The sequence below is a fragment of the Nothoprocta perdicaria genome, unplaced genomic scaffold (genome assembly GCF_003342845.1).
Source record: "Nothoprocta perdicaria isolate Ctin4 unplaced genomic scaffold, notPer1 scaffold_27, whole genome shotgun sequence".
Taxonomy (NCBI): domain Eukaryota; kingdom Metazoa; phylum Chordata; class Aves; order Tinamiformes; family Tinamidae; genus Nothoprocta; species Nothoprocta perdicaria.
Genome location: NW_020455499.1, coordinates 5,573,525 through 5,717,703, shown reverse-complemented (window position 1 = coordinate 5,717,703; position 144,179 = coordinate 5,573,525). Strand labels below are relative to the sequence as shown.

General features: G+C 39.3%; 1 long non-coding RNA gene across 1 annotated transcript; it reads left to right on the top strand.

Annotated features, from left to right (window-relative positions):
• The first annotated feature begins 44,276 nt into the window (after positions 1-44,276).
• LOC112948609 lies at positions 44,277-103,866 on the top strand. The gene is made up of 3 exons (XR_003249659.1): positions 44,277-44,380; positions 103,246-103,358; positions 103,782-103,866. It is a non-coding gene; the product is annotated as an uncharacterized LOC112948609 (long non-coding RNA).
• The last annotated feature ends 40,313 nt before the right edge of the window (positions 103,867-144,179 follow it).

The window sequence follows — 144,179 nt, the reverse complement described above, 5'->3', positions numbered from 1 at the left end:
TAAGGCTGCCTCATCCAGCCCGTATCTCACACGGGTTTGGGCTCTGGATAAGCTGGATGCTAAATCCTGATTCCCTCCATTGTAGCCCTTGAATTTCACAAGCCTATTACAGAACTCTGCCACACTGAAGTCATGAGACATCAYTAAGGAAAAACCCACTATAGCAACATTTCAGCTGATTTTGAGGTTGCCTTACTTCCTGCCTTCCACATATGCTTCCAGGAGAAAGGCTAGGTCACAGTTCTTTTTAAGGAGAAAAACCTAATACTTCACAGCTGAGGATATCTCCTGAGTCTGCAGCTACTTTAGGTAAAATTTGCTATGGTGGCAACTCAGGCACAGCTTTTGGCATCCTCAAAATAAACAAGCACCATGAAAGTAGCATTTTCAGTTGTATTATGCATTCACGATCTTACAGCACCCTTATTTTGGCTAATGTCGAGCAATTTGATGGCCACTGTGAGATTTTCTTTGAAATCTGAAATAAGTTTTAAATTACATAATTTCCATCACTGCATTATCTTTACAGCAAACAATGCAACTTCAACAGACACAGGTCTGTAAGGTAAGAGCTGTGGATCTGTTAAGTTCTCTGTTATTAGTAYCTAGTTTTCATTGGTTTTAAGACAATTCTTCGAGCTGTATTTTCAAAAACCATCTTTTAGATTTGCCCACATGATTTGAAGTGTGAATGATTTGACAAAGTCACCTGACTTGTGCAATTTTGCCTTTTTACATTGCAGTGAAGGTCTTGAAATAAGAATTGAACCTGCTTAAGCAGCGTGTCCCTTATTATATTGCACTTCAYGGGGAAATGTTTGTAATTTCAGGGTGTAATTTTCCCCCGTTCTCAGACAGTTTTAGTGGTATAAGCAGTACTCAGGACATGTCTGAGAGAGACACTTTGATTAATAAAGAACAGGATAGTGACCTACTACGAAGAAGTGTGTTAAGATTAAGATGTTCCTGTAGTGGTGGAATGGAAATAAGGCTTCTGAGGCCAAAATATTTTGGCAAATGAATGTAATGAGGGGCCAATTAAAAAAATAGGTCCACTTACATACGTAAGTACAGGTGTCCGACTTTGCCTCTCTTAAAGAATTGCCTGCAAGATATAAAATAAGCATAATTACTCTTGGTAAAATTTTCTGTTCGTTTATTCTACCTGGATTTTTTTGGAATACTTTTTCAGATCAGTATGTGGATTATATGTACGTATCTCATTATCACTAATGAGAGTTTCAAAGCAGCGTATAATTTTACTGTCCTATTTTGTCTGACTTGTATTACACCTGTCAGTCTGCTTTCTTCCTGCTATTTCATTAATATTTAAACATTAATATTTAAAGGTCAAACTTAACCTGCAGTGATATTAAAATATATTATTCAGTTTCATCTGAACTGAGGAGAGCTTCTTTGGGACAGTGTTTGCCAGGCAGAGAAATGTGTATCATCAAGGGATAAAAGGAAATCACTAACTTTTTTTTCCTTTTTGGGGGATTTTTTTTCTCCTCCTTCCAGCAGAAATTAGTCACTTCTCATTTGCAAGAGGGAAGGGTGAGATGTCTATAGAAGTGAAGGGTAATTCATGCTAAAGTCAGTAGGAATGAGGTGTTACTTCTTCTCTGTCCCTGGGTGAATATTTCCCTGAAGCAGTCACAGAACCAAAAGCCTTCCCGGGAAAATGAAGCGACCCTGTTTTTCTGCAGTTGCTGTGAATTTCTCAATGGAAGAAGTATCTGTCAGGCATGATCCACCTCCCACTCAGGTCAGTGATTGCAGAATCAGGTCCCAAGTTGTCCACCTTGCTGCTGAAAGGGAGCAGGAAGTTCATTTCAACAGAAAGGCATTCTGGATTAAATGGAAATGCTAAGTATGCTGGTGGGATGCAGTGCCCAGATTAAACGGCTTTTGGAAAGACTCAGTGGGATATTGTTGCTATAAAYGTGTGGGAATGTGAGTAGCTGAGCTGCATTCCATAAATGCAGTTTTGCACATTGAACAAAACTGGATTATCCCCCAAAATTGCTTACCTGTATAAAYGTTTGCAATCTTAAGGTTATAAAGTCAAGTCGGGTTTGCAAAGAATTGCAAATAGAGAATGTAAATTCCATAAACCAATGTTATTTGAGTGGAGACCTAAAGCTACCATTTTCATCTACCTGATTCTTTCTGAAAACACCAGGGAAATTATGTGGCCTCTGTTTGCTTGCTGTGTTCTGGAAGGTAGCCTGGAGTTGCAGAGAAAATGGTAAAGGTCCTACAGAGAGTGCAGTGCATCTGCTTAGGTAGCCYGCATTGAGCCAAAGCTGCCTGTCAGGTCAGTCTAAGGGAGTCTGCCAGGCGAATGCCTCGGGGGGCAGTTCTGTAAAATTAGAACTGGGCAAATGCTGTGTGTGTGCATGGTTGCCTACAGTGTGCCCATAGCTCTGAGTGCAGGAGTCCCTGTACTGTTTGCTCTTAAGCGAACAACCGAGTCCTAGGAAGGACCTAGCAGGCTGGGGGTCTGCTCAACATCTCTACTGCTGCAAGAGCCAGGGGGATATGGAGTAGCAGCCAGGTCAAACGTAGTGTATCTGTCCTGGCCACACTGCAGGTGTTTGGACTGTGACAAGGGACAYGAGGGATCCAGTCTTTCTCATCATCCCATCTTGATAAGTATCATGTGGTCCTGACGCCAGAGCTGTGTTCATACAGGGGCCCACAGCAATACTTTGGACTGAGCACGGTTTTGATGAAGTGTTCACTATATAGATGCACCTCTGGTGCTGGGGAGCTGTGTAGCTTGACACATACTCTATCATAAAAGCCTATCAAGCGAGAGGGAAAGTACCCAGTCGGGGTGTCATATCACTACCATGGATGTCAACAGAAGTGTTATTGTGAATAGAAACAAGATTAGCCTGTGAGTGCCAAGCAGTGTAAATAATCCTGAACTGATATCCTAAATGTCTTCTTGCAGCTGTTTCCCACTCCTGAATGCCAGGCTGTGTGTTTCTATTACTGTGCATCTACATGCTGTATGTTTGAGAGTACCTACGTGTTTCCCTGGCAATCTACAGAGAGTGCAGGGCTCGTCTCGGAACTTGGCTGCTAATCCGGGGCAGTGGGCTGGCAAATTAAAAAGGACGGTCTTCTTTTCTCCAGCATTTTACCTAACCCAAACATTTCCATCTCTGCACAATGAATCAGTGCGTGCAGTTTCTGCTATCGGCTACAAAAATAGCAAGATGTAAATGTGTATGCATTTCACAATAGAGATGATCATCAGCTATACAGCTGTTTTCCCAAAAACTRATGTAATGCTTATGAACCTAGAGATACCTGCCTGTAAAGGTGTATGTAAAGTTGTTACTATTTTTGTGACTCTCTCCAGCTTAATATTGTTAATCGGGGTGGTTTTCCCACCTCAGCACTTGGTGAATAATGAAATGCTCTTGTTGTCTCTCTAAATGCCTCTTTCAAAAACATAGAACAGCAATAAGAAAATATAGTTGCAGATGCACTGAAGGAAATATTTAAGGTGGAATATGGTATAAGCAGCTGATCATTTATCACTCCTGACATACCATCAAAGAAGAGAAAAATATTTTTAATAAGCTAAGTGAATCTTCCTAAATTCAATAGTGAAATAGCTCCTGTGGGGTGTGTGTGAGGGGAACAACAAAAACCTCCTGATTTTCTGCTGCCATAGAAACCACCCCTTAACCAGGACGTTGTAAATAAAGAGCGCTCTCTCTGCCTTCCTATTTACGTTGTGTGTYTATTCCTTTTTAAATATGAAAAATGACACTTGGTTTCTCAAGTACATGATCTGTTGATCCCATTACGGATTTGGTTAGATTTGCAGGAAAAAGCTCAAGAAGTAATTTTTGCCTAGGAATGAAAAATGTGCAGAGGCCAAAGAAACTGCAGAGGGAGCCTGAGCCCAGCAGAGGTGTTAGATCCATGCAGAGCAAGCGGGCTGCAGGAGCGGGGTCTGCAGCCCTTCCCTTACTGCACCCCACTATTTATGCACCTCAAGGGCAGAGGAGAGGGGTCCATTTCAAGTCTTTTTTGTAAGAGATAAACACGTCCTTAGAGGGGACAAACGGATACAGCCATTTTCCTGTAGCTCAGTTCTGCCCATACAACACACGGCTCATGGTTTCCAAAGCAGGGAGCTTTGGGGTGTGCTTTGAGTTATAGGGTCCATCTGAGAGCAGTGTGTTTGCCCTGGAAAGGAGTAAGTCTCCTTGAAGTGTCACAGTGCACAGGCTGCACATCCCAAAATGAAGGCAGGTGCTATCTCTATTTGCAAGGAAATTTTGGCACAGATTAACTGTTTCTTGTATAAAAGAGAAACACTCAGCTGGGTTTTACCACGTGGTTTTATTTCTTCCTGGAGGAAGAATATAATAAATAATATCCTTTATTATTTTTATCTCTAGGACATTGAAGTGTTATTCAGAGATTAATTACTGTAGTCTTAATACATCCTTGAAATGTAGTGGTTATTGTCACCCATACTTTGCAGATCATATGAAAATAATAAGTGATTTCCCAATATCATATATTTAATCATGGGCAGAGTTGGAAGTGGAAGAATTGAAGAATATTCACCACTACCCTGCCCCTTACACGTTAGTGCATTTTTGCAAATATTTTGTTCAGAGTTGCACAGAATGTATTTCTGTTCACTASGGTATGTTATTTATACATATATATATATAAAATAATGCATTTATTTTAATGACTGAACTTGCCTTATTTCTCAGTGTAACCCTGCTCTAATTCTCTGTTCCTAGGGCAATTTCAAATKATGCTAGTTTAGAATAARCTAYGTGCTAACTAGTAATATTTCTATGAACTAACTTAGGAGYAAGCACATGTTTTTGCACATAGTGCCTCTCACTGGTGTATCTGCTTGTATCTGCTTTTGGTGTCATGGGAAATTGCACATTGCAGCTTGGAACTTATATGACCCTTTTATCCTACACAACGATGATCCTGCTAGAGAGATAAGAGCAGCCTAGGCTGGAATGGGAACAAGGCTCTGTAAAATGAAGGGCAGTCTGTTTACKCAGCCCAGCTACACTTTCCCAGCCATTTCTTCAGTTTTACATTTAAGGTGAGGAAGAATATATTTAATGCCAACCTAATTTTGAAAGGCCTTCTACCACTCACTCCTTCTGCCTCTGGAGAGAGGCTCACCTGATTGCAGTGACTCTCTGGAATGAGAAGCAAATTTATCATTTTATTATTTGTGAAAGTCAAACCAAAGGGCAAGGCTGGATACAGCCCCTTCTAGAGACCAACAAGGGATTCCCATGTATGCCTCACTGTGGCCCATGTATCAGGCAAACCGTGTCAAGAGCAGCCTTAGGAAGGATCCGACGCTGTATTTTGCCTGTTACCAGTCATATGGCCCTGCCACGAGGAGAGCTGGACACACGAAGCAGGCGGATCACAGTCTGGTTGGCTCTGCATGTTTCACATACACATGATGGAAAACCTGTCAGTCACCCACAGGCTGGGTGATGATGGTGCCTCCTTGTCGGGAGATACAAAATGCTCTGTCCATGGCAAAGGGCATTTAAATATCTGCCGTCAAGTCAGGGTGCAACCAGAAAGTGGCTATGTGGAAACCAGCCCATTTCTGCAGGGCCTGGGTCAGCCCCCAAGGTCTGGCGAGGGCCTTGCTGGAGCTGAGCACCCACATGCAGAAGAGCAGGTTCACAGGAATATCACAGTCCTGTCTTCCTTGCCATTACTGGCTTCACTTTAATATACACTGCATTTTCCTTCTCTTCCAAATGGTGTCTATATTCATACTTAAAAATRTGTTTACCTTAAAATATGTTTGTATTTTATTCAAAAATCAATCAAAATGAAATTAATCAAGATCAAAAATTAACTGTGTAAGGCCCGTTCTCAACAAGACTGCTCTCAAAGAACACTACCCTGAAACCTGATGTGACAAAAGGCAGCTCTGAGTGATTTTCTTCACTGCTAGCTGGATGTCTGTGAGGTTTGCTCAGCCCCTACCACAAACAAAAGCAGTTCTTTCCATCTCTGTCCTCAGCATTAGCCCCATTTGCGCGGCCACCGCTGTGCAAATACACTGGAGCTGAGGGTGTTACCCCAGTGAAGCTGGGCACGCCTTTGACCTACACAACCTTCCCCCTGGTAATGTTGTACAAGAAATAATCAGCYAGGGTAAGGCTCAAGCCTTGCCTAGGCTGCCTCTCTGGACAGCACAAATATTCCTTCACTGAAAGACACGACTTAGTTCAAACAGGAATTAAATCAAATCCTTAGGACTTCTGCAGGTATAAGGGGTAGGTATGKGGATGTATGTGCTGGGATATGAGTTCCCAGGGCTGGTGGGAGAGGCAAAGTCAGAGGCAATGCAAAGGCAGCACCTAGGGGAGGAAAAAAGGCATCATATCCGTCCTAGCTGCTTGGTAAATTCTTAGGTGACCAAAAGACTGAGTCCTGCAGGTCCCTTTGAGAACAGAAGTGGCTTAAGGCAAATGCAGCCAGAGCCTGCGTGGAACAGGGCTGTCTATCGAGCCAGTGTGTTTGAGAAATGACTGACAAATTGACTCTAGGTGAAGCAGGCTGTAGGACCAATAAAACTTCTAAATATAGACTTATATTGCTTATATTTCTTCTCTCTTTGAAATGATGTGTGTCTAGACTAGAGTCCACTTCTTATTCAAGCCAATGCAGCTCATAAAGTTATTTGAGTTGCAAAGTAAAGTATTTGGAAGCTGAAAAATGCCAGATTTATTGTGGGCTACGCAACATTAACTGTATGTGCAGAGTCTTAAATTATACTATCCTACATTAGTTCTCTACAGGGTTCCAGCCTTGTTCAGAGTGCAGAGGGGACTTGAAAAGGGAAGAGCATCAAGGCAACTGTACTGGCTTTGACTAATTGCTGTGTGCTAATAGCTGCTGCTTAGCTTAATTTCCATTGCTTGTAACAGATATTTAACATTAATCTGGTTATATCAGACCTGTACTTCCACCTGAGGATTTCAGATCTCTTATAAACAGTACCTTGTTTTTGCAACCCTTCCTCAAGCTAAATACTTTGTTATACAAAGACACTAGGTACACAAATATTAAGTGATTTGCTCCAGATCCACAGGCACAGGCCTTGATTCAAGATAGAAATATACAGGCTTCTGTCCTTCCATTTTAGCAATAAATCTCTTTCTCTTTTATAAGAGAAGTTATTAATTTTACAAATATAAACGGCAGTCAGAACTCTATGGTCACTTTTAATAGAACCTCTGCAAGCGACCAGATAGGAATTATATTTTAAAAGAGTCCTGAGGTTCCAGATACATTTTCCAAAGCAGATGGAATGAATCAGTTAGAGATTACTATAGACCTGTCTACATGTAGCTAACGGATGAATTTGTAGCTGTCTATTGCTGCACACAGAAATATTATCATGGGACAAGTCTTAAATGGAAAAGACATTTGGAGAYGTTTCCCTTCACACACACAACATGTCAAATACTGCAAGTGAAACTTTATCTACACCTGTATTATTACAGTTCCCTCCTATTTTATACTGCAGTGAATGTACTTTCCAAAATCCTGAAGAGAAAATGGTGGTGTTGCTYCCTCCTGTTAAATTTGGGGTAAATCCATGGAAATAAAACTAGGATAGTGATTGCCTCCTCAGTCCTCCTCAGGAGCCAAAACAGCTGGTGGGCTCTGGAGCTGGAAAGGTGATGGGAATACCAGAAAGGCTGGGACAGGCTGAGGGACAGTCCCAGCTGAGACTGTTCCTGGAGACCCCTTGCTAGGTGCAAACCTCTTGCTAAGCAAAGTGGGTATTTGTCCATAAATAGTGTTCCCTTAAAGGCATAAACAACCACTTGTTTGGCCCCAGTTGTAAAGGTGAAAACTGGGCGAAAGAATGAAAAAATAATAAAATCCTCAAAAAATGTGGCTTCATTATGAAGCATAATTATAGGCTAATAGAATTTGGGGACTATTTGAATAACTTTTGTCCTGAATACTCTATTAAATGCTGTACTAGTGCTAGAGCGATATGTGTGCAACATAGCTGGACAACGCGACTGCAGCCTAGAGGCACCAGCCAGGACGAGCTGGGGTGGGYACTGAGAGCAGGGATACTGTGTGAGCAGGGATATTCCAGGGGTGCCTTGGTTGGGGCTTTGCTCACCAAGAGTGTTGGCAGTCGTGTACTGAGGTTGGTCTTTCTGTCCCCTGTGGTCATTAGCAGCAAATAAAGGCCTGGCACTGGGGTGCTGTAAGTATCTCAGATACCCTATTTATTCTTTATGGAGACAAAATAAATGGTGTTGGCTCAGGAGCGTAGAGGGAGAAGAAGAGAATAGTAGTAGATGTTGTTCTGGCTTTAATGGAAGCTTGTTTACAGAGTGAATGATTTGTCTACATGTCTCAGTGCAATAAGGCTGCCAAAATTCCTGCCAAAATGTAACCACCAGAAGGAAATATAAACATACTAGTGTCTTCACTACGTTCTATGCCAATTTCTTTACTTAGCATGAAGTCTGGAAGGGGGCATACATTAGCATGAAAACCTACTGTGTAATTTAAGAAATAATATTTGTCTTAATCCTTCTTTCCTTTTATCTCCTTTCCCTCCCCCTCTTCTTTCTTTCTCCTCCCTGCCGCAGTATGATGTAGTGCTACTGAATGCTGATGAGACCACATTAAGTCCAACCCCAGACACTCATTACCGGCCAATTAAGTTGGCACCATAGCAGCATTTAATGCTTCTCACTGGGAGAAAATCTATGGAGAAGGCTGGGCATGATATTGAATTCTCAAAGGAAAATGTGGTTTTGTTTTGGTTTGGTTTTAATGTATTTATTCAAGTCTGATTTGATTGCATTCCCTCCTCACTATGTTCATCTCAAAGGGGCAAAGCCTCCTTGTTGTTCCGTAATCTCAATCTGTTTTCTGAAGATGCACATAGTGAGAGAAGCCAAGACCTTCTTTCTGCATGCAGTGAGAGATCTGTTGCTCATATTTCCTATTTGTGTCACAATAGTGCCTGTGAGCCTCAGCTGAAATGCTCCTTGCTCCAAAGAATTAAATAGGTGAAGCAAGAAGTTTCAGAAGGGGAATTGAGGCAGGGAAGTACCAGAATGGAAAGTGGTGTTTTGAAATTCAATATTCCTACTGTTGGAGACATAAATACACTAGATGTAGATAAGGTTATTCAGTACAGCATCACCGTCAAACCGCACACTAATACTAAGAGCAAGAATGCTCGATTGCAACCAGCAGCTAACAGACTATAAGCAGGGGCTGTGATACTGTAGGTGAAACAGCTCTAGTTCAATAAAAATAAAAATGGATTTAAGGGACCCTTGTGATCTCTTTAACAGAATCAAGGTAATTCTTGGTTCTGGGTGACAAGTCCCTGGCCTTTAGGAGTCATGAGTATGACTAAGAACACGCATACATGCTGATATTTTTGAATTAGGAAAGTTTTTAAAAGTATAAAATGTAAGTTACAGTTTCTTTTTGTATTCCCAAAGAGGCTGGACTCTTTTATAAGCACACACAGAGCATCAAGCATGTCCCCCTTAATGGCACAAATACCTTTTTTTTCAGAAGAAACTACAGACATCTCACAATTTTGTTGAATTGCACCACTGCGAGTGAGGCTGAAGTGACACTGACTGGCCCATAGTTTCTCAAATCCTCCTTCTTGTCCTCTTGAAGACAGGAGTAACACTGGCTCTATTTCAGTCCTCAGGATCCTCTCCCTGATTGCCATGGCTTTGCCATGAGAGTGGCTTTGTCTTGTCATCGACCAAGCTCCATCAGTCCTGGTGGATACATGACATCAGGTCCCATCAATTTATGATTGTGCAATTTGAGTGTTCCCTAACCCAATCCTCCCCCAATGATGGTTAATCTGCCTTGCTCCAGATTTTCCCACTTGCTGATAGCAAGTTCTGCCAGTGAACACCAAGGCAGAGAAAGCCCTGGGTACCTTGGCCCTTCGCTGTCCTTCGTCACCAACACTGTCCAAGTCAAACTTATTATAATATTTTAACATGTGTGTATGGGAAGGTTCATGGAGATGTTTCAGTGTGCTTGACCTCTGCTTTCTACCTGTCCCTCACTGATAAATGTGTCATTTTCTGACAGAACAATTATTTGACACCAGTATAGTCTGCAGCGAAATATCAAGCACTGCATTCCAGCCTGTCAAGATAATCCAAAATGTAATCTCCAAGTCTGGAAGTGCAAGAATGAGGGTTATATCATTCCGTATGTTCCTGTCTGCTAGCTGTGCTATGCATTCCTCCCCACTTGCAAGCATTCCTGTACTTAGCAGTGCATCATCGTAAATCCAGTCTTAGAAAGAAACACAAATCACTTATATTATTTGGAATTATGATTAGATTAGTGCAGATATCACCTTCTGTCTAATAGTGTTGGGCTTCACTCTGTGTTTTCTAGTGAGCTGAATTATACCGCATCTTTTCTTATCAGAATGAGGTGAGTGAACATGCTGTCCGTATATATTTTATGATAATTTATACGGAATTGCCCAAATCAGAGGAACAAGCTGATGATATCTTAAGCAGAATTTCTACCTGTTTGCATTGCTGGGAGGAAAGAACTTTAAAATAGAAGATGTGTGCATGTTTATATAAATACATGCTTTTTCCTCTTAAAGGGAAACTTAAATGGTGCGCATGACATGGTGCTGCAGAATAGTTCTGTTGTTCCTGAAGGASAGCAGCACAGATCTCTGGCCGAGGCTTGTGAGAGCCAGTGTTTAACTTCATCTGTATGCACTGCTCATCCGCCAGCTCTGTGGAAAACTGCTGTTTTGCTTCACATCAGGTTTCTCACAAGCGCTGCAAGAAATCTCCGGCAAATGGTTTGCAGGACTTTCCTTCTAGGTCAGCAGTTTGAAAACAGTCTTTCAAAACTCAATTAAAAYGCTCCATTTTCTCATTGGCATGAGGATAATAAATGGAAGAATTTCAGGGCTTACTATGTCTCTCCTTCAGAAATACTTCAGCCTGCACTGGGGTGAGCAGAGGTGCTTTATCAGAGATTAGTTTGCTCAGATTTCCTCCATGACTGAAAACTGTTAACAAGAATTCCATTACTGTTGTGGGGAAGTAACCTAGGAAATAAAAGCTATTGCTGGCTATTTGCCGAAGGAATCCGTTAAAGTAATAGTGTCAGGTAAAGACAGTTGGTCCTGTTTAGAAGTTTCTGCTAGCATAATAGTAATCTTTTCTTATGTAGCGTCAGACAGAAGTACAACTGCAATAAGCTCTGTCCTTCAAGTTGTTTATATGTCTTGTGCTGTGTTTCAGATGTGCTGCCCATGGGGGAGATCCGAAACGGGAGAGTGATGCTGTTTGTGCTGCTCTCCGCTGCTTCCCGATGCCTCAGTGCTCTCCGGGTACTCACAGGCAGGAGATCGGGCTCTCTTCTGCCATTCTTATTTTGCCCTTCTGAATAATTTGCTCTTTTGGACACGATGTGAAGTGCTGCTCCTCTCCTCCCCGTGCTCTGCCAGTCATGGGCCACATTTCGGCTTGTAGCAACTGAATGTCCTTTGTAGCCTGTCCGTGTTTGCAGCTGCTCCTTGCGTTTCTGCCAATAGGCTTGGCTTTATCCAAGAAGAATTATATCACTGTAAAGTTGAAGTTGGCTAAAGAACTAATTATATGGACATAGAGTTTTAGTCCAGAGGTTGGATTGTTTTTCTGCCCACAAACTGCTTGTCCTTCTTTTACGACAAGCTAAATTTATATCAAGGATCAGAAAAGAACACTATTCTTTACTAGATTCCTCCCACACCAAAAACAGGGCTGCTTCCTGTTCACCCCAGCTCTTCTCAACGAGGTATCTCCAGTTTTCATCTGGCTTCCCCTCRCTCTGACTTGTCTCCCCCATGCTGATTATCCTCAGCCTCCTGCCTTCCTCTGGGTTGTTTCTTCCCTCAGAGGATTTGTCAGCTCATCACTTCTTGCTGCTCCTTCTGAACTTTAATTAGCTCTGCCCGAAGGCTCCTGAGCCTGAGGAACCCTTCCTTAGCACAGGTGAGTTTGCCTGCTAGGCTAAGTGCYGATTTTCTGAGGCTCTCCTATCTTAACTAGCTTGTCTTTGCATTGAGTTCCCTCATCTATAATGAATACATGTCAAAGATGAATGTGCACTTTAAAATTTTCTTACGAGGATGAGGTCTTCCATGAAAATATTTATCAAATTTTGCTCACCTTGACCATAGCAGGGAATTCCTTTGGTCAGTTACTCACAGCCCTACAAAGGACTGTGCTCTAATCTAAAATGGTCAACAGAACCTGGGACTAATAGCTCTTTAGTCTGGATCCAAAGTTCAAATATGATCTTAATCACAGTCTTTCTTCATAGTAATTTCCCTTTCCCTCTCTCTAGATTTATTCAAAGGGCTCTTTTATTCTTGTTGTTTACTTGAAGAAAAAGGAGGAGTGGATACTGCCTCAGAACTACAGCTGAATATATGAAACGTGACTCTTTTTCAGTGTGCCTAGACTGCAGCTTTCATTAGCTTCAGAGAGGCTTCATTGGCACTTCACACACATTGGCCAAACTTCCATGACCCATCAGAGACAGGGCAGGGAGAATGAGGATTTTTTTTTTTTTTAAGACTAGTGATTTTTGAATACATCAGGGTTTTAATTTGTAGAGATCTCAAAAAAGAGCCATTTTCTTTTGGCTCTCCCACTCTTGCTCCTGCCTTAAAAAACATTACCAAGGATCTTTCCTTGGAAAGTCAGGCTCCTTTGTTTCCAGGTTTCAGATTAAAACCCAATTCAAAGTTAAAAACCAAAAATCACTTGTCACTAACCAAGGTCCTCACAATCCCCCCTCTCACCTGGCTTCATCTCCAACATCCCTCGTAATTCACTCTCACTCTGCTTCTTCTGAGAATATGATCCTAGTGTTTTCATCCCATGCTGTTAACATGAGAAGAATATTTTTATTGATTCAGAAAGCAAAAGCATCACACATTCRTGTGTACTTTGCTCCCTTGTGCCTGCTCGTGCCTTATAAACAATATATATATATGCTGCYTCAGTTTACTGAGCACAGTTCCAATATCTAACTGTTTATGTCGAGTTTGACATCCTGGCACAGATAGTTATGTTATATTGTTGCAAGTGATACAGCTTTTATGGTTAAAAAGCTGTATCACTTGCAATGGAAATTAAAATGGTTTTTGTTTATGCTGAGGCTGACTTGGTAAAAAACAATAATTTCAAAAGCACTTCCTGACTCACCTKTGCTGGGTTCAGCTGACTGAGATGTCTGCTTTCATTGCAGAGATAGAGAAGAACCATAAGGTCATCTAGCTGGTCCTCTCCTTGCTTAGTTCCTGTGCTTAAATACAAATACATTATTTAATATTTTGTCTATTGGAATAATATGATGTTTAAAGAGATACTGTCAAGCTGATTGTGTTAAGAGCAGTCTAGAGCAGTCTGTCTTACTAGATGAAGCTCTCAGGTGAAGATAAAACAAGGCACCTTAGGGACCTTAGGTTTCTGTTTGCCAACATCCTGAAAAAAAAGCTCTGCAAGTGTGAACCAGCAGCCATCAACATCTGTCCTGGCCAAGTTCATCACTGAGACAGAACACTTTGGATGTGCTCTTTCACATACTGGTTGMCTAATGCAAATGTGGGATTGCAGAAGGCCATGACCACATGCAGCCTTACAAGTCTGAATTCCCCAACTGAGAACGTGTTAGAGTATCTTGTATCCAAGTAAGTCTTCCCAGGCTTACTCTGGTGCTGTTGCATCTGTAATTTCTTTAAATACGTGCCTTTGAGGGTGGCACATAACCTGCAGAAACAGAAATGATCACAGGGCTCCTCCTTGCTCCTGGTTGTGACTTACGTTGCAGCTTCTCTGATCAACAGCTGTCAGCCTAAGAAAGAAGTCCGTGCACATTGTGGCTGCATGGTGGGTCCAACAGGCATCGCACCGTGTGAGCTGGTGCTGTCAGGAGGACCTTCTGCTCTGATCTGTGTTCGCAGTCACCTTCACCCTTACGTATGTTCCTGCCTCCAGATGTTGGACGTACAGTTGCTATACATCTAAAGTACCATGAAAAAATGTTGTTCTTTATTAAAGGCTGTGTCTCGACCTCAAAAAAAAAAAAAAAAAAAAAAGAACTAATTATCTTGGAAGGCAAATTCCAAAGGGCAAAGATTGCTTCTTTGCTATGCTGTAAGCTATAGATCCAGTTTAGAAAAGAGAGATGAATCTCAGTTTTGAAATCTTCTTAGTTCTTTTCTTCTATATGTTATGTGAGGAGAAGAAAATCAGAAAATGAACCAAAAAGTTGCCTGCATACATTTTAATAACACTTTAACATAAAAAGAGAAAAGTCATAATTTTGTTCTGGTTATTCATCTCCATTAAGACAGTACAGAGGTTACTGCAGAGCTCATGCCTTTGATTTCTTACTTTATTTTGGCTTGTGTACCAACCAATTCTTGTTAAATATTTATGGACAAGATTAAAGACTTTATAAAACTTAGCAGCTGGCAGCTGTCCTCGCCTAAAGGATAATGCGAAGTTTTCCTTTTAATTGGATAACTATGTGACCGAAATATGCAAACCCCAAGGGAAATACAAGAATTGAAATATGTAAAGTATTTTTTTAAAGAAAATACCCCCTTACATTTTGTACTTTCTTTTTCCTTTAGTAGCTTTTATCTGAAGGTGAAATTATCATTTCTTTCTTTTTAAACTTTTATTTAACATTTTTTTTTCTTTCTGCTTGAATGAAACTTTTCAGATGGGATTCCTTCTGTTTTGTCCAACATTTATGTATTCTTCCTTCTCACTCTCTCTTTCTACATTTTTTCTTGTTTTTGCRTGTTCTTAATTACTTCTGTTTTTATGTGAGTAGAGAGAATTCTCTTATTCCACCTTTTGAAGATAAATCCATGACACACTCTTCTAGGCTGAGGTCTTCTGCATACGCACGTGTCAATACTTTCCATACACTCTGCAGTCCAACTAAGAGGGATGGTGCCTGTAGCTAAGGTAAGACTGTTCCTCTCTCTGCATCCTTTGTTTCTGACTTTCTGGCACTGATCTCCCAACCATAATAATCTCAGCTGTGGCTACTGGAAATGGTAGCGCTGTGGCCAGTGTGATATCTCTATATGAATGTCTACATCGAGGGTCATAATGCATTGTTTCTTTCTACATGGATGCAGCATCTTATAGTTTAGAGACATAAATAGTCCCTGATGCCTCATTTTCTCCTGGCAAATCTGGGAAATTTCACTCTTCAACTCTTAGGATCGGACCCTACTTCTTTAATACTGTTCCTTAAGATACTTTCACATGTACCTGTTAGCTGTGCTCTACAACCTACTTAGTTGTTGCATGAATGATTTAAGGTAATCAGCACTGCTCAGCTATGCAGTTGAGTTGYAGTGGCTTTAAAAATGAATGTTTATTACTTGATCCAGGGTCACAGCCAATGTGCAAACATTTAGCTCCTTGTAAATGAAGCATAAGGCAATTTAATGGTAACCTGTCTCAGTGTGACCTAAGCTGAGCTTGGTTTACACTCTGATTCAGTCACTTTCCTCCTTCTCCTATCCTGAAATTTCAGTAGATTTGTCACTGAATATAGAGCAATGGAAAGAAAACAAGTGAAGGAAAAGTTCAAAGAGGAGGAAATACAGGATGTTCTCTTGGGTCAGCACAGCATTCTTTGTCTGCAGCCTTTGAGCTGAGCATTACGGGTATCTGCTTCCTGACCCCGTTTTCAAGATGCCTCTATGCMTGATAGCACTGGCATGAGATCACTTTGGGAATAGGCAAGGAACTATAAGGGAAGTCTCTCCTGGGACGTTATTAGTATTGCCATCCATTGCTTTGAAAAGCCAGCTCAAGATGAAGTATCTCTTCGCCTGCAGTTGAAACAGCAGCATTTAAACTTTGTTGTGTGAATTTAACCAATGCTGGTTCTCTAGTCACAGTGTGTGGCTCTAGGATAGCTCTGTTACTGTTGCTCACTATTCTTCCAAAATGTTTTATGACTATTTAGTATTTGTAAAGCATGACATAGAAATGTTTTAGGTGCTTTACTGACTGAAGGAAAGAAAGAGTGACAACATCAAAGACAGTATCAGCGTATCAGTAAAATATCAGTAAAAATAAACCCAGGTAGACGAGGCTGTATGCATTGAGGGTGTTGCTGTCCTGGACAGTAGTTTAACTTCAGAGAGCTGCTTGTCTTGACAGTTGAAATGAGGCATGTAAATAATGGCTCAGTCAATGATGARCACATAGTGCATGTGAAAACCCCATGAAAACCCTTCAATGGATGCTAATTAGGAGTTATATGTGTCTGTATCATGCCCAAAGGAGATGTGTGGGGGAGGAATGTGGGCTTTACATGGCAACATTTTTTTCTATTTTCTCTCATTTTGTGGTGGGGAATGTTCTGGGAGTGTTATGTCCAGACCGTGAATATTTTCTGTATTTCTCAGTAGTCTGATCAAGTGGGATAGCAGGGACTGAWAATGTGCTTTGTCTTCACTGTGTTTCTCTCTCTGGATTGAGCAGAGGGCAGTGAGAGCTGCTTTCCTCTCCCTACAAGAGGATCTGAGGAAGACCACAGAGAAGTGCCACATGGTCTCATTTCTCTTTCTACCCTTTTGCACTCATCTATGGTTAGACCATTGTGTCTGGCTTAAACTACACAYGGCTCCAGAAGTCCAGATGTCAGTTAGACTCTGGAATTTATACTAAACACTCCACTGTACAATAATAAAGATAGTTTCAGCAGAGAAATAGCTTTCTATAGTTGTATCTTTGCCAGGTGCTGGATTCACCTCTCTTTACTTACTGGTGGCAAACTGAAATTGTTGACAATGCACTGAACAACTCACTGACAGCTTTGAAATCCACCATGCAATATTCATAAATATCTGCTTTACTTCTTATGTGCTTTCCCTGGCAGGGTCAGTAGAAGGACTAGTGTATTGAAACATCTGTGGATGAGGAAACAAGTCACTTCTCTGAGAAACAGAATTTTTGCWAAGTGGGAGAAATGGGACAAGGGAAAATCTAAGGCTGAAATGACTGAGTGTGCTCTAATCTCATGTAATATGTGGACTGGACTGATCAAGAGGATACATTAAATTCTGCAAGGACTTAGATTCTTCTATGAAATTTTATACAAGAGACCTAACTGAGTGCATATTTTATGGCAGCTTGTCACAGTGTCTTGTCACTCGCACCATATGTTTTCTCTTGCACACAGATCTGACTGCCTGGGCTTCCTAACCAGTGGTCCCAGGTAGCCTCGGACAGCCCTCCTGCAGATCCTGCTGCTAGACAAACAAAGCTGCTCTTGGCACCCACACTGGCTGTATGAAGACCAGCTCAGGTAGATCCATGCACGACACGTGCTGAAGTGTTGGGGCACATTAGAGTTTTCATACCCCTYGTGGGATGTTAATACTGCCCTGGACATAGCTCCCTTTGAGGGATCCTACCGAGCACTCCCCTCTACTTGAGGCTGGTTGCACAGTGACCTAGAGTGCACGGCCTCACAATTCCACTTTTATCCCTCGTATCCCTTTGGTGTAGGATTTGATCCAGGCCTGGAAGGKTTAGCAAGGTTGTTGACCTGCTTACAGCTTTTTTTTTCCTGACCAGATAGTTAGGAACAGCAGAGGTTTGGTTATAGATCTTGTTTGCTGGCAGGTTGGTAGGAGGGGAATTTGGTGTCAGTAGCGGGTAGCTTGAAGCTGCCTGTCAGGAGGAGGAGGAGGAAGTAGAGAGACTGTGATTCTGGCGTGGATCATAATGCCACCTGCTACTCAGGGCTCTGCTCAGCAGCAAGAAGCAGCTCCGAGAAGGCTAAAGAGCAAATATAAAGCTGCAAGTGTGTGCTCGGAAATGTGTGCTCACACCGTCTCCTTAAAATCATTGACACAGGGGTGTCAGAAGGCCTCTCCTGCAGCGGTGAGGCAAGGTTGCAGCAGAATGATACCTTTCCTTCTCGAGCATCATACTTTTCTGTTTTAGTAAAACGAGCAAAGCTGGCAGGATGGACTAGTGAGACACCCCTGGAAAGCTGTATGTGAATAATGTAAATGCCTGACTATGATAAGATGCTGTATTTTCATTAGGCTGGAGGAGCACTGACAGGGCAGCTGAGGAGCCCTTTGGCAATATGAAGGCTAATTACTCGCCGTGAAGAAACGAAAACCTGTCAAGTGGGAGCTCTGTCATTGCTCAGTTCAATATATCAAGGCAATAAATCATACCCAATAGAGTCTTGTGCCATTTTAGGCAATCTGTAATGTATGGGGGAGTGGAGAAACCAAACACCAGAGACATGGTGTCATCTTAAAGAGCGGCTAATTTTGCATTGCTTATGAAAAATTATTTCCACATTTGGATTTTACTGTGATATTTTTTTTAAATGTGAGATGGAGAATGGGGAAGAGGGTTCATGTGCAGAAGCATGTAAAGGAGAAGTGGATATGCAGTGAAACAGGTTTATTGTCAACCCAGTTTTCTTCACATGGATGCTCAGGATAAGAACATGTGCTCTTGGGTCCCGATTCCTCTTTGCATGGGCTCCACATTAGATGACTGGGAATGTGTTCAGACACATAATAGCTCCCTGGGGTAACTGGGTCCTCCCGGGGCAGCAGTGCTGCTGGTGGCCGCTTTCTGGGTGCCCTCTGGTGCAGGGGCTGCCGACTGGCACAGATCTGGGCGCTGTTCCAGCCCTGCCGCTGCCCCTCCTGACCTTGGCTAACACATTGCAACTCTCTGCACCACAGCTTTCAGTAAAGTGAGGAAAATAGCACCTCATTTACCCAGTAAAAATTTGTAATTAAGCCTTCTTTATCGTTGCGTTTGTTTTAAGCAACAACAAAGGTGTTTATTAACAYGGGCTACCTAAAATAACTTGAATACTGTCATGGAGCTGGGTTTTATTCAGACTGTTACTCCTTGTGCTTGTTCCTTGGTCTGATTTGCAATTGTAAATATTCTCTGCAGAGATCTGGAGACRTCCTTTCTAATGGCTCTGAGGTGGTCAGCTGCTGCTGAGCCTGCCTGCCAGCCCCTAATTGAAACAAGCAGTCCAGGAGTTCAAACAGAGATGTTACTCTCTTGTCTCTTCTTGGCTTTTACATTCTTATCTATACTGAACAACTACTGTATCGTATATTGCTTTTCCCTGTCACTGATCACAGMAATTCAATTTCTTCCCAATTATGTGTGTAATTAGAATGCATTTTTTGTTGTTGTTTTGTTTTGTTTTTACTTTTGTGGTAGCATTTATTCACTTATATAAAAAATGCTACGTCAGGGAACTGAGAGRATCTTGGATTAAAAGTATCCAAAAGCTGTAGTTGTCTAAAAATAGCTGAGATTAAATGAGAATTGCTTTCTTTTTCCCCCTTGAATTTTAAATATAATAAAAGATAAATCCTCCTCCTATGGCCACTGAGGTGAGTGGCAAGATTCCYGTTGATTTTTAAGGGGAATGTCAATAGTCCCCAAGTAAGGATTATCTGTTAATATGGGTCCTCCCTGTGCATAGTGTAGAATAAATGCTGGAAAAGCATCTGAAGAGATTTTTATATTGGTAAATAACGGATATATTAATAATGTGTTGGAGTAGACGCCAGAAAATGCAGATCATGGGTCAAATTACTGACATTGGAGCATCTTCAGTTCTTGCAAGCTGCACTAAATTATAGACATAAATCTAGGTAGTAAAACGGAGGGTGATACGTGGCACTGGCTGTTGATAAKTTTTCTATTGTCATGGGCAGTAGATGGTGTAAAACAAGCACTGACTGGGCTGATCAGCTGCCTGTGTTTCACCTYGCTGAAGGTTTACTGTGAGACAGTAGGAACTGCTCAATTGCCATTAAATTGACTTCAGCTCTTCTGTTCCCATGCATATGGGCTTCCTTCATGCCAAAGTCTTGTTGAACTCATCATCCTTATTCAGTAAAGTTTAAGCACAGGTTTAAGTCACACTGATTTTAGTGCCATTTAAGTGTATGCTTGAACACACTGAAAGTGAAACCTAATGCATTCTTAGCATTAACAAAGCTCAGTTCTTCATCTCCTTATTCTATGAGATAATACAGACATCAGTATCAATGACACAAGGAGGTCCATTTGATTTCAAATTGCAGGTGGAATCACGAATTTTACAGATGCTGTAATGTCTCAGGCCATGAAAAATTTGCAAGAGAAGTACTGCTAAGGCTGTGGTAAGCTCCCATGAAACAGCTGTAATAACAGAAAAGGGAAGAAAATTTTAACTTTTTGCCATTCTTCCTGAAAACGTAACTTTTGTAGAATACCTTTCCTGTCTTACTCCTGGTATTTCAGCATATGTCGGATCTCTTCACAGTGTTAATAGATTTTTCAATTTCAAATTATATCTGGTACATATATCACAACAGTTTTTATGTCTATACTCATTGATTTACATGCTTACTGTATTCAGTCTGTACTTTGGCTGATACCAAATTCTTGTTCCAAAAAAGACTAACTATCAAAAGTAAATAGATTTTTATTTCTGAAAACAGGTACCTATCCCATTCCACCTCTCTCTTTATTTCCAGATCTTTTTCTTGAAAAATATTTAATAATGGAAATGTAACAACTGTATTTGTAGGCAGCAAAAACTGTCTTTGTAAGCAAAATATTTTTTTCAGTCTGCAATTATTGCATAGCTGAATAATACCATATGTCTGCATATAAATTCTCTTAAACTAGAGTTTCATTGCTGCTCATTTCCTTTCTCAGTTGCTTGATTATTTGCATTAGCTTAGTAAATATAGCTAAGAGAAATGAGCTTTATCAGAAGGCATGAATAAAGAGGAAAATAATTGTGTTTACCTTCTCTAATCAGAGATTTTCAATGCTGCTCTTCCTTACAGGAAGATTTTTTTTTGTTCTAGGCAAAAAGGAACATTACCAGAGCTTCCAGACATCACGGAGGCAAATGCAACACAATAATATTGACAGCACTGKTAGCAAGTCTTGTGCTTGGTGCCATCTGATAAAGTCAAGGTCATAAGATTCAAGTCTGTCTCTCAAAGAAAGGGAGTCCATTAGACCATCAAATCTGTTTTTTTTTTTTTTTTTTCCTTCCTTGCTACTCGACCCCTATCTTAAGCCCACAGAGTTTAGATAGGGTGGAATGGTTTCCTGGCAGAAGTAGCTCCATTTGATGAGAGCAGARAGCTCTGATGTCCTATTGAGCAAGAAAGGAATACATCTATATCTATTCAACCTTTGGGCTTTGGAAGATTGTCTTTCTGCTTTTTTTTTTGCATCTCCCTTAATAATTCTTAAAATACTTGAGAAAACTCCTTTCTGAGTCAATCAATATGATTGTAATCTTGATAACAAAAAACTTTGGGCAAACGGTGGGAGAATGAGTACTGACCCCACCTCAGATCCATGCGTGCTATGTGCTGAACATACCACTCTTTAACTTCCCAGGAAAGCAGACATGCAAAATATGCTGCCAGTGTGGGATGGTAAGGCGGAGGGGAGGTTAAAAGTGGAGTCTTTGACTCAAGACTCAAGTATTATACCTAACAAAAAGCTGAGGCAAAGCTGTGCTTTGTGGTGGCATTTTTGATGAAGAAGAGCTGCAGTGACATCGTTTTGCCAACACTAGATAAAAATGGATCCTGGAAGATACATCCACGTCCCGTACCTGGAGTAACAAGGACTTTTTTCTGTTGAGAAGAAAGAATAACCATGTTTTTGTAGCTAGCGCAAATGGAATAACAAAAGAAGGTATTAGGCCAATATTATCTCTATTGTAAAACCATAAAGAAACATGGTGGTTTCAGTGCAGATGTATTTAGTCCATTCAACAGTAATTGTAAAAGAGAAAAAATAATCCTGGTGCAATTTCCTCATCTTCACTGGCTAGCTCATTAAAATCTCATTACTGAGAGAGTTCAACTTTTGTCAAGTGCCTTGAGGCAATTTTTTCTTGTGAGGATAGCAGTTTTTTACTAGCAACTGAAAGGTGAATTACCCTCGGGTAATGCATTTAAGTGAAAATACCCTAAGATCTTTTCACAGTGCAAAGCCTGCATTAGTGGTCATGTTTCATTCCTCTTCACTTCTTATTTTCTATTTTTTTAAAATAGATTACAAGTAAGGACTTTCAAAAGCATTAGCACATAGCATAGGACAAAGAATCTATCAGCATTTCTATGATAAACTCCCATTTTAAGTTGGGTTGTATAAAATCTCATTTTAGGCTGATAGCAGTAAAATAAGTTGAAAACCATGTTTCATGGGAAGCAATGCATATTTATCTCCTATTTCAAGTTCACTTCTCAGAAATAGAAACCTTGTATTTATGCCATCACTGAGGTCTGAATGGTGAGGCTTTTGACATTAAAAATAATAGTCCTGGGCATGCAAGCTAAAACCTTAAGGGGTGAGGCTACAAAAGAAGGGCCTATGGGATCAAATATTAAGAAATATTTAAGCTTCTGACTTCTTAATTGAAAACAGTGGGAAGCATCTGCATTAAGTGCCCTTTGAGATGTGAGTCCAGGTGTGGCAAAGTTACTGTTAAGATGTGTAACCCGATGGCTACCGGGTGTTCAAGAAAGCTGAGTTAAGCATATAAAGCTATAGCATGGAAAAATAAAGTATAAATATGATGATCAGAGAGCTGTCTAACCTTAAACGGACACAAAAATTGCCGTGTCTTTAATTTTGGATTAACATCTGAAAAAAAAAATTAAAAAAAAATTAAGGGAGGTTTCATGAGTCTGCTAAAGTGACTTGGTGTGCAGAGGAAATGGGYGGTATCCTCTTATGCTTTCCTTCTACTGTATCTGGTGATCTTCTGGTCCCATTAGTGAGACCATTTTGCTTCCTAAACCCCCAATACCTCACTGAATAGCATTCRTGTCTAATGAATAGCCCTGACTGTGAGTTAAGACAAGTGTTAGAGCCAGAGTGTGTATGAAGCAGGCAGGCAAAATGCTGGGGAAGAAGGTGGGCTTGGATTTCAACCTTGGGAGGAAAGAAGGCCTTCATTTAGGCTCAGCCACCTCATGAAACTCAGCTATCACAGGGTATCACACTGAACTAGAGCACCACTAGACTTAACTTCTGGGTGTTCAGTTGTTGGTAAATGTTAAAGACCTCTAAGGCACCTCACTGGGCTTGACTTTCCAGGCAAGTCTACAGTATCTCCATTTCACAGGAGAGCACTGTAGCCACTGGCTTCTGGCCGAAGCCTGTCCCTTAGTGTTTCCTACAAAAATATGTTGACATGCAACTGAGAATTTGTCAGTGCTGAGGTAACCACAGGGAAGTCAGCAAGGAGCTCACCAGGCCTGAGGTGCTGAGGGGAAAAGAAAGGAGCTTTCTGAGTTGAGTCAGTGCCACGAGGCAACCTCCAGAAACCCTGCACCAGACTACAGCCCCTCCCTGCCACCTGGGAGCGCAAATACTGCTTGAGATGACAGATCTGGAGCTGGTCTCTAGGAAACAGAACTATTTTGTTTCAACGGGCCGCCAAACAGTTGTACAATAGTAATAAAGCAAAACATGAATCGATTATCTAAAGAAAAAAAGATCTATTATCTCTRAGACATTATTAATCCCAACTCATCCAGTCTAAATATGTTTCAAACTGATTAATATTCCAAGCTGTATTTCCAGGGACGTGCTGTACTCCTCTCAAATTTGCTTCCCATTTGCAAGTGTGCTAAATTTGCATCCACTGTATGCAGCTTAATGGCAGGTGATTTTCTAGTGCTAACAACAATTTCATACCTAGTTTGCATGCATAGTGCTATACTAAGCCCAGCCAATCAATGCTGACTACTAAGAAGCCAGGAAAAAAAAATCCACAGATCTTATTCTCTGGGAACATCCGTAATCACCTTTGGTAATTCATCCTGAGGACTTCTTGACAAAAGGTTTTARGAGGTATTCTTCTTTCCTACTTTGACTACATATTAATTGATGTTTTTGGAGATCTCTGATGATAATTATTCCAGCAGATATCCTGGGAAGTTTACGAGATCAGTATGGTCCTTTTTTCTCTCACTGGTCTCAGTGGATGTAGAAGCAAATGCAGTGAGAATGAGTGATGAGCTGCTTGTCACCAGCAACTTTATTGATCCGTTTTTGGAGAGAAGATTTTAGAAGTCAATAGCCTTTGGATCTTTTTTTTTGAGCAAAGAGTTTTCAGCAAACAGTCCAGAAAATCCTCAGGAGTTGTGAATAGGAGTAAAGCAGATTTTGGAAGTTCGTTTAATATCACTGTCTTGATATGGSAAGTCTGTAATTTCAAGCTTATAGTTTTGTGACAAGGAAACTAGATACATTAAAGCCCACATGCTTCCTTGATGCTGAATTCTTTGATTTGTAATGGAGTTTATAAGGTTGCTGCTCATTCTTTGGCTGAAGGGTTATAAGTATTTGCAAGTCGAATCTACACCAAAGCTGAAAAAAACCCACAAGTTATTGGAGGATAAGCTTTGTAAAATTTGTAAAAACTGAGGCTTTGCATGAAACACTGCATCTTTTTTTATTAACATTCATTTTCCAACAGAAACCTGTTTCAGTGTAAGGTTTTGACTGCTTGTAGTCATAACACTGTGAGAATTGACAGACAATAATGGGGGAAATGCTTTTACAAGGAAAAGAATAGCATATAAACTGAGCAGAAACCACACCAGCTTCGTGAATGAACTCTCAGAATCTTAGAAAATATGGGCATTTTGGTTTAGGTTCTTCAATATATTTCTAGCTTATATATTAGAAAAAATGGCTATTCCTCTCTAACATTGTGATTTTTTTATTCTGCTTTCACCAATAACATTTCTTCCTCATTTTTTTTTTTTTTTTAGTTCTCATGTTCAGGATAATTTATTTCAGACTTAAGTTCAAATCTCTTGCTATTTAATGGCCTGGCTTAGTTCCTCGGTCCTGTGGGCTCACAAGCTCGGTACTGCATGGTGATATTTTGTGTAACTATCTAGCATAGGTAACTACCATATTCCAYATGCCTGTTAAAATCGCAGCTGAATGGCAAAAGTGCAGTACAATGAATTTTTCTTTGGTTTTAATCTTCTAAATATCTCCTATGTTTGGAATACATTATATATATTTCCATGACATTTGTGATGTCTGTTGTATGTACATACATACACTCATTTTCTACCTCTTCTTAAGATTCCTTGTTCTATACAGAAGGGTTTGAAGTTGACTCAAAAAACCCCCTCATTTAGCCATAGAAATCTTTTCTCAGCWTGAGCATGATGAGTTGCTGCCTCCTGAAAGCTCCTTGGCAAAATAAGTGGCACAGYGCACATCGAGGATTGAGTTGGAAAAGTATTTACAGGAAGGGTTGGAGCACTGTTGGAATTCTGGACAATGCTGCAATGCTGTGAAACATTGTGGAGAAGTTACTGTGCATCCGAAAGCCCTGAGTCCCCCTCCTGCTTATGCCATGTTCCCTCCAGGACTGACTACCAAGATGTTTAATGATATCTTGATCTTTCTGTATTGAGCAGTCTGTGCTGTGCTGCCACACAAAGTCTTACTCAAAATAACTATCTCAGGAGCGAAGGAGAATAACATATAGGGAAGATAATGTATTGGGAGACRCCAGAAATTAGAGTTCTGTTCCGTTTCAGATAATCTCTTAAATAATTGCAAAACTCAGGGTTTGTTACCTTGTAGTAAAGGAAGCAATAGTATATAGCGCCCTTCTCTGAATTCTACCAACAGTAACTGGTGAAGCACAAAGATAAGTAATTATACTAATTAAAAGTGGAGAAATACAATCACCAACTCTGGATGAGAGAGCCCAAGGTTTAATGCACATGGCAGACGGGCAGTATTTTGACTAGGCGATGAGATATGCTGAGCAAAGGGGATATCTAATTTTGTGGTCTGGGAAGAGCAAARTTGACTCATAGTTAATTGAATAAAAAGATGGAAATTGAGAAATGAATTTTCTATGAGAGAGAATAGAAACTACAATACATTAAAAAAATATTTCTTGATACATATATAAAAAGTAACAGATATACTGACATAAAAATTAGTAATGCCAAGGACAATTCTGACATATAATTGCTATTTTTCCTTTCATAATCCACAGACTAAGAGAAGTACAGACCAAGAGAGGTGCTTTTATCTACTGACATCAATGATGATACCACATTGTCTTGTTCTTGAAAGAAATTGAAAATGACAGTGTTAATAATAAGGTCTGGACTGCAACAGCATCTCTGAAAATTGTAAGAATTGTTTGAAGAAGATGTCAGTGGAGTGAGGTGAATATTTTGGTGGTTCCYTACACTTCAATGTCAAAAGATATCTAATATTTGTCTATTTTACTGATTGTCCATCAAGGGAAATGTCCACAGCCTTGAAACTCAAAGAAAAATTGTGCTCTGAAAAAGACTCGTAGACAATGTTAATCCCTGAATCTTCATGTGTTCCATGTTGGTCCTCTAAAAAATGGAGAAATTTCACTGAGTTTGGACATTGACCAATCAAAATTGACCATTGGGCAATCAAAAAACATCAACACCAAAGAGAGATGCACTCTGGTTATCGATGTGGAAGAAATATTGGTTTATGGACAGTGCAATCAGTATATTTAATAAGTCTCTCCTGTAGTTAGTCAAAGTAATTAATGCAAGGGCATATAGGGCAACTCAAGCCAACAGACTCTGKCACTGGTATCGCTGACTGTAAGAGAGCCATTAGCTCATGATTAAGTAGTTTATCATCAGAAGTCAGCATCTGTAGTTACAAGTACTTATTTATAACTATTTCTAACTGATGCTAGGATTATACATGGGCATAGTATAATGTACTTCCTTAAGGGAAAATAATTCCTTTTTTAGGGGGGAACTTTGTGCTACTGCAGATGTCTCAGGCCACCATGGAGTTTTCTTATTCCTGGTGTGTGGCCAAAAACCCTGGAGAGAATCATATCCATAGATCTTTGTCTGTAGAACTTTCCAGAGAGAGAGTACCGTGAAGAAATCAGGGCAAGGGGTAAAGAGAGGAGTCTTTCTACAAAGATACAAAGCAGAATCAGGAAAGGTAGGAGCCCCCCAGCAGAGAGATGCATGGATAAGTATCTACAAAGGTATTGGGAAAAGGGGTGTGTTGCTAGCAAAAAGGAAAGATTGACCTCTGTTTGGTCAGCAGAGCAGGAGGTCAGCCAGCTTCAAGGGCAGCATTTTCATCTCTAGGTTTTTAACTCTAGGATGAATGTCCAGAGGAACTCGGAGACAGGGCAGAAGGCAGGAATGTGAACAGTTGTCTCTAAAAAACTTCTACATTTTATGAGAAAAAGTATTTTTGAGAAGCATGTTTTACTATTATTTAAAAGTATTGCTGGTATATGACCAGGGCAGAGTAAGAATGGTGTCCCCAGAGACCACGGTGGGATGTCAAAACTCCTTAAACATGGCTTAGAGGAGGCTGAGTGCAGTCACTTGGCAGGGAAACCATACTGAACTTCAGGACTTGCACTGAGCTGGACTTGAGTAAGTAAGATCATACAGAATTTTTCCAGATGAGCTTGTGAAGTGAAGAACACAACTAGGGTGTATCAGCAGAAGCCTCCTTTGTTAAACTTCAATCTCTAACTGATCATCTGTTCTGCAAACATACAGAGAGAAAAATGTTCTCTGGTAGAAAAGGCTATTCAGAGTGCAAATCCACTTGGTACTGGAATGTAGCAAAAGTGGGAGCGAAGTAAGATGTTGCAAACTATGTAAAATGCTTCTGACATTGAGGAGAAATGTCAGATTTCCAGTCAATGTAAGACTGAAAAATCAAGTGACAAAGAGAATTTAAAACCTCAAAGTATGTTTAATTATCTAATTTTGTGCTACCTAATGAACACAAAAGAAAGTATGTTGTAACACATATTCTAAGTCGTTCTTAAAAGCAGATTATGGAAAAGCGTAAAACACCCGTTTTTGCATTGCCTAGAATTTTCTGATACAAGGCCTTATTCTCAGCTTGTTTAAATTTTGTACTCAGCTAAGGACTGGCATTATCGGGAAACATCTGGTGTATCAGTTAGGAAAGAGAGTAGCTTCAAATATTGATTGTACCATGGCAGTGTATTATATCAAAAGTGCACAATTTTTAGTGAAAAACAGCATTTTTTTTTCCGAAGTACAATATTCTATTGTACACAGGAGGCTCATCAACTGCAGTGTAGAAAAAGTTTCATGACATACAGCCTCTCCAGGCTTATATAAAGAGTGCTTCCTTGTCATACTTGCCTTTTATGTCTTCTGGAGATGTCTACCTGTAACTCATTCCCATTCAGAGCCTATGAATTCTACTACAGTAGCAGCCTCTGTGTAGTTTGACCGACCTCAGATTTCAGCTTCTGATAGGAATAAAAACAAACAAACAAATAAATAAATAATTGCCATATGTCTCAGTAGTTGTTCTGCTTCACTATAAAATACTCTGAATTACATCGGTGGATGCGTCCCTATGTTAGACAGGCAGGTGTGTTTACTTGCCCTATTTCTTAGATACTGTAACTGCCTTTCTCCAGCTGTGGATGCCTTCAACGACTGTGTGTCCCTGTTCTGTACTGGTATAAATAGACTTTGCAGGCTTCCTCTCTCTTAATTTCTATGTAGGGTCTCATATGRTATAAAACATGAACGTGGGGCTGTGTCATCTTGCAGGATCTCTGAGTGCAAGAAGGGCCTTGATGCAAGACTGTGTACCCAGCTGTGTCACGCTGACTTCAAACACCATTTGAACTGGGATGAAATCCTGCAGATCAGGAGAATGAAAGGTATGAAATGGGAGATGATTTCAATTTTACATGCCATTATTATCCTGAATTTCAGAGGCTGTTGGGTTATTTTCCCTCCACTGTATATTGGGTGCCCTTTCTGGAGGAGACCATTCCCAATTCTGTGGTGGAGCAGAACTCCACCACAGAATTAGAACTGAGAATTTCCTCCCACTTCTAGATCAAGCCCAGTGATATGACTGCAACTAAGTGATTACATTTCCTCTGAATTATAGTGTTATCTGAAATAGCTTTGCTTGTCCAAACCCRAGTCATGTCGAATGTAGCAGTCATCATAAACAAATCATGGGAAGATTTGTGTTCATCTAGGTGGAACTTACTGGTCATAGGCAGAAACATGTGAAGCAGAGTTAGAAATGGCAAAGAATGGAGGTGGTAGCTAGACCAAGCTGAGACTGTATAAAAAGTGGACGGGGAAATCTGAAAAAAAAAGGTGTAGAAAGAAAAAAAATGTCTTGACTTTAATAAATATTTAGCAATGTTATTTTATTAAAAGAAAACTATGTAACAGACCACATGGGGGCAGGACTAAATCAAAGATCAGCATCTCCATAAACATTCCTGCTATTTATGCTGAAATAGTCGTTTCATATGAGTGGACCTCCCTTGTCCTGACACTATTAGTGCAAATAATAGGTAGGTAGAGTGTAATGTAAACACAGAACCTCACAGGTGGAGGCAGCAGCAAGGATGCAATCTCCAGTGTTCTCCATAGGATTCAGCTCTCACTGGAACCCTGCAGTGTCTTTCAGTGCAGCACRTGCTGTAGTCATCAGAGTATCTGTCCAGAGCAGAAAGCAAAGAGGAATTAGTAGCTATTTGCCTGATTTGGGCTGTCTGTAAAATGGCTGATGGGCCTCATCAAATTGACTTCTTCCATAGTCCAGTGGAAATAGATGGCATACCTATTAGCAGGATTTTGCTTTGATACAGTCTGAGCAAGAAGTTGTATAAATTGATACTACATACATAAGGGGCGGGAAAGTGAAGTTCGAGAAATTGAGACCCCAGTATGGAAATGAGAGTTATCACTTCTGGGAATTTTATTGCTTATAATGTTTGAAATAAGTTGCTGTCATTCAAGCTCATAGTAAGTAAGAATTAATTCCCTGGATAAAATGTTGGAAGCACAGTATATGTTATTCCTTAATGAGCTAACACAGAACATATAACATGAAACAGATGATATTGTAGCCTTTCCAGACTATAACAAACAGACTAGATCCAGCCCCCTGAGGATATCTGAATTTTAAGGGCTTTAAAATTTGGCCAAGCAGTGACATTCATATTAGAGTCTCTTCTTTCAATTGCAGTGTGGATGTCTGTAGCTTTTTTGAGACTTAATGAACATCAGTCTATACTAACCTGGAACCTCTTCAGCATAGGTCTGTAGTAACTATAAAAAGTTGTCACTAAGAAGCCCAGTATGTGGTTTAAATCATCCGCATGAGGCAAGTGGCCTAGAGGCTAATTTTTGAGCCTGTAAATTGCACAAGCTTGTAGGTACAGTCTGTGTCCAGTGGAGAGTGCTGCTGCCTTAATCAGCTTCATGAATTATATTATTAGTTGGAAATGCTAATCGCATAACTATTAAATTGTTAATAACCAGGAATCACTATGCCATTATTTTGAAATTACTTTCATCACAGGATAGACCGGTGTAGAATTTCAGTAGTGGGGATGGAACAATTAATTTGATTTTCTAATGACAAATCCCTCATAAATGGATATTGCACAAATAGTAATTAATTGCAGAAGTGTTTCTTTGCTTTGAATAATAATATTTATTTACTCCTCAAACATGCATAACATCTGAGACTTTTTTTTTTTTTAAAAAAAACCAAATCTGTCTGAATTTGGAAGAAAATATGTCTGGTTATTTGAAGATGACATAGTCTTTTCTTGGGCTGTCTTAGCTTCAGAAAGAAGTGAGGGAAAAATAAGCCATGCTCCCTTAAAAACAGAGGGAGACTGACTGCTGGGCCTGGTTAGCTAATTCTCTGTTGTTGAATGTGGCTAGGTTATAGAAATTCAGTTCTACTCTTTGTTCATGTATGGGGATTTGATATTTATTTTAGGTACAAAGAAATCTGTCCGTGGGTTCAGACTGAATCCAGGTTGATGTGGGTGTTTTCCCCTGGTGCTTRTTCTCCCTGCATTCCTTTGGAAGTGCAGTTGCAGCTTGGCTCTGAGGGAACGTTAGCACAAGTTACCTGCACAGCACATTGTCTTCTGCGTTGCAGTCCCTGGGAATGCACACAGTAAGTTAAAGGTAGTTTTCTTCTCTTCTGAGACCTTTGTATAAATCTGTACACCTTSTCTGGACACGTTTATTGTTGCAATGTACATAAATAAAGCTTACATTTACCGTGTACTGATGGCATCCATGGAGGGAACAGTGAAGCATCAGTACTTTTACCAGCGACTTTGCAGTACTTCAATATTCGTTTTCTAAASACCTGGCACTGGTTCAATCCTTCTATTATGTCCAGTTTGTCCAAAATGAACTTATGCCATTTGCTATGGCAGTCAGAGGGGGAGATGCTGTTAGTTCTTTGCGTAGGAGTGTTTAGGGGTCTCCACTGAGCACAATCTGGGTTTGGAACATTTGCTATCTGAGAAGATAGCTGTGGAGTTGTGCAGCTGTGGAGATACTGTAATCCTCAGTAGACCCTGCAGACCAAGGAAATCACATAATATCCATGTTACTGAAGCAGAACTGAGACACAAAAATTGTCTGCAACCCATCTGCAACAGATTTTTAATTCCTTAGACTGCTGTGAAAAATCTAGAGCATCATTGTCATGAAGAGATGTGACCTTATCTTTAAGTCCTTACCTATTGCTTTAACAACTTCTGTAGTTTGTTTTGAAAGACATTAAATCCTTTTCTATGCCAAGTGAATATACACGTGGATGTGCCCATTAATATTTTATCACACTGCAATTGCTACTATTTCTCATTTCATTAGAAAAACAAAATAAAAATGTCCATGTAAATTCACTCCATTCATTGTTCAGTCTCAAGTAGCAGTGGAGTAAACTTCCATGCAGCATGCAAGAAATCAGGCATATTGGCAGCTATGAACAGCAAATTCCCCCRGCAGGGTGCTGACAATGTGCTCCAAAGTAAGGTTTTTCACTAATTACATACTGCACTGACCGTGGAAGCCTTCYACTTTCCCATGGCAGAAGAGTAGGATTCCTACTGCTTTTTCATTTAATTGAAAGTGAGGATGAGGGAATGTTACTATTCATCTTCTGGGATCCAGTGAGCCTCTTACAAATTGCAGAGTTTTAGACAACTGGTAATACTGTATTATACCCTTGGCTAAGCCTTGTTTTCATTTAGAAAAAGAAACTCCCCAATATAAAACCAAAGAACATGTTCACTAGGCAGGCTTCTCAAGAAGATGTGTCATACTGTCAGCTGTAAACCTGATGAAAAAGGGGATGCTTTCTTATTAGACAAAACAAAGCAAAAAACAACCAAATTACATTTTTTTTCAGCTTTGCAATATGTTTTGTWGAATAATTCCTTTGCATTTATCCACAAGTGATTGTTTTACTGAAGATAGTACATTTTACTGTTAAAAAATCTTTTTTTCACTATTGCTAACTACATCACTGCCTAATATTAGTTCTACTGAATTAGTTTTGAGAAAAATAGGATTGAACTCTAATATATGAAATGTGATCCTATTAAGATAAGAAGAAAAGAAATCAATTTTTCTGTTTAAACATAGAGTACATGTACGGTTTATATTTTAAATCATTGTAATATTGTACAACTTAATTTTAGAACATGTGTCTTCAAGCAATATAAGGAGAGGACAGCCTAGAACACAGAAAATAGAGCAATAGGGAAGGTGCTTTATCTGTSTCTCTTGGTTTGTGCCTCTGTCAAATGGGGACACTGAAGCTTGCACTGCTTTTGCATCTCTTTGCAGTATGAGACAGCACTTGGTGTTAGTTTTGRAATAAACAAAGAGGAAAAGAAAAGTAGATGAGGTTACCTTTAATTAGAAGCACACGGAGCAGAAGACAATRTTTATTTCTTATCAGTTCATACCAGATTGAAAGGAAAGGCATTCAGTGGTAGAGAGAAGCAAGAAGGCAAAAGTAAAGTCCACTGAGAAGAACCTGAGCTAGAAGGATGGRATGGGACTTCATAGAACAAGACGAGCAAGGACAGGGTAGCTCTGCAGACAGAAGGTTCTTTTGCCAGCAGAGACCAGGTGGTGTTTGGCTCATGACACTTTAGGGCAAACTGTTTTTGGTGAATGGTTGAAATTTTCGTGGCTGGGAAGAGGAGAGTTTTCTGTTTTCTTCACAGCTTTAGCCTGAATCTATGTTTACCATCACAGCTTTGGTAGTTGCATGCAAATGTTGACATACGACGATAAGTGGGATTTTTTTGAAGACTTTTAGACTTCTGCTTATTTCATACTTGTCCCTGAAAATTAAAGAACTGAAATACTTGTAGCACGTGACCCGTATAAATTAGTTGTCAGCTGCCTCCTTTTGGAAATTCTAGCCTTTACAAGGGTGAGTGGAATAGCTTAAACAAAAGAATATTTAAAAAGCCTTGAAAGAAATTGCTTCTGCATGGGAGGGATGCTTTTGGAGGAATTAAGATGAGTTAATTCTGACAAGAATGCTAAGGTTTTAATATGCTAGTTTATATGCTCGAGGCAGTCAGTAATCAGATGCCTGAGTACCGTATGTACTGACATTTACAAATCACAAACAGATTTATATATTATGATTCCAGAACTTTATCACGGCAAAATCATACTCGCTGTTTAGAACAGATGACAGAAGAAGAAATAAAGATTTGCATTTGCRAGAATGCAAGCAGCTGCCTGGTGTTTATTATATAGGACCGAAAGTAAAAGGAATGCATTTAAAAAAAGCTTAGAATAGCCTTGTGAGTAAGGTGCTAACTACATGATTACTCAGAAAATTTAYACTGGGCAAGACACTTTACCTCTCTGTTTACCTCCATAAAGGAATAATTCTTTCTTTATACTGCTCTTTACCTGTCTTGCTCATTTAGTCTGTGAGTTACTCTGCATAGGAATTAGGGCTGTTTCAGAGCTTTTGAGATGGTAGATTTCGTATGAAACAACTCCAACCCCCTCCCACAGCACCGCAGCCCCTCCTGAGGTGTTAGAAGGGAAAACATCTGGAAAAGCCAGCCCTAGGTGAAACTGTGGGAGCTTAAACAAATTTACTTTGGGAAAGCATTCTCAGGATACAAATTTCTGAAGCTGACACCTCCCAGCACAGTCACTATACTATTAGCAAGGAATTTAGCTGTGATAGATGGGAGAATGCCAAAGGAGAGAATTTATCCTGAATTCTCCTGGTCAACCTGAATTCAGGGAGACCAGGATTTCTCTTGTTTTTCATTGCATGTCTATGATGGATACTGATGTTTACGAGCTCAGAGTGTGGTTCATGGCTGGTGCCCGTAGGAACCACAATTACAGCCCTCACATAATGGTGGTAACTCTCCTTGTCTGCAACTAATGACAATGTTATTTAGTTAAGAACACTTAGACCTTTCAGTGTTCCATCCTTGAATGGTAGTAAGTCACCCAAATATATTTTGTTTTTGATTCTAATAAACTCATTCGTTCTTTAAACTTGTTTTTAGCATCTCTCCACTGCCTAAGATCGTTTTTTTAGATAAAATGAATATTGCTTTATTTATGAACAAAACTAATTATAAAATGAATGACATATAAAATGGTGCTCACATTTTTCTAACGATAGAAGAATTTAATATTATATAAGCAGTCTACCAATCCTCTCCCTCAGTAAATCTTGTGGGGTTTTTTTTGCAAAAATCTGAGGTATTCCAAAAGGTTTTTCTCTCCAGAGGACTGTAAGGCATTTGTTCCAAACGAAATGAAGAATCTATCTGTTCTTTCCTCACAGAATTTCCATAGTGTAGGCTGATCAGCAGCTGTCAAAAAGAAAAAAAATAAAACTTATCATTGTTATTATATAAAATACTATAACAGATTTCTTAATAACATTTAGTATTTTGAGGCAGGACTAGAAAATGCACTTGCTATTGTTTGAATCAATAGAAAATATAATTACAAGTGGACAGAAAAATGAAAGCAAGTGCTCTTCATTTCCTTAACAGAGTTGGCTTTACATGCTAGACCCAAGTGCTGTTGCAGCTATAGCTTTCTCCCAAGAAGACCCTCAGAGAGAGAGAAACAAAGGCACTGGATTTTTTTTTAAGAGCAATTGGTAATCTCAGTTCTTTATCCTGCAACTTTATATATTTGTGAATTGCAGTATCCTGCTTCCTGTCAGAGCACAGCCCACAGGTGTTACATGTTAAAATAACCTTTTAGTAATTCTCTGCATTCGGTGTGCTTTTCATCGCTAGATRGAAGTGTACTTCTATAGAGGGTGTGTGGGAAGTGATCTCTGAAATAGAGGGAATGATCTAATGCCCAAATAATGTATTTTTTTGRATATGATCTTTTAGAGAATCTCTTGTTGGTCATAAAAATGTGTTCCTCATGTGCAAAACAGACAAATATTTTGCCAAAATTTGTTATAATTTTTATCATTTGTAAAAGGCTTCCACATTGCCTACTTCATCCTTCTTTTTCTCCTCCAGGATTATAAAAAGGCTGAATATTAAACAATTGTCAAATTGGAGATCAACTTAAAATCTGAAATGTCTTTTTGGCACTACAATATGTCCAGCATTGGCAAGAATTAATGCTTTAAGATGTCTTTCCCATCATTCATTTGTCATATTTTTTTTAGATTAAAAAGTGACTGTAAATGTGCAATGTCAATATTTGCCCAAAAGATATCTTATAAAATACTAGTAATTTCACTTTTATGGGCATATATAGTAGTCAATCTGTGGAGCCTTGAGGTCTAGCATAAATTGTCCTTGTTCAATTGATGTACTTGAGCAGCARCAAGACATAGTGTTTGGCCAAGTTTGCTCTCACAATGGCTGGGCGAAATCCTGCCCTCAGTTGTACCCAGGTAAATCTGAAATACAGTCTTTGTCTCTGCAGATCTTCTGGAAGGAGAGTGTCTCTTGGTTCAAGGCTCTGCATGATGTGCTAGTCCCCAGCTCTGCTTTGGACTTGCCTTGGCACTGCTCTTTAGATCTCTGTGCCTGGGGAACATCTGCTTCCTTTGGGCCCTCACAGGACTGCAGGGGAAAACAATGAGGCTTCCTCAAAGGTAGAGATCTTTAAGCAAGTAAAAAAATGCCAAAAATGGTACAGTTGTTCATTACTTTTGTTTTCCCACATTTTGTTTGTTTGCTTTTGAAACAGATGTGTCCAGCTGTATGGACCATAGCCTGAGGAACACTTCTGTCCCACACCTTTGTCCAAAGTGCTTGTCTTCTCAGCCAAGTTATTTCAGGACTTCAGTGAACAGGGACAGACGCTTGTTTTGAGGTAAGTGTGTAGGCCCTTCTGCAGAGTCATTTCTGTGATGGCAGCACCTTCTTCCAGTGAGTTTACAGCCACAGCTTTCTRAAAAAACATGGGGGTACTCAAAGAGATATCGGGCAACCACTGAGTTTTAGACATGGCCAGTAAGTCAGTTCTTCTCTTTTTCACCCCAGAGCAAAGGCCAAGGATAAGAGACTAGATTATACAGGGCTGTAGCACAAGCTGGCTTGCCCATTTCTTTCTAAGCAGGCAGGTTCAATCACTGGAAGATGTGCAGCAAAAAAGTGAAGATTGGAAATTCAAATACAGAGGGCAGGGAGTATATAATGTGTAATACATTTCAGTAGCTTTAACAACCTCTGACTACACTATTTTTTCACACTAAGTAGAATACCRGTGTCAAGATGTCACATTTGTTGGCAGAAGGGTGTTAGTAAATCTCTGGAACAGAAGCATCAGTTGAGATCTCCTGTTTGTTCATTTATGAAGTTTTCCTTCTTGCTCATTCTCTGAGTGGGCAGTTTGTGACAGACAGCGCACCAGGAAGTGGCTAGAAGTTCAGAACTGGCACTTTATACTTAAGAAAGGCTATTTAAGATTTTACAATAAATACTGGTATTTTTAAATGTAATTCTGACAGTTGAAGTAATGCTAAAACTTAAAATGAGATCAATAAAAAATGGATTTACTTAGGAACTATAGGAAAAATGATAGAGATGTCTGCTAATCCAATGATATTAGTTCTGTCTTTGAAAATTCATTATTTGTTTTGATGCCTTTGTGTGAGAAAAGCATGAACTTTGTGAGGTTGTGTATTACTGCTATGTTTGGTGGTTGGAGCACAATACTGTGAACATGAATTTCATTGGGAGATTCTGTCAGACTTGCATATATGAAAAAARGAGAGCACTAAAAGACTGATGATATGCTTCTGGAAAAAAAATACCCCCATGTGCTAAAGAAAAGAATCAATTTATTATATACACACTGGTAGGGCAGTAGAAGAACTTAACTCTACCCTGGGACCAGTCTTACTGTTCTAAGTGGTAATSTCTCTTCCAGTATAAGCAGTTTAATTTAGTTATTTTGACAAGCAAGTCCTCCGTCCATATTTTTCCTTCTTGGAGACTTGCATTTATGCTTGTTCTTAGTATGGTGGTCGAATCCACATGAGTATTTTAGCATATACCAAGGCTGTGCTACTGAAACGAATTCTTGATCAGCCCCACACTGCATTTGAGTTCACRTTGCAGGGCCGTTTTGTAGAACATATTGAGGAAATCATCCCCTTTTGGATTACTGGCTTTGATCCTGAAACCATAAGGACTGACAGAAGTGTTTGCTCCAAGATTTCCCGCTTACTTCCCAGGTCCCCTTTTCCATCTTGCAGTGTGGTTATTTCTTGAAGTTTTTCTCCATCCTTGATCTCCATGGTCTGTATTACCCCTTGAGCAACCTGCATTGTGAAAAATGAGAGCTTTATCTGAGAGCAAAGGCTCTTCAGATAGGACTGTGTTCTTGTCAGACTTCCCATTAGGGTTCTCAGAGATGAGAATACCCTCACATCCCAAATCCAGAGTGAAATATTACCCTGGAGCTGGGAGGTCTCCTCATTCTAGCACTATTGACTATGGACCTGCCATAGTTTCACTGTGGAGAATTATGTTTTTTTTTGAAGAATATGGTTTAAAAATGAGACTCAAAGCAGGAATGTCCAATTTGTATACTAGAGGGACATAGAAGAAACTGTAGTAGTTTTAGGTCAGAAGATTCAAATCCTTTCATAATTTGGAAGCTTTGGAAGCTCTGCATATCCAGACACTGAAGTCCAAGTTGTTTCTAAGAAGGAAAAATGTGAATAGTGCCCAGTTTGGACAAAACTGAATTGCTCCAAAGTTCTGTAGGTATAATCTGCAATCTGGAAATTAGGTGCCATCCATGATAAACATGGAAGTTAACCCTTATTTGGCAGTGCATTTAACTTGGAGGATTGCTAAGTGTAAATTCAGATTTAGATGTACATGGGGTGCCATTTTACATGAATGTATTCTTCAATAGCACTCAATAGGAGCCCAGTCCTGAGAGTATTCCTCATAAGGAAAAATGGCATTTCATATTTAATACAAATTAATGCTAACTTTACAAAAGTGGTTATTTAAAGAGAACACGTTTTTACTGCACTGTCAAATCATAGGTCTAACTCCATAGATCTYGGGAGGAAACCTAGGAAACAGCTCCCAACTTTTAGTGAACATTTTTCTTTCTTTTTCATTTCATTTCAAAATTAGACTTCTAACTATTTAACACTGAGCCAGCGTTCCTAACTTTGAAGCAGAGACAGCAGGACATAATATGCATTACTGTTGGCTTTGATGAATAGACTCCACATGGAAGCAACCAACTCATGTATCCATTCTGCTCAACTTTTCCATCCTTAATCACGGTAATATTTGAAATGACTGATGCTCAGAGGTGTCCCATTTCCCTCCTTGCTGAGATTATGGGGAATGTTGTGGAAGGTTGTATCAGGGAGAAGCTTAACCGGAAATCAGAGAATTTATGAAACAACAAGCCTGGGCAGAAATTAAAATTCATTAGAAGAGTGAATAACAATTAAGTGGTCTGGTATATATATATGAAAAAGAGAGAAAAAAAATCATATTCTCTGAGTGCTTAGGTGAGTAGGAGGGAGGGAAATAAAATATAAAAGGAATGTACATCTTTTTACCAAAGCAATCTCCTCTGCCTTGCTGTGGAAAAGATTTTGAGGTGAATTAGCTGTGCTATATTAGCTATATAGGAATATGAGAGGAAAATGACTCCAAAGTAGGAAGGACACACATCTTGTGCTTTGATTTCTTCATATATGAAATTAGAACTATATTCACTAACTCAGCTTTATTCCCACGGATTTACATACATCTCTTCTATCTATAGGTAGGATAGGTGACCGCTGTCCAGTCTCAGTGGAGAAGTGGTTATAAGTCACAGTCATGTGGGGGATGAGCTGCAGCTTCTTTTCTTTCAGAAGCACTGGAAAAAATCTTGAGTTATTACTGAAAATCTACTTGTGAATCATAGGGCACCTGAAACTCTCTGAGTTGTCTGATTAAAAATGCTAGCACTTTTTTAGCTATTTTAATCCCATGTTAGTTAAGCAGCACAGTGTCAAAAGCTGCAGATAGAGGAGACAGACAGGGCGGGCTCACAAATAAATTTGTGAGAAGGAGCTCATCACTGCCTGGAAATAGAACTGTCTAGAGTATTAGGAGTTATAAATACCAATATGGGAAAAGATGACTTACAGGGGAATAAAAGCAAGAAGATAAGAGTGAATATAAGAAATGTAAGGATGAGGATCAGAAAGCAGTTCTTAAAGGGAAACCCTGGGTTACTGTTTGCTCCAGTCCCAGAGGGAGCCAGTGCCTTGGTGAAAAATCATGGTCTATAGTTAAAGCACTGAACATAGAATCACACAGAATAGCAAAGGTGTTTAGGTCTTTGGTGTCAATTCCCAAGCTTGTCACAGCCTCCTCAAGTGACATGGGACAACTCATACATTCCCACAGGCAAAAGTCTTGGGCCAAATTCTGTTCCAACAGCCACCTACATAATTTAAAAGCAAGCAAAATGTTAGATCAAGTGCCTAATGTCTGCTAAATAAAGAGCCTGAGTGCTGCTGGTGCTTTGAGGTGAACCTGGACATTAGTTCACGTCACTGGATTGTTCAGGCACTGGCAGGACCAGAGGAGCTAGACCCAAGTCATCATGGTGATAGCCTCAAGCTCAGCTCTCCCTGGGGATAGGACAAAATGCTCTGAGCTGGTGGCCAGAGGTATGGAGAGACTGCCAAGAGGAGATATAGTCTGTGAAATGGGAAGATGGGGGGAAGAAACTGTGCGCCATTAGGTCTCTGTTTTATCTCATCCCTATAAACTGCAGAGTATCTGGACCATGTACTCTCCAGGTGCCTGGAAAATGCCTGCCAGAGGTATCAATTCCTCTCATGTGGACTTCTAGGGTGATCAAACCCTTTATGAAATAGTGGAGGACAAACTACATGATCCATCAAAGGAATGAACTGCACAAAAGTTTGTCAAGTGCCTCCTGCCAAATTGGGGATCTGTGTCATCATGATCCAACTCGGAGCCCAGAGGAATTGGCCAAAGTGTTACAGCATGTGTTTGGTCATCAGCTGCTAAATTAATTACTAAATCCATCAAATATGAATGTAGTGAAGGCTGCACTATATTAATGCCAATTTGGGACATACACCTACCCTGGTAGATATTTTCCAGCTTTCATCATCCAGCTTTTTATCCTTCCCTAAACTGAAGCGGGGTAYACACAACCCCTGGGGAGAGACAAGCCGTCCAGCTGAGAGTTSTTACTAACCGAACACCAGTCATTTTTGCTCCCTTGCATTGTCATCAGTGTAAATTAAACAATTATTAATAACAGTGGCCCTGAAGGATGGTTATCCTGACCAGGCAACAGCTGTTCTAGCTAATCCTGGTACTTAAATGTATTTGTTGGCCTGTGTGTGAGCCAGCCTTTGAAGTTTGTAAAATGTGCCCTTCTTTCCAGGGTTGTGCTATCGCCTTGACTGCTCGTGTGTGAGCTCTGCATGAACCAGGGCTTGCCTTGTTTCTTTCTGTGTTTAGAAGCAAGCATCACTGGATGACATATTCGGAGCTCTTTGGCACGTTGCAGGGTGAGGTCTTTGTGCTTCGTGTAACCTGCCCACCTCACAGTGACGGTTTCACACTTCTGCCCCCAATTGCTTCCACAGATAGAGAACAACCACTTATTAAACAGGAGAGAAGATGTCCATGGCCTAGCTTACTAGGCAAACAGACAGAAAATGCAGGCCCAGGAATGTCAGCAGTTTGCCTGGGCAGGATTAGCCCAGGATTAGTGTAACTGGTGCCCTGTAAGCAGCAGTCTTACGATATCAGGCTAGTGCAAGCTCAGCCGTGCWGGTTAATGTAAGCCCCACATGCAGAGCTCCCACGTGGTGAGCAGCCGAGCTCTGGCTGCTCCAGACGTGGCCTGTTCCTGGCTGTTGGCTGCTGGCATTGGAATGTCACCCTGGATGCAGCTGATGTGGCACCTGGGCCACCTGTAGCACAGCCGCCTGCAGCAGCAGCAAGGCCGGGCTCAGTGTGAGAGCCCCTCACCCTGCTGCAGKCTGCTGCCCCTGCTCCTATTTACACTTTCCTTGTCCCTGAGTCTTAGCGTTGGGAGAAGGTCCCGCTGCGCTGCAGCTGGCACAAAGCCTGAACCCTGCTCCTCTGGGGGTCTGTGGCTTCCAAGGTATGGGATCTTGCGCAAGGTAACAGCCCCCTGTGTGGCACTTGATCCTGATATAATATTAGGAAGAAACACATCTCCCCCCTGGGAAAGGCTTTCGTGCCTTGCTCGCTTGTGTTTGCAACAGGGCTTGGTCTGTCAGTTCTTGATCACTCTTTGCTGAGGTGTCTCTCCCAGTAAGAGTGTGTGAATGATCCAGCTGGATTCTCTGCAGCTCCCTTCCTTTGGCTGAAGCTCTACAAGGAGTATATTTTTATTTAAAAACTGCCATGTTAGAAACATTAATTCCGCTGTTTGTGGGGAAAAAAAGAGACAATTTAAGGTATTAGCAAGCCTTCCTCAGGCCTCAGGAAGCCTTCCATCCTAGAATAGCTTTTTCTAGATGGCTGTTCAAAAATGCTGTTGATACAGTGCTTTTGATAAGTGAAATTAAAGCATACACAAGTTGTTTCAAAGCAAATGTGACCAGTGAGAATTACAAGGGGAGATATTGTCTGTGAGAAGACAAGCACTCTAACAGGTTGCAAAAGTATCTATACATCCTGTCAAATCTCTGGACACAGTATCATTTTAAGATTTTTAGTGATTTGGATGTTTAGGAGATCCTTTGTGAAATCCACTTGCAGACTCTGCTTTGGAGCCAGGTGGCCTATGGCAAATGGCTCTTTGCACACCTCAGATGTAGCTGTATGGAAAGGATCTGCTTTCCTTGAACCAGTGTCAGGCTGCAAGTTACTCTGCTTCATTTGCCAGGACACCAGTAGGTCCTGCAACAACAGCAAAAGAGCTCCCAAAGGAATTCATAGGAACAGCTGTTGTATAGTAAACATTTTGTTCTTTAGCTCTGACTATACAACAAATGATAATATGAAATCAAACATGACACCCTACCTGCAGGACTTGACTCTGACAGATGGAGCTGCGTTTAAATAGCACCATCTTGCCAGTTCCAATAAAACAAAATACACAAAAGCTAAAATCTAATTGCAAAACAAAAAAAAAGTGTTCAGTGTTTGGAAGTAGATCGGAAAAAGGTGAGAGCAAGGAGCATGCCAAAGAAAACTCTTATACTAAGATAAAGGAAAAAGCTTGTCACCAAAATAGCAACCCAGAAGGACTATGAAATGTTTCTGAAGTGCTGGAACTTCATATAATCAAAGGAAGCAGGAATATTTCAAGACAAGAGCAGGGTCAAAGTGCAGATTCACATAGATTCTACTGTATGGCTTAAAACAGGCACTTTAAAGATTCTTATTGGCTCTAAACATAAGTTTTGGCTTCTCTAGTGAACTTTGGGATGAACTCCTGGGTCAGTCAACACAACTTCGTGGAATTCAATGCATCGATTCCTAACTACCTTATGGGGGGATTGCAAAGTCTGCAGCAAGTGCAACAAATTTAGGAGTAGCTTTGATATAYCTGCATTAGCTGTGAATTTTGAATCATTAAGAATTTATGGTAGTTTAGATTTATCCTATTTTTGAATCATGAAACTCTACAGACTTTGCAATTTCTCCTGTCTTTATTACAGTATTTAGTGTTCTTAAGTCCTCCAATTTCAGTACTTGGCAATTATTAGAGAATTTCAGCTCCTGCTAAACCCTTGAGATTAYGGAGAAGAATTGGCAAGTAGTCATTGACTGAACCATGAAGATGAAAAGAAGACTTAGAAGGCAAAGAGAAGTTTTAATTGAAAACTCCTGGTTCTGAAGCTTCTGACTTATGATTTTTGATCTCTTTAGTTTGGCAACACCAGCATGTTATTTCAGTGAGCTGAGTGAGTACCAGTTTATGTGTCAACGTGCTATCAGACTATTTATCTGATACACAGCCACCAGAGAGAGAAGTAATAAAGTCCCTACTTTTACTGCTATGTTGCAGACCAGTCAAGACCCTTGGGATGGTGAGATAATCAGGCTGCAATGCAAACCACCTGGCCAACCATGTCTATTAAGGCTTACTTTCTTTTGCAAGAAAATACTCACACCTGGGCTGTACTTAATCTAGCATTTTACCCAAATTGTCCTAAATCACATAAACTAGAAGTTCTAATCAGCTGCTACTGAAATGGTCAGTTTGTTTGTTTGTTTGTTTTAAGCACGTGAACTTCATTCCTTTCATTTACATTCACTTCTTTTTGTGCTTGCTAGCTGCAGATTTTTTTTTTTGATTGCTTTTTTTCCCTCTGCTCTTCATTTATGGTATATTGGTGAAATCCTCAGATACTAAGTATTTGCTGTAGTATTTCACAATAACTTTGTGGAATCCAAGGTATTTATTGTATTTAGCTGAAAATGTTAAGCAGCACGAGGTATTTCATTAATTTCTCCAGCATTAGAAGACAATAGCTGGGGAGATGCATAATGTAACAGACATATGTGTTGTTGTAGGGATATTATAGGGTATTACATACACTTGTGAGAAGGTGTTTGGTTGCAGCTGCAGAGACAGCAGAGTCCRCTTAAGGCTAATTGCTGAGTGCTTTAGATAAATTGGTATCACCTGTGTCTTTGGGGAGGGAGAGCTGGTGGGGTTTTATATTAAAAGGGAAGGGGGTAGAAAGTGGCCAGAAGGACTAGTCTGAAGTGCTTTATGTTGAGGTGAGATTGCTCCCCTAAAGAYAGGATGCAGAGCTTGCTGAGCTGCCTGGTTGAAGGTGAAGGCTATGTCATCTACTGGATGTTGCAAACCCATGTTGAGGTACTTTGTCTATTTGTAAAATGTCTTTCTTGGCACTTATTTGTATTTCTGCACCTTACAAAGGGATTAAAGTAGGTTTTACATTTGCTGGTGATTTAATTGTAAGAGCATGCAGTGCCTATCTGAGGGGAGCTAAAAGCTCTCATGCAGGGACAAAKGAGATACAAAGCTCAGCTTACTGGAACTAAGTGCTTTATCAGAAATGCCAGAGCAGCTCACAACTATATAATAAACAAATAGCTACTGAGGAAAATCATTGAGCCAAGAGGGACCCTTGGAAAAAAGGGGGAACTCTGGATCTTCTGTTCTAGATCCAGTTAAGGCAAGAATAGAAAAATATTGGGAGCTCTGGGCCTGATCCAGRAAAAAAGATGGTGGGTTTTCTTGTGGAGTTCTGTGCCTTCTGGATGGCCAATCTGGGACAAGGTCGGAGTGTGCTCTGCACCCATGCTGCTTTTCTTGCATCAACCTATTCCTGCTCCCTGACTCCTTACAAGGAGTTGTAGTTTATGCATCAAGGAGTTGGATCCTTGAGTAAGGAAACAGCAATAAGGAGATATGATCCCTCTCAGGGAACCTATGAAAGTAACAGTTAAACTCTTCCTCTAAGTAATGTGAGAGCCAGTRTTCTACTATATGAAGCACTATGCTGATGGGGAGGAGGGGAGTATTTGCTGGTGTGACTAGCCTAGTTACTCTTTTGATCTGTCCTAATCTACCTTTCTCTTTTTGGGTATAACAAATAAAAGCAAAAGAGGAGCTGATGTTTCCCTTGTTACAATGTCACTTTTTGGCAAAATGAAGTAAAAAAAAAAAAAACTTAAAGTGGTTACTTTCATCTAACGGTGACATCTTAAACAGAGACAAGGGGAAGCAACACTATTTTGCCATAACCAATTGACAAAAAATGCAAAATCCAATATATAATCTTCCTACTGCATAATGTGAAAAACTGACACAGAACTGTCATCTTGAAGGCTTTTCTTGTATCTGTTTATGTATCATATCTGCTTGTTATTTCTGAAAGGAAAATCAAATTAATGTTATTCATTCACTTCTGTTTTTCACTCACCTCTRAAAGTCACTCAATAGCAAAAGTAATAAAAAGCTTTTCTTGGACAAAATATGAGATATTGCACCCTCTAAATTACACCTACTGCTTTTTTGTCCTCCCACAGGATTTTGTGCTTCTATTGATAGACACTATAAAGTAATTGAGGCCAGGCTTCTGATTTTTTTTTTTTTAAGCAGTTATTTCATCTTTGCTTTAACTTRAGTAAAGGATCTCTTTGAGTGTTACTAGTTCTTGTGAGACTTTATAATAATGAAAATAACTAACAATGAAAGCTCCCCCACAATAGGAGCTTCATTACAAGATTAGTTGTAGCCGAAAACATAGTTTTTGTATTGTTATGTATTAAAGTAAATCATGACTTTTATATAATTAATCATAGGTTTTTCCTTCTATCATAGCCTGTGCTAAGATGGTTTTCTTTTCATAAGGTTTCATCCGGGTTTGAGTAAACAGGAGGGCAGTTTGATACAGTATAAGGTTTATGATCAGAAATACCCCTCCTGAGGAAGGGGAGTGGGGTGTGYGTGGATTGGCACTACCTGAGTGCAGTGGCAGAGTGCTTAGGACTGGATCCTCTTGCTGTGCTTGTTCTTCTCAGACCTCAATGTTTGCATCCTACAAACTGCTGAGGACCTTCTAGGAATTCTTGGGAACTCTGGAAGTTGTCCTGTAGCAGGTTTTTGGTGTTTCTCCCTCTTTGGAGGGGCTTAGGTGCAAATCAGGGGTGCCAGGCTTGCAGCAGGCTCATCAGAGCTGAGCTGCCTGGGCAGCCAGAGCRGCAGGTGTGAGCCACTGGCAAGCAATTTGGGAGCTTATTCAGGTGCATGAGCTTCAGTCCAACCTAAACTACTACAGTAAAGTGTCTGCATGGGAGCTACTGGATACTAAATATTAAGGTGCCAGATACAAGGAGATTCAAGAAAATTTGAGATTTTTCAACTTCAGTGTTAACAAAACATCAATTACAGCAATGCAATGGAACACTTATTGTGTACTATAGTCTCATACCTTTCCTCCAAAGCATACTTTAGCATGGAACTTCACTTATTCCCTTCAAGATGAGCATTTTCTCCAAGAACTGAAATGTTCTTCAGTCTTCTCACGTTGGAGATAAATGCACAAATTGAGAGCAATTATCCTTACTGATCACCTGAGTACTACAGACAACCTGTGCAGCTGACATCCCACAGTATGTGATTTATTTAGATCCTGCTACTTGTGCTTGAATATTGTAAATAACTGTGATACAAAGTGAATAAAATTCTTTATTAATCAGCTTTTCTTACTGCAATTGCTAAAAGACAGTTGAGTAAAGTGGAGTACTGACCAGAATATATTTTTAACAGTCTTTTCTTTGAGATCTTGTAGGTGGAGAATCTTCCCCACCTTCTTCTTTGTGTTTAGAAAATAATTAAACACGAAAGTACTAATTATCACTGGTGGTGTACTCTGACTCTCAGTTGCAGACCAAAATATTAATACTGCATCAGATAAGTATTTACTGYTCTTAGAGGCATAGATAAAAAGGCAGATCAATCTTTTTATTAAAAGTTATTTGGAGGTGTTATCTGTGTACTCTCAGGCATTTCTTTTTTTTCTTCCTTTTAAGAACACAGAACATGCTGGGCAAACTAATTTGGACAGGACAAGTGCCAGCCTGTAGTCAAGCTGTCTAAGGACTACCTGTGATTATTATAATTTTTAACTCTCCTTAATATTTCAGCCTGGCAGCGCTGTTATGYTCTAATACCTGCAGAATTCATGCTTGCTCTACAAGGAAATATCTATTTTCTTCTAATTAACTCTCCCACTAGCTTTCCTCTGATATGCTTAGTGAAAAACTATACCTCTGCTTTAGGGATGCTGCATATAATAAAATGCAGCAATCATAGAATTTATAAGCAAAGAAAAAAGAATGTAGTGCTAGTTAAGGATTAGCTCTTTACAGAAGGCTAGATGAGGTTTTATTAATTTTGCTGCTRTTTTTAAGGGGCCGTCACCATCTCTGTCCTGAGGTCTGCTAGGCTTTTTCATTCAGATCAAGCAGCAGCTTAAATGCAGTGGACTTGTTTAGAAATTTAATTTATTTTTTATTTCCCAAGGAACTTAGGACCTAAAGATAGGTCCTAAAATACATGTTTAGGCACCTTGATAAAGCCTGCGTAAACTTCTCCCACCTTGAGAACACCTTAACAAAAAGAGATAGTTGTTCACAGTGCCAGAATTGTGCTCTACAAGGTACCAACCTGCAAATTCAGTAGCCTAATTCTGCACCCCTCAGGCTAAATGGACCCTTCTCTTCTAGGATCTCAACACTAATGTTTCAAMCAGTGCAGTGTTTCAGTTCTACAAAAGCTTTGTTTAAAACGTGGATGCCCAATGTTTTTGACATCCATTGCCCTGGATGTCAAATCATCTGGTAGTAAGCCAGGTGCTTTTAAACTTGTGTCTTGGAGCTGTGTGGTTTGTTTTTTTGGAGCTATGTGATTTTTTTTTTAAGCTATCAAGAGACTAGTCGTGATCTGTCTCTAGCTCCTTGAGCAGCCCTGTAGGAGCAGATTGATGCTCACCCTTCYCTGCACAACTGCTCTGGAGTGGCACCTCTGGCAGGAGTGTTGATCTCAGGACTTGCCTGTCACTCAGTCATGTTCTCTGTGGAGTTTCAGCTTCTGATTACTAGAGTTCATATTTTGTCTTCAAAAACAAATGACAGCTGAAGGAAAGAAAGCAGATTTTTTTTGCTGAGGATTTCATAAAGAGTTTTAGTCCCTGACAATGAATGGGAGATCCTGGCAATATGAGATGCTGATGTACGGCTCCTTTGCCCTTCCTTGTTCTCCTAACAGGAATTTCTGCTGCCTGTTGTTGGATCTTCTTTAGCTCGTGCTGCTGTTTCTTCTTAGCATGTTGATAGTTATTGGTCAAAAGGTTCATATTGCTCAGTGAACATCTTATGCCAGGCTTGTATTTTATTAACAGCCAGTTCTATCACTGTAGTTGTACTGTTCCTTCCTYTATTGCCCCAATTTGTGTCCTCACAGGCAAGCAGAGCAGATGGCTTAATTTTCCCTAGCTTGTTGTTTCTTTTTGTTTTAATGYTTTCTCCTTGAAAACAAGATTACTCATAATAGTTGCCATGGGCTATTTGTGGTCTGGAGGATATAGCATGTATTATCACATGCAGCTGATTCAATGTGCAGTGAAATGTTCAATGCTGTAGGAAATATCAAAATATCGACCAGATAAGCTGTAAAGGGACAAATTCCCTAAACAGTCAAGACTTACATTGGTAAGCAGCACTTGTAATGAATTTTATTTAAACTCATAATAGGAAAATGTGTGTGTTTGGGGTTTGACATTAATTATGTACCAACCAGCAGAGAGAACCTTGTAGACTTCTAAAGCTCTCGCATGCAAAGAAGAAATCTTAATTTAACAGGATAACTATCCAGGAAAATTCCTTGTAGAAGGRRRAAAAAAAAAATCAGTTCTCTAACAGAGAAGGATAGTTTAGGCAAACCAGAGTTTTCAACTTCCTCACTTTTAAATCTATTACAATTCTTCATCAGGCAAGTTGTATTAAGCAAAAAATTATACCTTTCATCTTCTATTTTTCACCTACACTGGTGAGCAATACAAAACTAGCTTAGGTGCAGTACAAAAGGCTGGGAGCAGGAATTGTGCTGCTCTAGTGTGTAGCAGGTAGATGCCTTTGACTCAATCAAATCTTTGGGAGACTGCAAGGCTTAAAGCAGACATTATTTCTATACCTGATAAACACTCTTCTTTTCCGAATGTGCTTGCTAAGTCTGTAAAGCCTAATAAAAGTTCTGCCTGATGTGCTGGTAGGCTGATTATGCTGTATGCCAATAAAAATGGTCAATTTTACAAAATGTCTTAGCTCTATCTGCTGTCCCCAGCATCAGGAAACTTGCAATATCTCTTGCAGGGAAATCATGAATCCAATTTGAAAGCAGTCAGGAGGCATACTTCTGCTGCTGCCCAGGGGCTGATGAATAAGTGTAATGCTCTGCACTGAGGAATGTGTGTTTAGGTGTTAGTGAGCTGGCGGCCTGCCTTTTGTCGCATCAAAAAGGGAAGATTAAAACTAAATTTCTTTGGGTGGTGTTGCCCAGAAAAAAGATGTGTCTGAACAGAAAGCATTGCAGGCTCTGAGGCAGAAGCTCCCTAGTTTCCATTGAATTAAAATAACTTCAGAAAAAAATGCGTCCACAATTTCACTTATCAGTGACAAGCCCATACAGTTCAAGAGTAGAATTCCCTGCAATGTGTTAAATTAGCTTATTAAACAAAACCCACCGTTTTTCTTTATCAAGAATTCTGATGTGTTTAATATAAACCCTTTTATTAGCTGCTGAGGAATATAGACTGCAAGGATCTCTGCATTTAGCTGTTCCCTACTAGACTAGGGAGGGGGACTAGGACTCTTCTCCCACACCAGTGTTCATTGCCTGACTTGGCTCATCAGTAGCTTTGTCAGCCCGGTCAACTAACCTCATGCACAGGGGGCTGCAGAGGGGAAAATTCAAGTAACTTGAATGAAATTGCAGTATTATCAATTTAGCATTAATACAACCTCTGTGCTTCAAAGAAGACCCCGCTGTTTTGTTCTCTAATACCACTGGGTTATAAAATATGAAAGCATCAGATAAAAACAACTGAAGAACTGCCTTCAGATCCAACTTCCCCTCCTTTTAGAGGAGGGGGGGAGGAAAAAAGGATTCATGAAAGTGCCAGGGAATTGGGATTCTGCATATGGGGCTCGCTCACCACTAAGCCAGTGATTGTGTAACAAGGGTACTTGACACTTGAGGAGTTATTAAGTCAGCAGTTTTTCCTTCAAGTTCTCTGTTTTGAAAACTTGCAGAGAAATGTGTAAAGAAGTCTTTCACATCAGCAACTGTTTCTATGTCTTTTGAACAAAGCTGGGCTGAGAAGCAGTGGCACAGTTAAGGTTATGGTGCTGGACAAGCTGTCAATTGAATTTKTGCTGTAAAAGAGTACAAGCAATTTTCAGGCAAAGGAGACTTTGCAGAAGTAGTATGGCAAAAAGTAATTGAGATGAATTTTGCCATACCTCTACAGAGTCTCTGTTAAGTAAAGCAGGTACATTAGGTTCCATCCATCCTGTTGTCAGCAATGCAGTTCTAGCTCATCTCTGAGTTTGAGGAATTACTTTCTAGCTTTAGCTTCTGTTGAGGCACCATTTTAGTGATCAATTTGCTGCTAAACAGCTTTGAGAGGAGAAATGTCAGCCTCTGGTGACCCTATGGGTGTCTTTGACCTGACATCTCAACCACCTTGCTTGCTTTGCTCTTGCAACTCTCTTTCCTTGGTGTGTAGGAACAGAAATTTGGGGGATTAGTGGTAAAATAAATAAATTTAAACCTTTCTGTAGCTCTTCTGCTCCTGCTCACTTCTTTGTAGAAATTATTGGGCATATTGTTTCTAGTAAAAATGAATGGCATAGGAGGGATTACCTTTTTAAAATCTAAGCAAAAGTAATATCCTAAAACACTGCTCTTGAATGAACATAGAGCTTTAGGGATCCCTGCTTGTCTTTTTCCGGAGCATAGCAAGTCCTTGTTTAGCTTGATCTACAGGGTCTAATTTTGTCCTAAGACCTGAAGTTTGCCTGTGCTTCTTTCCCTTGCTGTGCCATTACTTCACATCCGACTATCCATCCTGGTCAGGACTTGAGTCACACACCAGTTTAAGATGGCAAATGTTACATTTGGTTCATTCATCTTCTCCTAAAGTGCTGTCAGTAGATAGCTCAAAGTCTTCATGGGTGCCCAGAGAAGCTGTTGCTATTGACCTCTTCTTTTTGGCTGTGCTATGACTGCTCTTGGTACAACTCCAGGCTTTCAGGTGATGTAACAGTTTTTTATTACTCTTCCTCCTGCCAGGTGCTCTGCAGGCTTGTGCTTGTTGCTAGCTATTCCCAGGCCACAGATGATCCTTGACCACATTATCATGTGGATCTCAGCCCAGCTGAGGCCTCAACTCATCCAAGGAATGTGGCAGTGGGACCACCAGTCTACTGCAAAGTCACTGGAGGTGACTTTTAACATATGTGGAAGACCCATGACTAGTAATTGAGCCTGAGCTTAATTAACGACATGAGCATCCYCTGACTGCTGCTGGAGATGAGGCACTTCGGGCACCCTCCACTGCTCAGGGAGAGCCAAGTGATGGGTAGCTCCACCCTACCCTGTGTGAGGGCAACACTGCGCTTAGGTAGGTGAGCCCAATCGTCTTTCATTCTGTAGCAAAGGGTGCTGTCCAGGTCCCTGCCTCAACGCACCAGAGGCCCCAAAAATAACAGAAAAGGATTTTGACTGTGGTGCAAATTTAGAAGAAAAGTGTTTGCAAATTGAGCTTTAATTTCCAAGACTCTGAGACTGTTGCATATTTATTACAGCTGATTAAAGCAGGGGTTGTAGGGATGGCATTTCCAGGCAGGGCTGTGTTTGCATATCAATATTTTTAAGTTAAATTTACATAAGGTTTGTTAGAAGACATCCTGTTTGTTATTTCTCTCGCATTCTGTCTCCCAGGACTCCTGCAAAGGCTCAGTTACTCTGACCCTGATTACTTATTCTTTCTCTTCCCAGTCTCTCATTGCCCTCATTAAGAGTGTGGTTTATTATTTGTTGCTGCTGTTCTAAAAATGCATAGTAAATATGTTAAAGTTTTGTTTTTTATTACATCCAGATTGTCTCTGCAGAAACCCTATCCTTCTTTGTATTGCTGTAACAAGCCAATGCAAATCTTGTGGTTTCATGCATAATATATTATCAATCTTTCCCACAAGTTTATAAACACAGGCTGGACCATTCAGGATCAAATCTACTTCCCTGACAAAGCTGCAGCATACGTAGGAACCTGTCCAAGCTACATCAATGCACATTTTTGTGTGCATTGCACACAAGTGCCCTGCGTTGCTGTGTTGTTTGTCACAGAAATCCCAAGCWATTTCTCATTGACTTTTTCTTGTCATTGCTGTACAGAATATGATATCAGGGCTGGACTTAATTTTTGTTGTCTTTCCCCTCCAAAAATTTAAGTAGCACAAATTACTATAATGTGATCTGCTAGTGTGTTGGTTTTCCTTTAGGGAAAGGTAACTATGAATACTGCTTTCTCTTCTCCTCTTCCCTTCTCCTTGATGGTAAAGATCCATCAGTGTCTTTATTTATTCTTTATTTATTTTAGCTCTGCTTGAAGATTTGGGATTTTTTCAGCTTCCTTCATAACCAAAATATGTTATCTTCAAAACATGGACATTTTAAATACACTACTCCTTTCCCCCCCCCCCCCCCCCCCCCCACTCATTATTCAGCTTCTGAGGCCCTGCAGATGATTTCCATAACTTCCTGAGTGCTTCTGCCCTGTGGTGCTTGCTTGTCCTCTGCTCTCTATCTTTCTGCACACATCTCTCTGGAGCCCCACAAGAGATGCTTCTGATAATGTATCTCTGTGTTAAAAATCACTGTTTGTTTCACTATTGCTTTTGCCTAGTGACTCTTCCTTTATTGGTGTTTTTGTGAAGACGCAGATTCAGCTTGTACCAAGTGAGTGGTGGCTCCGTGTCCTTCAGCTCTGGTGCTGGCTAGTCCAGTCCCCAGTGTAACATATACTGTAATGGAGCAATTTCAACTTGTGTCAGCTCAGAAGAGAGCCCATAAAGGTGTTTTACTGTCACCTTTTTTTTTAAGGGGCTCCTATTTGTCAGTCTTTGTAGTCACAGAATTCAGTGGAGAACTTCCCCTCAAAAACATGGAAAAAGTGGGAAACAAAGTTTACTGTTTAGCTTAGCTCRTAGCTGAATGATATTGTAAATGAATGATGATACATTGCCAAGATTAGTGATGGCACAGTAGCATTCTGGGGAAATAATGAGCTGTCTAAATTTCTTCCTGACCGTTTACCTCTGTTCTGACACCTTAGATGTACAGGAGAGAAAAGTGAAATAATTTACAGCAGGGCTGTGTACCTCTTAACACTGTAATATATTAAACTTGTGATGTTGTGACACTAATTGCCAAAAAATTCTTGGACTGTGTCATAAATTAGGTTGTGCTGCATCTGATTGGGCTTTTTGTGCTTTATTCGCATCAAAAGGCAATTACATTTTGTGCAAACTTAATCCTACCAGTTTAATGGGGCATATGAAATATGCCTTGTAATTTGTCCTTTATTAATACTGTATATATGAGTTTTCTGTAAATGGAGGCTGCTAATTATTCTGATTCTTGGGTATTGGAGTTGCCCTTCATAATATAACCTTCATTTACATTTTGCATCTTGTGCACATGCATTTGGGTATTTCACTTTTTAAAGGTTACTCGCACAAGATCTTGCTTGTATAGCTTGGAGGAATTGCCCCAAAAGTCAATATAACTGCTAAAATGAGCTCACTACGGGGTCAGCAGAGATTCTTATACAGAGCTCTGATAAATAGAGAAGTGACCCTGCATTTGCATAGCACATCCTTTTTGGTATTTCTTTCTTTGATAATGAAATTACCTTGGCACAGAAATAGGGAGCTCGGGCTAATGAAATTTCCTGGCAGACTGAAATTAAAAGGGATTATTAAATAGAGGAAGAGAGGATCTAGTATGCAGAGAAATAAATGACCTTGGAGAAAAGGCTAATAAGAATATGATGAAATTCAGTATTGCAGAATGCACAGTCGTGTATGGGAGAATTGGGGGTGAGTTGCTGGCATGAGCTGGGAGCACTTCCCACCAACGCAGTAGGATAAAAGCAGCTGGAGGATTAGCTGAGCTGGGTATTTCCACGATGAGTTGAGAAATGCTGGTGCCAGGGAGCAGAAAGGCCTCTTAAGAACATAGCTGTGGGCATCAGGGKTTCAGTTGCATCTGAGCAGGCTCTTCAGACTGCAGGTTGGCACCTGGAGCAGGTTAATTTTTGTGCCTTTTTTTGTACTTTTCTGCTGCTGCTTATAGAGCATGATTAAAAAGCATGTGTGGAGGGGAGCTGTACAAATTAAAGGATAATGTTGCCTGTGAGCAAATAACTGTAGAGCTGCTGGGAGGCAGCCTGTAGGCAGGAGTTGGAATGAGATTTAGGGAAAAAAGCTGTTGAATGACTCTTGAATAGGAGGTACAGAAGAAGCTGGAAGAGGAGCTTGCAAGGGGGTTTTATGGTGTTGGCTGTAGCACAAGGAACAGAATGAGATGACTCTCCGCTCTGGAGCGCGTGCTCAGCTCTTTCCATATAAATGTGCCTGTTACATACCTCGTTCATGAAAATCTGAAATGAGCAAGGAAAGGCTGAAGACAACATCAGCACAGTAAAGATGCAATGTCAGATGAGATCTGAATTGATGTTCTCTTTGGACCTGAACAGCTATAAGGGCTCTTGTTTCTCTACTTCTGCAATTAGCCATCTAGACTCGTGAAGTGGCTGAAAGGTGTTAATTGTCTAACATGAAGTTAGAGGAAGCRGGGAAGAATTCTCCTTTGAATGTGTCTGTAACACTTGTTTTCCAAAGAATGGAGAATGCATCTTAATGAAGCAGCAGTTTATTTCAGAAAATGCAAAACAAGGAAATTATTTTCTATCTATAAARCACTCAACTATTTTTGCTTTTACTTTGACAAATGATTTCAGATTTTAGCTGTTAAAAACTGACAGGATTATATATGTGTGTGTATATGTATTTACTATCATTGGGGGGAAAAAAACTAAACCCTCAAACTCGCCTTCATCAGATTTCCAAGTGACTTTAATTTGGACACTGATTTCAGTTTTCAGTTGTTATGCTTGGGACCTAAATGAACTTACTGTGTCAGGGGATGCACATGTCATGTCCTTTAATGGATTTGAACTTGACATTAGGTGAATGTCATTCAAAATTCTAATCTTGGTCTAGTCAAACTACACATAAGCCTACTTCTGTGCTGAAATGATAACTGTGATTAGTCATGTTGTGCCAACTATAACCAGAGAATAGGAAAAGGGTTATATGAAGATGTGCTGAAGAAAATGGTACCRTTTTGCTCATTAGATTCTCTTCAAGACTGCAGAACTGCACAAAAACAGTTAGTTTCTCTTCATCAATCTTAGTGTTGCAGATTCATGACAAATTTCTTTCTAGAATGCTTTAAATTCCCCAGTAAGATCTATTTGTAGTCCACATAGTCCATAACAGCATCTCAGTTATGATATTATATCTTGAGAAATACATGCTGTATTGATTTTTTTTTTTTCTGTGTGTGTGCATATCCAGAACATTTGAACTGACTTTAAGATACAAATTAGCATCACATGCAGATTTCTAATGAGGAGTACAAGAATTAATGGTTTTGGACTACTTGAAAAAGGCTTTTGGAAACAACAGAAATCTGGGAATTTTAGATTCAGGTTTAGGGGTCTGGACACTCTAATTACAACTTAAAAATTGTGACTTAGTGACTGAAAAATAGTGACATAGGCCTGACTTAGTTGCATAGTGAGAAAAGAAATGGGAGCATGATTGTTGATATCCTATTTTGTACTGGGAAAGAAAGAGGAAGGGATGAGAAATGGATTTAACAAACTTTCAAAAATGTAGCAAGATTTTTGTAGTGTTAAGCAAACTAATAAACAAAAAAAGACAATGGGATAGGAATCAGAAATAGTTAGACTTTTTCAACTCCCTGATACAGACATTAAAAAGATAGAAGGACTTGAGTTAGTGTTTAGTGTCCACCTCCCAACTCAGCTCTTCATCATCATGTGTTGGGCCTCTGAAGTGAACCACGCAGGGACGTTTAGTTATGGTGTAAATCTCCTGCCGATGCAAACTGGGAGCCTCTCTGACATCAACCCAGCGGTTYTGAGCTCTCTATAAATGCTGAAATAGGGGTGAATGCAACTTTGATGAAATCGATGGCAGAAGTCATTTGGCTACAATGTTCTTTACACTTAGGCCACTTTATGCTCTTCTGGCATCGGAAAGGGAGAATGAATTASTCTGTGACTCATTTTAAAGCCTCTTTATGCTGCCAGGCTCATACTGTGGGCTTAGAGTAAATGGAAATTTCAGACTAATTAGCTTTAGTATAAATGAGCATCAGGACTGTCAACTGGTTTGGGCTGAGTTGCGAATGAGGGATGAGCTGCTCAACCTGTGTGGCTGAAGTGGGATCCTCTGCACAGGCACATGCAGAAAAAGGCTGTCAGCTCACAGGGTGCTGTGCAGGTGGGTAAGTCTTCTGCAAAATGTGATCCACGGCCTGAACTGGGACTGGAAAATACCCTTTCCATCCTTCCTGTGCTTTCCCCACTGTGTCTGGGGGGCAAATGAGGAGGAGGCAGGATCAGTTGAGGGGCTGCTTGCCATGCTAAGGGTCTGCTAATGTGCCACTGACTGAATGTTGGACTAATGGGAAGCRGCTCTTTGTAGGCTTGCGAAGTTGCTTGTCCTCCCCAAAGCAGGAGCAGCAGCAAATTCCCTCTGAAATTTCTCAGCTGAGGGGCTTTGTTCAGGTTCTTGCAATTTCAATCTGCAATCTGAGTCTCTCTGGTGGCTGCTCCCCCGTGCAAGGTGGAAGGTACTTCAGGAGTAGAGCACTAAACCAAATCAACYGTTTTATAGCTGCATTGCAGAATTAAATGGGAAGGGATTGCTGAGACATAACAACACATATTTTGTATAAATAGCCAGGAATGTATTTCCTTTCAATGGTAGCAATTAAGGGTTTTCAGGAGAAAGATGGAAGAAAAGCTGTTCAATTACATGGAGGTTTCTGAAGATGCCTCTGAAKGAATCACTTAATCTTTTAAGTATCATCATTTTCCTGTTTTAGCTTTTTCAAGCATTTCTGACCTTGCATGACACATGCAAGAGTAAAAAGGAAAGGCTGGCTCTAGCCTAGTCGATGTGCTCTGTCAATTTGCTACTCAAATTGCACCTGGAGGTAATACTTGTTTTTTATGCAAGCACATATGTATTACTGTGTAGATATGGACATGTCATTGTTTTAAGTGATGTGTAATGTACTCTTGTTGTTTGTGAGGTGTCATTTTGTCATGGGGTTACACTACTTGTACCCCTCATCTTTCCCAAGACAGAAGAGATGAAGYTGCCTTGTAGTTGCTTTAAGACTGAATTTGGAGCTTTTATTCTTGGGAATGAGATTTATGCTTGAAACTGGCCTGATTTTGATAATTGTAGATTTGATTATGCAGAATGTAATTAATGGAGCTGTTTATCTGTAAACTAAGAACAAACATCTCAAGATTGTGACCCTGACATATGCCAGTCATTCTAAATCTGATTTGTTATACTATATGTAATCATACATGTGGGGTGTGTGTGTATATTATGTGGTATAACAGATTTAGAAGGACTGGCATATGTCACCTTTTTTTAAATAATAGCACTCTTCTCATTTGGTTTGTGTTCAACTGGCAATGAGTGTTTCTGTGTGTATTTCTGGCAATTAGCAGTTTTTAGGTAAATTCTATAGCTTTCATTGCATTTTGTGACTTGCAATAAACTATCTAGATAGAGAAGACTTGWAAGGTCTTAATCAACAGATCTTATCTGGACAATTTTTCCTTGTTTATGGAATTGTTAATTCAAGGAACTAGAGGAAAGATRAAAACAGTAACAAAAGATTGTCTTTCTTGGTAGGAATTTCAAGCTGTTTTCTTATACTGCTGAAGTTCAGGAGYGGAGATAGCAAGTTTGGAGAATTTCAATCACTAGTAAATAATCTCACTTCATCAGTTATGCTTTTGCAGTCAGGAAGGAATTACATGGGAATTTGAAAGATTCAAGCTCCATGAAACATAATAGCATATAAAATTCCATCCTAATGAGAGAAGACCAGTTTGTGGCTTTTGGCCACTTAAGAGGACTCTCGCCATTACAAGATTTGCAGACTAGATCAGCTGGCATGGCCAGGTAGCACCTCATAAAGAATATAACTTACCAAAAAAATATATTTTCCCTAAGCTTTCTAAGCTGAAAACTAACCAAAAGGACACTATTAAACTTCTGTAAAAAGGAAGCAATAAATTCATTTTACTCTGACTGCTGAATCAGCTGAAAATTATGATCATTTGGCAATAAGTTTTATATCCAAAATGATATTGCTACTTCTACTGGAACAATACTCCCTCCTGTATCTATGAMATCTTTATAATATATTTCAGCAGCTACATGTCTAGTTCATGGCCTTTTTTATAGGAAGAAAATAAGTTGATTTTATTTCATTTCAACAAAATAGTTGTTTAATAGCAACAGAAATGGCAAGCAAGAGATAATTCTTAACGTTATAAAATGCTGCTCACGGTCAGCTCTGAAATCAGGAAAATGGAAGATACAAAATAAAATTGTTTGTCCTGATGTAGTGAATAMTGGACCCTTATATAACTTCCAGGTCCTACTGTGCAGTTTGTGTTCAAAAAACATTCTTAATAGAYGTATAGGGACTCTCATCTAATTACTTAAGTTCTCTGTCCTGACATCGGTAGCTTCAAAGAAAATGTATGGGTGAAAGCTTGTTTTAGTTAAGYGAAATTAGACTTTTGAGAACAAAAATTGAATGTTTGTTGTTGTTCARCTTGTGTCCTTGGGGCTTCAGCAGGTTTTTGGATTTGCAAGAGATGTCCTCCTGCCTTGTCTTGATACGTTGCTGAATYCTTATTGAATGAAACATTAAATAAGTATTGTTATTGCAGCACAACTAGGTGTTTTCTGTGGCTTAGTAATAGCAATGCCATTTAAGAATTGGACAACAGGATGACTTTACTTCTAATGTGTTCCTGTCTGAGTCTCAAGAAATGTTATCTCCATACTTGAAAACAATTGAGGATTCCAAAGGAATATGTCCCATTGCTGTGGCATGTGGCTAGTGTGTCATCTCTTGTGTGACTTGGGTGATGTCTGGGTATCCTTTGGTTTTCTCTGTGAAATAAGACCCATGTTCAGACCTGGCCCAGGGTTTAGCCCAGGGTGTTCATACCAAGTACCTGCCAGCCAGCTGTTCCTATTGCTGCCACCCAGGCTGCAATGTATGGAAAACAAGGTTGTTTTATCACCCTCCTGTGCTCCTTGATACACTGAAAGGTTTGGCTTTTGCACTGGCTTTCAGCAGTTCATATGCTGAAAGGTGCTGCTTATCTAACTGATCTGGAAAAAACAACAAGAAAAACTTYTTTTATTCTGAAATGTCTCTAGAAATCTTGCAGGGCTCTGTGACATAATACTTTAATTCATCCTTGTTGTAATTCTAGGGAATTTGACTTTTAGCAACTGACCTAGTATTGATTCAATTTCATTTTTGTTAGAGAAACTCCAGTGAGGTTTTCTTTTAACTACACCATAATAATGAGATATTCTCCCTATTCCTGATTATTTTTTATTTTCGGTTACGAAATCACAACTACACTTACCATCTGCATTAATCAAAGTCAGGCTGAAATGACTGGAATTTTTCAGGTTATTTGGTGAATCTAGCTTTATTTTCAGTGGTCCAGTACAAACTATGYATGGATTTTCAATTTTTTTACTTTTTCCTTTATTGCAATACAATTCTTAAGCAAAGATGCCTGTTATAATTAAGTAGTCAACACAAAATCCTAGTTTTAGGATTTTTTAGGATCCTAAAAAATCCTATCCTAGTTTAGGATATTTTTCCTGGCTTGTTGAATGGTCTGATGGCTTCCTGACCATGATGACTTGCTCTAAAATACCAAAAAATGTTGAGTACTAACCAGTAGTTGTGGGTGGGTTTTTTGTTCTTTTAATAGATACTTTGCCTGTTGGACTAGTTCAGGAAAGAGTAAGTTCTCTTGAAGTCAGGCTTTTTTGGCATTTAGAAAATGTTCAAGGYAGTAAAAGCTAGATAGGCCACCTTTTTAGAAAAGACCTTGTAGGGGACATCGTKGTAGTATTTTGTTCATGGATGCTGTTTCTTGTGAAGACACAATTGTGTGTGTGGCTTCAAGGAAGAAGTCATCACTGGATTTGGACCATTGTTTTGTTCTCTTCTCCACTGTTCTGTGAGCCGTGCTGATATCACTGTGTCACTGCTGGAAGCTGGTCCTTGCACTGGAAGGTTTTTCTTGTCTCGTGGTATCTTCCAGCTCTTGGAGATGGCAGAGTCCTCCCATGGAGGGCTGCTGCTGTGACCCTGACATGCAGTCTGGGAGCACGGACTGAGCTGGTCTGTGTGGAGAAGCTGGGTGGGAAAACTGAATTTGACTGAAAGTCACAGGTATTCCTGCTGTGAGGGATCAAAATGAGCTGAATGTGCAGTCCCTGGGAAACTCGGAGAATGGAGAATATGCTGCCCTTGCTATCCAGAGGTGGAACTGTGTGTTAGGCTCTTGTTCGTGGAGGCTTCTGGAGTCCTGGCTGGTGTCTCRTGGTCTCTGTGGGTCACCTTTCAAGGCAGGCTGGAGCATCCCCTCACTTTGGTGAATCATGAGCTGCCTTGCAATCTCCTTCCTTGCAAGAAGGCCATCTTCTCCTCTGAGGATGGCTGGTGGTAGTCTAGGGGCTCAGTGGCTTCTTTATAATCAAACTGTTTTTTTCAGAATATTTAGAACAGATCAAATACTTTAGTGTAGTTCCATAGTGTTTTTGTTGGAATCTGCTTGCCTTCATGGCCATCTCCTTCTATATTGGAAAGATGTCACTGTTCTCCTGCACCTGTGCCCTCTGTCTGCGTGGCAAATAAAGGCAGCAGTGGAAGTTCTCCTTCAGAAGGAAGGACTATGTGCTCATTTGGAAACAGCTATAATAACAATTACTTCAACATCATAGTAGCCAGATGTATTTTTATGGAAGCAAAATTCTTAATTTGTATATCAGGAAACATATTTTCGATATTTCCTTTATATGGAAGGCAAGAGGGGGAAGAGATTACATGAGAAACCATCCATTTTGTCATGACACTAGCTTTTATTTTCCACTGGGTCCTTTTAGCGTTAGTATTTTACAGTCTGTGTCAAAGACCAATTCTGGTCAAGACTTAGTGCACACAAATGAACTATAAACAGAGTTCTGAAAAGGAGTGTTCAAGGCTACTGTAAACATATATCACACCACATTTCAAAAAATAAGAAAGTCATACAAACAAAAATCACTGAGTTTTGTAGCCTCTGCTTTCATTGTTATATCTTCTGGTCTGCTTTCAAGCAACTCTACTGGTCCTCTTGGAGCTTAGAGGAGTGCCCAAGTGCAGGGGTATCAATAGCACGTGCCCTGCTCCAAGTCCTCTCCCACTAGCTCTAGCTTTATATTGAGCTACTCTACTGGATCTGCCTTCTTTGCTATAGTTTCCACCAGATTATTCTGGTGGAATTTCATTCAACTTGCATCTTAAATACAAACATGAAAACATCAGCTACTTTCTCTTAGAATATTTTYCCTCATTTTTCAATTTGCTGCAGGATGTGCGGACTTTTCTGGATTTATTGTATGGCTCTTGCTGCTGCTGCTCTGGGGAGGTTGTGTTCCCCATAAGTAGTCAGAAGGCAAAATTCTGCATAATGTTAACTTTTGTTAAGGGAATTTCCACCCACCAGGAAACTCTTACATCGATCACTTTTCTCAGTATAGGAGATGTCAACTGTTTAAGTTAAACGTGAGTGAGCCTCCCTCATCCCCCATGTTATTCTCAGCTYGGCCTAAGAACACTTTTGAGGGAAGTGATACTTCTTGGAAAATGGAAGTTTTTTTATCACTTCAGAGGTGGGAGACTTCATYCAGTTTCTTCTAGCTCTCCTAGTGCACCAGGGCAGGAAAATAAAACTGGTAACACTATCTCAGTAATTGTTAGAATTAATGTTTTGTCATTCAACACAGGATTTGTCATTTTTCTGCATTTTCTGCATAGTTTTATGCGCTAAATATATACTGAGATATCACTTTTCTTCCCCATAGGTTTATTCTTTGCTTACAGAATATCTTTGAATTTAGGCTTCTAATAGGGATGTGCTTTGCATGACTCTTTACATGGAATATAGATCAGTCTGCCCGTTATGCTATTTTCCACATAACTGTATAAGTATGAAAAAAATTAAATATGCTGTTGAGAATGGCAGGCTGTAATCAACTCCCAAGGATGGATTTGTGTGCGTATGTTCGTGTGTGTTCATTATATCGCACTTACTTCCCCTTACTCATCCTCTTTGTTTGATGAACCATGGGAGCTCCAAGGATCACAATAACTGGTAGCTGTCAAGCAATACTCTGTGGCATTTCATATATGGTGAGGGGCATGAGCATCATGCTTGGAAGATCGGCTTGATAAAGGGGGTGCAGAATAGAAAGGTTGCACAGATGTTCTGGGACCTCAGTTCTTGAATTTTGTGGACTARGAGTTTGATTATATGCTGAAGTCACTGAAGCAAAGAGTAAATATAAAGCTCTGTGACCAGAAATCCCTGTAGCAGATATCTGCTGTGTGTTAAATCTTATAGTTACAACAGAGTGATGCAGAAATTTGCTTCCAGAACATGATTTGTGGAATTTTGCTGCTTGCTTCCGAAGAGACAATATGTGGTGCATCCCACTGCCTAGAGCAAGAAGAGAAGGTTGCCATTTGGTATTGCTGCCATTGCTGGGGCAGGAAAGCAGCATTACTTCTCCCACAGCTTCAGCCAAGCTGTGCTGGATTCGGGTCACCTCTGCTATTGTGTCTGATGTAGTCTTGCACATGCGGAATTTGTATGACTTAAGTGCATCTCATTTCAATATATTTGAAATTGTTGTTCACTTAGCCATGACTAATAGATAGCTTGAACAGAGATCTCTGAAGAGAGAATATGCAAGCGCAGAGCACAACAAAGCTCATCTAATCAGCCTACACAGAGGCACATCATCAACATTTGCAGTTGCATTTCCCCACACAGAATCATGGCTTGTCTGACAAAAAGACGTGTTTTGGTTCAATTTTGTATTAAACAAATTGAGCAGAGCATTCCTTTTTACAGTCTGATCCAAACCAGCAGAGCTGCAATGTTTGATTGGGGGCTGGATATCACGTATATACTGCATCAGAGAGGAGTAAGAATTTATTTTTTGGGGACCTTTTACGCAAATGTTTTATCATAAGTAGTACTGGATTATGCAAAGAAGTTACTGTGAAATACTGAATGGAGTGGGACATGTGATGCTTGTCCTAAACTGACAGTTTGTCGACACAGATTAATTGCTACCAATGTTATCTGTTTTATCTAGTTTGAAAACTGGGTTGGTATTCCTGTTTTATTGAATGAAACTGTGGCAAACTTACACTACAGTTCAAGACTTTTAAAAGTATCCCTACAGTATATGTAGGGTTGGAATAGCTTAAAATCCTACAGCTAACATGGAAGCGATTGGGTCTTCTCCTTCAGGTGTTATTGTGTAGCAGGTACAAATTCTTGTCTGTATTTGTTTAATAATGATTGCTGCACATGGTAAGCAGCTKGAAAATAGTATTCCCCTTAAAATAACTGAGCAAATAAGTTCCTGTAAGCTTGGTTATATTCTGAGCATCTTGATGGCTGTGTATATATGGCTATATTGTCATTGATTTGGTTAATATTGAGGTCTTTGTAGCACTCCCTCATAACTAGTGGGATCTCTTGTGCTTCCCAGTCAATCCCATTATGTCTGGATATATTTGGTCTGGGAAATCTCAAAGCTGCTTGCAGTGGTRTAGTAGTCTCTGCCCATCACTTCATGCAACTGGTCAAATCCTCCCTGAAGCAGCAGCTGTTGGATTTCCGCACCACTGGAAGTTAAAACACCACCTGCAGAGTCTCTCGGTTCTCAGAAGTAATTTCAGTCTTTGAGCTGCTTATAAGATGCAGTTTAGGCAATAGCTTTAAAGAAAAAAGTTATTTGAATGTGTGCTAAGTACACAGTGGTGTTAATATTTTGTGATGCTGAGCAACAAGACAATTCAAAGCATGTTTTGATCTGTGTTATACCAAGTTTGATATAGATGGCAGAACTGGGGGAAAAAATATCAGAAATACATTGGATTTTTAAGGCTATGCATTTTTTATTTCCTTTCCATCTAATGAGTTTGTCTAACACCTTGGTTACAATAGAACTGGTTTAGACTTTTAAGAYCAGCCAATTATAAACARCATAGGGAAAGGAGAGCATGGAACTGCTTTTCTAGAGACTTTTTTTAAAATGGAAACTTCTCCAACCCTTAACATTCTACTACTTGTTCTGGATTTAAAGACGTGTCCTTCTAAGTGCTATATAGAGTTTTGTACACACATGGCTTCCTTGTTTTCCATCCTGGGTGATTAAAAGTAGAGTTCTAATAAAGCATCTGTGGATTCAGTCACTGCTCTCTAACATAGAAAGCTTGCTCTGAAGATGTAAACTCCAGTTGCTGCAAGACCATCATTTGTTGTTTTGAGCTACTATTTTCAGCTGACTGTCCATGACTAAATCCTTTCACTAAGGCAGCATCCTCTTCCATTTGTTAAATGACAAATTGTATTAACAAGGTTTGTACCTTCYTGATTACAGCCACAGTGCTGCGACTCAACAAACTTCCAGCATTTTCTATTGTCAATGATTCTGAATCTCCTGTGATATTTGTCTCTGACATTCTGTGCATGCAAACTGCAGATGGTGGAAATGTCTTTCCAACCTTCCGGGAAGATGCCAGCAGTGAAGGGCGAGGTCATTTTTCTGGAAGCTCGCTCCAGATTGTATCACTTTGGTTCTATAATACAATATCTTGCTTGGTTCATCTCATAGTGCACCTACTATGTGCATTCATGGATAATATGTCTTTCTTCTATATTTGGGATTGCATTTTGTATTGTTCCCAGCAGATAGTAATAGGAATGGTATTTTATATTTATGTTTTCAACAGCATCGTAAATATTTACATCTACCTAGCATCTGTGTTACACTTGCCTTCCTGGAAGCTCTAAAGTCAATACAGAGCAACAAGCACTGCAAATTAAATACTCATTACCGTCACCCTGACAATTCAAAACTACCAAGAAATCMAATTACTGCGCAACTGCACTTTTTCTGTTTGTTTTCTTTGTTGGTGATGCAGAGGTTTTGCAATTATCTGTTCCATCTGAAGCTTCCTTGCAAGGGAGAGACTTACAACAACAAATGGCACATATTTATTATTAAATTAGAGCATAAAATTCAGAAAATTCAGAATTCTGAGGGTTCAAAATTTGAAAATTCAAAGCTTACCTGTCACTAATCTATAGGTTTGTCTTCACTGTCTTCTAATACGTAKTCTCTACTTTTCACCCACTTTAGTTATAAATGTCTAAATTGAATAAACATCTAGGACATTGAGAATCTCCTCACCCCTGGTAGATCCTTCCTGTTATATTTTTGTTGTGATTAAAAAGTTAAAGAAGAAACAAACATGTAAAAATTATCACAGAAAATACTAGTTTTAATGTTGGCTGACTGGTAGAGGAAGTTTTTTGAGCACTTGCACGCAGCAGAATGTGAGATCTGTTGTTGCTCAAATCTATGTGCAAGTGTTAGTGCCTTGAAATGATTACTCTGGTTTTAGAAATAAGGTAGGAATTGGAAAGAGACAGYCAATATATGGGGAAATATCAACTATTATGAGAAATTTCTTTTATTCCATATTTTCTGTAGCCAATTGAAATATAGTGAATGATAGAGGGAGTATGTGTTTAAATGTTACAGGTGAAGTTAAGGTAAATGTCAGTGGAGCTGCATTTGTTTTACACGGTGGAGGTTGTAGCTAGGAATGTTGGAAGCTGCAAAAAGCTGTTGTCCTGATGTCGTTTCAGAAGGGAACTGATGGAGATCATAGACAAAGCTATACCTGCATGATTTTAAAGTATGTGACTTTATTATTTTTACCGGATATACCCTACAGCTAAAATATTTTCTGCCAGCTGGGGAGATGTCATCATTTCAGGCACGTGTGCACAACCTTCTTGCTCCCTTCTCTAGGCAGGAGCCGGGAGGACTCAGTTTAGCTGAGCAAATGGCAGGCTGTGGTCAGCCAGTCTTTGGGGTGTGGGCAGCCTCACTTCAGTTCTCAGTGACTTTACTCCCTAAGCGTGGTTAAGGATAATAACGCTCCTGGTGTACACAAAAGGAAGAGAGCAGCTGAATGTTCAGCAACTGTGCAGCATTGATGTGCTATGTACACTTGAGCGTTAGTGGAAATATTAAGTGTTCATGGAAAAACATGGGGTGATAAGGTCTGCAAGAGTGGCAGAAGTCAACAAGTTGCAGTGAAATGTTGAAGTTAAATAGCTTCTTCCCTCTTTTTCCTCTTCAGCTTTCAAAAAGATCTTTTTTCCCCTATCTTTGCTTTAGAGAATGACAAAAGTGGTCTCTTTCTTTGAAAGAAATGTTATCCGTTGATTTTTCAGATTCTCTCAAACTCTAGTGCAAACCAAAGTTTGAAGGTGATTTGATGATTGGACATCCTTAAAYTTCCCCAAGGAATGGGAAGGCAGAAGTTATTCTGTATGTGAGGATGGAYGCTTATCATGGTTGCTGCTTAGATAAGCAGGCCTGACAATTCACTTGCAGGTTGCCTTGACTAGGTTAAGAGAAACCATCAGAAATTTTTAGGAAATGCCAATTTAGTTGACTGAGGGCACAATTTTTTTCATGAGAATTTAGAGAGGTTGCATTTTTATCATYTATTTTATTATATATATGTGTGTGTGCAGGATAGGAGGAGAGCTGAGGTTTAATGTTTTTTTCCATATCTTGAGTGCAGACTAAAGGGAGCAGAGCTGCGTGTCTGCTGATGCTGCTGGTCAGAGGACTGCAAGTCACCCAAGAGCAGCTTCTCTRCTAGCCTACATGAAGGGCAGTGCAGAGCTTGTGACTAACTAGGAATGCTGCAACTACAAAGGCAGCAGATGGAAATAGAAGATGGATCCCACGTCTGAGACGATCAGTTTGGCGGCTGTACTAGCRTGTGAGGTGACTTGGTGTGCATACCTTCAATTCCTGTGAGGCACAGGGAGATGTCCAGAAGGAACTACTGCCCTTAGTCGTGGCAGGAACTTCAGAGGAAGAGCAGTAAAGAAATTGGCTACTGTAAAAATATATTCACGTAACTAACCACCTCCTTCCAACTAAGAGTAAGTACTYGAATGTCTGAGTAAACAATTGCTGCTGCAAGAAGAAACCTAACCAGGAATAATAAAGTCTGGCTTGTGGCCTACTATACCTTTTATGCTTAAATTAAGCAGCAACTACTCTTTTGTGGCTACTAAAGAATCCCATCTTCCCCCTCCTCCCTTTCTACTGTAACATGACATGAATTTGCTGTGGTTTAGCACTGATATTTGCAACAATTTGGGCTTTTCCAATGCATAGTTCTTCTCCTTTCTTAGACTTGGTTCTAATTTTAATGATTATTTTCTGCTTTCTGAGGGGAAAAAAAGGAAAGCAGGAAGAAGCTGCAAAGCTGTGGTGGGAATCACAAAATCAGAACTGTGTAATGTCTTTAGTTTGCTGTGAATTAGTGTGTGTCATGCAAAACCATGATGAATCCCATGGAGCATTTTCCCTGGTGAGCCTAATAAAATTTGGCTATTTTTTTGGTTTGCTGTTCCAGTTATCCAGCTGCAGAAGGTACATATGCACATGTTTCTCTTTCTGATCACAGCTCATTTTAGAAAGCTCAATACTTTAGGCAGGTATAATATGTAAAGAAGTTGCACTTAARGTTACAGGAAAAACTTGTATGCGTTTAAGGAATTTAATTGAAGAGGTTGGATTAAGTATGAAAAAGGAAACAATGGGGTTAAGATCATGGTTTATATGATGTAGGGGACCAGCGGTGTGCAAGTATCTGTATTTATTTCTGAAATGGTGCCTAGTTAAGAAGGGCTTAATTTACATTGTCTGTAACTTTGACCCTGTGAAAGGCCTCTGTGATTCTGCTGTTTAGGAAAGTGTAGGTGATCCTGAAAGGAGTAACATGTGGCCATGAATCACTTTGTAAATTAAACAATAGATTCTTTTGAAGAAAACATGTTTAATATTGACTTGCTATATTCTCCCTTATTTGGCTGGAMATTCTTAGTGTTTATTGAGGGAGAAATTCATCTGTGTGCTCAGACTATAAGCTTCAAATTCAGCTTCAGTGAGCTTTTAGTGTTGGATGTATCATGTCCTGGCTTTCCTGCATGAGGATGAATTTTTTTTTTTTTTTTTCCTTGAAACAAAATGAAGAGTGAGAGCAGGCTGGGTAAAATAATGATGGGATGAAATGAAACTGGGATATCAGGAGAAATGGCACAGAAATCCAATTTGGGGCAGTAAATTGTGGGTAGGTATTATTTTCTATTGTATGCTATTTTGTGCAAAGTACGGTTGCAACAGGAAATCAATGAAAAATGAAAATTGCATATAGGACAAATTGCTGAAAAACATGAGACTGTGCTTTCCTGTTCAAATTGAAAGGTAAATGCAGCAGAGGGGTAATATATGGGTTTCATATCTACAGATATCTGTGCATTTACTTCCTTCCTCTATTGATGTGCTGTCTACAGCTTCATTCTCATGGCTCTCCTGGCAGAGAGGGTCTCCCTGCCCCGGTTATACAGTGAATGCAGACAGACATTTTGCATGAACTCCTTAGAAATGCTGTTTCTGTCGTTAATGTTTTATTTTCAAATTAGATGCTCTCTGAARCTATTTACATTTTATAGTATTGGTCCCTTGTCCTGTTGGGTACGATGCTCATGCTTTTTATGTTGTCTGCACAGACTGACCCTCGTGCACTCTGTGCAGCTGACYCCCAAGCACTTTGCATCGTCTAATTACATGTTCTGCTCTTATATATCCCTTATTGATAATTGTGAAGCAACTGGTAGAAGAAAGCGAAGTACTTAAAGCACGAGGTGTTCAGTTCTATTGCTCCTTTTTGTCATAACTCAGCAGCCAAGTTATTTTATTTCTTACATGTAGATATGCTTTTTATATGTTAAAGTTGTTGTGTGTTTCCGTATTTTATTGGTAGTACCCATGAAGAAACAACAGGATTCAAGCGTCAGCAAAGTGTTGCTCCTCAGTGCTGAACAACTTAGTGGAGAAAGTCGCTTTTAGGTTGGTTTTTGTTTGCGTTTATTATAGTGAAGGAAATACTGTGATTTTTGGAAAATCTTTGGCARTTATCTACCTCTGAAAATTCAACAGCTACTTCCTTGTGTGTTATTTGCATGYTAGTAATTCTTAGACCATCAATCTTAGCTGGTGCATCTGCATCTGAAGGAGCCGACAGTTAAGCTAGAGTTTCTCTTCTGCTTTTTGGGTGACGAGCTGGGATATGGAATGACTGAACAACTTGTCCCATGTGTGGCTGGGCTGCACCCCTGTCCGCCTTGGCTGCAGGGCTCTCCCCCTGAAGCCCTGCACATGGGGCCGGGCAGCTCTGAAATACCTTCAAATCTGATCATTGAAGACATGTGCCGCAGTTTTGTTGTGCTCAGTCTTTAGAAGCCAAATGGCTGTGTGATGTCATCTGATATTATAATAATATGGATAAATCATGCATTTTTTCTATCAATTTCTTTTATTAGCATTTATCCTCCTTACTACTGCAAGTGCTCTGGCAGAGAATCATCCTTTTTTTTTTTTTTTCCATCCCATTCTCTGGATTTGTTTCTTTATCTCTTGGATTTTAGGGTTGACAGTTGTCATCCTCCACTGCCTATTTCTTTCTTCCCCTGCTCCTTTTTCTGCTTTGCAGTTTCGGTCTCTAGGGGCCCATTACCTGCAGTACAGTAGCTCTCACTCCTGAGTAACTGGCTCCATGAGGAACTTGTGAAGTTACCTCTGTAAAGGTAACCTTTTTTTTCCCCCCCTTGTCGGGGGAGAAGGGAGGGAGAAATCAGTTAAGCATCCCAGTCTGAGTTACTGTGACCCTAGAGATGATCATTCAGACCTCTGGAGATGGAGATCTGATGGAATTTGAGTCACTTAACAAATATTTTCCTTTTTCTAGCTTTCAATCTTTGTAAACTTATAGGAGAATTTTTAATTAAAATTACTTCATCCTGCTGTACTCTGACAGAACTATGCCACTCAAATGAAAGTTTTAGGTATTAGCACATGGATAAGACTATTTTTTAAAAAGTCCTCTTAGAAATTAGTCTTTCATGCAAGTCGATAACAAATGATGATACTGTTCCATCAATGTGTTCCTCTTTTTTTCTTCTAAATTTGTCTGTTAACCTTTTTAGGGAAAAAAATCTTTGGGAAATGCGTTTTCTGTTGTCTCTTGCTTAATTTGTTGTGTATTTATTTCTGAATGTACAAACTTTAGGAGAACTGCGTTTACTTTATTTTTGTTTCTGTAGGGACAAATGTTGAATAAGTATCTCTGTCCCTACAAAACAAATACAGTTTTGAGTCTTTCTAGTGAAAAGAGTATAACCTAACCTGTTTAAACTTTATAGTGCAATTATCACTATTCTTATGTGTAGTTCCTTTTCAGATTTTTACAGCTGCAGATATTCTTGGATTTGCCTTTGTTAAGCAATAACTGAATTTTTAAGATTGAGTGTGGGGTTCACAGTGGCTTTGTGTTTTTATGAGATGATAATCATTCAGTAAAAACCTTTCCAGCTTTCGAATGTGTGAAATCCTTCAGGCTGTAAAACAGAAAATTTATATAAAATGCATAAAGGGGAGACTCCTAGGGCATAGTGACCATGTAGGTTTTCTTCCTGGTTTGTTTTTCTTGTCTCTAGGAGATGGCAAACCTGTAAAATTCAACGTCATGAATGTTTGAGGACTCATTCAACATGTATATAAGTGCTCATTAGTCAGAAATTAGCCTATGTAATGGAAAGACTTATTGACTGAGGAGTTCTTGTCAAATTAGACTTATATTTTTCAGTTGAGAAGGAATTTCTGCCCAGTCAATGGCATTTCTGTGGTTATGTGACACTGATTCACATTATGCATCTCCTGCACTAGCATTTCTGAGAGCTCAGGTCTGTCCTGGTCATTCTCCAGCCTCGGGACCCTGTTACCACCTTTGCTGCCTCAACAAGCATAGCCAAGTTTAGACATTACTGGGTTTTCTGTGTGTGTTAAATGTGTGGGACCTAGAAATGCCTCCTACCACCAATACGTTCCCTGGCAATGTCTCATCTCTAAGCTGAAATAAATGGTATGGATTATTCTGTGCTCCTCATGGAGAAGATAAATGGGCAGATAGAAAGAAGAGACTCAGTGTTTTCTGGGGTGCTACAAAATAGATGGGCTCTGATTCAGCTGGAAGGCAGAAGTGTACAGATAGCTTTCCTAAAATAATCCTTTTGTTTTAACAGAAGCAGCAAGGCTTCTCTAGTGAAAAATATATTTAAAGAGCCTAAAATATATTTAACTTCTATACCTGCATAGATTTCTTTGAACTTTCTCATACACCTGCTAGTCTGGTCCTCTGGTTTCTGTGATGCTGTGTTGGACAGGTACCTGTATGTGAAGGATAAGGCTCTGCTCCAGAAATTACTGCCAGCTCGGTTGTACCCTTGCTGTAGGGCCTGGGTGTTGTGCATGTGTGGAACCAGATCAGCGTTTAAAATAAATTCACAGAAAAGAAAGAAGTATAACAGAGCACGAGCTGCCAGGCTGCCTTATTATTACACCTACACTTAAAGCTTTTCAGAGCTGCTCTAATCAATACTGGTTCAGCATCAATTGGCAGCGTTTGGTGCAAAGAGGCTTTTCCTCTYGGCGCTCAGTGATCTGATGCTCCTCTGTCAGCTGTCCAGAATGGGATTGGCCTTTTGCTGCTCCCTCTCTGAGGATGTGCTGAGCCATTACCAGTTGCTATCTCTTTGCAATGTTTTTCACTCTCCCATTCAATACCTGAGGTTACTTTACATTCAATACCAGATGTTTATTTGAAGCTTTCCTTATGCTATCACTTTCTCTTGCTTTGTGGGGGCTATTAGTCCTTCCTAGTACTGCAGGACTCTTTAAGTATTAACTGTCTTCTGTTTTCCTTAAGGAATTAATGAAGTTATAAAATGTAAGCAGTTGTTACAATGATCCATGAGTTAGTGAGGCTGCATTGGGACTATTGCTCAGACCAAGCAGAGTCTGGTAGAGCGTGGAGCTGTCCAGAATTGCTTCTGTGTTCCCTAATTGGAAGGGACTCTGAAATCATAAGTTTATTATTCCTTACAAAAGCAGAAGGGTTTTTCTGAAGTCACTAACAGTAAWCTAGATTTGGGAACCAGCTGCCCTATGGGGACGGGCCACATTTGTGGACACCCAGGGGCCTCTCCTGGAAGCACCGGGAACTTGGGTGATTTATTTTCTTCCTCTTGAAATAATGACCTATTTCAACTGCATTATTTGGAAGAAATACMTTATGCTTGCCTGTTTTATTCATACTTTTGTGTTCACCTTTAAGTTACCAATTTTACTGTTTCTTAGGGGTGGATCCTACTTTGTTTATAGCAGCAGAGGGTCCTACACACAATTGTTCAGAGTAGCAGTTAACTGTTTATTGGCCTGAGCTATTAAAATCCTAATAATTCAGGACTTTTCCATTGGAAGCTAAATATTATGAAGCAGAATACCTTGTTCAGTTGCTCTTTTTCCTTGCATGTGTAGGAGGTATCATTATAGTTGAATAATGGTTTGTACATCACTGGAAAGGAAGAAAGATGTTTCATCCACTGAGCCCATGTGTAGACTTCAGCGAACAGAACCTGCACCTTAAAGTAGAAAGTGTGCTTTTGAGTGGGGAATAAGAAATAATTTTATGGATTTCTTCATTTTGTTCTTATGGATGTAACTCAGCAATTCAGGCTTTGGAGAAGCTCTTGCTCGCTTGGTGTTATGCCCTTTGTTCTCTCTCTGTGAAGAGATGCTTAAGATGGGAACGATYGAAGAATTATTTTCTTTTTCCTTCCATCCTCCTTAGGACATTTCCCAGAGACTGGTGAGAGACTGAAAGATTTTCCTGGAGTTTGAATCAGGCTCTGCTGAGAGCACTTGTTGGGAGAGCAGGAGCCAAGCTTAAAGCCAAGTGCTGCTGTCCATCATATCCTTGCTATGACAAGCTTTCATGCACTGGCTGCTGCTTCTCCTAGTTATTTGCTCTGCACAGGCTGAATTCTTCCTTATCTGGAGAAAAACATTCAGAAATATCTCCAGCTCTTATCAAAACTGCCCCTCCTGAGCTAGGGAAATTTGTGGCACGTGTTTCTGTGAGCAGGCAGGAGGTGGGTCTGCTCCTGCTTGCAAGAGCTTTGCTGAAACGTGAGGTTTCCTGCCGTGTTGGTCTCTTGAGGCACCAAAGCTGCTGTTAACACAGGTATTAACTGTATCGGAGATGTCTCTGGTGTCTCCCAAGCAGGTATTTTCCTTTCAATATCCCTTGCTTTAAGGGGATTATGCTTTAACTCAGTCTCCTCTTTGAAAGACACAGCATTTTCTGAACTGTCTCACTTCCCTTTTTTCTACTGCTCTTATGTCTATAGCCTGATTTTTAGATGCCTGCTTATACTTCAAGCCTTCCAGCCCCCCAAGTCCAAGTACTTTCATAAATCAGAGGAGCTCTATCATGGTGAGGCTTGAAGTGTAGCTGTGAATAAATACTGTGAGCAAATACAGGTGTGTTCTTTATCCATGTATTTGATGTCTACGCAAGACATGATGGGTTGTCTAGAAAGCATGAAAAAAGCCTTCATTTGCATAAGCACATAAAGAAAACCCTCTTGCTCAGCAGAAGGCTCCTTACCAGTTTTTAATGCATTGTGTTAACCTGCGATGCCTGCAAATATGGCATGTCCCTGAGCTGTGCCTGGGAGCGTTACCTCGTGCCAGGCAGCTGGGGAGTCGTTTGCCAGTGTGAAGGTGAGAGGCACCAACTCCTGTGGCTTTGCTCTAGGATACTCTGCCCTAAAAATACAGTTTATTATCTTATGCTCTTTGGCTAGAGATGGAGCATAGACCATCCAGCATAGACCACAAGCCAGGTAGTAGCTTGTCCATCACAAACAGTGGCAGCAGGGCAGCAAATAATTTGGAACTGGGGTTTTAGAAATACCTGTAGAAGGGACAGATRTATAATATTGCAATTAATTTCCTTCCTGGTTATCTTCTTTTCCTGCAGCTCTCTACAATTCCATTGCTAGGAAGTCCATAGACTCTTCTGATCCCTTTCTGCGATAATAGTGCCCTAAGGAACACCCCTGAAACAGTAGGGAAATATGCATTTCATCCTTAGAACATAAGTACAGGATGGAGGATGCAGGAAAAATGGTCGTATCTCTCTGAGCTCTGGTCGTGTTGTGCAAATGCAGTGCCCATTCTGTGAGAGCAGAGCATTCATTTTATTTTGCCTCTGCAGGAATGTGATAACTTGTACAGCAAGGCAGGTGCAACACAAATAACCTTTGTCATCTTTAGAAAAGGTACTTGCAGAGATGGCTTTTATTTGGAGCCTTCCTGGGCAAACTGTGAATAATTTAGTTGTTAGACCGCAGGGCTCTGCCTTGCTGGGCCCGCGTGCCACTGAAATGTGTGCTGAGCTGCTCAGAGGCAATTGAGATACCTGGAGAATGGCAGGGGCTGGCGCTTAATAGTGATGGGCTTCAATCTCCTTCTATTTTGCGTCTGTTAAACATGAATGAAATGCTCTGTGCCCACCTGGAAGGTCGGTGGTGTTTTCCATCCAAACAGCTTGTGGGGTGGTTATGGTAATAGAAGTTTTATTTAGATTATGACAATAGATAGGGGGGAAAGGTTGCTTTTTTATTTTATTTTTTTGAGAAGAGTCTGGCTACTTTCTTTGGAGAACTTCTAGAGCAAGGTGCAAGTCAAAGTCTCAGTGAGTCTCTGAGAAATTATCTGTCTGAAAAGAGCTTGACTTCATTTAAATGAGCTTGGTTGGTATATACTGTTCCAAAGAGATTTCTGGAGATGTCAAGGTGTGGTAGAAATGACACATGTACTTTCCCAACCTATTGTGTAGTGTAGGGGCTCTATCCTGCAGGAAGCATGGAGGAAATATGAGAATAGAAATAATCTATTTTTTTAACTGGATCTACAGTGTTTATTAGATAATTTACTTATTGGAAGATGTAAATATTYTGGTTCAAATATTTAATTACATTCAATCTTCCTGCTACCTTGACTCATGGGAGCYCAGAGCTACCAGGCTGTAAGGCTGTACCTTCTTCAGGCTGTAAGTCAATACCTGCAAGTTCTCCTCTCTTTTAGAGCCTCCTACAGAGCCTGGTAAGTGACTTATGTGCAATTCCTTGTAGTCTATGGTCTCTGACCAAGCTACTTGATGACCTGGGTAAGATGCCTGTTGTATGAAAACGCACTTGARTTTTGGATCGGCTTTCAGAATATCTAGTTTAGTTCATTGAACTAACACAAATTATGTTGAAGGGAAGTGTAAATGCCTGGGCTCAGTTAAAGAATAGCAAAAGGAAGTGTTTTGATGATTCTTAATGCATTTCTTCTGAAATTTTCATTTTGAAGGAAGTTTAATTGCATTTTTAACTTTTGCTCCTAACATTAAAGGAAAATGAATAGTATTAGGATTCTAAAATTCACTGAAACCTACCATCTGCTCTCACCTAATGAATTTCAGTTGGAGATTGCTGGTATTTGRCTGTAGCATCGCAAAGAGATGGAGGCCGAAGGCTGGTTTAAAGGGCTGTTGCTAGATCTCTTCCTGTGCCTTCTGCTGCTTAAAATTTGCCTGGTTTCTCAGGGGATTTCTCCTGTACCGAGAGGAGSAGATCTGTAGCTAAGACTCCTGCAGCACTTAATGTTTGACTGCAAACCCACTTTTTGGYAGATATTTGTAACAGGCAAAGCACAGTACTGGGGCAACTAGACTGTAAGGGAAGATGGATACAGGAGCCAAAGGATATCCTGTAAAGTGGGTATATGGGGGTGAAAAACATTAATCAATGATTATTTATTCTTTTATTTTCCTTTCAGGGTGACTTGGTGCAGTAGGTAGTTTGATTTGTGTGGCAGTTATATGATTATCCTGTGTCAACACTGGCTTATTTTTGTTTCCTTAATAGCTGACTACATAGTCTGGGAAAATGAAAATAACAGTTAAAGAGCRAGCTGTGTGGCATTCAGTTGCACTTAGAATCTACTAAGATCTAAATCTAGGACAGGAACAACCAAAACACAGGAGTTTGTTTGAAAAAGGCTCTGGAAACAGCAGAGGCCACTGAATTGCTGTCAAGCTGAACTGCTCAGGAGAATCTGATGGACTACAGCTMTTTGCCATTTTTCCAAGTACAGCATCCCAGAACTGCTGACTTGACAGATTATCTGCATTTGGAGGCACTTTCTAGTGAGTGCTTTGTTTCTAAACATCCTAAAACTTCACTAAAACACTGTTGACCACAGCGATGAGCTTTGTATTGACATTAAAGATAGATTTATTGCACTTAGGGTTTTGCTTCCTTCCAACTTATGAGGTCTTTGATAGCAGAGATGGAATATTTCCTTGTAAATGGCCACCTTTGCTTTTGGATGCAACTTCTTAAATATGATAGATCACCAGCACTGAGTGCAGGCTTTTCCGTTCTGTTGCTTTGGGGAAGTGCTAGGATGCTAGCACAGAGTAAAGGAATTAAAATCTAGTAAGATCAAAGTTGGGCTAAATGTGGGTGATGTGAATTCSCTTTCCCTGATAAAGGAGTGGAGTTGAGGATAGAGATGCAGATCACTACTGGTAGCAGAAAACCTTTTTTCTAAGCTGTTACGTGCACAGTCTTGCTCAGACACCTCTAAGACACAAAGTAAAGATGGGCTTTTTATCATCCGGGGGGGCGGGGGGAGAAAAGCACTGAAAAATCCTTTTGAAAGGACAGATTATTCAGGAAGTTGCAAGMAACTTTGAATAGTTTTGTAAGAAAAATAAGAAATTGCTTCATTTTCACTGCAACGCTTTCAGTTTGAGTCTTTTTAAGCAATGTTAATAAAACATTTTAAAACATCCTCTGAAAAGGCTAGCAACATCCTAAAGAAAACAGAATATAGTGCTCTGGGCTGGAATAATAGTTTGCATATAACAAAATAATTGTCTTTAGTGTTTTGTTTAGAAAAGATCTTGAAAAAAGGTTTTGCATTGATTCAGGTGATCATTATTCCAACTTGACTGTTCAGTCACTGGCTCTGTCTTGTGTTCCCCATAGTGTGACTTGATACAAGACCCTCGTAAGCACAGAGCTAAGAATACCCCTTCCTGGGAGTGCAGGATGTGGTTCCAAGACTGACCCTTTTCCTTTGCCAGGCAAACCTCACTGCCCCTTCTCAGTTACCATGTCATACAGGAAGAACGCAAAATGTTCACACTTTAAATCTAACATAGAAACAACCTGAGCCCCATCCATTTTGTTTCTTGTCTGAGCAGTATTTTGCCATGCTTCAAAATTGTGGAAGAAAATAGTGGTGAATCTGTTTCCTTTCAAAATATATTATTCATTGGCATGTAATGGGGAAGTTGAGTATTTTTTTTCTATGTTCCTTCCATAGCAAGGGACATAAATCCATTTTCCCATCCAAACTTTCTGCTTGAACAGCAGCATGGGACCTTTTTCCCTTTTTGCTTCCCAGGCTGTGAGTAGCTCCTTACCCTCTTGCCCTTTGGTGGAGTCTATCCCTGCAGCTGAGCTGAGTCCGCAACGGTGTTTTCAATGTCCTCCTAGTTAACTGCAGGAGCAAASAATTAATTTGGAAAAACATCCTCCATGGTCCAAGAGGAGGAAAAAGGTGTCCTGTTGCACAGGGTAGATCAAATGACCCCAGTGTAGTGTGACAACCAGATATTTGTGGCCTCACCTGATCTTTTGAATCTGGAGCCTGTTAGCGAGCAGACCGCCCTGCCACCTCAGAAGTGTCTGACTTGCAATGGCCACCACGGAACCTTTCCCTAGCCAGGTTCYTTTCCAGCTTGATCCCCTTAATGAAAGTTGCTTTTAAATATCAAAAGGTTTGAATTGCAGGTTCTGCCCRTATTCCTCTCCATAGTTTCTAATTATTTTACATTTTGGAAAAAGGACAAAGGAGTAAGAGCTGTCGCTGTGTTCCATGTTCCTTTGTCGCAAAGCAGCCAAAATGAGGAAATAAAACCTTACAGTTGCAAGGCAAGTTTAAAGGAAAAGAAGGGTCCTTTGATTTATTTTTAAATTCATTCTGCTCTTGCAGAAAACTAGACCTATTCTGTGTAGACAATTAAAGTAGATGCATTTTCCACAGCTGCGAAAAATCTTTTATTTGCCTCCAGCCCTTTCCATTTTTCATTACAATGACTGCATTTTCTTCTTAAAACACAAACAAGTCAACGTAAGCATGGCTGGCAGGCTAAAATGATTATGGGATAATTTGTGTTTGCCAGACCAAACAAAATCAATCACTATTGTTTAGGGACCCAAAGCATTAAATAGCTGTGAGATTTCTGGACTTTCACAAAATGGGTTTTTCAGGACAGATAAGGAAGTAGGCTGCCTAACACCCTGGAGTGGTGTTTGTAATTTCCAAATTTACTCAATGGCGTGAACAATACTTTGAGGGGGACTCATCTGTGGTAGCTTTGTATTTAAAGATGAAAAAATCAAACCTGACTATTGAAATTATCACTGCAGTGATACAGCCTATTCTTCTCAGGCAAAGACCCAGCACATAGAAAATAGAAATCTGTTTTGAAATTGTGAGTAGAGAGAGAAGGGGGAAAAAATATTCCTGAACAGCAAAATGTGAACTGGAGAAAAATGGACTAGTGACAGGTTTGATTTCCCGAGTTCTCATTAGCTTTAATGAAATTGCCTCTGATACTTGGAGGCTTTGGAAACTGGAGATGGGCTGTTGCCCTGAGCCTCCATGACCCTGTTACTTGGGGCACAGTGACATTTGCTGCTGGAAAGCTGCTGCTGCTCTTCCTTGGGAAGAAAGGTAAATTGTCCAGCAGATAATAGGAAAAAATCTAAATATAAAAGACCTTGACACTCCTATTTGGTCTGCAGACTGTGGACTTGCTGCTTGGAGGGTGCTGTTTTGTCTTGTGGCTTCTCAAGTTGCAGATCTAGTTTAAGCAGTTTCCCTTTGCCCTTGATCCCAAAGAGAAGAGATCACTCCAAGTTCAAGCAAATTGTCYTTTTTGGTTTGGCCTGGAGCTTGGGCCCCCCTTGGCCTAAAGAGAGAGGCAGGAATGGGTGACATGCTGAAGATCTGGGAGAACTTGGGATCTCTCATGTGTTTTTCCTTCAGAAGCAGGGTCTTCTGTGGTAATGAACAGTGAATTGGYGTGAAGAAATAATTTTCTGATGGGTTTTTGTTTTGAACAGACTGGATGGAAGCGTGAGTTATCCTTATGGCTGAGGTTAAACGAAGGCATGATGAGGTTCACAGTGAGTTTTTAATGTTGACTCATGAAATCAGCCAACAGCTGCTTCCAGAATTGGTATTTTCATAATACAATATCCCCTTTCACAATACAATATCCCCTTTGTGGCACTAACCTCAACTGAGCCTGACTCAAAACTTAAGGAAAAGGGGGGAAAAAAAAAATCTTTTCAGGCTGGGGAGTTTCCTGTCTTGTACAGAGYGGATGGGGGCAGATGAGATAGGCAGATCTTCCATCTCCATCGCTGGGCTTTGCAGACCAAACTAAGGATAGTGGCTTGTGCTGCATAACTAGTCTCAGTATCTGAAGTCTGTGATTTGTTTTCTGTATGTCYATTTCCTTCTATAGAGGAATACCTGGAAAGATTAAGTGACTTGAGGCTTCTGATTTATAAAGCGATATTAGGAATATAATACATTTAGACTGCCAGTGCAAATAGAGAAGGGAACATGATAACTATCTTGGAATACTTCTTTGGTGAAGACCAATGGTGGAGGAGAATTACCATGGAGAGGAACAAACTGGTACAACAGAGAATAATGGGATGAAATTAAGAAAAATAAAATGTGGGCTGAATGCCATGATAAAGCTCTGACTCTAAATTCAGAGTAGAAGGAAGAGTAAGAAGTGGTGAAAACCATCACTAAAGACACTTTAAAATTAAATGTGAAATAAGTAGAAAGTGTACTCTAGAGGGCAATACTTCATTGGCCTGGGGACAGAGCAGACGTTCTCTTCTGTGTCTGCTCGCTGTGATTCAGTGGTGCTATGATTAGGTGATAATTTTTTTTGCTGTGCAGCCCCAAGATGCTATTTAATATTTTAAGGAAGCCTTAAAAATTATCTGTAGCAGGGCTGAGAGTTAGCTCCATCAAATAAATTGAAATACAACATTACAAAGGCTACATTTGCCAGGGAAACTTGAATGATTATTTTTTCTTAAAATGTGTGTGTATATATACACACATACATATATGGCAAAGTAGTGGAAGTGTGGTTTCCTCMCAGGTCTTCTGAAGGCTGCTGTCAGCTCTAAAGAAGCAGAGTGTGCTCTGCTGACACCTCTTCCTTTGTGAGCGCTTGAGAAGTTAACTAACTGCCCTTAGCTCCATGACAAAAAGGAGCAAAATGTCAAAAATATGTTAAAAGGAACCCTGAGCCCATTCAGTTGCTCTCTCTCATGCCCCATTTGGAAGAAGCAAAGAAGAAAGTTGAAGAACAGATTTTAGAAATGCTTCTTTTTGACCTTTACAAAAGTACTGAATTTAATCCCTTTAGCCCAAAAGATCCTGCTGGTGAAAAGGATTAAAGCAAGAAAGAATTTCCTTTATAYCAGTATTGGTCAAGTTTCTGTGACCTAGCAGTGGCAGCATATTTGTGCAGTATCCTCTCTAAAAGCTTTCCTATTGTGGTGTGTTTTAGACTGATATCTGGAGGYCATTTTTTCTCAACAGCCTTTTTATACAAAATAATTTATACCAAATTTAAACTTATCCTTCTCATTTGTTCCTCCACTGGTCTGCCTGAACTCTGATTTGTGTGAATTTGCAGCACTTATTAATTATATCTTATTTTTTTATTTTAGAGGATAAAAAGTTGAGGGTCCATGATGCTCTGCTCAAATTTAGTCTATCCTACTCTTCTGCTAATGTTAATGAGTGGGGCTAAGGACCAATGTTGCCACACAGCCCCTGCTTTCAAAAATCATTTGATAAGAGAAGTCCCACTCACCTATGTATTCCATAGACCTACCTAAAGAGGAATTGTCACAGTGTTTAAGGTTAAGCTGATAGTGTCTTTTTCTCTTTCCTATAAGATCATTTTTCCTAGGTGACATCTGAAGTCAGTTGAAAATGCTTTATATTTAGACAAGGCTAAACTAYGTGGATGGTCTGTAAAGGCTGGGTGCTATTGCAAAGGTGGCAGCACCCTTTGGGAATTGTGGGGATGCTGGAGAGCCTAATGCTGTAGCTTTAACACAGGAGATGGATCTCTGGGACAAAGYAGATCTCTGGGAGCCTTGGCACCACTGCAGTTAGTGAGGGTTTTGCCATTGGTAAAATAGCACATGAGAAATAACGCATATTCTTCTGGAGTTACTTCTTTTGTTGTTTATGTAGGTTGGAAATATAACACAGAGCAAGGTGAGAAAGAAAGAGGGAAGCTGAGGGTAAATGAGAAGAGAGGGGGGCGAAAATAAGTTATGTTTGTTTGCATGTCTATGACAGCTGTGGATATGGCACTGATTTAATAACTGTGCAATGTGCCATGTGTTGCTTTTCTATTACACGTGTCTGTATGCAGTGGGAGGTTGAATTATTTGTAATGTCATATATTGTAAGAATGAGCTGCTCAGAAGTAAACAGGCAAAAGTGTCTTTAACAATTGTAAGGTTAGCAAATGGGAAGGAAGAATAGCAAAGAGGTATTGCCGCTGTCCTGGCATCTCTGGTGCATTGATATATATTGATCTGAGTGACTGCATTGCAAAGGGTGGTCCCTCTAGTAATGACAAAACTCGGTGCAATTGGCCTCTTATCCATAATGATAGGATATAAACAATAATAGTATCTTATACTTTATGAAAACAAACAATAGGATAATGTTATGTTCYGAGTTGGTTTTAAAATAGGCTTGAAATGATTCTGTTTAAGAGCTATAAAGTGACTCCAAATCTGCATTAAAAAAAAAAAAAACCCTGTTTTAAATGCAGTTCAGGTTACTATTGAAGTGCCCACGATTATCTTTGTAATCTCAATTCATTTCCTATTGGATCATCACTAAAACTAGCCTGATCATATCTATTTCACAGTGACATTTGCAGCTCACAGCCACCTGCCTCTCACCATGTTTGGATTTACCCATTCAAGGGGAGAACTGCAAATAAGAGAATTAGAAGCTCAAGCATACATATCTTTCACAGCCATTTATAAGGGAATTATAGCTTTCCAGAGTCAAAATTTTACAAGTGGCAGTTGTATTTCAATTCATGGGATGAGACAGGGTTAGCTTCTCATTTTTTGTCTCCAGTGGGTGGTTGTTATCACATGTCTTATTCAAAAATCTACTGACTTGAATTTATGGCAGTGTGATTTTGGTGTAGAGTGGAAACATGTTKCAGGGATGCGCCAGGTAGGTTTTCAGGCAGGAATTTCTAAACCCACTCAGAGTTAATGGGTTTACTGTCTTTGAGATGCAAAAATATTTAGGACTAAAACCTATCAAGAAATAAGTCAGTGATCCCAACGAGGAATGGAAAGCATTTGACTGCAGGATATTTTGCAAAATAAAAGTCCTAAAGGTCTTGGAGGGGCTACTGTGAGTGATGAGGGTGCTTGCAAACCACTGATGGGAGTTATTGCCCAAATCCTGAATGCATCATGCAGACCTAAACCCAGAAATGCTGCAACTTCTGTGTTGTGCCAGGCCCTGAATTAAGGTTCCTCTTAGTGTTCCTTAGCTGCACTTATTTCCTTATACTCTTTTATGTGTTTCTGGTCATAATGCATGTGTCTGTATTCACATAAAAGGTACCTTGTAATTACCTGCTCTCTCCTGGCATGTTGGCCAGCCAGCCTACGCATAYGTTTCACTTCTGTCTAGACACATGGTGATTAATATCCCTAATAATGTCACTGTCCAAGCTCATTTACCTGTGGATGATGTACTTACTAGACTTTTGTAAGAATAATGTTGTTTATGGAGCTTATATGCATCATTAGTGTATGGAAGCAACTCTGTGTGTACATAAATATATTTTTTTCAATTTTATAAGTGTTTTCCTCTAGTTCTATAGCACATGCAAAAGAAAGGACATATATTCTACCTACATATTTTTACTTGATATTTAGCTAATWGTTGCCTGCATCTTGATATTTTTCTTCCCGTTGTTTTTACCTCTTTCAGTTTTACTAGTTTAAGAAGTTAAGTAAATCGTCTCTGGTCTGCTTCTAGAGATGCAATAATCAAAATAGGCAGCTAGTTTGATGTGAGAGTGCACTTAAAATCTAAGTAAATTCTGTATTTCTAAGGCTGTTGTCATTCATTTTTATTTGAGCTGCACATCTTCCAGCTATTTGTCTGTCACTGAACATCAAATAGACATCTTAATTGGACTGTCTGCAAAAACATATAAGCAAATTGCTTCTTTACTACATTTCCCTATATTGAGAAGCCATTATCACTTTCAGAGTCATTTTAGTACAGAATGCTTATTCAAGAAAGTGCTTTCCTGGATCGTGATCCTATTATGTATTTAATGAATTTTAAGCAATCCATTAAATGTGCATCATAATACTTGAGACAACCAGTCTCTAGGATCTGCTGTCARCAAAGGTTGCTGTGTTACTTTACACCTCTTTGACTTATTGTTAACAGTGTTTTTGTTGATGATGTCATTGTTTTCTTTTTAATCGTATATTTTTTGCATGCTTAATTCAGATCTCCAGTTTGTCGTATGAAGTCTTCCATGGACTTACAAAAAATGTAATTTGTACTTTGTTTTCTCTTCTTAAACCAATATTTGCTTTATTTATAGAATTTTCTTTTACTTCTGCTATTATTTTCTTGAATTGTTCTGTATGAATAAGTTGCTGCTTTTCTATAATTAAGAAATGTTTAATAAAATCTAATAGAAGTTCTGTCTGTAATCAAGACCCTAAGCTTCTGCACACAAAAAATGTTATTCATAATAAATGCTAGTGGCTTGTACTTCATAGTAAAGTAGGATGTAAACTAAAAATTTGCTGGTTATTACAGGCCTTAGATATAGGCACTATTTTCCAAAATTAAYGCTGCCCATGTCAGCTGAACCTCTGTCCTCACCTCAGTCTCTTTTGCAATGGAAGAGGTTTATAATTTCAAAACATCTCATAATCTTATTCTCATTTTATTTTGTAGCAGTTAAGAAGTCAGTGAATGTTGTGACTGCAGCTTTTGCCCCTAAARCATTTGTCATGTTTGATGCATAATACTTGATTCTGAAAGGTATGAAAAAGTGAAGACATTCTGAAATGGCAATCTCTACATGCTCTTGACAGTCTGAGTTATAATATTGTATATAGCTTAGTAGAGCCCTTTTAAAATAATTTTCATGATTATATTTTCAGAGTAATAAATTTTCAGCTATATCAAAATGACTGGGTTCTGCAGCTGGTATAGCCTGGTTCAGATAAAAGATGTAGGATTAAACACATTAAAAAAAGTCACAAGATAGGGGGGTAGCATAGCAAGAGAACAGTGCAGCCCAGGCAAACCTCAAGAGAGGGAGAGTGAGGAGATGCTGAACAGAGATTTCATAAAAGATTTGATGTACAAAAAGRCATTGACCTTAGGTGACAAACTAGAAAAGAATGGGTCAAACTCTTAAGGGAATGTATCTGTGTCACAAAAATGGAAACCAAGTTTTTTCCTTTTGATAGGATGATGAAATCTGTAATGGGCTGAAAGGTGGTTACTTCAGTGTCAGTTAATGGGAAAGACCATGTTTTTTCAAGCAYTGGTGTTGAAAAATGGTGAAACGGGATAGTCTAGGTAGAAGACTGCAGAAAACTTTTAAGACTGGGTTACTTAACTGAAATGTTTCATTAAGCTTGTTTTGATGCTGGCACTTCAGTGAGGCCACTTTAAAGCTGAGCTAAAACCATGGCACAGAGATAGCAAAATGACTTCAGGGGTCATCTTGTGGGGTCATCTATACCAAGGTCTGGGATTTCTGCAAAGCTCCCCAAGGCTTAGCTAATACTGCAGAAAATTATCAGGAACTGATGAAGAACATGTTGAAAAATACTGTGTTTTGGGATTTTTAACAAAACTTGAATGTCTTTACCATTACCTTTCACTTATGGAAAGCAGAGTTGGAAACATCAATGTTGGTGACCAATACAAGCATAACTTGTTCTCAAAAGAATAATAGARGGAAGTAGTAATATCTGGATCCTGGATGGAACRTGCAAAATGGCTCYGAGAACAGCACTGCACTAGGAGCAGCTCGCAATACTGAGTGCTGTAATTAAGCATAGATCCTTGGCATTTTACTAGCATTTAAATTAGCCAAMAYATGTGGTATGTTAACACTGAAATTGTATCTGTATTAACACTTACGTAGTTGCATGTACAAGCAAGCAATGTATTTGCATCAATACAGGATATTGCCAAAACATCAAGCACTTGATTTTTCTTCTCTGCAAATCTGAGCTCTTTATTCCTCCCAAATCCTTCATGTGAATGCATGTCTACATGCATGAGTGTGCAAGGCTTCTATTTTGAGTGCCTATTGTCACGGGCAGAATCTTGCTGCATTGTGGCTATATAATCTGTGTCCTTGAAAATGCAGCCTGGCTTTGATTTCCCTGGATTTTATTCATGGGATGACTATAATTAGAGTGTGCACCAGGCTTTAAAGTAGTAGTCGGGAGTTTAGATCTGCTCAGAGCTTAACAATAAATTACCTCTGTGGCTGCCTGACCCACTTGCCACTCTGGCAGTGCAGTTTAGCCTTCATGCTTCAAAACTGTCTGAAAATGTCTTCTTTCTGCAAGGGATATAGGAGCTGCCTTTTTTCTTTCAGCTGATCAAGAGCAATTTGAAATAAATCTCTGTATGATAAGGCAATTGATAAGTTGATATGAATGGAAATCCCAGTAATGTTTCTAGAAGGCAATGGTAAAAGTGTGAATTTTAAAAGACTCAGAGCAATAGGTTACTGATCAAAATGGATAGAGGCAGCTAATCACAGTTAATGAAAACTTTTATCTCCCCCCATTAGCAACTATATAAAATATGTGCAAGTCTTCCTGAATTTTTTACTTTTATTGATCAGAAAAGATTTTACATAGTCAAGTTTTTCATGTTGTTCAGGTTCAGAAGGTGTCTTTCACTTTAATAGCAAATATTTCTTAAAAAAAAATCCTCCCAGAAAGCAAGCAAAAAAAAAAAAAAAAAGACATTAGGAGAGTGAGGTAGGGGGAGAATATTTGGAAAAGAAAAAGATGCCCTTAACTGTATTTTGAGTGTATTCACTGATACACTGTCTCTGATAATCACTAACAGAGATGGTAATGGAAGAACAAGAATCTTTGTAATGGGTTTGAACTGAATGCTATTCAGTTTGGATACAGCCTCCTCTGCGGGGTGTTCACGTTCTCCTTGCCTTGCTCGTGGTGGGAGCAGCTCCCTGATGCTTCTGGAATGTGTCGCTGTGATGGGGATGGATCTTAACTTCCCCCTTCTGTAATGCCTCTCTTCTACCTCAGTCATACAGCTCCCCTTTTTCTCTCTCTCTCTCTCTCTCTCTCYYYTTTTTTTTTCTTTTTTTTCTTCTCTTTGAGAGAGAGAGATTTTTTAGCTTTCACTCTCTGGTCATCTCCCTTTTGATTACTTTTCCTGAAATTTCCCCTCACCCTTCAAACCTATTAGGTATTTGCTCCTCTCCCTGGCTGCTTTTCTCATTGGTAGCCCATCACCTTGTTGCCTTATTTTCTTTCAGCATCTTGTTCATGTTGAGTAATGTGTTTTTTCTCTCCCCTCTTTCATGATACAGAGAAATATAAGAACACAGTGCATATTTTTTTATTTTATTATTCACATGAAAATGAAATCCTCAGCTCAATTGCCTCAATCCATCTCTAGTTTCTTCTTCGTTATTGAAGTGCACTGGCAAGTGATCCCATGAATACGATAGTCGCTCTCCAGAGACAGGCTACGGCACAAGCCAGTCCTCTTAATCTCTCGCTTGTATCAACCTTTTTTAAGAAAATTAATTCCACATGATTATGCTAATATTTTCTTAATGAATTAGAAAAGAAACCTGTGCTGAGCATTAATGAATCATTTTAACCAGGCCTGCTGTGAGATTTCAAGATCATTCTTTCTGTAAAATCTATGAATATTAATACGCACCCTGGTAATTGGTACAAAGTTAATTACTTCTGCCACAGCGTTAAAAAAAAAGAAACCCATGTAATATGCAATAATGGCTAGTTATTAAGATGAAAAAATTGAAGGTAAAATATCACTGATCCATACATATAAGGTGAGGCAAGACTTCATGGGAAACAATTTTGAGATATTTTAAGTTCGTATTATGTCTTTTAATTGCATTCAATCCACTTGAAATATTGCAGTAGGGACCTTTGTGTTTACTTCAATGGGTTTTACCTGAGATTTCAAATCAATAGGTGTGGGGTCTGCTTCTGTCTGGGGAGATAATGCATTTTCATGTGGCAGAAATTAGCTGTGGAAACTAGAAGTAACAAATTAGTCAATTATAAAATTTTAATAGACCTTTCTATATTATTAGTGAGCACTTGATGGGATAACCTTACTTACTGTTGTTCTGAAGCAGTGAGTGCTCAAAGCCCTCTAATGATGTTGGCAGTAAAGAATTTCCTATCTTAGTGAAAATAAAGATTTTTTTTTTTAAATTATAATTCCTAATTCTTTTTGTGCTCTGTATGTGACCATTTTGAAATAGTCTTCTCATGGTATAGAAACTCACTTTCCTAATAAGTGAGAAAGTTATTGGCCTAGCCAGACTCTTGTACCCCTGCCCAAATGTATAGGAAATTCAGTGGCAGAGTTAWGAAATCAAGCTCAGCTTGTTGGATACTAGTTACACTTTTTACTCAGGTGTTTCATATGGGTGTTTCTGCTGCTAATTTTCTTAGTTCCACCTCTTCCTCCTGCCACTCCMAGTTATTTATCAGGTATAATAATGAGTATTTTAAAGCACACCTTTATCTGAGATGTGAAGCAGTATGAAATACAAATAATGTTGAAAGTGGCACATTTTTTTCAGACCATAGTTCTTGAACATATTTCTTGACATAAACTCTCTACTTGGCCAAAAATCCTAATCCTTAAAGTGATATAACTCAACAACCACTTCCTTTTGCACTCAATTGCAGGAGTTAGCAACATATTTCTAGTGAAAGAGGACTGCTATGGAGCCATGTGTATATAGAGATTTTTATCTGTAAAATTGTTTTTCAGAATTATAAACCATTTATTTCCTAGTGCTTATTGTGTTGCTATCTAACTTAATGTTGGTGTCAACTTTCATTGGGAATTTATGCCTCGAGAATAAATTAAGACTTGTAACTATTAACTAGGCTGATTTGAATAAGTTGCTTACTTTTTATCTAAAGACTTATGTATTATCTACTTCCATTATGGCAAGATTTAGCAGCTTTAACTATGGCTTTCTTTTCAGTTGTGTAAAGTCTGTGGTTCACACTATACAGTCTGTAACTGAAAGAAATAATCCTGTATTAGTCTTGCTACAGAAAAATCAACATGCAAGTATATGAACAYTAATAAGGAAATAAAAGCCTTTTAGAAACTGTATTCAGCATTCTGAGCATAAGCTGGAATAATACTCTGGGCAATCTAATATGGACTGTCACGCAGTAATAAAATGGTGGCTTATGTGACTTAAAAATGGTACTAACTAAAGAGTTTTCCTGCTGTAATTTCCTGCTGCAAAAATTATGCAGGCAGGAAATTTTCTATTCCCTCATAAGAAAAAAAAAATAGATTTCGAAAATCTTAATTTTTGAACATCATGATTTCCCTCTACTTGTCTGCTATATTCTTATATTATCCTGGTTCTGAACTCCCTTCAAGGAAAAGCCAGGATCTTGCTGCCTCCAGTAGTCAATGAAAAGCAAGGCAGTGATGTGGAGAGCACAAAATTCTGCTTGTTTTGCTTTCCTAGCTTGAGTGACAGGGCATTGTTTTCCTTTGCAACATGATGCAAAGGCAGGCGGTGGCCAAAATCCAGTGGGAAACCTTAAATTCTCACCSCTTGTTTAAGAGAGAATTTCTTTACCAAGCCCTTTACCTTCTGAGAAGGAAGGGGCAGAAGGCCCAGACCCCCCCAGTTAGAAATGACTTGCTGGGTGTACTGCAGTGAACAGCATTTCTGCTATGTTCAGTCACACTCAGTTCCCAATTTTGTGGCTTGATTGGGAATATATAGCCCCTCTTTAATAACACGATTGATGGGTTACAGCTGACAGGTTGTCAGCCTGGATGYCCCCTGTCTTTTCCTCCTAGAGATGCTGAGCTCTGCAGGGATGTGGTTTCATAGCTTGGATTTTATGACAAAAGAGTTGACACAGTCCTATGAATTCACTCCTGGTGCCGTCTTCAGGGCTTTCAGCCTTTTGACCACAAAGTCAAAAYGAAAGGAATAAAGCAAATTTTTGTCTTTCTTGCTCAAATATTTTTTGTCTCAAAGAAAAAACAATTTTGAAAAGCGTGGTTTTTCTTTCTAAGCATTAATTGTTCCTTATTGAAGTTCTGACTTGATTTTCCTGGTGTGTAAATGTAACACCTTAAAAGCTGTGGAATATGAATTCCCTCTCTTTTGTTTCCTTGCCTTTCTTGTTCAACTATTTAAGCTATTTTCCAGTCAGCTGTGCATTCATCAAAGCTTCAATTAGAACTGATYATCAAATAAGTGAAATTTTCTACGCAGCAATTTTTATTCTGCCTTTATTCCTGATTCCTTACATGAAAATAAATGCACTTGATGTTACGTTTCTCTTTGGTAGTATAAGGAACAGAAGTATGTTTTGTCCATCAGTAGGTTTCTAAAAGATTAAATGTCCAGGATAGAAGGTTAAAGTGTGATCATTCCAACTTTGGCACATGTGATGCCAGGGAATGACTATTAGCTCACACAGCCTTGTTCCTTGATCTGAGATTATTGCTGCTGTTTAATATTTCAGAARGTGTAATTTTGCTAGTAATTTGTTTTTGTTATTAACTGCTTCTTTTTTAAAAAGCCTTGTCTTATTGCGGTCTAAATTTGCTTTAGCTTCCAATCATTATATTTTGCCATGCTCCTTCTTGACCTGAGAAAACTGCAAGGACTTTTTAACTCAACTCCTCTCTCTATCAACTAATGGAGTCTCATTTGAGAATCCCTCTTTAAGTTCCTCTAATGCTTCATTTTTTTTGGGAAAAAAATAACTTCAGATTTATTCATCATTTAACTTCCTATGGGACTGCCATATATAATCACACTTCTTGCTTGTGTATTTGTTGCTTGCATATCCCCGTGAGCCACTGGCTACGAAGRTGTTGGATAACTGCAGTAATCTAACTACCCTCATCTTGACTTTTTTCTTTCCTTCCCTGTATTTCTGCTCTAACTCTTTTGTCATTTCCCCAYACTCTTGATATTTGCACTGTGCAGTAATGTGATTTGGAATTTGGGTCACTGTGCTGTAATATCTGYACATTTTTATAGGAACTATTTTTTCATGATGCTAATATCTATTTTTCTCCTTTTAGTAGCTTTCCTAAACAAACAACCTTTACAAGATCAGTCTCTTGAATTTAACCAGTGACCTTGGCTATTTTTGACACAGTGGGAGTTGGGCAAATTTCCCTAACTTGAAAATTTGTGAGCTGATTTAAATGAGTTTGTACAGTAGAGGCTCTAGTGCAGCCCTGAGCCTGCCTTGTCCTCACCAGCAAACCAGGCAGTTTGGTTGATGGGCATGAACTAGGAGAACCAGATAGCACATGGATGAGGGAGCTGCTGCAGTGAGGATTGAGAGGGATGTAAATGGGAACGTGAGACTTTGTTGTGGGATTGTGGAACAGTGAGGAATTTAAACAAGTTAGCTAATTTTCATTATTTCTGCTACTATGCAATGATATCATAATGCATTATCATAAGATATTGTTCTATTAGGGAAATTTGTAGTTGCTCATTAAATATATTTTGCTTTCTTCATTGTCCTTATACAATTTGGAAAATCATTTGAGTAGCTGCTGCTTTTATGTGCTTCCCAAACTGCCTATAACCATGGGCAGAAATGCTTCCAGACATCAGTGGCTTTAAAAGTATTTAATTGACATTTTAGTTGTGTAAGTGTAAAAAAACCTGCCATTTATGCTCCTTCAGGTACACAGGACTCAGCAGTTCTGTTTTGGGTGAAACTAGATGTTTCTCAATACAATTCCTTTTGAAAGGGGGGGGGAAAATAGTCATCAGCTCAGATAAAAATGTGATGAAAGTGATCACAATGTCTCACATAGCTTGTAAGTGTTGTGGCTTTAAGCCTTAATGCTATTGGTGATACTTGGCGGCCAGAAGAGCATCCTAGAGCTCCTGGTGACCTATTTTAGGCAACAAGTCTTTCTAGGGATAGGAGATTTCTGCTGGGTTCTGTTAAAACGAATAAGGATAACAAGAGCAAAGTGGGACTAAAGGGTAAGGAACTTAATTGTAGCAGTTTGAGGTGTTTAAATCTCTGTGGGATCTAACCTATCTGAAAGGACATGATCACAAGAAGTCTGTCATAGGGGTCACTCCATCTACCATGGTGGATTGAAGTGGTAGAAAAAAGGATATGGGAAGCAAAGAGAAGGATATAGGAGGTTCTCTAAAAAGTTCTAAGTTCTGCCTGTGCAAAATGCTGTGTAAAACACCTGTCTAGCTTGGTTAGCCTCAGTAAAATAAAAGTGATCTTATCTAACTTTTTGTGGTCTTGGAAGTCCTGATGGAAGACTGATAAGCATGGTCTTGGAAGTCCTGATAATCATGGAGTTGTATAGCCTGATTTCCACTAGCATGCTGCTCTAGATCTTTAGGATGAAATAAGTTGTAAAGAGGAGATCAGAAAATAGGTATCGTACAACATAAAGCTGGGAGTGAAGAAACCAGTTTCTGGGCATCATTCATTCTGTCCTACTTGTGCAGATAGTTTCTGTGCTCTATTACCTAGTTTCTCTGCCTGTGAAATAACAAAATAATATTCCTTAGTGTCTCTTGTTACTGGTGGGTTGAGAGTGTTGTGTAAGAAGTAAGAGTTCAATTAAATTATTTTTCCTGATGATAATCTTGTGTTCCTGTAGTTGATTACTGCCTCAAAGAACAAGCTGAATTTTCTTTCAGTGGCTCTGTACTTTGTTTTGGTAGGTCTTTAATAATGACAAAATAGCAAGGAAAATATCTCTTTCAAGAGATCTGTTAGAGTCAAATTATTTATATTCAATATAGAAAGTAAAAAACAAACTAAAAAAGTAAAACCTGAAAGGACATGGTTTTTCTGTGGTCCTCAATTAGAATGAAATGATCACAGAAAAGTTGATTTGAGTATGGTAGTTATTATAAACAAAGAGTATTAGTGTTTATTATGTATAATTCAGGAAGTATCCTCTTCGATAGGCAGAAAAATAAAGACCTTTCCAAATCCAAAGATATTTCACTCTTTTGAAAAGTATTCTCTGTTTTTTGATCATCTTGGAAGAACAGAGAAGAAAGGGAAAAAAAAAAAAAAAAGGCAAATAAACAGTCTGTTTGTAAGGAACTAGAAGATCTTGACCTGCAAGAAGTCTCTTGTGGAAAAAAAAGAGTAGAGCTCCCAAAAAAGGGCACCAAACCCTGCAGAACCCCCTTGGAAACAGGAGTTTATCTGCTGGGAGAAGGTCTTTCAGACATGCTCAGCATCAACTCTTCTTACAGGAGGCTATAGAAACCTCATTTTAATACTCAGTAAGAGGGTAGAATGAAGCCAAAACTGAGGATATTTGAAAATACTAGCTAAGATGGAGGAAGGAGTATGAGTCCAGTAGACACAAGTCAAATAATATCTAAAGTTTCTAGCATGTACCAAGTTTAGAAACAGTTGTAGGCTTTTTACATTATTCTTTTAAGTTTGCTTGTTTGCAAACTTACAGTAAAAAAAAAAGTACTTCAAGGAGGGTGACTCARTTTTCTAAAGTGTTTCAAAACCTGGGTAAAACAAGGTGTTCATCTAAAGCAGATTAAGATTGTGTGGCTCTTTTTTTAATTCTCTTAGTCTTTGCCCTCATTAGAGTTAATGTTAAATATAGTCCTTTTGAGGAATCTTTCCTTCACTGAGAACTTTCTCAAGCAAAAGGTTACAGCTTTCCCAGGAGATTTTTGCTGACTCTCAGGTGTAGATAGCAGCTAGGTGTAGATAGTATTGCAATATGGGTACACTTATACTAAATGTTTGATCAGACTATTAGTATCCTTTATTTTCCCATTCCCCCCTCTTAATAGGGTCCTCAGCAGTTGGATCACATCCTTTGTAAGAACAAGAACCTGTTATTGTTATAGCTTGGTTAGGTGCTAGATTGCAATCTGTGCCACTTGACTTGCAGTTTGGTTTAGCACCCTCAATTAGGAGCTTCTGCTGTGTAATTACTGTGTTTGGCCCACATGGCTAATTGGTCAAGGGGAAGGACTGTGTGTGTGTCAGAAAAGCCTTGTGGTCTCCCTGCTGCCAGCACTGCAGGAATAGCACAGGTGGGAGCCAAAGGAACCAAACACCAGAGCGTGATGCTTAGGAGCCAATAGAGCTCTAATGACATGGGTTTTCTTGCCTTCAGAATACCCAGTAACGCTTGTTGATGCTGAAACAGACTATTTTCAGCTGCTTTAAATAAATTTCGGAGTAACCTTGAGGTTACAACATTGTGGTGTATGTGCAGGACTTCTGTGGGTTTTGCTGTTTTACCTGTTTAGGAGGATCTTGTCTTTGGAAGTAATGACCTTAACTTTCAATTCTCCAGTTAAGAATCATTTATGTAACTCCCAGTCCTATTGAACAGAAAAAGTCAATAATAATAGGTTTTAGGATTTATGCTGCATAGGCAGCAAATATATTTTTATGCTGTTTTTGAAGGGTTTTTACTACAGGGATTATATTAGAAAAGAATACTGAAAATGTATTTGCTTAGCCAGAACATTTGACAGAGGTTTGAAGTGCAGAACTGAATGTATTTTCCTGGTGAAGCAGGACTACTAGTGATGATGATGATAATCAAATCTGAAATGCAAAAAGTAAGTGTTGTCGGATGCTTAATTCATATTGCATAGCAATGGTTACAAGATGAGTTCCTTTGGGATGTTTTATAGTGCAGGACAATATGTAAGAGCTTATAGCTTTTCTTTTCAGCTGCTCTTTCTGCTTATAAATTCTACACAGGCTACATAACCACAAGAGAATATCTTCATTAAAATGAACTTCTAGATAAACAAGGCTTCCAGTTACAGTCACAAGAACACATGCTGTTAAACACTTTGGGCGGGCTGAGGGATAAAATCTTTGCAGATGGCTTTCAATGTATTCTATGTAATTTTGTTTCCCATTAAGGTCAGAAAAATATGAAAGCATCAAACTGGACTGTGTGACATCATGCTCATAAACAGTACTTTTTCAAATCCAGGTCACAGACCTGGATTCCGCTTTTCAAATCACTTTCTGAGGTGCTCTGTGTTGGGGCCCCATGGCTGATAATTGGGGTTTGTATCTGCATTGGTCCATGTTTTGCCTAAACAAATCATGTGGATGGTTGTGGTGAAAGGATGAGWTGGGGAAAGTGCCTTTTCTGTGAGCACTACTTGGACTGTGAAGAACCGAGTCCAAGCTGGGTCAAGCAAGCTTGACTCAGCATTRCAGCTGCTTATGTGGGTCTCAGGTCTGAGGCTTAATTTGTGTCTCCCATGAGGATGGGCTCTGAGGGAAGTCCTGTATCCTTCCCCTTCTACATAACCCATTTTTTGAACTTTTAGATAATTTTTTTATAGATTAGTTTTCTTAAAAGAACATTTTTGTTAGAGAAGAAATCTCTGCTGCCTATAGATAGGTACCTGTAGGTACCTATCTGCCTATAGGTACCTATAGCTGCCAATAGATAGGTACCCATACCACCATACAGCATGACAAACTCTTCCGTGACCGAAGGACTGCAGATACTTTTGCTTTCTTCAAACTCCAAATTTTAGATCCTTATTTTTAGATGAGAATCACCTTTTAAATTTAAATATATATATATATTTCTTCATATCTTAATCATTTGAACCCCAGCGTTTCAAAAGGGAAATGAAACCACTCTGACCTTGAGCTTTACCTATGAAAATGTTCAAGCTGATCATTTGTTTTAAATTTTACAATATAACATTAAGATGTCGTTTCATCTGTTCAAAAACTGTAATTTCATCTGTTTCACCTCCTAACAGATTTCACGTATAACCTGCACTCTGAGCCTACTATTAACATTCAGTTAGAGTATATCTTGTAAGAGTCTACTAGTTTTCTGAAACAAATTCAATCTTGAGGCGGTAACATGGAGATATGAAGAATTCACCATTTCTCATGACTGTCACTTTCAATTACTGTATTTCATTTTTTTTCTGGATTATGATGGTTAACTCCCTTATCCTCTGTTTTTTTTAATGCTATTAATCTTGGCCAAACTGGAGTTTTACCATTCTACCTTTTGACTTCTGCTGTATACATGTCATATTTTAGACTTATTTTCCCCTTATTTTTTTAAATATTTTTGCTGGCTGTTTGAAAAACACTCTGCTGAACCAGAATGAACTTCTGCTAAAAGCTGTTCATGACTATAGAATCATATCTTTCAAATAAAACTTCTTAAAAGGAATCCCATTTCCCCCGCAACATATTTACTTGCAATTGTCCTGAGCTTTGGAAAACTAGCCCTTTTCAAGCGTCAAAGCTGTACAGTATTCCCTGAGACTTTGGCTTCCTCTGTTTACTCATATTAGGCATAATATTTTATGGTCATTTGTCCCAAAGTGACTTCAGTGCAATGATTAAGCATACTGATTTACTGCAGGGAGGCTATGCAGAGAGTTGACTAATACTAGATTGCTCTGTTTTATTGTTAGAGGGCTCTCGTATATAACTTTTAGTAACTTGTATAACTACAAGGCACGTGAAGCTTGCTAGGCATCTCCCAAACTGAAGTCTCCTATGAGAGCAGACAGTGGCTTTCACAGGTTATAGATAGATGCCTAAGGAGCTGCTCATCCCTCCAGCCCGATTTGCTCTGTCGGTATCTCTTTCAGGAGGCTGCTGCTCGCCACGCTGATACATATTCATTCAAGACACTCTACTCCTCGGTAATCAATAACCATAAAACAAGTAATGATGTCTTTAATATACACTTCCACCTCTATCACCCATTCTGCCCTTRAGCAAGTYATAAAACAGGWTTTTTAACATTTTGGTGATGCTGTGAGTCATCCCATCTGGTTTCCTTAGTGCTAATTATATGAAATTTCTTCTCACCAGTAAGTATCCAAACACTCTCTCTTTTTCTCTCTTTTCTTTTCTTTTGCAGATTCCTGTTGCTGGTATAGCGATAAGTTATTTTTTTTTCTTTTCTTCCTACTTCAGCTAAACACATTCATGATATTCTSGACTTCCCTGTGCTTCGTTTGTCTCCTTATTACCTTCATTTAATACTGTTAGGTTAAACTCTCCCTTGTTGCTTCAGCTAGTCTACAGCATAGATTAACCCATTTTCTTGTTGATAAAGGATCACTTGTCTGCCTCTTGATCTGAAAATTTGACTGATATTCTACAGCAGGACATCCAGCTTTTAACTTCAGAAACTGTGAAACTTCACATGAGGACGGTGGGCCAGTACTCCTTTGTTTCTTGCTCAGAAAAGATCTTTAAGATGACAATTTCTAATCTGTTCCCCTGCCAATTCTTCTATTATCTGAAGACCCCTGAATTCTTCTGTGRCCTCCTATATGGGAGGGAGTTGCAGGGCCTCCCCTGCACACCACTGTGTGTGCAGACCACTTTGTTTCCCCWTCTCTCTCATTTCCAACTCGTACGTGACTTGCCTCTGTTATTTCTGGTTCCTGCACCTTCAAGGTCCATGGATTCACTACATCTGCCAGCTGGCACTTTCTGAATGCCTGAATCACTTCTGCTCTGCAGCAAATAGGCAGGAAATTACCATTTTTTGACCGTGTCCAGTATGGACAGAGTTGCACCCCTTGCACAGTACTGCAGGTCCTCTGGCAGCAGGACAGAACCCAGGCATTTATTCCTCTGAGGATAAGGTAATCTGCCCTTAAGTGCTGTTCAAGTTCATTCAAACAATAAATATCTTAGGCAAGTACAAATATTAGYCTGTATTGTGCATACACACAATAATGTAAAACTAATCTTTATTTTCCCTATGAGTTCACTTTACCACAGGTCAGGAAGCCTCATCTCTCTTTATAGTTGTAATTTTAGTTACTGACTTTATTAAAGATGAACAGAATTTTGATRGCACAAGTTGTTTTCATACATAAGCAATGAAGAGAGCATCAGAAATGCAATATAAAGAACACCGTGCCTTTAAGGGAATATAAATTATGGGTGACAGCACATAAATAGCTCTACACTATAAATGTTGAATTTAGTTACAATATAATGATCATACTCTCTGCAGACATGAGCTTACTGATCCTGTTGAATTCAGCTGGACTTTCACAGGAATATGTCAAATGCTGGTCTTGTGTTGGAACCTTTTGGAAGGATTTAGGAGAAGTTATGATGACCAATTTATGGACTGTGGTTACGTGTAGCCTTCAAGAGAGACTTGRTTAAAGAGAAGATGTATATTCCATTGCAAATTGAAAATGTGCTTCATGAGCCATATCCTTAGACCTTTATTTTTGAGAGGTCCTAATATAGAAGCAGTCTTGTTCAAAGGCCAGGGCAGACATGACATGACTCTGGCTGAATTGTGTGGCCGGTGCTCACAACCACCTCACGTGGCTCTGCAGCATGTCTTTTATCAGAGAGGTGGGCTGAAATACCCCCATCCATGTCCTGATGAATCTTCTCATGCTCAAGGATGATGTCTAGTCATTTCCAGTGCAGCCTCAAGATTTATTCTGTTGTATGCTGAGATTAGCCCTTGGATTTTTCATCCTTTGCTTGGAGGCTTGCAGAAAATAGTGTATGCTTGTGTGTGTGGTTYTATTTTTTTTTAAAAAAGGCAAAGATCTGGCTCTTGGTTCTCTATTGGGTGTCAAGCCAACAGGGAAAAGATGACAAAAACTTGTCCTATATACTTAAAACACCAGGTTGTTTAGCTTTGTGCAAGCCATATATTTAATAAAAGAAGGCAGGAAACTGAATTTTGATATCAAATTTCTCATTGGTGAGAAATGTCTTTATATATCAAGACTTCTTTTTTTATTGCAAAAGCAAACTTAAATGCAGTTTTATCTTTGGATGTTCTGCAGAGCTTTTTCTCCACTTTTTCTTTTGAARCAGCATTTATTTTATTTTGGTTTATAATGAAATAGGATGTTATTTTAAAATACAAAAGCAATGAAACGTTTTTTCATCTTGGCGAGCCTTTAAAGMGATATCTGCTATTTGTGCCAATTTGCCTGAAAACAACCAAAGCACAAAAACAACCAATCAAACAAAGAAAACCCAGAAAGAAGCAAAAACCCAAACCTGAAACAGCTAATGATGCTAAAAAGAAAGTTCAAATATTAAGGGGAATATCTTCCAATAGGTGTAAGAGGAATTTTGCTCACACGATCTGTCTCATTAAGATTGTTGAAGTGGAACTTCTCTTAAAAGGAGGGTTATTCAAGTGTATAATTGTTTRCAGGGGCAAACTCTTAGTCTATAGCATAGTGTCTTTTGTTAATGTACTGTAAAAATGCCTAATGATATAAACATACAATAATTTTGTAATTAGGATTACATCAGGCATAATATTTTTTCATTAGAAAGGACATTGACTGGTTAGAATAATGATTTCAAAGTGTGTGTTCCTGTGTTCTCTCAAGCTAGCTAATGGATGTCTGCAAGCCTCACACACAAAGGGAATCAAATCCTCAGCCCTGTACACTATTTAGGAAACTGTGACATCAATTTGTCACAGTAATTAACATTTAAAAGCATTTCACCTCTGATTGATCAGTCTGTTACTCATTTAAATCAAAACCACTGATCAGCAGACAGATTAGCAGATGATTCAATTCACCTTAAATGTTTAAGCATCTGATAAAAATTGGCAGTGAATCACACTAGTAAATGAATATGAGCAATTTATAGCTGTGAACTTTATTAATTATACAAGGGGGGAAAAAACCCTTACCTGTTCATAAGCCATCAACAAAGAGGARGAACAGTGACATATCTTTAAAAAATAAGGTATGTGATGTGTATATTCTGTATGTATCTCCTATATGGATTAACATTATTGAGACTATGTCCCTCTGTCCTTCTTACTGTTGACTTGGCCTAAGAGCTGCCTGCTCTCCAGCTCAAACCTCCTCAGAAGCATCACCAAAATAGAAGGGATTGAAGGTAGGAGGAGGAGGTTGGTGGGAGAGGGCAGCTGTTTGGGGAGATTGTGTGGAGCTTGCTGCCCTGTTGAGCTGAAGTTAAGCCAAGGAAGAGAAACCTCGGGGTGGAGACAGTGTCTGCTCTTCTATATTCAGCTGGAGCTGCCCCAAACACAAGGATCCCATCCTTGGCCTGTAAGTTTGAAAGCTCCTGTTAAGAGAGTTAACTGTAAAGCTCCCAATGAAATAATTATAGCAGCATTATAATTCTATATGGGATTATTATTTTCTCTAAAATATGTTGAAACAAGTATATTTAGAGGTAGTTTTCAACAGAAGTGTTTTCACGTAGGACCATAGTGTTGCGGAAGTGTCACTGAAGGGTAGAATAAAGAATTGAGAAGCTGAGCAGGACATTAGCAAGGCAGCAAAGAATGGGTAGTGGAAGATCCTCCATTTCRGTTGTTAGTTCTAAATATGAAATTATGATTTTTGTAACTGTCAAACTATTTAGCAGTCTTATCACTACTGCTTAATTGGTTCCAGGATTTTATGAATATAACTGAGGTCAAGTCAAAACCACCTGTGTATTTGTGATGAAATCCCAGTTGGAAAACTAGCTTWCCCAACTTAGAAAATTAATATTTTTTTTCCACAGAACAGCACAATGGTATATAACAGCAGGTGCCTGCCTCACGGTCAGTTTTATTTCAGTAGTTGGTGTTACCCTTCACATTTCTTTACCTCGGATAAAGCAGCTCTATAAAAGTGACAAGAGGAAGAGTATCTATCCGTGGTAGAACCAGTACTTTAGACTTGGAAGTAGAAACTTTTGTGAGAAGGTTCTATTAGGAGCAGGAACAAGGTGCTGACCTGACTGTAGCAATATGTCCCTTCATTCCCTTCCAACTGCAAGACTGCAGCGTTGCGTACAAAGACCTACTGCTGTGCAAAGAATGCACAAAGCCCCAGCTTGGTTTGTACTCTGGGAAAAAGTAATAGTTCTTGCTTCAGTTAATTTAAAAAATGYGTACTAGCAGCATAATATTAATTGCAAAAACGGTATGCCTGTATGTTAATATGTTCCACTGTGTCAGGGCCAGCTGACCTTGAGGAGCTGCTATAAAGTTGTAACTGCTTGCTAATGCAAGTAAAGATAAATGTCTCGTGAGCAATGCCCATGAGGTCTTATTTTCCATCGCAGTCCAGTAAGAAGATGGTTACATTAACCCAAGAGTGTCTGAGGTCAGTGTACAGTTCATCCATCTGTCCAGGCACATGCGTTGTACATAAAAATCTATGGTTGTAAAAGGTTTGACTTGTGTTTTTCTGTCATCTATTTTCCTTTGTAAATTTGAGGACAGGCCTAGATTATCTAGGGAACAAAATAATTATATGTGGCTTTAGCATGCTGAAAGTCTTRTATTTTGTTACCTGTTTTATGAGCTGTAAGGTGAGCCAGGAGGATACAAAACATGAATCCATTTGAGAAATCAACAACTTTATCAATACTTACAGTTATTGTCTCCAGACTGAAATACCTCCTGTCCATGGATTGTACTGAAAAAAAAAGAGGTATTTAAACTGGAGAGGCACCTTTGTGGTTGCATTCTCTTTTAAGATTTTTTGTTGTGCTGGTTTGCTTTTGTAATTAGGTGGGAGGCAAAGTAATTTTATCACTGATCTTCTGCTAGGAGAATTATCTAGCAATTGTATATACTGCAGAGAGGGCCCCATTCCCACAGTGGCACCTGCCTTACTGAGTAAAGAAGGGCCGTAAGGGAGGGTTTCCAAGGCATTTTGTGACATCTGTTTGCTCCAGGTTTCCCTCTGCCACTCTGTGTTCCTGAAATCCCGGTTGCTGTTTGACCTGACCAGTCAACTTGTCAATGGCATCGTGGCTTCACAGGGAAACTGCAACACTGAACATATCTTCATGGCCAAACTCGCAAGAAAAGTCTCACTATGGCACTTTCTATCTTTTTCTTTCCAAGTCATTTTGAAGCTCTTGTTTTATTAGACCTTTTGACCCTTCAAAGTGCTTATGGGTTTACATAGTAGCAAAGGCAAATTTATTTCAGCTGAAAAATTAGTAACATCCTTCTTAAATGTCAGTTTAATTGGGAGATATGTAACCCMCAGCTGGACCTAACCTTGCTTTTCATTAGAGTGTCTAAATACACTCACTGGAGTGTGCTTTGACCAAGAGTTATATTTCATATTTAGTTACTTTTATGTTTGGAACAACAAGTGAATGTTAAAGGATTTTGGGGGGATGTTATAAGGAATGTTGGCTGAAAACTTACTGTTTTCAATGTCCTTAAATTATTAACAAAATTGCATGTTTTATCTCTGTGCCTGGCAATGTCATCTCCAGCAGCGAGGTCAAAGGCTTGGCCTACTTGGCTGAGACAAGGCCCCAGCACTCACGGGCACTCAATCAAGAAATGCCACATAATTCTTACCARTAAGTGTAAGTTTTAGTAGAACTCCCTCTCAAAACTTATTTACAGAACAGAGAGAAAGCATGACTTGAAGCAGGTATGTAATTTTAAGAGAACAGTTACCTATKTAGATAGCAAGCAGAAGCGACTGTTCTGAATATATAATTATGAATTAGTGGCTCAGCTTGATGCAGATATGCAGGAATGGTTATGAGTGAACAAATAGCTTCCAAATTGAAAGGAACTAAAGAGCTGCTGACTGCAGCCTCACTTGTCATTTTTCCCCTTCCCATCATCTTTCTGAGCAACTTACTTTGCAATAACTTCAAGCAAGATGTGTCTCTCTGTGTGTTTGAACACTGCCTCACCTATCTGGGCCTTGGTAGGGAGCCTTATGAGCTGCCATAGTAAAAAATAATAATTGGATTCTGTTTGTTTCCATTCTGACTGCTTAAAAATGAATAATAATGAAGATTCATCTTCCCTGATAGATGCTGGGTTTGTTTTCCTGAAAGGTGCAGAGTTTGCTTTTGTTCTGCTGGCAGAGCTCAGAACACTTTGAATGGGCTGGTGTTAGTGTGGGCTTAAAATAACTGTCATCTTTGCCTCATGCTGCTGTTCTTGCTCATTTTTTTTCCCTGGTGTTAGGCAGTGGTGGCTCAGCCATCCATTTCTTTCCTCACATTGTGGCTGAAGTCTTAACAATATGTTTCTCTTGACATCAGTTGTTTATGGAGGGGAAAAAGAAGAAAAATAAGAGTTCTCCATTAGCTATTAAGTCTTGGAAGAGCATTGCCTTAACACCTTTCCAAATGTCTGTGCCCTCAGGAGCTCAATCCAGTCCCTGTTCCTAACTGTGCTTTTCGTGCTGACCTCTCAGGAAATGGACCCTGAGTACCTGGGCCCAGCGAATTCAGCACCACCAGGGAGACTGTGTCAGGGTAAGCACTGTGTGTGCGATGCTGTGAGGGGACCACAGCCTGTCTGCTCCCTCTCTTTGCCAGATACCATGGTCTGGTATTTAGAAAAAGCAGCTCCGCATGTAATTCCATGCAGTAACTTCTGAAATTCCCAAAATCAGGTAGGCAGTGGTAGAATTCTTTACTTGTAAGGACGCTAAAACAGACTCTGGTGATTTTTTTTTTCTTTTTTTTTTCCCTCTCTCTTGGTCAGGTTAAACTCCATTTACCAATGTGTACATTCCTGCTGTGACTCTCTGCGCTCATATTCTTGTTCATGACTTTGGCAGTAAGAATAAAAATCGACTGCCAGAGTTGGTGGATTTTTATGCACTCATGATACTGAGTCAGGGAGGATGATCTGGAAAACCTACTGAAATAACCTCGCATGTGCTTGCTTCCCAGATGTTCAGAAGGCCCCATACAAGAACTACTCAAGCTTCTCTGTCCTGAACTGAAGCATCTTTAGGAGATGTGAGACTGTGAAATTGTGGATGACCAGAACTGCACAATGGTCTCTCAAGAATGCCTGAAGCTCAAGTACAGAACTGCAGAAATACTGGCTAGCCTATTTCTTAAACCTCTCTCTYTTCCCAGAGGAGTGGAAGGTGACTTTATAGAAAGACCATAGAAAGGTCTATAAAAATTTGTGAGGCATGGCTTTATAACGAGGAGAACAAAAATAAAAATAACTCATAGGTCCAGAACCAGTAATGGGAAGTAATTTTTTTCTTATGAAATGTGTAATTAAATGGTTGAACTTTCTATCACAAGGTGCTCTGAAGGTCAAAAATATATTTAAGATATGTGTATAAATTAATGAGGAATAAGTCCATTACTGGTCACTTAAAATTATGAGAATTATGTGCATTTCTAATTCAGAAGATCTTTTCACTAACTTCTGGCAGATGGTGTGAGGAGATGCTCGCTTTATCCATGCTCTGTTGCCTATATTCTTAAGCAGCTTCTCTGCTATGTCTCGAAGCATGAGCCCAGGCTGTGTGTGCCTTTGTTGTCAGTTTTTTTAAGAATTATGCCAGTTTTTAGTCCAACATGGATTGGTACAGCCTGCCATTAAAGTCTTAACTTGCACCAACCTTCATCTGGCAAGCCATTACATTTAAAACCGAAGATGAGGTGTCTTAGGGTGATTCTTCTTAGGGAACGTGGGACCATGCAGTGTTGTGCGTTGCACTATTCCAGGCAAAAGTGATTTAGTGCTCTTCGAGCAGCGTCTGGAAGTGTTTGTCTGCAATGTGAGTTGCTGCTATAGCCATCCTTGCACTCCCCTATTCCACCTACCTCCCATTGCAGTCTCTGATCATTCTGATCTTAAATGTCTTTTACCAGCCCTGATCCCACCAGTGCACTTGTGGGAAAGTGCAAAGTGTTTGGTGTGTTTGATATTAAACTGTGCTTTATTTTATGCTTTGCAATGGCTAAAAATAATAAGGCATTTTTAAAGCAAGTTTTATCTTGTGTTTTAATCTTTATAATTGATTCATACCCAAGAAAGGATCATAAACGCATATATTCTTCTCTAGACAAGTAAAAAGGCAAGGCACACAGGGCAATGTGGGCATGAAAATTATAACATTTGAATAGAAGTCTGTTACTGGCAGGTTAACTATGGCACTTAAAGTATTTCTAGCTCTTCTGGAATGTGTCAGCTCAACCTGGTGGGCATGGCACCAAAAAGCCAATAACAAGGGAAGAAGGGAGGGCATCTGCAACATGCGTGAACTGTTTTTCAAAGGAAAACTTGGACTTCCTAGGAACTAATGGGAATCCCTGCAGTTATCTGCTATATTGTGGGAATTGGAGACATCCCTAAGGGAGTGTGGGCTGTGGGATAACGTGTTCTGAAAGGCAGCTGGTGTTTACTGTTTGTTACAGAGGTGTTGAAGGAACATTTAGAGGGAAGTAGCAATGGCAAAAKTCAATGAAAACAGAGGTACTTATTTTGAGAGATTGAGAATTATGGACATGAAGTGAAGCTTTTATTGGCGGGCAGCTCTGCTAAGGGGTTTTGCAGAATGAGACACTTTGATTCTTACTGCCACGTATCATCTTCAGGGACTTTAGTGCTCTCCTTGTGCAGGATAAAAAGTCCTAGGGAAATATATCAGCAGTGTTTGGCAAATTGTTTCTCAGTGATTATTATGCAGTGATATTTTTTGAGAGAGGAAATCTTAATTAAACTTCATGTGTATTCACCTTCATAGTCCATCCCTGACTTAATGCATTAATTGCTTAGAGTTTGGATTTGCCTCTTAATGCAGTAACTGCAATTCAAAAATGTCTTTTGAAATTCGGCACATTGTGTGTATGCTGCCTCAGACTCTAGAATAAAGAAATAAAATTACCTCCATTTTAATTTCAGCAGCTAATATATGCTTTCAATCCATCTTCATCCCAATATTTAAAGCATTTTGTTTTTAATAAACTTGCAGGTGAAGGAGAAATCATTTTCTTCCTGCGATTAATAGGAAAATGGGTTTCTGTGCTTCTTAATGTATAGCGTATATACAAATAAAAATGAATTGTCAACTTGGAAACAGCTTTATTGATGCTTTAAAATGGAGTGAGAATGGCAAAGTTCCTTAAATTGAACATGGAGAAGCAGTGATGCGCTATTAGTTTTAATAAGTCATTTCTTTGTCAGTGACCTCATAATTACTGTAAATTGTATATGTAACAATGATCCCTGAGTGTTACTCATTAAAGCAGTTAATCAATGATGTGATAAGCTAAAAGCCTAAGGTGATAAGGAAGGTGGTTAATTTTGGTAGTGAGTGATTTCCCAAGAAGTGCAGCATCATAATTTACATGCTCTGCAGCAGCTAGAATAGCAATGGTTTTGCAAGTGCTGTCTGCATCCAGTGACTTTCACTCATGGAAGAGTACAGATATGGACAGTAAAATGGCCCTTTCAAAATGGTATTTTGGATTATTTTGGGGAAAAAAAATGTTTTAGGTATTGAGGGTTTTGTAATAAAGCAACCATGATGAAAAGTGCAGTGAAATGATAATCTTATAACACCCCACTGGATTCAACAGGTGGTCAGAGACACTTAATGTCTGTCCAATGGGTAGTTAAATTTCTTGACATAGTTAAATTGTCAGCTGGGTAAGGCTTGAATATGCACAGATGTAAACTCAAGAAAAGGGATTTGATTTATTCAAGGGCATCTGTCTACTTTCAAATCTTTGCCCCTGGACTTGCAGTAGTTATTTAGGATGCATGTGCCCCAGATAGGACTATCTCCTGTATTTCTGAACCACTTCAGATTGTGAATTAAGTCCCATGTGCAGTATTCTTTCCTCATTATTTTTTGTTGTTCATACTCTGTGACTGTAGTAAAACACAATTACTGTTACTGACTGGCAGGACTCTGTTAACCYGGTCTCTCCAGTACTCAAATAATCAGGAAAAGGGGTTCAGTCTGGTTCACTGTTGTGCTGAGCCACGGCTCTTGCTGTCTGTGCCAAATGATTGCAAATGTAGCGTAAGGGGATTAGGTGGCTAGAGCCTTTTGAAGTAACCATGTAAATATTTGGATAAATCTTGAGGGAATCAAGATATATACTACAATAGCAAGCAGAGGATGTGAAAGAACAGGTCTGGGGTGTCAACATCTGTAGCCCAAGTTCTGTGGCTRGGCAACCACTTTCTGCCTGCTCCTACAGTACAGACCTCTCAGGCTTTGCTCTAYCAGAAACGAGATGCCCTAGAAGAAAAGGGCCCCAAAGATTGCACAGCTAACCAGCCTAACTTGTCAGCAGAGAAAAGTAAGTTTTGGAGTGTCTTAGCTCTTCCCTCAGTCCCTGCTTTAGGGTTCTGGGTTAGATGTGCCAAGAGGCAGTCCTGGCTTGGGAGCAGGCTCTGCTCTGGAYTTATGCCTGGGAATAGATGATTATCCTAGGCTTATGGTGACCCAGAGCAGCAATTACTCCCTCTTAGGGAGGAAATTAGACCCTGGACACAGGAAAGAACCCAAGTGATGCACCTCTACTGTAATTACAGTCAGGGACGGTTTGCTCTCATCCCTCTGTCCTCTTCAAGACCCCTTGGTCACTGCTATCCGAGATGGTATAGAAAGAATCAGAAGATTAAAGAAGATTAATGCCTATCAGCTCTTCTATAGATGCTTCCTTAAAGACATCTCTTAGTTCCTAGCCCTGTCTAGGCTTTTTAATTTAGCAGTCTAACTGGACGTAATTAAATTTAGTTTCACATATAGAGGTCCCTAGCTCCTGTCTGAACTTTGTCTAAAGATTTATCGTCATAATAAGATTATACTAATAATTGCATTCGATTTGCTTTAGCTCAAAATGTTTTTACTAATCAGAACACTGTTTGCCAACTTGGTAAATTACCTTCTACTTGTATTAAATGGAAAAATTATGTAAACTGAAAGCAGAGTGTAATAACTGTAAAGAACAATCATTTCAATGGCTTGCACAGAGATGGCCAATTATTTAATAACCTCTTCTTATGGAGAAGGACTGTTCAGCTAGGGATCTGACTTAAACTGCCTAAACTGCTTCAGATCTAAACTGCCTGAATTCTTAGTCTTCTTTAAGTTAAACATAGGAAATGAATGAATTAAGATCAATCAAGGATAATGTGTAAAAGTATTGTGTACAACAATACTTTAAAACAGAAACCATTGAGACTTGATGCTTAATTAGACCTTAGACATCRATTCATAACTTGTTTAATAGAGGAGACAGGTAAAAGCTGGCATTTAAAATATTTTTTTTCCTGAAGAAAAATAGCCTTTTCATCAGCATGTAGAGGTTGTCAGAATTTTGATTGCAAAGGGATTGTGTGTTTGCTTGATGAAAACGCCAAAGTCTCTCTCGCTCTACAGAACAAGATGGATCAAGAATAATATTTTCAAATGTGCCCAAGTGACTGAAAGAACTGAACTGAGTTTCTGATGCTAATATAGGTATTTTAGATGTTTCCAGAGACRGTGGCTGCGAGGGTGCCTAAGTAATTTTTCTTCTCAAACATTTGCAGGCTTATTTTTATACTAAAAATGTCAGGAAAAATTTCTTTTCAGATCAGGTATTTAACTTCATCTTAYATTCATTGCATGTCACAACTTAAATTTTTAAATAATAAGCATTAAGATAAATGGATTTCACTTTTTCTGTAGTTGAATTGAAATGCTAATTTAGGCCAAGGATGTGATGTACCTGACAAGGCCAGATACATGAGTAAGCTGCCAATATCCTACATAGTATCTGTTCCGCCTGATCCCTGGGTGATCAGATGCTGTGTTCTCCCTTGGCCAGGAGCTTGTCCAGACTGACTTCTAGTCCCTCTGGGGATGTGGTTGCATCCTCCCTATCTGAGTATGACTTTCAGCAAGGGTTTACAGTGATGAAAAAGTTCAATTAAACTTCATGTGCTTGTTTCAAAAGTTCCCGAAGATAACCTTGTATCAGAAATTCTCCAGGCAGTCACGCTTTATATAATGATGGAAGAAAAATAATGATTGCTCATTCCTTTTTTTTTYYTTTTTTTTTTCCCCTCTTAGGACTGGAAACAAACAGAAACAATAATCCACTATTGTCATTTCTCCTTTTTTTCTTGATGTGTTAATTTTGTGCGAAGAATGGTATTGACAGTTAGACAGAAACAACAAATGTGTGTGCACAAAAAAAAAATGATCCCCCAACACTTAACTACTTTAACAGGATCTCARTTAGCATTGCCTTCAAGAAATTTCTTGGAAAACTATTTTAGACCCAGCGGGTRGCTTCAGCTGCTTGCTCCAGACTCGTTGTTACTGCAAAAATCATGAAGTAATTTGTGTGGAAATTCCAGTGGTTGATCTGTAAGGACTTGCTTAAAGCAATAATGGATCTAGAAATAAGATGGGTAGGAGGGAGTCTTTCAAGGGCCTTATGAGAGATGACTGCTTATATCTGTGCTATGGCAGGAAATGACCATATGTGAAGGATTTGGCTTTAGGTTTCAGAAGCACAAAATCCATCTTAGTGCAGTGGCYTCTCCTTTTAGATCTTCCCATGGGTACTGGGAGTAGGATGGAAGATGACAGCACCAGATCAATCCACTGCATGTAGGATAATGTCTATTACAGATTTCACCAGGTTGTATTCTCTGTTAAGAAAAGCAAAACCATGGAAGACGCCTGCCAGATTTAGTATCCTTTTATTACCTTGGGGAGAAAAAAAAATGTATATGTTGGACAGAAAAATGTGTTTGAAGCTGATGGTGTATTTCAAGTTTCCARGGACCAAACTTGAATGCCCTGGTGCCTGCTGAGATGCTGCCTGTGGTATTTGATATTCAGAGATGGAACAGGGTGGATTAGGATCAGGTACAGAGTCACTGAGTCTCTTAATAATGATGTATCAGAGCAGGATCTGGTGAGAGGAGTAGCAGAGGCACAAAATATTGATGTTAGGTCAGGCAAACATTTAAGCATGCCTTTAGTAGGATGATGTGGTAGTTTGCAGATAGACAAAGGAAGACTAGAGATTGTAACAATAAGCCAGCAACAAGAGATAAGATATCCAGGCATCAATAACATTTACTTTCTTTACAAGAAAGATCTAACAAAAAAATACAGTAGACTAGCAATAAAAGCAAGCATGTTTTTAGTGTTTTTTTCCCTTTAGCTCGTGCAGTCTGTACTCGATGACCTTCCTTTTGTCTCTATGTGGTAGGAATATCATCTGAAAAAGAACTTGAGCTTGAGCTTGCAGCCTCCATTTGTGAATCAGAGAATTGCTGCAGAGTATCTGACAGATGCATTTAAAGCAAAAAAGAAATTAGATCAATTATGGCATTGAAGAGGAGTCGCTGAACTTTAGATCATAAATTTCATGGCTGAAAAATGTAAATGTATTAACTGCAGTGCCACCCACATGCAGTGTCATTATGGTGATTACATTAAAATATGTTATCATTAATGTATAATATAATTATAAAGTGTTAGAATGATAATTAATACGGCTTTTAATCTAATGCATACCTTGAAGCTCATCAGTTATGCATATGAGAGGGGTGAAATAGTCACTGGTAGAAGACCATACCTCCCATTAACACTGTAATAGTAGACATGTCTGGCAAGTAACAGCTTTTCCAAAGGAAAAACAGGAAAATGGACCACACGTCATGATGTGTTGTCCCTCACTGAGATCTTCCCTTGGCTTGTGTGCTGCATGGGCTGGATCAGGGAACATGTCTGCAGCAAAGGGCTGATTGCATTATCCTGAGCACAGGGGCTTGCAAAAAAAAAAAAAAAAAAAAATTAATCCAGGAAGACCCCTTTTTCTGGGAGACTTTGTTGGCTTTGTGAAAGCTTCCTTGCAACACCGTGATTTTGGGATAGTCTTGAATTAGGGTGCTAGTATATCAGGTAATTATATGTTTGGCTGTATTCATTCATGATATGCTTGATTATATTAATTAGCACCGTTCCTGAGCCTGCTGGCAGTGGGCATGGACCACCCGCACGCGTGCTGCTCACCGGCTGGCGTCAGGGCTGGAGATGGCCCCGTCAGAACAGCTTTGGCCTCAGGCCAGGCTATTTCTCCCTGCAGTTATAAGACAACAGTTGGGAAGTCAATGGAGAATCAACAAAGGAATGATAAACAGTCTTCACAGCAAAAACCTTTAGCAAGCGAGGCTGACTCGGTGTGTTAAAAGTATAGCCCAAGAACACAGATGAGCTTTCCTGTAGCTGTGCAGCCATCACCCGGTAGGAAGATGTGCCATAATTAACCTTATCCTGCTAGCACACCATTAAGGAAAATAAGCAACTATACAGTGATTATGGCTTTCCTCTAATTAGCCAGGTGGTTGCCCATTCTCTTCTTCATACACAAGTGTCTGGCCTGCAGCAAAGCTTGCGTGGGTCCAGTGCTTGGATAAAGCAATCCAATGAGAAGACTCTGTCTCACACACTTTTCCCCCCAACCAGGATCATAGGCATAATTGATATCTATGATATTTGTGATTGGGATTTTTGCAAGACGCCAGGTTCAGTAAACATGGAAATAAATATTGTTTGCTACCTGTTAATGTAGTATGGCTTTATATTGACCAAAGAGCTTTGGATATTCAGAGAGGATCAGTGAGTGCCCGTCAACTCATGAAGATAAACGCTGTAGTAGAGGGCACTGTCATCTAGGCTTATTTTATCTATGTGTTTGTGAGGCATTTAGGATAAAAATACTGCTCCTCTGTTATGTGAAGTGCATATTGATTTTAAAGCTGTGTTTATTTAATGTTTTATCGGTCTTGCTAACACATAAAAGACTTAATGCCATTAGAAAAGTGGTCCACAACTGCATTCTGAGCAGTCCAGAGGTGGGAACCGTGCAGTTTTGATACCTGGGCTGGCAGCACTTTGSCCTCCCTCCCTGACCCACCTCCTGTTTGTAGGGGTGAGAAGCAGGTTGGATACAACAGCCAAATATCTCCAAATTTGTCACCCTGTCTAGAAGAGGGATTCCTATTCATCAGAGAAAACAGTGAAAAAGATGGAACCAATCTCTTACCAATGTCTTCTGTGATATTTTGGCCTTCCCTCCCCCCCCCCCGCCCCACCAATGATTCTCTTGATGAGTCCTTCACTTCTAAAATATAAATTTATCTTCTAGCAAATCAAAGTAATTTTTAATATRTACCTTTTGCTTCACATAGATTTCATAGAAGGAAGCAATTCTCTTCAGCAGCTTAAGTTTTTCTAACCAGGGCCACTTATCTTTCATATTATAGATATTCCTTTTCATGGGAATCTCCTAGGAATGCTGCAATATATTTGGAACAACAGCAAAAAAATTGTAATCTGCTAAGGTGTGGCTGATCTTTACTGTGAAATTTGTGCTCTTAGATCAGGGCAAGGGGCCAAGACCATGTATTTTGTACTGCAGCCATAGAGGTCTTGAAGGACTGACACAGTGTGACCAGTTAAAGGGACAAGAGAGATTTGCAGGAAGATAAAGAACATTTGAGAGTGCAGAAGCAGTTGCTACTTTTACTGTAGTTAAACATGCTCTTGCTAAATGAATATGTGGTTTCATCCAATATTCCCTGAAGTGAAGAAGAAAAATACATGAAAACTGTTTTATCTGATCTTTCTGGTTAGGGTTCAACCTTTTTAGTCCTTTAAATGTCTTCCAGCATGTCCCCTTCCCTAGGAGATCAGTGTCTGATCCTGTGGCATGGTCTCTGTGGATCCAGTGTGCATCCAGGCCCAACTTATAGCTGAGACTGGCTATGTAAATGACGAGCTTGGGTCATCCATGCTCTGGATCAGGACCATTGGCCTCATCCCAACCGCTGGATCCTCAAGGGCCGACCTTTCTCAGAGCCTTGCTGCCTGTAGGAAGCTTTGGTGCTAAACAAACTCAAGCARTTAGAAAATAGCTTATTAGAAAGTGGCTTGTGTAAGTGCTGGTGGGGAAAATGTTAATGTAACCCTGGCTTAGATTTAAGCATGTTGTTTCTTCCTTTTCAGTGTTATGGTAATGATGTAATATGTGGGTCCATGTTTATTTGACTGCTGTTGCAGTAAGATATGGCTTTATTTCATTGTAGTTATTCATTTGTGGCAGTCTCTCAGAAGGAGACTGTTCAGGTAAAAATAGGAATCTAAGCCTTTGTTTGTAAAGACGATAAGAACAAACAGGAAGATTTCCACAAGGACAAAGGGAAAAGAAAAAACATTTTTATAGGCCATTCTCAGCTGTTTGTTTTGTTTGCTGGAGTCTGTACATATAGAGAACTTCATACTGTCAATTCTCCTTCAGGTTTTTGAAAAAAGTCAGGTGCAATCTCAGAACTGCACCAATAACCCAGTGTATGCTCTGCTTCCTGCTCTTTACAGCCTATGGGTCTGTCCTGCTAACGTGGCAGAAGTTGAAAACATCTTTTCTTTCTAAGCCAGTTCATTTTGTAATCAAATGTATTATTTGCTGACTTATTTCAAGCTCTGTTTCTATGTTTATGTTTGTACTCTGGCAAGTTTCTTCTCAGCAGCCTCGGTGTGAGAATCAAGCTTGAGTTATAGCAGTCAGTAGCAGTAGCTTCGTTACTGCCTTGAATGCTTTAGGGGGGGAAGAGAAGTAGCAGAACTTAAAGTACAGGATATTATTTTCACTGGCATGCTCTTAGTTATCTGAGCCTTTACGCCAAATTATACTTCAGCAGGAGCCCGAAATAGAAGACTTGCAATCAGCCTCAGCCATTTCAGTTTCAAAGTGAAGCCATAAACTCTGTGGCTGCTCATGTGCAAAACTTCAGTTTTGCTCAAGTCAGGGAGAGATGGACTGTGAAATTTTCCTCTAGCTTCTTAGAGATGCTCCTCTTATTTTTTTTATTTTTTTTTTATTTTTATTTATTTATTTATTTTTTTTTACTTTTCTCCTCTGTATTCTGCTTTCTTTGTTTCACATTGCTCTTCCTGAGGATTGCCAGCTTCTGCACTTTGCTTTGAAGGTGCTGCTCCTGCAGGAATACGCTCGGGGAGGTTTGCTCTGCAGGCTGGCAGCCCAGCAGACCCGCATGGGGCAGATCTGCCCCTCTGGTAATTGGTAGCAGGTTGCTTTCAAAAAATGAAGCCTGAAAGCTTGATAAAAACACCACTGACCCATGGTAAGTCAGTGAGAGCTTTTAGTCACCTGCTTCATTAAACTGCTAGACTGCTGTACTACGGACTAATTGTAGTTTAAGGTCAGTAGTTTCATATTTGTTTATGCAAAGTTCTGCTCAAATGTATGTAGCTCTATGCAGGCTTGCTGTGTTGAGAGGCAGTAAAGGCATAAAGAACTGGGTGACTAAATCTGATAAAAACACTTTCTGCAGGCAGAGTGTACTGTGCCTGTAGCTGTGTGAGATGAGAAGCATAGAGGGCTGGTTTATTTTTCAGTAGAACACAAATTGAGATAAATGACCTAAAACTCATTAGAAGAGCAGAAAGTTGGGGGGTAAAGGTTCAGTTAGCTTGTGAGCAGGCAGGAACTGGGGCTTGTGCTGCACGGAGGAGATGATCTGAAAGATGAAAAGAGATAACTCACAGAGTTTATTTTATGTACCACGAAAAATAACTTCAAACCTGCTGCAGAAAGTGACGGGCTGTCTTTGGTGACTAGAAACATAGTGGTTAGCCCCAGTGGGATGCAGACTTTAATTCCCTGTTCGGCCACAGACTCTCTTTATTACCTGAGTCGTTTCTTCCCAGATCCATAAAAATATTTAAGAACTCCATCTCCCATTAAAGTCAACTCTTTGACTTGCAGAGACCTTGAAGATTATATTTGTTTTAGCTTTCCATCTSTGAAATATGAATAACAGAAGTACATTACCTTTCCTTGGCTGCTTGACAGTGAGGAGTGAGAGATGCTTCAAATTAGGTAAGATCCATGTGAGAAAATAATACAGTCTATGTATGAATTACTCCTTTGAAGATGTTTCTTCTCGTCTCTTTTGCATAAAAACTTGTACTTAGGGTACTTTCATTTTGATTATGTATGTACTGAATAGCTGAATGGCTTTTATGCTTTTTTATTGTAACACTAAAGCAAAAGTCATGGAAAAGCAATCGAAAGAAATTCATCTACATAAGGGAAACAAATCTTTCACCTTTTCTTAATTGTAGCACTCTGACAATTTATTATAGATCTAAACACTTTGATTGCTATTCCAAAACCCTCTTGCCTCTGAATGTTTTCAAAACATCTTCTTTTGCTTGTGCCCTTTCAGCTTTAATTAAGTCTCTCGGGAAAAAGAGTCAGAAAWTCAAAATGAGATGAGAGGATTCTTAAACATTGGTGTCTTGGTTTCCTGCCCCAAGACTGAGAGTGCCTTCAAGGGTAAAAATGTAAAGGATCTTCCATGGCCTTTCCTGGCCTGGGTTAGGTTGTCTGACCTCTGTTAAGAGATGATCTGCACCAAGGGAGGGTACATGGCTGGATTTTCATGACCCTACAGCAATCTTTGGAAATGAAAATCGACCGCGTCTCCTTTACTGGTTCTGGTGGTAGAGAGGAGAGAACAGCTAGATGCAGAGCAACAAATCTGAACAGAGCCAAAACTGTTCCCTTYAAAGGAGTGAGGCACAATGACATTRAATGTGTGCTGAAGTGAGAAAGGAAAGGAAAGCAAAAGAGGCAGCGTGAAGCACTTGAGAAGGAGGAGGGAAAAAATTTTGAGAATTTACTTGAAATGAAAAATGACTTTGAACCATTCAAGACTTGATAGCAGTCACCAAACCAGTTCCTTCTACAAGGAGAAACAGAATGTGTGAAGTATTTTTTGACTTGTGACTAAAGTGAAAGATACTGTCAATGTAAAGATTTTTAATTGATTCTATTGGTCACTCAGCCCAGAGAAAGCTCCATTCCATAATTCTTTCCATCCCTTGCAATCCCTTCCAGCTGTTCTCTATAGCGGTATAATTATTTCCTACCAAATAATACTGATCATTAGTGGTTTCATACACCTTTTTCTGCAATAGCGAGTGGGAGATGTAGCTGATGATGTTAATTTTTATGGGATTGAGGATCTGTGAAACTATTAAAAGGGAAGAATCAAGTGTATAGAAGATATTGAGGTTAGAATCCAAAGAGGGATAAAAGCAAAATCTGCATTCCAAGCAGCTCTATATTTGCAAGCACTCTGACACTTGAAAAGAGAATAAAGGTATCTCTAGCTCAGTATTTTTGTTGGGATTGAGGTTTTGACTCGAATCTTCAAGCTATGCCCTGGTRCACTCTAGTTCTCATAGCAAAGATGTCCTGCATGTACAAAGTTGTTCTATCAGTTGATATGTAAGTCAAAAAATGCACATCATTTTTGCCTACTTTAGCGAGGCGTGCTGCTCGGCAGGAGAGGATCTGTAAAACTAAGAAGTGTTCAGGGCTTAATGCCCAAACTATATATATATATATATATATATATATATATATATGGTGGTTTTTTTTTTTTTTTTTTTTTTTTTTTTTGGAGAGAGAAGGAGGGAAAGGACGAAGAGTTGAAGAATTTAAATAGCTCTAGTCTAGCTCTGTGGATTGGATGTCATCTGGTGGTTTTAGCACAACTGAGCTTTCTTGCAGCACATCATCTGACTTAGTTTCATCCTAAAGAAATACGGAGCAGCCCATGACGTGAACCAATGAGCAACAGAAGTTGACGACTGCCAGAATCTCTTTAAAAGTCCCTCTGAATCACCCTAATATGCTTAATATAGACATATTTGTTATGAATTCCAACCAAAAACTGGTGTGTAGGTCATGGGATCACTCCAAATTAACCTGTAAAAAGCACATCATGCCGCAACTGACCATTGGCACTATCAGTTTATTTCTCTCTATCTCATCTTACTTGAAAGTTTACATAGAAACTTATTTAACTGCGTGATGCAGTTCTGTACAGCTCAGCTTGTAGGAAAGTTTTATTTTTAATTTTCAGTTTATAGGTAGTGTAGTCCTGAAATGATTTCTCACCCTGCAGTCACTACAAATAGGCCTAAACTCAATTAATCATTAAACTGCAAGTGAGAATGTGTGCCTGCAGCTCAGAAAAATTAGTTTAGGATTCCTCACTTTGATTCGAAATGGATTCTGTTATGGGTTCTGCCTGAAATCACAAATGTATCCAAAGATATCAGGATGGAAGGGAAATGAAATTGCAAGATAAAGCTTAGAGAAACTCTCATATTGTTTTATATCTTGATTCTAAATTCTTTATTATAACAACTGCTGTACTAATTTCTTAACAGTAATGATGCTCAAATAAAGATCTTTAATTTCATTCTTATTCAGTGTAGAGTTGTCCTTGGATTGCAACATGTATTTTTTTGTGTGAAATCTTTAAAGAATTAAATAATATTTTGATTTACCACGTTTCTGATTCTTTAAACTATCTGCTATTAACACTTTGTATCACAGATTTTTTTTGGTTTGTGTATGCAAAATCTACAACATGTCTTCACCAAATACAGTGTATCCTTTTCCTATAATATCTATGCAAGTACCAAAGGAGAAACAATATTAATTATATGTATAAATGCTTTTGAAGCATCTAACATGATCTGTTTCATGTATAAAAACACTACCTGGAAGAGGAAAGTAGGGAGTAGATGCCTGGCTACAGACAGGAGACAATGATATTTTTATCTGGGAACAGGAGTTGGTGTTAGCAGAGACTAAGAAGGTGCCCTACTTTTTAAAAATCTGCTGTTGCTTACCCCTCTTAGGAGATTTGCAGTAAATTCATACTTCACATACTTAAAGCATGAAACTCATTTTGCACCTGCAGGAGTTCTGAAGATGTGTAAATAGACCTAGTCTCTTATGATATTTCATGTTTTAATATGCTTGACTTGAAGTGAAGAAAGAAAACGTGGTATCTTCTCTCAGCACTTCAGAAATATTTTCAATATTATGAAAGGAGAATGTTCTTCTGTGCAACTGATTTTGCTGATTTCTTTTTGCCAGCATTATTATTATTTTTTTTTTTAAAAAAAAGGGGGGGGCAAAAGAAATCTCTATTTCAGACATAACAATTTAAAAATATTTTAAAAGCTATGATATTTGAACCAAATATAAGGCTAGAAGAAAATCATGCYAGAGGCACCAGAGCCTGGCAGCTCTAGCATGCAAGACAGAGGGCTTGATTTTATTCCTGGTCTGGTCGTTGACTGTCCAAGGGCCTTGGAAAAGTTTCTTCTGCTTTTAAGTGCCTACCTTTACCCTCTCATCAGTGTCTCTGTAGCACCTTGATGCAAAATCCTAACTTTAGTGTAAGGGCAGCTGGGGTATAAAAGCTATAATTCGGGGGATAGGCACAGGACATGGGTGTCCTTGGTGACTCGAGCTCACTTTTCCCTCTTCTTGTAATATTCATCTCAGAGATGACTTTGAAATCACATCATTTTTTTTCTTTAAATTACTGCAATAAATTTAATGGTCACAGAAGAGGCTAGATTGACAGCCCTGGAGAATAAAATCGTTCACAAGGCATGGAGTTATACACAGAGAGGGAATAATCTGAGAATTGCCGTACTCTTGACTTTGAGGACTTCTCTTAGGGGCACTTTTGTCTCTTTTCAAGGCGTAATTGGACCCTGCACTAATTCCTTGTACTTGTGTGTAACTGGGAAAATGAATGAGAGACTTGCAAGCGTGCTGGACAGGAAAGGCTGGTGTCTGAGCTGCAAGCAGAGTGCRCAGCACGGCAGCCAAAGACACCAGTGGGGCCTCGCACCGAGTGTCCTCAGCTTGAGAGCTGGGAACCTGGGGACCAGCAACCAGAAACAGAGAAAAATGCCCACAGAGAGCTGGACGTGATATTGGTGACACTAGCGGGGAATCCTGGGTGGGTTAAAATCTGCCTTGGGCTACACTTATTTGCGGATTGCATTAATAGTAAGGTGAAGGAGTGCCCTGAGATCACCTAATCTTGCTCTTCACATCTTCAAGATGCCAACATCTTGAAACAATTTTCCTTCTTTTGGCCCATTAAATGCTTTTAAGGAGAAGATTAAAGCACAGTACAGTGAGGTACAATGGCTATATCTTACTGGAAAAAAAAAATGTCCCTATTTCCGTAATGCCTCCAAGCTTCCTTGACAGCGAAGGGGAACATCTGAGGAAAGAGCTCTTGTTTCTATGCTACCTTCATCATCATGGTTTTCCCTTAAGCTGCTGATAAAAATTTATGATGTTTTAAACTAAAATGATTTCTGGAAGCGCTGCTTCTCCCAGAGATTGTTCTGTRTTCGTCTCTAAGGCTTTTTTACTTTTTGCTTGCATTTTTTAAGCTATTGGGACTTTTCTGCTCTCAGTTATGTAGGGATAAGACCAAATAACTCCCAACCAGATTACTGCATCAAATCCAAGTGTGTCTTTGCATAACATCATGCAGTGTGGTTTATGCCTTTGTTTTTTAGGTCAAAGTAGAATATAGAAGGACAGGTTAAATTATAACCCGGACCAGTTTCTGCTAAGAAGTCTTAGCCTTCCTTGATACATATTTTTGTGAAAGTGTGTGTTCAGGTGTACAGCAAGAGGTAGATTTGTGCACTACCCACCTCCAGCATGCCATTTGCAGCAACTGTCTGCTCAAATCTCCTTCTCTTTTCCGTGTAGACTTTCTGAGTATAAAATATTGATAAACAATTTCTGCTGCTAAATTGGGGCTAAAAAAATATGATTAAGGGGATGAATGTGATATGTACATTTTCCAGGCATTCAGACCAGSTGTGTTGATGACCTAGTGATGAGTCTCAAAAATTTAAGGTCATTGTTTTGCTGTGACATGAAGAATAGAAAAGCTAAGGCTGGGCTAGTGTAGAGATGATGAAAAGATACTTTATTAAGATACTACCCCAAAAGCTAGGGCCGAATATATCTTTGYACCTGCAATACAATGAATGTATTGTATTGAATTATGTAACAGTTCACTGGCTAAACTGAAGAATTTGGGAATTTTTGCCATCCTACCCTTCCTTTACAAATTCATAAATCCCATATATAGATTTCCTCTTAGAATCCAGCAGCTGACAGGTCCAAGAGCGTTCAGAAAAACCTCTCCGTGTGAACGAGATCCATGGGAGGATATGTCAGAAACAGAGGGCTTTCCTGCAGTTATTTTCTTGTGTATAGACAGCGACACTGACGGAACATGGATGTACTCGGAATAAATGAAAAGATAATGTGTTGGAGAGATGACTGCTGAGGAGAGCACCTGCCATCACAGCAGCAGTAATAAAAAGATTTGTGAAGCCATTTTATTCCCTGCTTCTAAAAATTTCAGCTGACTTACCTTCATGCATCGTGATATCCAGGGTGTCCCAGCAGCTACTTCCCTGGGAAAAAATGTGTTTCCAGGCTGCTCTGTGCAACAGCAATCAGCAATGGCAGTAACCAGCATAGCTAGCACCAGGTCATCTACTGTTTGCTGCTAAATCAGTGGAAATTTTGATTCCAGGGTCTATTTGATAGCCTTTCCAGAGTGAGCACCTTTCTCAAGCCAGTGGCTGTATAGTGGTGTGACCTTCTGTAGCTCTTTCCTAGCTCCCTTCTACTGCTCCTTTTTACTGTTTCTCTTATCCCACCATCTCTGCTCCTTACATCTTCAGCCATCCCAGCTCTTCAATGCACTGAACATCTTAGCTTTGAAGCGAGTTAATTAAACACAACCCTAATACTACTTTAATACTAGTTGTTTTAATAAGATATTTTTATATGTTGCTGTCTCTGTCAAAATGTCAGTGCAATAATTTAAAAGGTAATATCTAATGCTTAGWTTACCAAATGACTGCAGTGTCTCAGATGCTGTAGTCTTTACATAGTGACAAGAAATGCTTTGGTCCTCAGTTCGTGTAAATCATATTCATAAAACTCTGAAGGCAGTGAAATTAAATCTTTATACTGCAAAAAAAATGTAGATATCAAACAAAAAACAAAAGAACCCACCTTTTTTCCTTTTTCTTTCTCTTTTTGCTTTTAGTCAGATATCTCAAAACACTMTTTTAAGATTGATGTTATATAGGAAGTGCTGACCTGTGGTACTTGTCTAATGTTATGGAGATAAAAGTATGTATTTTTGGTATCTTATCTGTAGTGAAGCAGCCAATTGGAAACTGCAAGTGTGTCCATAGCATTTTTGCTTACTGCCTGGCTGTGCRTTTTGTCCTTCTTTAATGCTGTTTCAGCACATTCCTGGGTAATAAGGATAGGTATTTTACATCATTTTAGCAAAGTGGAACATTGGAATTATATGACTGAAAATCTATATTGCTATTTTTCATTTTCATTATTACTCTTTCATAATTAAGCAATAAATATAAGCCATGCTGATCTGTATGATTATGGAAGGTTTTCTTGCATACCACAAAGAATGGGAGATAGAGGAAGATTCTAGCTGTCCTTTGAAAAATATAAAATTAAAATTTTACAATGAAATTTTAACATGTTGCCTTCGTCTCCTAAACTGAGATTTCTCTAAGCTTTTACATATACTTCTGAGGAGCCGCAGCTCCACAGCTGCTCTGCTGAATGGTTTATTTAAGAGGCCATGTAAAGTACACGTTCTCCAATTTGGTGTAATGTCACCTTGAAGATGCTTCTGTGACTAGCATCTGTCAGCTAAGGAGTTTTTAAACGTTGCTTCTCAAAAGGATGAAATCTTCCTATACTTCTATATTTCCAGAAAATATTTAATTCTTACAAACTTTAAGATAAAAACAATGGTTTCACAGGTGAGCAATGCCTCTTTGGAGAGAAAGTTGAGGAGACACCATCCATTATATATGGCAAAAGGAAGAGGCTGATAAGCCACCAACTTTGCTTTAAACCAACCTGATGCATTTTCTCCTCTGCACAACCAAGCCAGCACAGAGCTGTTGGAAGACAGTGAGGCTGTGATTGCACTGGAGGCAACAGTAATAGGGAAAATGTTGTAGGCAGGAGCTAAGTTGTGTGGGGCTACATGTTTTTGTGTGCAGATCCTGGGGGAACTGTGCAGGGAGAGAGCTAAAGAGATGGGAGGTGCAGATAATGCCAGGATTGGGGAGGTGATGCTCCTGAAGCAGCTGAAAATGGGAACAGGACTCATATCTATGGCAAAGCAAGGTGAGATAATTCTGTACCTTGTGAAATAACTTGGTGGTGCTGCAAAAACCTGCTCACTTGTACTGCCCATCACCTTCTGCCATAAATACAAGAATCATCTCCTTTCTACCCACATCATATGGCAAGAGGTCATCTTTTCAGATAACTGTTCTGCTAGTTCAGCTTACCTGCCCTTGTCCTTGCCAAAACATGTTCTCGGTACTGCTCCCTCCCCACCTTTGTTTCTCCTTTCTGTTTCTCCTTTTCCTTTTTGGGATGTTSCTTCTAGATGCGTTGCCTTCCTGTCTGAGGCTAGGGACCCATTTTTGTTTGCAATTTAATTCGGCATATTAACCTTTTTGTAATTGCTGGCCTCAAATGCGCAATTGTTTTAGGTCAAAAGTGTCTTTGGGGCATGCAAAAAGAAAAAAAGGCTGAGTTGTTCTCAATCCATGAACTGTAAACTTCTTTGGTAAATTAGCATTGAATGTATTTTCTTGCTATTTTTGAGGGCAAATTGCTTCTACTTTACCTTTTCAGAGTGACTGGAATTAAGAGATGTGATATGGTTGAATTCTGCTGAGTTTTTGAGACTTGCTAATGTCTAATAGGCACATTTTCAGACTTCTACTAAGGAAGAGAAGAGAAAATAAATTGTTGTGCTTTTCCTTCTGCCTGTAGCTTCTTGAATCTTGGCAAAATAGAAAGGAGGAAAACGCGTGAGCGGGGAAATATCAAATCCCCATTTACTGTTTATTCTGTGGCAAAAGAGGAAGGTGACAAAAATAGTAATCTGAACTATGAAAGATCTCACTTTATTCTWTAAAGGAGATTGTGTGAGTCACAGGGAGCCATAATTCTGTGAACAGGTGCAGTGATTTCTGTTTTGCAGCGATCTGATGGGTGACGGTGAATCTAGCCCAGTTTCAGAATAGCACCACTTGTGTTGTGCCACCCGCCGTGCTGAATTTTCTGCAAGTTCAAAGCAACCGTCCGGGATTTGGGGAGATTTCCGTACTGAGGATGTCCTCTGGCAAATCGTTTCACCTTTCAGTGCCTCTGTTCTGCCATCTGTAAGCTGAGCATGATGATAAAAAAAAAAAAAAGCAACACATTACAAGGTACTGCTGAGTGGGGTGGCATTAGCATGTACCAGCCTGTGGGCGATTAGCTCTGCAGGAAGCCTCCACAGAGGTTGAGCTCCCGGTGCAGGCAACAGCAGTGAGAGCTGCAGAAGGTCCCTGCTCCTCCTGCAGAGACCCTCTCCACCACCTTTCCGCTCGTCRTCATCAGGAGTGACAAATCTTCCCTTGCTCTTCAGGTAAAGATCTACTGCCAAGGACCTTTCATACAGCTTTACAGACAGACTTCTACACTTTTTCTTACATTACATTTATTTTGCTTTTCCATTTGTGTCACTACTCCTCATGTTATAATTGTGCCATCATAACGGCGTGGATCTGCAGGTAGCTGTCTAGAAGGCCCCTTCCAAAGTTCTAAGGAAAGAAACTTTTCCATGAAGAATTCTAGCTGTAAGTTTTCTGCTTGCTTTCTGATAAGTAGGATGCAGTGTGGAAGAATAATCGGTAATTGAGAGAAAGTGTTACAAATAATATCTTTCCTTCTTTTGTCTACATTAACTGTTAATCTTCATATGCCAAAATGCAAGTCTGTAATCTTGCAAGCACTACATTATACGGTTAAATTTCTTACAGTGTCACCTGGTCTTTTCCGTTCACAAGTGAAAAAAGGATCGTTTTCTTTAGCAAAACAACAACCAAAAAACTCCATTATCTCTGAAACTGTGGAAGCAGATGCCCAGTATTCCGAAGTGATTGTATAAGACAAGTTGCAGCCAATAGATCTGATCCTTAACTTTCAGATACAAGCAAACATCCAGCCCTCTAAAAAAGTAAGCATTGTCCTTTATAATTTCTTAATTGTTGGCATTCCCCAGGGGAAAAAAAAAAGGCATTTTAGGCCTACGGAATACACCATAAAACCTTGCTTTCCCCAGAGACTMCATACACTGTGTAGAATATGAAGTCTGCATCATAAACTCCCTGATTAATGGGATGTGAGGCCTCAGGTCCAGCTTTTCAAAGGTATTTGTGTGTGTTGCTCCACTAAGCATTGCAATATGTGAAGCAGCTGGACAATAACAGGGAACTCTATTGCYGTAGGTGCTGTGACTATCCCAGAAACTCCATCCTCACCTCAATTTACTGCTGGAATTGTCATCAAAATCAAGTACAGTTCCACAAAATACTTAGGCCTGAGCAAATTCACCATCTTCTGAGAGGCTTATTTAAACTTTTCAAACTTAAGCATTCTGAAATAYTCTGAATAATACAACATCTCCTGAGATTATGCTATTACCACAGCTTTTATCATGTTCACTGGTAGAGTTGAAAGCACTTGCCAAAATACATGACTTGTTCATAGACAATTGCAATTAAAGAAACTGCTGATCCCTCTGGTAATTTGTCACTTTCTGAGATTTTTGTATTGCTCTTGAAAAGCTTCTGACAGGTAAAATTCCTGTCTCTTTCTCTATGGATATAATAATTCCTAGGTCTSTTTTCTGATGTGGGACTAAGATACTGACAGCAACGCTTTGTCTCTGCATTATGTACATAATGAATTTAGYACCTTATACATGTATTGTTTCAGACATTATATTTTCAGATAACATTTAGTCTGATATTTATGCTCTTATTCATGTATTATTTTATAACCTACTAACAGTAACTGCAAAAACATTCCTACTGCTTAATTTGGAAAATATGGAGAGCACTGAGCAGACCTTTAACAGCAATGCTGAATGTCAGATAGCAACTGGGGATCTTCAGTCAAAGCTTTCATTTAGCGTGACTTTGCTTGGCTTGTTCGGATTGATGAGATAGCAGCTTGAGGCAATGCGAATTTCATTCTGGCCCTTTTGTGCTTTATGTATCCTGTTTACTTGAAGGGTGGTCAGAGCTGCACTCATGTTGCCTCATTATATGTGCAGAAATTAATTCTTTCTTTTGCAGTTCAAKCATCCCCTCATTCCACTGCATAGTTGTTTTTGTATTTTATATACTATGCTGTAGTTTGGGACTTGGACTGTGCTAATATAGCTGAATTCAAGCGTAGGATATTGCTTGAAGTTCAGCTGTATTGATTATCTGAACTTCTAAGACATCCAAGCTCTACCACACTGGCATCTGTGGTAAGTCTGTTGAATGGGTAGGATGAGCATGATTTCACTGCCTTGCTGGCTCCCCTCTCCCAAGTCCAGTGTCCCCAGGATTCTGCACCCCAGGTTTAATTTCTAGTGACAATGTTTGCACTCAATCAAAGCAATCACAGATACACTGCAAAACCATTGTGAACATGATTAGTTCTGCACAGGCATTTGAAAAGTGCACTTTTCTTGAGGGTGCAAAATAATTTTGTCATCCTGAACTTCTGAACAGTCTACGGACCAAGTTCAAAGATCTGAAGGAGGCAAGGGAAGGAAAAAAMTAGCCTTTATTGGCCTTAAGCAAACCGTTAATTATTACTGCCCTTTGCAGAGTCAATGGGCATACTGCTGMATGCTTGCAGCTACATGTTAACACTCAAGCCATAAATTTGCAAAAACTTTCATTAGAGTCTCCACAGAGAGCTTTTTTGGTGCTTCAGCTCCAGTACTTTGATAATTTATGAATGTCAGATGAGGATTGGCGAAGCCATGAGTGAGATAGATGAATGAGATTTACCAAGATAAATGTGCATTTTGAAGAAGTGGGGGGATTTCGTGCAAAGCATCTTTATGGACCCAGGAGAAGGCAGAGGAAACAACCAACTGTGTTATCCCTGTGGGAATTGTAGAAAGCTCTGAGTGCAGCTCGCTCTGCCGGTCTGATACTGCTGACCCTGGAGTGAAGTATCTGTTTCTCCCAGGGGCAGAAAAGATCTTTAGCAATAAAAACATGTACTCTGTTAGGGATGAACCTTAGATCTGCTGCAGACATTGCTTTCAGAGTGTGACCCTCTGAAGTTGGCCCTGGAACTGGTTACCTCCCAGCTTTGCTTTTTCTGAGCTGTTCTAGAAACGTGGACATGCTCTGTTAGCTCTAAACAGAGAGAAGTCAAGGCATGTCAAGAAGACATTTAGCAAGAAACATTTTCTCATGGTTTTTTTTTTGCCATTCCTACTGCCTGCTCTGCTCCTCTGGACCTCATAAGTAACATAAGGTCACGTGCTACAGACTAATTTCTTCAAGACTTTCATATTAGAAGACAAAAACCAACAGGGTCCATCTCGATGTCGTGCTGAGGAATTAAGCATGGTTGAGGTGCTCTGTAGGTTAGAGATAGGGAAAGTGCAGCTTGCGTGATTTTCACAGATTTAAGACAATATCAGGGCCAACTTCTACTAAGAATGGAGGTCAATATTTTCATGGAACTATAGTCCTCTAAGCTGTGCTTTTCTCTTTTTGTTTTTCCCAGCTTTGCTGTTTAGCCCTTTTATTCACTAATATGCAACGCACTCCTCTTGAATCCTGTAGCTTAAACCAAGACTGAGCTATTATAATGATTCCGTTTATGCAGCTTCCTCTTTGAAAACAAACCAGAGAATCTCTTCTGTGCCTACAAAGCTCAGAAATGTACTGAGAGTGTTTTCCCTTGCTTTGAATATAACAGCCATAAAACGGCATCCTCATGGATGTTTTCTCCTGCTCCCATGGCATGAAATGTTTGTGAAGTGGCACTGGGTGTTTATTGCTTCTCCATCTAACTCTGCTTTGAATTCGCCTGATCACAGAAACTCTGCAGCTCTTGCTGCCATTTCAGCATGAAGCCAAGCTTGCTTAGAGAAAAATAAGGTCAGAAAAACTTCAATGAAATGTCTTATTCCTGTAAGAATTTGTCTGTTTATCAGCCCACGTATAACCTGACTGTCACTGAAACTCAGGTCCGACCCWGAGCTAAATTCTTTTTTGGGAAGCTGATGAATTTCATGCTTTTCTCCCTGCCTCATAAATATCACTGCAATTCACTCTCTTGAGGGCACCAATGTCTTGTTCAGGGTTCTCAGTTATATCCATATACCAGCAAGCCAGATTCAGCCTAGCTAGATTTAGATATTATCTAGATTATAAGCAATAAAAAAAGTAGGAAATGGAGAAAAATAGGCAATTCTGGTGTCTTTATGGGGGAAAGATAAATKGCAGCATAGATGAACCTATTTTTCTCCATTTCATAACGGGGAATAGCTTAAGTGTAGCCACCAGCACTGCTGGTATCTACATCAGGTGAGCTGATTCTCGCCTCCTTAGTGTGCATTGCACCTCAGTCCTCTGTCAGCTCTGGTCCAGCTTCATAAACAGCACCCTGATTTCCAGTTAAATCAACTGGCCAGGTAAAGCCTGGACACAGCTGCCAAGATTCCCCAGAGTTACCACCTTTTCTTAKTATTGAACTTTCAAGTGATGCAGTTTTTGGCTGGAAGGTGAAGCATTTCACACAGTGCCTCTCCCGTGAGATGGGAAAGAAGCAAGAAATAAAGTGTGCTAGATATTCCTTAGATATTCCACGCTTTTGGAAGGACTGTGTTTTAATTCTCTGGGCTGGCCAACAACTAATTTGCTAATTTGTTTGAATGGATGCCAGTTCTGAGCCTCTTGTGCATGAGGTGGCAATGTCCAATAAAGAGGAGGGCTGTGCAGGCAGGCAGGGAAAGCACTGCAGAAATTACAACGTGGAGCCAGAATTGCAGGTACTATCACCCTTTTTTAACAGTGAGTTTGCTATTTAATGGTCAGATCAGGATATCTTAATACAAAGAAGGTATCGGGAGTTTTAAAAGTGAATGGCCAAAGGCAATCTTCAGGAAGCCCCATCCCTGTCAGGAGAGCTCAACATGTTCTTCAGGGTTTGCAGGATTTTTCAAAAGCCATAAAGGGTTTATGAGAAGCAGAAGAGCTCCAGGCCCAGGGAGTTTTATTTAGACCTTAGATCTAATTGTAGAGAAGGTTGGAAGGCCTGGAGCTGTGAAATGAACAGGGCTAAAATGCTTTCGTTTCAATTTGTCATTTAACACTTCATCAGCCAGTACCTTTTGGGACCAAAGCGCTGTTCGAGTGATGCACAGGCACCACTGCAGCCATTAGTGTGCCATCCTTCATGGAGCAGATGAGTCAGCTGGCAAAATTATGTTGCTTTGAAATTAGGTTTAGTGCTTAGCATTTAATATTCTTCTCTTTTGCTCTGCAATTAGCTTTTACTAATGTAATTTAATCTATTTGTAACATTTCTTGAAAATCATGGAAGTAGACGTGATTTGAAATGAAACTAAGTCTCTTGAACTTTTCCTTACGTTTATTTGAAATGCCAGCAGGGCACCAACTGCTGCGAAAATTAATGAATGAGCTACAGCAGACTGTCTTTCATTTCATTTGAATGACTTCACACTTAGGGAGCMTATGTGACAAGCAAATCCTTCTCGGCGGCACGGATGATGCTGGAATAACAAGAATTTTGCTCTATTTGGACCTGCTGCAGGTCCCAGCCTCTTTACAAGGGCACTGCGGAGAGCAGCTCCCAAGAGAGGGAACTCCCCTCAGACTCACAGTTTTTGTTTTAGCAAAAGAAAACACTGACAAGATCTTTTTAAAGTGTGTGAAATATTAAGCTAAAAATAATATGCTGTTGATTCATCCTTTCTCTGTGGAGGTTTGCTTCTCATTACAAAAATCTTGAACCATTTCCTGACACCGTCCACTTTCTTGAAAGTGAGGGCAATTCATCTATGCTCTTTCACAGACGTTAAGCTGCTAAAACTTTAACGCTAACACAGATCCGAGCTGAATGAGCTAATACCAGGTGCAGAAGTTTTGCTCAGAACTGCAGGTTGCTCTTTTTCCTTGTTCTGAGGAGTTGGGGAGAAAATGGTTGTTCTTTGTAAATTGTATTTGCTTTGTAATAAAAAGGATCTGGGGAGATGCTTAGGATTCCTCATGTGTTAGAAACACTCAGTAGCCAAAAGAAATGAAATAAATATGCTTGTTTCCACAGACTGTGTTTATCAGTTCATATGTATTCAATAAAGAGGCAAATCAAGTCGAATCACTTCATATTCTATAATTACAGAACTCGAACTATTTTGGAATGATGATTAAAGAAAATAACAAATAATAAAAAAAACCCCTATCACCACCACCAATAAAAAAGAATACCCTAAACCAAGGCTTAAATTCTGACCTCTCTTGTCATTGCATGCTAAAATCCCCTTTGAAATTTGCTTTCTCTTTTCTTGCGGACCCTTCAGGACTTGCTTAATTTCATTCCTGCTCACAAAATTTTATTGTCTTTCTATTTAAGCAATTGTTCAAACCCTGCTGTAGTCCTGACACCATGGTACATGCTAAGTTCATTACTGGGTGGGATGATTATTGAGTGAGGTGAGAAATTCGGATCTTCAGGTTTAACTGAAAATAGCAAATGCACTTTTTTGTTCCACCATTAGGAGTCTCTAATAACAAATGAAAATAAAATCAAACAGTGTGATCAGTAAAACTAAGACACAATGTTCRTTCCTAGATAAATGATCAACTAAGCGATTTTACTTACACCCATATTAAATAACTGGCACCAAAAACAATAAATTATTTTTTACACTCTGCATTGCAGTCATATAATGAAGAGACTAATTGGATTTGTACTTGGAAAAATGCCACTGCTGTGCTCCCAAGATTGTACACAGAATTGAAATCGACAAAAGTGTGAAATAAAATAAAGTATGGGGCAGATGTAGTCTGGCTATTGTAATGCAAAGGATTGACATTTTTTTCCCTGACTTAGGCTTGATATTTAATGGGCATAATGGCAATGTTGTGTGAAGAGATACAAGCTGCGAACTCTGTTTAATGGAAACAAAATAATAGAATGTTCAAATGCATCTTTTAGAAAGGGAGCATAAAGTGGCTGGTAAGCAGAGACACCGGGATATTGYGCGAGTTAATGATGGGCTCAGCTTGACGCGTTGCTCCATCTCCTTGGTCAAGTCAGGGCAGATATTTTCCCTGTGCATCATGCGGGGCAGTCGTCTCTCTGCACGAGCCTGCGTTTTGTTCAAGGACAGGCAAGGTCATCTTTTGTGCTATTTCTCATTGCTTTTCTAAATAAACGGCATCCTTATCCTCCGCTTGTTGTCAGCCACCAAAGCAAGTTTCAGACGTAATTTAAGGGCGTGATTTATACATCAAAATACCTGTCAAACTGAATGCTCGAAGAGTAAATTTGAGAAGTCTGGAGAGGGGCATATAAATAGCATGTATTGCAGTGTGGTTTCAAGGCAGTTTGTTCCCAAGGGCTATAAAGTGGCATTTGGCTTGTGYGTCCTAGAACCAGCAACTGGGTAGATTGCAATGCAGGTTGATGTACAAGCTGGTATGCTGGTGCAGAGCTATTTAGCCTGCCCAGCTATAAGGAAAGAAATGTAGGGCTTAACGTATCAAAATTGCACCAAAAAATCTTTGGATTCCTTAAAACTCCTACTCTGCAGGACATACAGACTGTTAATTCACACATCATGTATACTTAGCATTACTGGATAACTTAATGAGGAATTTAATATCTTGTAAAATTGTTCTGTCTTGTAAAATCCTATTCACTGAGGAAATTGTGAAGCAAAAAGCGTGAAGAGATTCAGAAAAGAGTTAGACAAAATCACAGTTTTTTAAATTTCTTATAAATATCTTGGTCTATTTACAGCATCTGGCTGGCCACCAGGATCTATCTGTGAATATTGTCGTCCAGCTCACTATGTTTGTGACCGRTTTACCTGCTTTTCCTTTAATATTTTCTTCTGGTCACTCTGCCTTGGGTCTATCTAGATATCCTACATATATACATATCTATATACATGTATATATATATATATGTATATTACCAACATGAAATACTTATCGTTTCTGATTGCTTTTTTGTTGTTGTTGCATTCATTTATATATATATAATTTTTTCAGATTAAAATCTGAAATATAGCCTCTGAAAGTATAGGAATGAAATATTCTAATATTCCTTTGTTTTTGAAGTATTTTTTTAGCTGCACAGATTAGACAATTTTTGTGTGAATTCCTAAATAGTTTTGCTGGAGCCAAATCTATATTTTTAAGCAATAAATCAGTAGGTATCCAACTCCACTATTTACTTTGGATAGTTTATACCATTTAGGATCACTGTAAATTGATAAATATTCCCAGTACACAGGCAGTATTTCAAAACAATATTTCAGAATATTTCAGAATATTTAAGGTTGGAAGGGACCTCTAGAGATCATCTAGTCCAACCTTCCTGCTCAAGCAGGCACACCTAGAGCATGTGGCACAGGGYGGCATCCAGGCGGGTTTTGAAGACCTCCAGAGTAGGAGACTCCACAACCTCCCTGGGCAGCCTGTTCSACTGCTCTGTCACCCTAACAGTAAAGAAGTTGCTCCTCACCTGGAGACGGAACTTCTTRTGCTYCAGCTTGTGGCCATTACCCCTCGTCCTATCGCTGGCCACCAGTGAGAACAGCYTGTCCCCTTCCTCCCTGCATTCTCCCTTCCTGAACTTATACATATTAATCAGATCCCCTCTGAGCCGTAATCTATGCTGATATCTGTTTTGCAGTACTCTGGATGCGAAAAAAAAAGGTATTAAGAAACGAATTGTCATCTCTCTGGTTGATCAAGAGATGAGAGCTGTGGAGACAGTGCTGGGTGAACATGACACCTTGATTGGTATCATAACACTGCCATATGTAAGGGTCTGTCAACATATCCTATATTAACCTCAATGTTCCTGGCACTCACAACCACCATGTTGAGATCTCATCCGCTACTAATGTTTGTGGTTTAAGTTCTCTCTGCTCACAAAAGAAGCTTAAACTGCTTTGTTTACAAATTTAGAGCTATGGGAGACAAAGAAGTAGAAAAGAAAATAATAGGTTGTTGGTTCCTACACACCCTGCTTTGAACTCCCAGCCAGAATTTATCAGCTCGCTACTTTATATAAGGTTGTTTGTCAATGTATTATATTTAACATATTGAGATTTTGCCTGAGAAAAGGGACTGTGATGATTTTTTTTTGTTTTGAGATAATCAAGGCGCTCAGAAATGCTGTTAAATATATTTCATATTGATTGATTTATTTGGTCACGTTCTCTGTTTCGTGTCTGCTCAAGACTTACATGAGGCTAAATACAGGCAAAATAAATATCTCTTTTGTAAGAGAGAGACTGTCTCTCCGTCTTAAATTATGAATCCATAAGACTGAAGTGAGGAATTATTTTGGTCTTGCATAATATGAATAATGCATGTAGCACCATTATACAAATCCTGCGCATTGTGCAGCCAGAATGCACTGATACCTTAATAAACATCTATAACATACACCATAACCATTCTGCATGCTTTATTGCCAAAAGAAATTGTGATCCCACGAGAGTTCAGACATGGTGGACTTATTGCTGTACCCAATTATTAAAACTTATAGGGGTGTTATCCCCTCTCTCCATTCAACATGGGCACTTACTCAAAAAGTCTGGATCTTATAGGTTGCTTCTGTTAAGAGGAGATATAATAGGCAAGAGCCTTGGTTGCATTTTATRTACAATCTTATTTAAACAAAAAAGATGGGAGATGCATTAATTCCTTACAGTACTTGGCTTTTTCCCAAGAGGATTTCACCCAAAAGCTTTCTGGGTCATGTCACTGGTGTTTCTGGCTCTGACAACTCAYTCTGTTGTGAGTGCAAAAAGTATTTTCCTCATTAGAAAGCATTAAAACATGAATCAAAAGAGAATCTYATTGAAAAATACATTGAAATTGACCCACTTAATTTATATTACCTCTGTGATTTTTCTACTTTTTCCTCTTCAAAAATTGTAATTGAAAATGATGATCCATGTCATCAAAAATAATTTGAATCTCTGGCTTTGCAGTCTTGCAATCTGAAAATTTCATTGGCATTTTCTATGAGGATTTCAACTAAAAAAAGTAGTGCAGCCTTTTACAAAAAATACTCTATTTGTTGGAACAAAATGTTTTAACAGTTTATGCTTGTTTCAAATGATTAGTGAAGGATATATGTCTGGGAATAGTCTAATTATAACTCTATTAGAAAATGAGAAGACATTAAAGCAGCCATTTGTGATGATATCTAAAGTTAATTCCATTGCTTTAGAAATACTTATTATTTTGGAGCCGTAGCTTTTAGGGCCAGACTGGGACATTCGATTATTTACTCTGACCTTGTGTATAATAGAGGCCATGGAATTTTATCTCATGTTGAACCTGTTAGCTTTAGTTGTACCATAGTATATCTTCAGTAAAGGTCTGCAGATTTGATCTGAAGCTGAGAAGACATGATAAATTCATAGCTTGATTTGCTAGTATGTTCCAATATATAGTTATCTATAAAAATGTGAATGCACATCCTGGCTCTTACTTGGATGCATTTGTATTAATCCCCAAGGCTTTGGTTCACAATTTCACTGCTAAACCAGAGAGCTCTCTACAGCCTTCTTCCATCCATCTTAGTAGAGTAGTCAACCAGAAGTCTTCCAAGAGAGAGCTTTACCTGGAGGACCACTGAGCCTGCAGTACATCCCCATGACACTGAGGGATAATGGAAAGTTTTGCATCGATTTATTTTATGGTTACATATCTAAGCTTCTTGTGACACTTGAAGCACAAAGTCACTAGCTTCAGTTTGGATGCAAATCCTGACCACGTTTTTGGCCGTACGGCTAATCCTGACATGACATAATCAGTACTTTTAGTCCTAACAGAAATAAAAATAGCAAAGAAATACCATGTGGAAAAAAAATGAGCTACTTCTTTTGACACAGTCTCCAGTGTAATATCCTTGAGCTTTACTACAGCTGTCTAAGCTGTAGGATGAGCAGGAGGGTTTCCCTCGTTGCAGTAGTCATTGTAAAACGTAGGTTTTCTCTTGTTAAATGCTGGACCATTTCATTGTTTCATTCATTCATCCTTTAGTTCAATCTTCTGCTTCCCCTTGGAGTCTATGTGCAGTTCTCAAGATGAATCCACTCTAGGGATTCATTATCTGTAAMTGTATGTCAGATATTGCTGTTATTGATTTTTCTCACTTCCACTGGTGGCTATGGTAGCATTCAGTTTGCTCTTACAAGTATGTTTTTTTCAGAGAAATAGCTCATTTTTTTTTTTTAATGCTACATTAAGTACTCCAGTAATTAAGTTTTCCACTTATGTTTTCTTCTCCTAAATAAGATTTTATGATGTTTTAGGGTTTGACAAAATGTTAGCTTGCTATTCAAACAAAATAGGGGCCTTTAAGCTGTTTGCTGTTTACTTTTGGTGGTGATGGTGAATTTCAGGGAAGGAGAGCACAGCAGACACCATTTTTATTCAAATTGGTGGTTGTATGTGAAGCCTGTAAGACACGTTTATTCCTGGCGTGAGTTATTAAGACTTTTGCTCCTCATGATGTTACTGATGTTAGTGTTACTATTACTTGCTTACATGTTTAAGCAAAATTTTCTTTGCCGTAGGAAAGGTGCCTCGCTAATGCCTAAAGGTTTTCTGCTTTCAGTCATTAAAAACAAGAAGTGGAAACTGTGCAACTGCCTTGTACAACCTTTGGGCACAGCACATTTATTGTGGCTATTGCTGGACGTCAGTACAGGTTTATATATCGTTTCCCTTATGATTTTGCTTCCATGTTACTGCCTAGAACTTGTACCTAATGAGGTCCTAATTACAGAAAAGACCAAATTTAATCTCTGCAAGTTAAGTTTTTCTAATTAGGAAACATAATTGTTTCCTTCTTCCTTTAGCTTCATTGATGGCTCTTTGTTCTTTTGTTCTATGTGAGCGCCTATTAAATATTTTAAATTTCTTTTGTTAAATACTTTTGGTTAAATATTTTTTCTTTTAAATTATTGATTCAGAATACAAGATAGTTCGTAGCCGCATCTCCATCTGGCCATGTCAAAAGTCAAGTCATCAGCTGGTTCTCATGCCTATCTATTTCCAGTAAAAGCCTGTTTACTAGTGTCATTATAAGGAAACAAGATATTTTCAGGCAAGTAAAAAAAGAAGAGAAAAATGTGTATCATTTTCCTGGATCTTGACCTGTCTTTAGATCACTTGCTCCTGCATGACATACTATAATTCACTCTCTTTATCCCCTTGTTCCAGGAAATGGTTGTTCAAAGATCTTGTTGAGAGGAAAGATTGCATAGGAGCTACTGCTTTTAATACAGATACTCCTTGTCTTCCCATCTCTCCTTTTTACCTAAAACTTTTGTTTTAGGCATAAAAATCTAAAACTTGCAACAAAAAGCACGTGAGAGATCAGTGGTGTGTGTTTTTCTTTTTTTTTTCCACTATGGAGTAACTGTTCTGCAGACTTTAGATACAGCTCCCATTTTGGTTTCTGTTCCTCCTAGCAAGCTTCCTAAAAGTAGGTCAATTCAGGAAACACAAGCAATGGATGATTCTATGAGCAGAGTATTTAAATCTGCATTTATTGCAGTCAGTTGCAGAGCTGGCTTATGATGAAATTTGAGGTTGGTATCTGTGTAAGAACTAATTTGAGAAGTTTCATTTAAAATGTCCAGTATTTTGGGAAGGCACCAAAGACTTTTGCCACTTGTGTGGGGCTGCAGCATACATTTTCACAGAGGCTGATATGAACAAAGCTTGAATAAAGCTGAATAAAAAGTTGGAGAAGGAAAGTATTTAAGCGAGACATAAAAGATAGGGCTTTGGATTGGTTTTCTGTGGAGTGGAGGATGTTGCCATCGTTAATACATGTGAGAAAATGGTCAAGAGCATCTCAACAAACAGTCTTGTTAATGGGGGAAGCCAACGGACCATTTAATGATCCCTTGGTTTACTAGTCAATAAATCAGTAGCACTGCATCCTAAAAGTCACTAAGCACATATGTTAGCTAGTCAGGAAAACCAACTAGCCGACTTTTTTTGTAGGAGTCAAGGTATGGTGTTGGCTAATTAAAGAGATCTCTGTTTTGTACTTCTTGGGCTTGAACCTAGAGGTAGCTGAGTTGAAGTACAGGCAGCAGTTCCCAAACTCTGCTGCTGTTTTCACTACTCCAAAGAAGGAGAAAATAGGATTTATTTTTCCCTATTCACAGAGCAGAATGCCAACCTCAGGCCTTTCTTCTGGTCCTCATTTTGAAAGAAAGGCTAATTACGTTCTAATTGCAGAAAGCTGGCACCAAATCAATCTCTGCTCAGACAAAATATTCATGCCTGTCAGACAATAAAAGACTTGTAATTTGATGAGTAACTTTGATTCTACTCGGAAGTTACACATTCAAACCTCCTTTAAAATATGCTTTCCATTAGAGAAAAAATATCTATATATATGAATATATTTTMGGTGTATCTAATATGCAATTATATGGCAGTCAAAGTTTCTTCGAAAGTGTCTTTAAAAAATGTTCAAGGAGCCTGCAACTCAGGYAAGATGGACACCATAAGGTTGACAAGGGTAGGATGTCAAGCAGAGTGCTTTTTTCAAAGTTTCTAGAGCAAAAAATAGTGAAGGCCAAAGTGATTTCCAATCATAAGATACAGATCTGGATTTAAAACCTTTCTTAGGTGCTTGAGAAACTTGTAAATCCATTTGGGGAATCAAATAACCAAACTGTGGGTTTAATTGTAGACTTTTTTTTTCATKCACCTGAATTAATTTTTTTCAGCAGTTTAAGGTCCATATAAAGTATTTTCCATAACGGAGCTGCCTATGTGGACCTTTCTCTGCTGTCTGGTTTTGTTGGGTTTGTTGTGTCACTGCCAGTCTCCTCTTATCTTCCTTCCCAAATCTCTTTATTTGCATTTTATTGAACCTCTCTCTTTTTGTATGTACAGAAAACTCTTTGAAATCATCACTATTGCTTTATAGAAGCTAAATTTTCTGGTTTTATGTTCTTACACATTTCCAGAGAGGATTTTTAAGGTGCAACAGGCTTTCTGGAAAACCTGCCCTTGTACTTTTGAATGCCTGGARTATTTAAAATCATTTACAATGTGGAATCAAGCAGTGTGGTCTAGTGCACAATTAACATCTGTTGGGTAGTTTATTCCTCTGGCATGTTTCCAAATTGTGCTAAAGAATCTGAGTATGGCATAAGTCAAACAATTTGTCCGAATTCTTCAACRAGGTGATGACAGCTTACAAAGCACTCGAGCAATTATATATTTATGCAGTGGGTCTTAACAACGGCTACTAAAATACGCATTTTGTGACTACTGCAGAATATTTCTGTAAATGCTTCTTTGTAAGCTCGTGTACTGAAATTACTGGACACTGGCATGTTTACATTTGTCAAAGTGCCTAGTTCATTAGCAGAAAAGAAAAATCAATACAGGGAGAGGAAAGGAAGAAGGAGAATGCATAATGACAACACAGATTCAACTGCTAATTTAAAAATGAGGGAAAATTTGCCGGGTGTAGTTTTCATTATGTTAATAAAAATGTGTCTCATCCATTTTTCTCATTTTTATATTCATTCAGCTTCGCATAAAGCTCTTAGATAAATTTTTATGCTCCACCTATGCAGGAAAAGAATGCATGTTTTATTAGATAATATGTGTAGCAACTATTAAGCATTTTGTAGAGAACTGGGAATCGTCCCAATTACAGCAGTAATCTTACTGTTAGCAGTAATATTTTTGATGATGGCCATGGAATGAGTTCCTGTAGCAGTTTATTTTTCTGGTTACTTCAAGGAGTTTGAAAGTGAGCATTTCCAAACGGTAGARAGAAATGATAATGGTGCATCAATTCAGTTGCTAGAGTTGCTGCATTACTTCAACCTTTAAAATATTTACTGCACCTAGTCTCTGCAATAGTCTGATTTTAGCTGCACTGTTCTGGGGGATTGAAGTAAAAAATGGTCAGCTCTCTTTGTTTTATTTTATTTTTTTAAGAATAAAGTGATGTTTCTAACTGTGATGCAGAAGAAGGAACATTGTGCACTGGCATGATAAGGCCAAAAAAAAGTGTTTAAATCTTACAAAATGCTATATGAAAGATTAAAGGATATGATTTTCAGAAGCCAGTAAGTTCTTAATAGCTGTTAGTTAGATTCACCTTTCACAAAACCACAGAATATTTGGGGTTGGCAGAGATCTGTAGAGATCACTTGGTCCCATCCGCCTGCTGAAGCAGGGGCAGCTAAAGCAGCTTGCCCAGGGCAGTGTCCAATCGGGTTTTGAGTTGTCTCCAAGGACAGAGGCTCCACAAGCTCTGTGGGCAACCTGTGCCAGTGCTCAGCCAGCCCTGCACTCAAGAAATGCTTTCTTATGTTCAAGAAATGGCCTCCCCTGTAGTGGGGCAGAGAGGGAGCACTCCTTGGGATGAACAGAGGCTGAGTCAATCCTTGCTCTGGGACCTGGCTGTGTCTGGCACCTGGGGGCCATGGGCTGGTTTAGCCGGCCTCTGAAAGGGCAGTGCAATGACGGTAATCACACGTGTCCTCAGGATGATCATAAAGGTCTAATCCAAARTTTATGACTCTCAATATCTTTGATTGGCTTTGAACTGAAGCCTTGGAGAGATACTTTGCATTTGGGCAAAAACGGAGACCTAGAGCTTCACACTGGTAGCTTTAAAGGATTTTAAATAGATAATTTTTCTAGTGTAATCCTTTGATCACGTCTTCCTCTTTGCAGATCTTCAATCACTTTTCATCAAATGAGTTACATATCTTTTTCTTTGAGGCTTTCTTAAGTTGCCTTCAGACTACGAATAATTTCTGACTAATATTGCTTTTTGTCTTCAGGGAATTTGCCAATACTGTTGCCAGCTGCAGTAGCTGTTTTGATCTGATGGMTGCACTGGCTGTGCATTTTTTTGTTTTTGTTGATAGTGATGCTTTATTTAAACTATAAATCCTGTTTCTRATAATGTCAATTTGCTTCCTTTTCTTCTTGCATGTCTATATGCAGTCTTGTGACTGCTCAAGGCTTGTAATTTCTGTCTGTAACCCCTAAAAAGAATTTAAATTAAAATATGTTAGTGCATATGTGCTTCATTACAAAATGGACTTTCAGGATATCATTAGCATCTGGTGTGTTGCTTAGTGTCTTCTTGCAAAGCTAATTAAGTGTTATGTTATTATGAATGATTGTTTCATTTTACTTTTTCTCAGCAATATCATAGGCTAGTGTTGGAAAGAATGAAGTGAATGAGCAAGAGCATCTTTGTATGTCTTATTTGGCTCATCCACAGTCTCTTTTTAATAATAATAATCACAATAGTAACCAAGSATTTAAAAGCTTGATTTTCAGAAGCAGTGGTCTTGTAATATTTCCAGTTGAATTCAGTAGTATCTGCAGATGCTCAACACTTTGAGAGTCAGATCTGTAATGACTCTTTCCTAATGTTAAAACAAGAAAGTGAATCTATCAGCTGTTGTTTTTAACATATGCTATATAGCATAATTACATTGCCCGTCTACACTATCAGCAGCAGTGGCATAAATCTTTGAACTCTAAATTATAAAAGACTGCATGGGATGAGCCAGTCATTTACCCACCCAGCAATCCTGTCACAGGCTGTACTGACTTTAAAAGAGTGACTTAGGATTTTTCAGTTCCCACTAAGATAATCTTTGATGGGTTCCATTACCTAGATCTTGACCCAAATCATTTTGAAAGCACAAAAAGATTTTCAGCTTGTCAGTGAGCTGAAAAAGATTTTCAGCTTGTTAGTGACTTCCGGCGGTCAGCAAGTCCATCCTTCTTCCACAACAATAGAAATAACCTTTTCTAAACCTTCTGACCAATTTCTCTTCAACCTGTTCTTAAAACTCATTAGGATTTAGGCAGTATCTTCCAGTACTTCATTCTTCTTAAAAGTGTAAGCTCATTTATATAATCAATAGTTTCTTTTGAGAGTCAAGCAAACTAAGTTTTATTGACCTTTCCTCAAAAAGTTAACGTTTTCTGCACTTGATTCTGTTTTGGGCCATAACTTTTTGTGAATGCAATCATAAAGGAAGAGGGATAAGTGGGCAAGCAATTCTCCTCACAACCTGTCTTTTTTATTCCCTCTCTACTAGTAACTTACAATTTTGGTTAACTAAGGCCTTGGTYAGTGTTTACCAGAGCTACTCTTGAGCCCATGTGCTCATCTTACTGTGAAAACAAGATGGAGGAGTGAAAAGAATTGATATTTATCTGTATCTCTCTCTGATATGGGGTTGGAATAATCCCATCTGAAGCTCCAGAAGGGATCTGATGTTTATTCAAAGAATCCCATGCAGTGCCACCAAAGTGTCAGATCCAAGGCAGAGTGTCATTGAACGGTCACATTGAGTGTCATGGAGTTTGCATTTGATTCAAGCCYCCTGGATGAAAAGATTTAGATCAGTCTGCTGTGTTTTGTAGACCCTATTCTTTGATTTCAAATTTCCATTTGTGTTTTTCAATCCATACTGTATAAGCTGGCAATGCTTCACCTGTATCAAAGAGCTAAAGCAGCAGCTCATGAACTGGGACAAAGAAGAATAATTTAAAAACTGCCTGCTGCCTGGCTGAATGTCCTTTATGAAATGCCATCCTCTTTGGCATCTGAAGAACTGGCATCAAAGTCCAGGACCCTTTTGGCACCACTGTAAAAGAGAGAGAGCAAAACAAAAGGAAGAATAACAGCGTATACAATTCTCTTTGTTCCTTGGCAATAACATGAACCTCTACCATCCCTGAAAAACATAGAATTACCAATTGCAACTCAAAAGTGCCTCCGGTTCAGAAGTCCTGTGTTCSCTGGGTGACAGAGAGCATATTACAGTATTTTGTAATATATTTCTTGGCAAATAGCACTGATAATATATAAGCCTAACAGGCTTCCCGTGCTCCTTTGATATCACATCACTGAGAAATCACTTATGGTTACGGGGTAGGAATGGGCACTCTTCTCCAAACTGCCCAGATTAGGAATCTCTCTCAAATCTCTGAATAAATTGTTACATAAACTATTGGTCAGTAGCTGGAATTTGATACATATTGTTAAGCATGTTTGTTAAGTATAATTTATAGCAATTATATTTAGGATATTTTATCTGTGCTTCTTTCAGATAATTCTCAGCGCTTCCTTCCTTCTGAGAGACTGCTGTCTGATTTCAGGTTCATTACAAAAATCTAGAATTTTCATASTCTTCAAATAAGGCAAATTCAGTTTTCAGGGTCACTTTTATACCCTTAACCAGAAAAAAAAATGAGGCTCTTGTCTATTTCTAAGAGCTGAACTGAATTTGGACTAGAAAGCCAGCTGCATTTGTTCACTTACTGGCATTTACTAAAACATAAGTGCTTGGAAGACCAGCTGTGCCCATGCTGACTGGTCTGTGGATGCCAGGCTGGCTTTGCGCTGCAGTGCTCTACTGGCACCACGATGCAGAAGCGAGTCATCTCAGAGGCTTGGGGACGTCACTGCTCGTGCATCTGCTCTGCAGACTGGGCSCTCAGCTTCTCCCCTCTGTAGCTGGCCCTATGAGTAATTTGGAAGCACAACAGATGGAAAAGAGTTTTCACAGCAGGTTTCTATGGTGCCACTGTAGCCCCCCGCTCACCCAGAGTCCATTAAGTATCTTGAATTAGCTTCATAATTTGAAGGTTTCCCAACAGGAACGTTGCGTTAGGTGGAGATGCTGGGGTTTCCCAGTGCTCAGGGATTAAAGTAGAATAAAGCTCCTAATGAGTCTTGACATATGGGTTTGTCCATCAGGGCACTGTTGGGGGTAACTCTACCCTAGTAAAACTAATCTTTATAGACTCCTTTCCTAGTCCATGGGGACAACTAGAAAATTTGAAACAAGCCCATTAGGCTCCTGGTTTAATTTTTCTCTGGAGAAACTGCCATCGAGTAAGTAGGAAGCGTGGTGCGATTAAACTCGCTAGGTTCACAGAATTCACTGAATATTTAAGGTTGGAAGGGACCTCTACAGATCATCTAGTCCAACCTTCCTGCTCAAGCAGGCACACCTAGAGCATGTGGCACAGGGTGGCATCCAGGCGGGTTTTGAAGACCTCCAGAGTAGGAGACTCCACAATCTCCCTGGGCAGCCTGTTCCACTGCTCTGTCACCCTAACAAACAGGTTAAAGTTAACTTTTCGGCATGCTGCCTGGCTCCCTCCCCAGCTGCTTCCCACCCTCTTCTTACCCTAGTTTGGCTGTTGCTCCGTGTGCCGTTCCTGGAGCATCTCCTACTCTGTGAATGAGGCCGCGGGAAAACTCTTTGTTTTGCTTTGCAAAACTGACACAGTTAATTTGTCTTAATTTCATGGCCGTATACCTAATTCCTGAATAACTAATTGAAACATTCTGGTGCATGCCAAGCAGCTATACTTTTGCAGAACGAGCTGACAGACCAGAAATAGGCTTTCCAAGATATGTGGTGAGGCATGTTTGAGACATTATGATTATAAATGAGCATCTGAAGTGAAAATTAGCAAGAYAGTCTAATTTATTAAACCTATATTTAGATTTTACACACACACCTGCTACTGGATCAATTGCCACTAAATGATGTTCACTATAGTATCATAAATACAGTGCATTATTAAAGTCCTTTCTGCTTATTTGATGTAATATAAAGCTTTAGTGTAAATCTAGAACCAAGATGAACCAGTTATAGTTTCATGATAGTTACTGTATACCTAATATTGCAAATTTACATATACTTTAAGAGCAACCTGTAGCTAGGCAGTGAAGAATAGTCATCTTCATTCCCAGGTAAAGTGGAAAATACTGTAAGCAAGTTCAAACATTCTTTCAATTACTTTGCTCTGAGTGCAGAAATTAGCCATTTCTATTCTACTCTATTTGGTTTCTAATTGATTTCTAGTTTGTATCTTTTTATACTCTCACTTTGTTGCTATTCTTCTAAAAGAAATGTAAGATTTTTGATTATTGTAATTATTTTTTGCACCACCTTGCAAAACATCGTCTTGCAAATGTCATTGGTTTTACAGTTTATGCAAAGTAATTTTAGTGAGCAATTTTGTAATGCTTGCCTACAGGGGATGTGATTCCGGATTAGCTTCTCAGAATACATTTCTCCCTGAGAGAAAAGACATTACAATAATTTTCTAATTTCTTGAGTATATTTTTGAGAATCTCGTCTGTTATTCCACTAAATGGTTACCACATTGGTTTGGGGCAAAAAGCTTTCAGCATTTCCTACRAGGATGCCATGGATGCCATATCTATCTTTAAACTTTTTAGTTGMGTTTGCTTGAGACCACGTCGCCGAAGGAAGGGTCCTGTTGGTTTGCTGAATCATGAAATCAGGAGGACAAAGAGCAGAAGACTTCACTTCAGAAGGTGAGTTGTGGCATGGTCCTCCCTTGCATAAATGCCTGTGTATACATGGTMCTACAGTGCTGTGGGCCCACTTCCTCGTATGACCTGGTAATTTGGTATGGATCACCTCAGTTTTGATTTTTGCCATGGGAAATGATCTATGACAGTGTGTATCCAAAATATGAAGTTCTTGTAGTATAGAAATGGTGCCTTAGGCAGGGGGTTGCAAAATGAATCTCACATTGGAAGCTAGGATTTGGCTGGCTCAGGCTGCTTGCTTCAGATARATAATTGTATGAAATACAAAAGAAACCCAATGATAGGTTTTGTTAGGAGAAATTTTAAGTAACACTTTTTTTTTTTCAAAGCTATTTCAAGAAGATTAATTTCTAGATATACTGGATAGATTATACCCACTAAACAGGTTTCTCTTCAAGCTGAAAGTGGTCATTTGTATGTTTTGAAAAATTTATTGACATGTGCTTAGCATATAACACTTTTCTAGGCTGTTGCAACTCATATGYTTGATGGATTTAACAATGGGCTGTGGAGAAACATAATGTAAGCTTAGTTCATAACATTCTTTTAAACATAAAATAACAGTGTGGAGTGCACAGTGATATTGGATAACCACATTCCAAGGGCATATGTGGTGGCCAGAGGTCTGCTTAGAAGCTGTGGTAGGCTTTGGAAAGATTGATTTGTCTCTGTAACACTGCACTGAAACTAAGATGAGGGCTCCCACCCTAAACCTGCTGAAGATTTCAGGACYGACATTAGAGAAATCCCCAAATTCTTCTATGTCATATTTAATGTCACTAGGACTTGTTTACTTACGCTGCAGATAATGGGGAT